This window comes from Elgaria multicarinata, chromosome 18 (genome assembly GCF_023053635.1).
Source record: "Elgaria multicarinata webbii isolate HBS135686 ecotype San Diego chromosome 18, rElgMul1.1.pri, whole genome shotgun sequence".
Taxonomy (NCBI): domain Eukaryota; kingdom Metazoa; phylum Chordata; class Lepidosauria; order Squamata; family Anguidae; genus Elgaria; species Elgaria multicarinata.
The window spans coordinates 18,014,051-18,136,743 of record NC_086188.1 but is presented as its reverse complement, the minus strand read 5'-3'; the positions used below and the strand labels follow the sequence as shown (position 1 = coordinate 18,136,743).

Below are 122,693 nucleotides of genomic sequence, written 5' to 3'. Positions count from 1 at the left end.
ACTTGTCCACCTGCCACTCGCTCTGACCCAGACAACAGTGGTGGTGACAAGGAGGAGACGCTGTGGCCTACTTGTGCCCTGGTTCTCTCTGCCTGCCAAGCAAGCAAGCGGTAGCCAGGATGAAGAAGAGGAGGAGGAGGAGGAGGAGGAGGAGGAGGAGCAATCGTAGCTGCTGACAATGGCAGTGAGACGGTAGACTCACTGAGGGCCATGGGGCGGGGGGTGTCTTGCTCTAGGGCCCTGCAAACCTGGAGCCAGCCCTGAACACACACACAAGCTGCTTTTAATCTTGCTGAGAGGAAATGGCAGGTATCCTTTCTTGCGCCCATCTTCTTTTCCCCCCACAGCGTGGCTAATAGCAGCTTCATGGATGGGAGGTGGGTGCAAATTTAGATTGAGAAAATGGCAGAGGTGGCAGTTAAGCATCCGTCCGCTCTGCAACTGCTTTAAAGTTGAAGTTTAAAAAGAAAGAAAAACAGTAAAGGGATCACTTCATTTTAGGTCGACGAGGATGATCAGGGGTCTGGAAACAAAGCCCTATGAGGAGAGATAGGAAGAACGGGGCACGTTTAGCCTGGAGAAGAGAAGATTGGGGGAGACATGAGAGCACTCTTCAAATACTTGGAAGGTTGATGCACAGAGGAGGGCCAGGATCTCTTCTCGATCCTCCCAGAGTGCGGGACATGGAATAATGGGCTCCAGTGACAGGAAGCCAGAATCCAGCTGGACATCAGGAAAAAAAACACTGTTAGAGTGGTACGACAATGGAACCGGTTACCTAGGGAGGTGGTGGGCTCTCCCACACAAGAGGCATTCAAGAGGTAGCTGGACAGCCATCTGTCAGGTATGCTTTATCATAGAATAGTAGAGTTCGAAGGGACCTGTAAGGCCATCGAGTCCAACCCCCTGCTCGATGCAGGAATCCACCCTAAAGCATCCCTGACAGATGGTTGTCCAGCTGCCTCTTGAATGCCTCTAGTGTGGGAGAGCCCACCACTTCCCTAGGTAACTGGTTCCTTTGTCGTACTGCTCTAACATCCCTTTAAGGTGGATTCCTGCATTTAGAAGACGGTTGGACTCGATGGCCTTAGAGGCCCCTTCCAACTCTACTATTCTATGATTCTTGATACACCCAATACTACCCACTAGACCTGGAGTGGCCAGCTGGCGGCCAAGGGGTTTGGTTCCTAAAGGTATTTTATACGGCCCTCAAGAACTTGATTGAATTTTAATTGTGAAACGTAGTAAACCGTTTGCCTGTAGTTTCTCCGGTGAGGAAAACAGAAAACTTTGCAAAACGTTCCATGCACAGAAACCCCACACTTCAATGATGCATCTCCCCATTTGGGTTTTGCACTTTGCACTCTGCATGGTGTCTGACCGTCCCGGGGTGCCGGAACTGGGGAGCCCTTCCTGCTCGATTGCACTGCCTTTCGTATGGAGCTTGACTCGTCATAAGGACATGCGCTGCTGCAGCCGAGTCACATGCCCACTATCTGGAGAAGAGAGAGCCAACTCCACAGACGTTGGCCATCTTTTGTCTAGTCTGGCTTTCCCCAGCAGTCCAGCCCATCTAGATGTGTTGGAGTGCAACTGGAATGATGGGAGATGCTGCCCAAGGCATCTGGACACCACCAAGTTGAGGAGGTCTGGCCTAGACCAGAGGTGAGCAGAAAGATCTCCAGATGTTTCAGACTTCAACCCCCAGCATTCTCGACCATTGGCCAGGCTGGCAGGGGCTTCTGGGAGTCAAGCAGTGAGTGACCAAGAAAGTGATCTTGGAGTTGCATTGGACAGCTTTATTCATTCATTTATTTATTTATTTATTACATTTATATACCGCCCCATAGCCGAAGCTCTCTGGGTGGCTTACAAAAGTTAAAAACAGTGAACATTAAAAAGTATACAAAATTTAAAACCAAAAACATAAAAACAGTATAAAAACAATGGTATCCATTGAAAAACAACAGTTCTGGGGTCCGTTAAAAAACAAACAAACTTAGCGTTGTTAAATGCCTGGGAGAAGAGAAAAGTCTTGACCTGGCACCGAAAAGACAACAGTGTTGGTGCAAGGTGAGCCTTGTCAGGGAGATCATTCCAGAATTGAGGGGCCAACACTGAAAAGGCCCTCTCCCTTGTTGCCATCCTCCGAGCTGCCCTCGGAGTAGGCACTTGGAGGAGGACCGTAGCTTGTTGAAAATGTCGACAAAAGATAGTGTGGAGTTGAAAAAAGGGCAGAAAAGGGCAGCTAAAATGATCAAGGGGCCTGGAGCAACTCCCCCAGGAGGGAAGGTTACAACAGCTGGGATTATTTAGTTTAGAATAAAGGCGAATAAGAGGAGGCATGATAGAGCTGTAGAAAATTCTGCCCTGTGTGAAGGAAGTAGATAGGGAGACATTTTGCTCTCTCTCCTAATACCAGAACCCAATGGGGTCATCCCATGAAGCTGATTGGTGGGAGATTCAGGGCAGTTCAAAAGAAGGACTCCTAGTTAAACTATGGAATTCACTGCCACAAGATGTAATGATGGCCACCAATCAGGATGGCTGTAAAAGAAGATTGGGCAAAATCATGGAGGATAAGGCACTGAAAGCTATATGTTACTTCCAGTATTCGAGGCAGTACACCTATGTACACTAGTTGCTGGGGAACATGGGCGGGAGGGTGCTGTTGCACTGCTGTCCTGTTTGTGGGTTCCTGGTCAACAGCTGCTTGGCCGCTGTGTGAACAGACTGGACTTGGTCTGATCCAGTATGGCTCTAACATTCTTAAGTCCAAAACATCTACCTTCTGCACAGCCCTGCTCTAGATCACAATGGACCTCCCATTAGGCCCTACTGCTCAACAATATTCAGCAATACCCATCCATCTTTCCTTCCTCTCTGCTGCCCCACTAGCTCTGAAATGAGACCTCAGACATTGTGACAAAACACCGCTGAAGCAATTCTCCAAGATGTCGAGGTATTTCGAATAATAGGTACATTCCCAGGATTCATTCAAAATGTAAGCCTCAGGGGTTTTATTTGTTTAGAAAAGAAGAGGAATATATATATATATATATATATATATATATATAATTTCTGCTTAAAATGTTCTTGACAGAGCAAGACGTTCTGTTTCTACAGCTGGCAGAGGGAATTGCTCAACACCATTTATAATAAAAGGAATAAATCACACCGCTTATTTCTAAATACAAAGCTCTGGGTTGTTTCTTTCTTTTAAAATATATATATTAGACCATTCAGACAGCTGCACATTATTAACTGTAATTTTACATGGTGATGGTAATAGTCTTCTGTAAAACACCCGTCAAAGTGATGGGCAGGTTGTGTGTAGACTTGTGGGGTGGAAGGGATGGTGGAGAAATTATTTATTATTTATTTATTTACAATATTTATATGCCGCTCCCCATTGAAAAATTCAGAGCGGTGTATTTTATTTATTTATTTATTTATTTATTTATTTATTACATTTATATACCGCCCCACAGCCGAAGCTCTCTGGGCAGTTTACAACAGTTAAAAACAGTAAATGTTAAAAAGTATACAAAATTTTAAAAAACCATCAGAAACATATAAAGATCAAATGAAAGATAAAATGAAAATAAAAACAATAAAACACTTAAAACAGATTTTAAAGGAAGCAAATACAGTGACTCGTGGCTGGACGTTAAGAAAAGGCTTCCTGGAATAAAGGTGTTTTCAGGAGGGGCCAAAAGGAGTACAAAGTTGGTGCCTGCCTGACCTCCAGAGGCAGGGAGTTCCACAGGAGGGGGGCCACCACAATGAAGGCTCTTCCCCTGGTGGACTCCAATTGGAGGATGGGTCTATGTGGGACCACCAGGAGCAGACCCTCGGATGACCTCAGTGACCGGGCAGGTTGGTAGGGGAGCAGGCGCTCTCTCAAGTATCCTGATCTCAAATTCACAACGGATTCAAATAATTTCAGTTTTCTATTTATTTATTTTATTTATTTATTTATCATACTTATACCCCGCTCCTCAGCCAAAAAAGGCTCTCGGAGCGGCTTACACTTAGCAAAAAAGACAGTCCCTGCCCTCAGGCTTACAATCTAATAAAGACATGACACACAAGGAAAAGGAGTCAAGGAGGGAGGGAGGGAGGAGAGAGAAAGAGAGAGAGAGAGAGTCCAGCAGGAGCAGGCCCCGATGTTACTTCTGCCTGCTCCTGTCCCCTCGGTCCTCCTTCTTCCCCACAGGGCCAAGATGGCAGTTTGCCATGAATCCGACCTGCGCAATCTGCAGCCAACTGGCTTTTTCCAAATCATGCAGATTCCACAGTCCACTTTTTTCACTTTTGGGGGGGATTTGCACCCATTTACATCAGCACTAATGCACATTTGCTACTGCATATTAGCACACCTGAGCAAGTGTTCATCAGAACAGGTATAACAAAATTCTGGTTTTAGAGATGCAATTCCTCCAACGAGCAGATGATGGAAGAAAAGATGCCCAACAATCCATGATAACACAGACAGAACTGAATTACAAAATCTGTACATTCCTAGTGGTGGGGGGATACATTTGCAGGACCCCATGTGCATGCATGTGCTAATGTATCCAACCTATTGTATCCAATAATGAGTATTAATTGTCCATTTAGGACCAAGCCACTGCCAAAATACTCTCCATCACAACAAAGAACAAGATACTGTTATTGGTGAAAGTGTGAGCATTACAGCTAAGCTCAGCGGGAACAGGGAAGTCTGGGGGGTGGGGTGGCAGATGGTTTCAGCATCCCTGTGAACCCTACCTCCGCTACTCCACAGGGGAGAGGAGGGGCCAAATGGCTCTGGTCACTCAGCTGAGCCAATGGAGTGGGCCCTGCTACCCCATCTCTCCCTCAGAGAATGTCAGCCTGCCCTGCTATGGCTGGATTAGGCTCAGTGTTAGGTTGAACTAAAGAGCAATCCAAAAGCAATTCAAGAATCCGGCAATGACCAAAGGCACGGCTTTACCATGCAAGAGGGAGCAGTTCCAAAAGAGAGGTCTGAAGAGTATTATTATTAGTAGTAGTAGTAGTAGTAGTAGTAGTAGTATATTTATTTGTCTCCCGCCTTTTGCCCAATGCTGGGCCTCAAGGCAGCCTTACAAAGTTTAAAACATATATTGGGGAAAAACAAAACAAAAAAAAACATTTAAAATACACAACAAAATTATAAGACATTAACATAGATGGAGGGCCAGATTATTCTCCAATGGCCTGCTGGAACAAAGAAGTTTTAGCCTGCTTCCGAAAGCCCATCAAGGAGGGAGCCAGCCTAGCTTCCCCAGGAAGAGAGTTCCAGAGCACTGGAGCAGCCACCGAGAAGGCCCTCTCCCATGTTCCCACCAAGCACGCCTGTGAAGATGGTGGGACTGAAAGAAGGGCTTCTCCAGAAGATCTCAAAGCACGGGCAGGCTCATAAGGGAGAATACGTTCTTTCAAATAACCTGGAAGAGCAGTCAAGGTCAAGGCACAGATAAATAGCCAGATACAATATGCAGCCCAAGAAGCAGAGTCAAGCAAAAGGCCAAGGTCAGTAACACAAAGGTTCATTCACAGAGCAAGGCTAGAGGCAGAAACCACTGGAGCTAGCAGAAGATGCTGTTTCCAGGAATGACTAGACTGATACTGCAGGCTTATATTCCTAGAGCTTCCTGAGTTCCACTCATGGCTCAGCTGCAGATTATTACAAGACTTGCTCCCAAGGAGTCCCTTCCTCTTGATGAATCCTTCTTTGTATCCAAGCACTTCTCCTTAAAGGACCCCTACTAGCCTATCTCTTAAAGGGCAATGCTCTTGGGGGCTAAAAGGTAGAACTCCCCTCCTCCTGTGGGGACATAACCATGGTCATCTTCCCTAAGGCTCCAGGCTCCACGAAGTCTCCTGCCATGGGTGACTCCTTGGTTTTAGCCATCTCTGGGAGCTCTAGCTCCTCCTTAGAGGAGGATTCCTCCAGCAGGAGCATGACACTGCCATTTATTTATATCAATGAATGCAAAACCTCTCCTGAGAAATGTGCCCCCCCCCCAATTATTTTATTTTTTGCTGCCTTTGCTCTTGTGCGTTCCACAGAAGTCTGATTCGACAAAATGTAGTTGTTTCCCTCCAGGTCCCATCCAAACACGGTGGGAATATATGCAGGCACTAGTAGCCAACAGCCATCAAAACCCTCTTCATAGAATCATGGAAGAGTAGAGTTGGAAGGGGCCTACAAGGCCATCGAGTCCAACTCCCTGCTTAATGCAGGAATCCACCCTAAAGCATCCCTGGCAGATGGTTGTCCAGCTGCCTCTTGAAGGCCTCTGGTGTAGGAGAGCCCACAACCTCCCTAGGTAACTGATTCCATTGTCGTACTGCTCTAACAGTCAGGACATTTTTCCTGATGTCCTGCCGGAATCTGGCTTCCTTTAACTTGAGCCCATTATTTCGTGTCCTGCACTCTGGGAGGATCGAGAAGAGATCCTGGCCCTCCTCTTTATGACAACCTTTTAAGTATTTGAAGAGTGCTATCATGTCTCCCCTCAATCTTCTCTTCTCTAGGCTAAACATGCCCAGTTCCTTCAGTCTCTCGTCATAGGGCTTTGTTTCCAGACCCCTGATCATCCTGGTTGCCCTCCTCTGAACACTTATGTAACATCAATGCCCACAGAAGATGCATCTTTGGTTGTTAGATGTCAGTATGCCTACCCTCAGTAGCAGCTTGGTTTCCAATTCAGACGAGGAAGGGCCAACAACTTCCACCGGACCAGCAGCACCAAAACTGAAGTGCAGGAAATCAACTCATGACTGGGCCTGAGCCAAAGCCATTGAGCCAGGGACCTCTGGAGTCCATAACATCAGAAGCTGCACCCGCAACCCCCTCCATACCTGGGGATCAGCATCCTCATGTCAGCTCCTTGGAACAGGAAATGAATATGGGGAAGTTTCCAAGAGAAGGAGGAGGAATGTTAGGTGTTGACCCAGAGGCCTGTCCCTTTAAGGACTTCCACTTGTCAAGGAAGGGGCGGAGCCTAGGAGAGGCATTCTGGACCAGGAGGCACCTAAAAGGCTTCAGTCAAGTCCCAGCTATCGTTAGAGCAAGTTGCTTCCTTGGAGCTTTCCATGGTGCTGAAACTATTGGTCTGCTTGTGGGCTTCTAGTGAAGATCAGGGCAGGCCATTAACCTATTATTATGATTATGATTAATTACATTTATATACCGCCCCATAGCCGAAGCTCTCTGGGCAGTTTACAAAAGTTAAAAACAGTGAACATTAAAAACAAATATACAAAATGTAAAACCATAAAAAGCATAAAATTCAAACAAAAACAGACAATATCCATTTAAAAACAACTATTCTGGGGTCAGTTAAAAAAAACTCAGCATATGCTGTTAAATGCCTGGGGGAAGAGAAAAGTCTTGACCTGGCGCGGACCCAAACCTACCCAAACATTTAGAGGAAAACTTATGTTCCCATGCTGTACTGCTCTAACTGGAGAAGCAATTCTATCCCACAGCTCCAAAGCATATTAAAGCCATACTTAAACAAAATAAAATAAAATAAAAGATCCGGTGAGCGTCTTCCAGCCCAAGGGCCAAATTCCATTTTGGAGAAGCTCTTGGTGGCCGGCCACATCCCAGTGGTGGGAGGAGCTAAAGTCAAAAGGGTGTGTGGCCAAAACTCCAAAGAGGAGTTTGGCCTATTTCAGCTTATAGCTCTTCCTAGCAGTAACTAAGCCTTAAGGGAGACATTTCAACCTTTTTTTGTCCAGCTGGGAACCCACCAAACAACCTGGTTATGGAGGAACGGAGTGGGGACAGGGGAAGGCGGCATGGCCGTCTGGGGAATCCCAGGAGGCGGGGGCAGATCAGGACCCCAGACCTGAAGTTCTACTCACCACCACCACACACACACACACCATCATATATGTTTTACTCAATTCACTTAAATGCTGAGTTATGGCTTCAACATTGGGTTCTAACTGGACTAGGAGGTGGTCTGTTGGAACTAGTGCGATTACTCCAGTGTAACCAACATCAGAGAACACCCGCCTGTGTCCTCGGCATAACGTCAGGCTCAGCGATAACTCCAGCTCTGCAAAAAAGACTGTGAAACAAGCCACTTCCGAACATAATGCCTGGTTTATGTAAAATACCTTCTCAACACCACGTCTGCACGTGCTCTCGGCCGGCGCTCCCACCCCGCACTTGCCTAATGGATGGTCCTCCCTTAGGTCCCCAAGCGATGCATTTTTAATGGGAAACAGATTAAAATAATAAATAAGAATAGGGTAAACTCCAAGAGTCGTTAGCACATCCCCCAAGCGCTGACATCGCTTGTCACCTTGTCCTCCCATTCCCCCACACACCCCACCCATCCACTCTGTATAATTTCATTTCTATGCCTAGGATCACACAGAAGAGCCTGTTTAATTGGGAACAGAGGCTGCTCCGTCTTTTGCACGACAGCCGTTCAGATTCCGTCTTCTAATATCTGAAGGGCTGTCATGTGGAAGATGGAACAGGCTTGTTTTCTCTTGCTCCAGAGGGCAGGACTAGAAACGCTGGGTGGAAATGTCGGGAAAGCAGATTTTGGATTGATATCAGGAGAAATATCCTAGTGGTAACAGCTGTTGGACAGTGGAAGAGACTGACTGGGTTCAGAAAACACAATAATCCACACTCCAGCATAGGTTGTTGTTAACCCATGGGTTATTGTTGAAATGTGGGTTATTGCATTGTCTGAATTCATCCACACTAACAAACCATGGTTTATTAACCCCAAACAGCCCATGAATGAGAACCATGGTTTGTTTGTTGGGTTGTGAACTGTGGGTTGTTCATAGTTTACAAGCCATGGTTTGTTAGCATGGCTCAGTTCAAACAACACAATAACCCACATTTCAACAATAACCCATGATGGAATGACAACCCACCCTCCTGCCCATGTTCCCCGGAAACTGGTGTATACAGGCTTACTGCCTCTGATACTGGAGGTAGCACATAGCCATCAGGGCTAGTAGCCATTGATAGCCTTCTCCTCCAGCAATTTATCCAACCCCCTTTTAAAGCCATCCAAACTGGAGGCCATCACGACATCTTGTGGAAGCAAATTCCATAGTTCAACTCTGCTCTGGGTGAAGAAGTCCTTCCTTTGATCTGTCCTGAATCTCCCACCCATCAGCTTCGTGGGATGATCCCACTGGGTTCTACTATTACGAGAAAAGAAGAAAAATGTCTCCCTACCCACATTCTCCACACCAAGCATCATTTTGTGCACTTCTATCAACTCTCTCCTTACTCGTTTTTCTAATCTAAAAAACCCAGACATTGTAGTAACCTTTCCTAGGGGGGTTGCTCTGGTCCTTTCATCATTTTGGTTGCCCTTATCTGCACCTTTTTCAACTCGTCAATATCCTTTTTTAGGTTCGGTGACCACAACCGTACAGAATTCTGTACACTGCATCCCAGCAGGCTGGAGGATCCTGTCCCCTTAGGCTATGGCTGGGCCCACTTATAGCATGTAGTCCCCAACACACTTGCCCAGAGCCAATCTGGCCCTCAGGTCAAAAAAACGTTCCCTCCCAGTTGGCCACTGTGTGGAACCGATTGGTGGACTAGATGGAGATCCACCAGGGCTCTTCTTCTCTTCTGATGGTGCCTCCAGGATCTCATTTCTTTGACTTTAGTAGCGTGGGTCCAATATTTGCCATGCTCCAGAGGCCTGCGTCTGATCAATATATGCTCTTGCAAGGTGTCTGCATTTATTATTATTTTAATTTATCACGTCTGGCTTGCTTTACCTGTCTCCAATTTCCTCTTGCTATGATAACAGATATGGATTAAGGCATTTGTACTCCCACACCTCAAGCCCACTTCAGGAGAGGATTAAGTACAGATCAGACATGGTAAATGACACGCACATTTGCTGAAGGAAGTTTCTCAAAAGCTGCCGCTCTGCAAAAAATGATGAAAGATTGGGGGGTAGAGAGAGCGCATCAGCACAGATACAAGTCATAGATTCATAGAATAGCAGAGTTGGAAGGGGCCTACAAAGCCATCAACTCCAACCCCCTGCTCAATACAGGGAGTCCCTCGTGGGGACTCTCTGGATCAGAGGTGGGCGGGCAGATTGGGTGGGAGGTGGGGTGGCGGATCCCTGCCTCCAGCTTGACAGTGGTTATATGACCATTACAGTCGGAGGGATTATAATGCCATAACATTAATTAACACAGAATCAAAATTTCATGGTCTGGTATATAAGCAAAGGATCTTCTTAAACATGAGTCCCGGTCTTTAGAAGGCCTTCTTCTTGTGGGTCTTCAAATGCTTAAATACTTACCACTCTTCAAATACTTAAAAGGTTGTCACACAGAGGAGGGCCAGGATCTCTTCTCGATCCTCCCAGAGTGCAGGACACGGAATAACGGGCTGAAGTTACAGGAAGCCAAATTCCGGCTGGACATCAGGAAAAATGTCCTGACTGTTAGAGCAGTATGACAATGGAACCGGTTGCCTGGGGAGGCTGTGGGCTCTCCCACACTAGAGGCATTCAAGAGGTAGCTGGACCTGTCAGGGATGCTTTCAGGTGGATTCCTGCATTGAGCAGGGGGTTGGACTCAATGGCCTTGTAGGCCCCTTCCAACTCTACTAATCTATGTTTCTATGATATGATATTTGTTCCATTTGCATTTTTATGGCCTTTTTGGTACCTGCACCACATGGAGAGATTCCAGCTGGACATCAGGATATCTGTCCAGCCAGATTCCGGCTGGACATCAGGAAAAACTTCCTGACTATTAGAGCAGTACGGCAATGGAATCTGTTACCTAGGGAGGTTGTGGGCTCTCCCACCCTAGAGGCCTTCAAGAGACAGCTGGACAACCATCTGTCAGGGATGCTTTAGGGTGGATTCCTGCATTGAGCAAGGGGTTGGACTCAATGGCCTTGTAGGCCCCTTCCAACTCTGCTATTCTATGATTCTCAAAATGCTCATTCAGATCATTTAATTAAATCATCCCAGATTAAATGAGCCATCTTGAGTTTGAAATCACCTCTTCAGTCTTTTGTTAGCCAAATAATTTAACCTATTTAGTACCAGATTAACACCGTCCACAGTTCCACAACAACTGTCCCAGGAACCGCCAATCTGGAAAACGGAGTTAGTAGGGTGGGGTGACATGGACTGCATTTTACCATGTGCACGAAGAGCTGGAAGCCATCGGAAGCGCTAGCCCAGGGTCATGAACCAGCAAGCCGTCTCTGGACAGCAAACACTCCTGACCCCAGTCCAGACATCTCTGATTAAAAGGCCACGGCGTTGATTTGATACTCTGCCTGTGCTCACGCTGTCCGAACTTTGCCCGGCCAATTGCCAGCTCCTTTGCGATGGAGGTTTTCAACAAGTTCGCCTGTAACAGCTGGCACCTCCATGATGCATTGTATCATTACGGTTCCGTACTCGGCAGCACCGGGGGGGGGGGGAATACGAGGCTGTAAAGAGCCAGTAATTTATGGCTTCCTACAGGTAACCGTGAGCGAGAAGGCTACGTTCACAACTCAGCCGCCTGCAATTTTGACGAGTGCAAAAGGTCCACCTGTAACTTCATCCTTGTGCCTTTTAATGGTTTATGTCCTACAGACACACATCATCCACAGCAGTTCCAGGAAAAAAAACACTTTTTTTTTTCTAAATCTGTTGTTGGCAGCCTGTTTCCCCATCTTATTACTTTTTCTGATAAGCCCGTTGGAAGTGCCAGCCGTCTTTTCTCCCTCCATTGGTGGTTTTAGAGTGGAACAAGAAACTACACTAGATATAGGGTGACCCTATGAAAAGGAGGAGCGGGCTCCTGTATCTTTAGCAGTTGAATAGAAAAGGGAATTTCAGCAGGTGTCATTTGAATATATGGAGAACCTGTTGAAAATAAATGCCAAGTTCTACATTTAGGAAATAGAAACCAAAGGCAAGATGGGGGATACTTGGCTCAGCAATACTACAAATGAGAAGGATCTCGGAATTGTTGTAGATCACAAGCTGAATATGAGCAACAGTGCGATGTGGCTGCAAGAAAGGTAAATGCTATTTTGGGCTGCATTAATAGAAGTATAGCTTCCAAATCGCGTGAGGTACTGGTTCCTCTCTATTTGGCCCTGGTTAGGCCTCATCTAGAGTATTGCGTCCAGTTCTGGGCTCCACAATTCAAGAAGGACGCAGACAAGCTGGAGCGTGTTCAGAGGAGGGCAACCAGGATGATCAGGGGTCTGGAAACAAAGCCCTATGAAGAGAGACTGAAAGAACTGGGCATGTTTAGCCTAGAGAAGAGAAGATTGAGGGGAGACATGAGAGCACTCTTCAAATACTTAAAAGGTTGTCACACAGAGGAGGGCCAGGATCTCTTCTCAATCCTCCCAGAGTGCAGGACACGGAATAACGGGCTCAAGTTACAGGAAGCCAGATTCCGGCTGGACATCAGGAAAAACTTCCTGACTGTTAGAGCAGTACGACAATGGAATCAGTTACCTAGGGAGGTGGTGGGCTCTCCCACACTAGAGTCATTCAAGAGGCAGCTGGACAAGCATCTGTCAGGGATGCTTTAGGGTGGATTCCTGCAATGAGCAGGGGGTTGGACTCGATGGCCTTGTAGGCCCCTTCCAACTCTGCTATTCTGATTCTATGATTCATCACCACAGTTAAAGTGCAGGAGCCATACTAGAGTGACCAGATACAAAAGAGGGCAGGGCACCTGCAGCTTTAACTGTTGTGATGAAGGGGGAATTTCACCAGGTTCCCCATATATACAAATGACACCTGCTGAAATTCCCTTTTCAATACAACTGTTAAAGATACAGGAGCTCTGTCCTCCTTTTCATATGTTCACCCTACTAGACACATTGCTGAAAACAGCAACGAGGCTTCAGTTATGCAGCCACAGGTGACTTTCAGACTGGACTACTATAATGCTCTCTATGTGGAGTTGCCCTTGAAGTTGACTCAGAACCTTTCGTTGGTTCAAATTGCATTTGCTAGGAGCCAGTTACATGGGTTACTAGGGGTGTGGGCTGACCACAAGATTCAAGTTGGATCCCAATTCGGCTCGGACCAATTCAGAAGCCATCCCGCTTCAACTCAGATCCAGATCTTGATTCGGACATCCAAATTTTCACGCTCCCCATCGACTATTATCGGAAATCTATCAACTGCTGTAACTTTCCCATTTATCAGAACGGGATGAAACGGGCCGGTATAATAGTCCCTTACGAAGGGATTCCTTCGCCCAAAATTCAGGCAAATGAGTGGAGGGATTTTTGTGCTCCATGCCATAAAAGTTGATTTTTTTTTTATAGAAATAAAGAAACAGGAACCGCCGAGAACTTTATTTCTTTGCAGAAATGGGTGGAATTTGCCGCGATAGTTGACCCTTCGGAGGGGATCAGCTGTGTGAAGTTCCACAGGAATACATGCAGGGAGCATTGTGAGAGAGGAGCCCTTCTAGTTTGAGGAGTTCCAAAAAAGTACGTGTTGACCCTCCACCCCCACCCCACCCCCTGCCTCCACAGTATGGGCAGCAGTACCAAATTGTGCCAAAACGAAACAACCTTCAAAGTGATCTTGATAGGCTGGAGTGCTGGGCTGAAAACAACAGAATGAAATTTAATAGGGATAAATGCCAAGTTCTACATTTAGGGAATAGAAACCAAATGCACAGTTACAAGATGGGGGACACTTGGCTCAGCAATACTACAAACGAGAAAGATCTTGGAATTGTTGTAGATCACAAGCTGAATATGAGCCAAAAGTGCGATATGGCTGCAAGAAAGGCAAATGCTATTTTGGGCTGCATTAATAGAAGTATAGCTTCCAAATCGTGTGAGGTACTGGTTCCTCTCTATTCGGCCCTGGTTAGGCCTCATCTAGAGTATTGCGTCCAGTTCTGGGCTCCACAATTCAAGAAGGACGCAGACAAGTTGGAGCGTGTTCAGAGGAGGGCAACCAGGATGATCAGGGGTCTGGAAACAAAGCCCTATGAGGAGAGACTGAAAGAACTGGGCATGTTTAGCCTGGAGAAGAGAAGATTGAGGGGAGACATGAGAGCACTCTTCGAATACTTAAAAGGTTGTCACACAGAGGAGGGCCAGGATCTCTTCTTGATCCTCCCAGAGTGCAAGACATGGAATCTAGCATCCTTAAAGGAAGCCAGATTCCATCTGGACACCAGGAAAAACTTCCTGTTAGAGCAGTACGACAATGGAACCAGTTACCTAGGGAGGTTGTGGGCTCTCCCCACTAGAGGCCTTCAAGAGGCAGCTGGACAACCATCTGTCAGGGATGCTTTAGGGTGGATTCCTGCATTGAGCAGGGGGTTGGACTCGATGGCCTTGTAGGCCCCTTCCAACTCTGCTATTCTATGATTCTATGAAATTCCCAGCAATTCTTCCATGCATCCGGTTTCCTAGAAGTGCCCGTTCTGCAGAAAAATGGGGTTCATGAGGATTGCATGTCCCATTTCTCTTCAAAACCACGTTCTCTCCGCCTTCTCCTCAAGCATCCAGACGATCTTGCTGCTTTGTTGCTCCTGTGTAACCCTTTTCCAAAACTGTCAGTCATTCCTCATTTCTTGGCTTCCGCACCTCCTTTAAAATGATTTTTCTCATCTATTTAAAAAACTGCAGTTGGCCACCCCATCTTTTCTGACATGCCTAACAAAGCTTTTCTCCCTGCTGGCATTTCCTGATTCATTCCCAATCATAAGCAAGCCACATCGATTTTTAAACTTTTTTTTTTTTTTTTACTGCCCTCAAATAAATGTTTTCGGAGCCTGCTGTGAATCATCTGTGCAGACCTCTATCAATAGGAAGGCCGTCTTTCCCCGCAACCACTTCTGAGAATTGTGACTGTGTGTTACTGGTGGAAAGTCTGTACCAATGAGCAGGAGAAGCAGTTCGTCCGTGTTTCAGAAGGAGAGGCAGCTGCTGAAATTAAGGGCGCTGGCGTTTCGAAGCAGAGGTTTCTGACAGCCCTGGGGGCAGATCCCACTAGAAAACTGGGAAATGACTCATCTGGGTTGGGAGGAATGGATCTTTTTGAACATTTTCAGTGCGAATTTCATCAGATACTTTTGAGGAATCAAGAGGGATTGATAGAGATTGAGGGGAGACCTGATAGCACTCTTCAAGGACTTGGAAGGTTGTCATACAGAGGAGGGTCAGGATCTCTTCTCGATCCTCCCAGAGTGCAGGACACGGAATAACAGGCTCAAGTTACAGGAAGCCAGATTCCAACTGGACATCAGGAAAAATGTCCTGACTGTTAGAGCAGTATGACAATGGAATCAGTTACCTAAGGAGGTTGTGGGCTCTCCTACACTAGAGGCATTCAAGAGGCAGCTGGACAACCATCTGTCAGGGATGCTTTAGGGTGGATTCCTGAATTAAGCAGGGGGCTGGACTCAATGGCCTTATAGGCCCCTTCCAACTCTGCGATTCTATGTTTCTATGATATGATATTTGTTCCATCTGCATTTTTATGGCCTTTTCGGTACCTGCACCACAGGGGCACATTCTGGCACACTTGCATCACGTTTGAATGGGGTCTTAAAGCAGGCCAAAGAAAACCAGAGAGCATGAAATCAAGCAATGCAAATTCTGACACTCGTAGGGGTGTGCTAGCTTAATTCTTATACGCTCAGAGTTTAGAAACCTTTATTCATTAGAAATCTATCTCTCCCGTTGACTGATTATCATGAAACAAACTTCATTGGGAAACTCTTGACACACAGATTCCATGAATAGCAACAGTTTTCACTATAAAAAAAGTTGGGAATTTATTTACGTCCATAAGCTGTAATTTGATTCTTCTTTACGGATACAGGGGTAATGCAACAGGTTCTCTCGCTACTTTTTTTTTTAAAAAAACCCAACTGAGACTCTGAATAGCTTATTCAACCATGGCATTAGGGTTTCTCTGTTTTCATTCTGCTTTGTGTTTTAAATTTGTCATTATACGGTCTGTATAAACCCCACCCTGGATCAATGAAAATGAAGTTACAGAAAGTTACAGTGTCCAGGGGAGGCTCCGATTTCAGCAGGGCAGTGGATCCATTCCGGGGTTCAGTCAGAACTCCAAAGGAACCATCCACAGTGATTCTTTAGAGTTCTGAGAGAAACCCGGAACAGATTCACTGCCCCACTGACACTGGAGCCACCAGCCTTCACTGGCAGTATCCAACGCTGTCACAGTGCCGGCGCTACAGTAACTGTGCTGGTGTAAACCAGGGCTAGTGCAGTGTCATTACCGCTTGCCGGGCAAAGGTCCAAAGCAATGGATTACCACCAAATGTCGGCAGCAGATCACCACTTTCCCCGCTTGCCTCACAAACGGTAATGCTGTTGGGCCAGCGGAGTGACGGCCGGGGAGACTGCCCGTAGGAAACAACATGCCAGAAGGTTACGACGGCCATCCCATTTCGAATCCAGCGTTCCAGTTGCATCCGGCGTCATCCCCAGTGGAGATTCGGTGGGACCAGCCATCCCCCGGGAGGCGGAGCCCGCAGGGAAGGCGGAAGTTCCTGAACTGGTGGCCAGCCGGGGGGATACTGGAAAGGCGACTCTTCCTCGGAGAGGGGGCTACGGGGGGAAAGAGGGGAGAAAAGCACAGCGTTGGAAACCGTTTTGTTTTCAAAGGATGCTCCACTTTTATCTCGTTCCTTTTTCAGGGCTGGAAGTGTTGCACAGATAATATTAAGCCAGCAATCCTTGCACCGCCCCCCTGCGAGGGAGGGTCAGTATCGATAGCCCCAGGTTGCAGACAGGAAAGGCTGGGGTTTGGCTGGAGCCCCTGAAGGAGCAAGGATGGGGAGAGGGTGCCTGGAGCTCAAATCCTTAGCTGGTAGGAAATCTAAGAGCACGCTGAACTATCTGGCACAGGATTACCCTTCCCAGGGGTGGAGAATACTTTTTCTACAAAGGAGTGTTTAGTGTTCCCCCCCACACACAAAAAAAAAGTCAATCAGGGGAGCAAGCGGTGGTGGGTGGAGCCAGATCTGATGGATGGTGGAATTTGCAGCATTGCAGCATTGTATACCTCTCTCTCTGTGTGTGCCACCCCATCACTCTCTCTCTCTCTCTGTGTCACCCCATCACTGTCTTTCTCTCCCTTTCTCTCTGTACCACTCCATCACTCCCTTTCTCTGTGTATGTCACCCATCATTCTCTATCTCTTCATCTCCCTGTGCCAACCCATCTTTCTCCCCCCTCTCTCTGTGCCACCCCATCACTCTCTTTCTCACTCTTTCTCTCTGTGCCATTCCATCAATCTCTCTTTCTCCACACTCCACCTTTCCTCCATCTCTCAATTCCACTTGGCTTTCCCCCACTTAATACAGATCTAACCTGAACACTTGCAGAGAACGTCCCACTACCATTCCATTACTGTATCTGCTTCAGCTACATCTACTTCTTTTTTTCCTCCCCTTCCTGCCCTCTTCCTCTTCCTCTGCAACCCCCTCCATTACAAGGTTCCTCCCACTCCACTGGCTCAGCATACAGCCTCATTACTCACCCATCCAGCCCTCTCTCACTCTCTCTGTCTCATGCACAGACGAGGAACCAATTCCCAGAGGAGAGATCTCCTGGCCAGGAATGACACAGTACTGGTGTGTGTGTGTGTGTGTGTGTGTGTGTGTGTGTGTGTGTGTGTGTGTGACATGACTACGCTGGGGCTTTTCAGGCCTTGACTGATGGATGCAGAGGTGCATCAAGCAAATGTTTTTTTCATGGCACTCTGTTTCCTCCAGAAACAGGGGTGGAACTACAATTCCACCCTGTGCCACACTACGGGAAGAGCACGGGGTCCCAGAACTCTTTGAAGGCTCCAGAGCCCAATCAGTAGCAGTCTCCAAGGACTTGAAAGGTTGCCGCACAGAGGAGGGCCAGGATTTCTTTTCGATCCTCCCAGAGCGCAGGACACGGAATAACGGACTCAAGTTAAAGGAAGCCAGATTCCGGCTGGACATCAGGAAAAACTTCCTGACTGTTAGAGCAGCATGACAATGGAACCAATGACCTAGGGAGGTTGTGGGCTTTCCCACACTAAAGACATTCAAGTTGCAGCTGGGCAGCCATCCATCAAGGATGCTTTAAGGTGGATTCCTGCATGGAGCTGGGGGTTAGACTTGATGGCCTTGGAGGCCCCTTCCAACTCTGCTATTCTATGAATATACCCCTATGAGGAGAGCCAACTGATCCAAGGTGGAGCTCTCCACAGAAGGGCAAGGTGCAGCGCTGCCAGGGAAGAAGACGCTAAGGGAAATGCAGGGGGCCAGCAAGGTGAGGGGGCCGAACGCCAAGGCTGGAGCGGAAAGGACAGGAGCTATCGGAAGAGGTCAAACAGGAGACCTGGCACCCGCCCAAAGTGCTGTTCCGTTAAGCTTGCAGCAGAGGGTCAGATGAGCGGGGAGAAACAGCAGGCAGAAAAGACCGGAGGAAGGAGGAGGAGGAGGAGGAGCAGGTCCCAATCCGGTACTAGCAAGCCGGGAGGTTTAGTGGAAAAGGCAAGCTGTGGGTGAAGACGCGAGGAGAAGGCTTCAGCATCTCCCAGGAGGAGAGGAGATGATCCAGAACTATCTCACCCCACCCATCCACCTTCCAGCAGCCCCAAGATTTGGGAAACGGAGGCACAGAGACAGCCCACAGCCAAGGGTTAAAGAACCTCAGGCCCAGAACTGGCGGGGTGGAGGCGGCCTCTCCCCTTCCACACCTAGAGATCCGTTGGGAACCTCAAACTTGTTGCCGCCTTCCCTTTTGGGCAATGGCATGCCAGTGGAGACTGGGGACTCCGATGCCAGTGGGGAGATGAATCCGCTCCGGGTTTCAGCTGGAAGCAGTCAGAACTCTAAAGGGGAGACTGGACATGGCTGGTACAAGGGGTGAGGTGAAAGACCCCCACACACCCCCTAAACGCTGGTGCCAAGCAGAGGAAAGCAATACTGGACAAAGAGGCTGAGGCAGAGGTGGGTAGACAGGGGTTGGGGGGTTGGACATCAACTCCCAGAAGCCCCTGTCAGCACAGCCCATGGTCAGGAATGCTGGGAGTTGAAGTCCAAAAGGAGATCTACATTCTGCTCTAAGGGATCTTCCTTCATTCTGGTACAGCGTTGAAAAGAAGTAACGATAACAGAAATTGAGGCAGAGGGCAAAGTTCACAGGCAAATAACCCACCCACCCCCGCTGCGCTGGGGCAGTCGACAGGACATTCTCCCTCCCAATCCGATTGGGCCAAGCTGGAAAAGCCACCTGGAGCCCGGGCGGGCTGCCGCCGGAGCACACCAGGGAGTTGGCCAGGGCCACGTACCTGTCGTCCTCCGCCGCACCGCGGCCCTTGGCCCTTTTCTCCAGCCAGTCCTCGATGGTGCCCGGAGGGAGAACCGCCCCGTCAAAATGCTGCTCTTTGGCTCTCTTCTCCTCTGTTTTTGGGGAAAGGTAAACGGGTGAGACCACGAACCTTCTGCACCATTAAACCCACGCGCCGTTATCCCGCCGCCGTTCTGTCGGCAGCCGGCAGTTCTGGCCTCGGCGGTTTCGGAAACTCCTCCCCAGCTGCTGGGCATTTGGCAGGCTGCAGGCGGAGGCTCCGTTTCCCCATCCAGCGGGCATTTTTGCCTGCGTTGGTTCAGAGCCCGGAACGGCATCCGAAAGCTCCGGCCTTCTGGCCTGGGTGTGTCAGTCCAGGGCGGTCGGCGTGGCAGCGAAAGCGGGGGAAGGCTATTGATGGCTTGGGGGATTGTCTGCCTGGCTTGGGGCCAAGGCCTAGGAGAAGCTCAACCATTCTGGCAGCCTGAAATAAAGCCGGGCTTGTTTTCCCAGGTGCAGAGGGAACGGGCGTGCCCAAATGCATCATGGGAAGCAGAGATGACGCCTGCTAATGCAGGAACGAGCGAAGGTTTCAGAAACACAACATAAGACCCGGCGCCATAGAATCAAACAACAACGTACTATATAATACAGAACCACTGAGTGGAAATGTTCTAATTCTGGATTTCCTGCAATGAGCAGGGTGGTGGAACAGATGGCCTACAAGCCTACACACACCAGCTTGCAGATTCTAAGGTCAAGCCACCTGCCTTAGCTGCCATTGGCTGAGCTGCTCTGATGTCACAGGAGTGCCTAGAGTTGGAGCCGGCAGCAGGCCAAGGTGGAAGATGGACAGAGAAAGCTGGAGGCCAAGGAAAGGAGGGATTCTGGTGAGTGAAAAAGGCAGGAAGGAGACAGATATTCCGGCAGGGAAGAGATCTGTCGAGCTGTATAAGGTAGAGCGAAGAAAGACGGTGGTTGGGTTCACACATCACGCTAAGCCATGGTGGGAGGCAAGCTGCCCTGGGCAGGTGATTATGCAAATAACCGACTGTGATCCCATCACACAAGCAGGCAAACAAGCTACTCAGAGCAGTTTATTTCACACACTCGCTCGCTACTTCTCCCCCTGAAGTCCTCCCGCCCAGCCAGGTAGGTATCCCAGCTTCCCTTGTGGCGGGAATAGAGACTGCTTGAGAAGAGCAGAGTGGCGGCGGCGATTTTGGCCACTCTTGCCAAGCAGCTCTGTAGGCGACCTCCAGAACTCACACGGTGTGGCAGACCACATGTAACGCGCCAGAGGTAAAATAACCTTGACTGCAGACTGTGGGGTCTCAGGGTGGCTTATTTGAGGGAAAGAATAACCCACCGTGGGGCGGGGGGGGAAAGTCCCACAGACAACACACTAACCCATCATGGATTGTTCCGGAAAATAAACCACAATGGGTTAGTGCATTGTGTGAACCCAGCCAGTCTCTCACAGTTGCCACTTATCACCTGACCTCCTTGGGCTTCTTATTTACTTATGCAAGAGACATTTAGGCCGCTTCTTCTTGTTGATATGAGACTTCCTGGCTGGTCTCAACGTTCTGAGGGCTCGGGGATTGGGGGAGATACATCGGCTGAATTTCTGCCTCGTTCCCTCCCCTCTGCTTCAGGACCTGCTCTGGGCTTGAGCCCTGACGGGTGCAGCTCTTTTCCCAGTTCCAACTGAGAACTGGACTACCACGACCATGTGCCACTCCACCAACGCCATCGCAACAGGCCAAAACTGCTGCACGTCTCACCTCACCGACTCGCCAGAGAAGCACGTCTCCCTCCAGAGGAGGGCTCTTTTGCGGTGCAAGGGCTGGCCTCCAGGGTCGGCATGGTTGGGCACCTTACGAGGGCCCACAACCAAGCAGGGGCCCCCTGACCAGAGCCGCCTGGAGTTGCTCCTCCTCTTCCCCATGGCAACCTGCTTGTCCACCTGGCCCAGACAACGCTGGTGGCGAGAAGAAGGGGCAGGAGACACCGCGGCCTCCTTGCTCCCTGGCTCTCTCTGCCTGCCAAGCAAGCAAGTGGTGGCAAGGAGGAGGAGGAGCTGGTGACAATGGCAGTGTGGTGTAGTGGTTAGAGTGTTGGACTGGGAGTCAGGAGTTCCAGGTTCTAGTCCCCACTCAGCCATGGAAACCCACTGGGTGACATTGGGCCAGTCCCAGACTCTTAACCCAACCTCCCTCACAGGGTTGTTGTGAGGATAAAACAGAGAGGAGGAGGATTATGTACACTGCCTTGGGTTCCTTAAGAGGAAAAAAAGCGGGATATAAATGCAATAATAATAATAGAGGACAGGAGACCACTGAGAGTGTCTTGCCCCAGGGGCATCAAACCCCAGAAGTCGGCAGTGGCCACCACTCCCCTACACATCTGGGAAACGACTCCACATATTGACATTAAGAGCACAGCCACAGGCCCAGCGGCAGCCTGAGCCATGGCGGCCTGAAGGAAGCTTTCCCTCTCTCGTAAACGAGAACGCGGGTTCCTGCATTGAAAAGGCATGGATCAAGGTACGCTTCCTGCGTGTACAGATGTTCTGCTCCTCCCGCCCGGCCTCCCCAGGGAGCCGTTTCCCACCCAGATCTCTCCCCTCGCCCCCACGGAGGCCTTTCCCATCATCACCCGGCCGTCACCCCCCCCCCCCCCAGCTCCACCAGCCACCTGCTGTAAACCAAGACGGGGCCGCATGTCACGCTTTTTAAGCGAAATGTTAAACATTTCCCGACAGGGTGTGAAATTAACTCCACCGCTCCGGCAGAGTGAAGGATCGCGCCAGTCCAAAGGTGGCAGCCAATTATTCTTCTCACCGGCTGAATATTGATGAGGGCAACGGAAGCAGGACGCGCGACGGGCAGCCGGAGATGGATGGCGGGCCGTATCCCAGGTTGGTGCGTGGCAGCGGCTGTGGCGCAGCGGCAAGACCCCCTGCCTTGCATTCGGAAGGCCCCAGGTTCCAGCAACTCCAGGAAGGATCAGAAAAATCCCTGCCTCAAACCCTGGAGAGCTGTTGTTGGTCATTGCTGACAATGCTGGGCTCTGGTCCGACTCAGTATAAAGCAACTTTTTATCTTGTCAATGGTCCCGTTCGCATGACACAACAGCAAATCACGGGTTAACGGGTTGTGTGCATGCCGCCACAATTTTGAATATGCAATCTCTGATTGGCCAGAACAGAGGTTATACCGTGATGGGCAAACCCGGATACCATGGCTTAATAAACACAGATTAACTGTGGGTTGTTGATGGGTTAATTGTGGGTTAAACAACCCACAGTTAATCACTGCATTCAGACAACACAATAGTCAATCGTGGGTTAACAGTCAACTCCACGGTTGATTATCTGTGACCAAAATAAATAAACTGAAACTGATTATCAAGGGGATTCAACCATGGTGTGGATTAAGGTCAGCATCGAGTTGACTATTATTCCACGTCCTGCACTCTGGGAGGATCGAGAAGAGATCCTGGCCCTCCTCTGTGGGACAACCTTTTAAGTATTTGAAGAGTGCTATCATGTCTCCCCTCAATCCTCTCTTCTCCAGGCTAAACATGCCCAGTTCCTTCAGTCTCTCTTCATAGGGCTTTGTTTCCAGACCCCTGATCATCCTGGTTGCCCTCCTCTGAACACGCTCCAGCTTGTCTGTGTCCTTCTTGAATTGTGGAGCCCAGAACTGGACGCAATACTCTAGAAGAGGCCTAACCAGGCCCGAACAGAGGGGAACCAGTACCTCGCGCAAATTGGAAGCTATACTTCTATTAATGCAGCCCAGTCGGGTCTGTACTGGCTCCTGCGATCCTAGGCTTTCCATGCTCTCTCCTCAAACCCTGCGGATCCAGCCCCTCTGGCTCACGTCTCTCCCTCCTCCCCAAAGGGCAGCGAAGAAAGCAGACCCCCCACACACAATGGAGTGTTTCTCCTCGCCCAAGCCAGCAGCAGGAGCTTCGCCAAATGCCAAGACTTTGGCTTTCCCTGCAGCGGAGTTGCTTTAATTAAAAGAGGTTTTCGATTTGCAGGATTGAAACGGAGGCGGTGGGGGCGAGGGTTTTGCTGGGGTCCTCCCCCCCACCCCACCCCGCACGCACGCCGGAACAGTCTCTCCTTTTCTCTCTCTGCCGCCCCTCTCATCATCCGACTCAGTGCTTCTGCTTCCATCCGGCCCATTTAACCGCCGCCAATAATCAATAGCTGCATAATTGGCGAACAAACACGACAAGGCCGGGAACAGATGCTCGGATCTCCCAGCCTCCGCCAGCTCCGCTGCAAGCGGAGGGAGGCCCCCCGTTTCTGGGCAGACTCCAACCATCACAACAGCTGTCGTAGTGGGTTTCGGGTCAAGCCAGAGAGAAAGCACACCCCACGGATCCTTCCCGGTGCCACGCTGCCTGTCTTCCCCTCTGGATTTTAGTTCTCCGTTTAGGACGTGTCCATCCCGCCATTCCTCCGTCGTGGAACTCAAGGTGGCTACACGTGGTTCTCAGGTGGTCTCCCCTCCAAGCACCGGCCGGACCCAGGCCTGCTTAGCTTTCTCTAACCAGTTTTGGGGGTATTCTCCCCTCCCACACACCACAGTTCACCCTGGGCCTCCTGACTGTCCAGTGTAGCATTTTTGGCAGGCCTGGAGGAGCTGCTGTAGGAAGGAGGAGTCTGGAAACAAAGCCCTATGAGGAGAGATTGAAAAAACTGGGCATGTTTAGCCTGGAGAAGAGAAGACTGAGGGGAGACATGAGAGCACTCTTCAAATACTTAAAAGGTTGTCACACAGCGGAGGGCCAGGATCTCTTCTCGATCATCCCAGAGCGCAGGACACGGAATAACAGGCTCAAGTGACAGGAAGACAGATTCCGGCTGGACATCAGGAAAAACTTCCTGACTGTTAGAGCAGTACGACAATAGAACCAATTCCCTAGGGAGGTTGTTGGCTCTCCCACACTAGAGGCCTTCAAGAGGCAGGTGGACAACCATCTGTCAGGGATGCTTTAGGGTGGATTCCTGCATTGAGCAGGGGGTTGGACTCGATGGCCTTGTAGGCCCCTTCCAACTCTACTAGTCTATGATTCTACGAAGCTCACTTCCGCTGGGGCAGTTGATCCAGCGGAAATCTGGATCCGACCCGTTTCTGCCGTGCCACCCAACAGCAAAATGGTTCTCGGGGTGGCCGACAGGAACAGACACAATCAAAACAATTTAAACACGACTATGGGCCATAAAAATATTGCAGCAGAAAAATTACAGGGGCAGAGAAGAAAAATCCATACATGACTCTCTCAAACGGTGAACACAGAGAGAGAGAGAGAGAGAGAGAGAGAGAGAGAGAGAGAGAGAGAGAGAGAGAGAGATCTGAGAGAGATTTAGAGTGCAAAAAAAAAAAAAGCCAAACGCCAAGGGGTGAAACCAAAAAATGAGTTCTTAATGAATGTTATTTTGATAAGGCTTTCTTGAAATAATGTTTATTCAGAAAAGCCGACGCGTTTCGGACTCCAAAAACAACCTGGGTCTCTCCTCAGGGCAGTTTCAAAAAGCAGCTTCAGTTCCTTATATGACTACAGTAAATTCCTAAGCTGTGTCTAGGATTGCAATGGAGACTTAAATGCAGGTAACTGCCTTTCCTGGACGGTTTAGGGTCCTTTTACGTCCTCATTCAGCACCCTCAATCCTCTTCCCCTAGTGGCAAAGACGTGATCCATGTTACACACCTAGACTCATTCAAGACTAAATAGAGGGCCTGTTCAGAAGACACTCCATAGAATCATGGAATAGTAGTTAGAAGGGGCCAACCAGGCCATTTTAAAATGTTTTTAGGATGATTTTAGTAGGGCTGTGCTCCGCTTCTCCTCGGACCAGAGAAGCAGAAGCGGATTGGGGTGCTTTAGCTCCTCTTAAGGCGGAGGCGAAGAGGATCGGGGGAGCTGCGGAGCGCCGTGGAGCGGATCGAGGTGAAGGCGGATCCTTCGCCTCGATCCGGAGATCCGCAAAAAAGGTAAGGGGGGTTTACTTGGCCCTGCTGCTGCTGCCCATGCAGCGACAGTGGAAGAGCCAGGTAAGGGGGCAAGGGGGAGGGGGGTCTTACCTGCATCCGTCTGTGGCCCCGCGGCTGCTTCACTAGAGCCCAAGGACTCAAACAGGAAGAGTAAAGGGGAGGAAGGTAAAGGGGAGGAAGGAGGGGGTGGTTACCTGGCCCTGCCTCCACCCCCTGTGCAGCGACGGCGGCAGAGCCAGGTAAGGGGGAGGCAGCTCTTACCTGCATCTGTCGCGGCCCGTCGCCGGCTTCGCCAGAGTCTGCAGCTCAACCTGGAAGTGTAGGCCGCACGCGGGGCCTACAGTTTCTGGTTGAGCTGCGGTCTCTAGTGAAGCTGGCGGCAGGCCGGGACGGAAGCAGGTAAGGGGGAGGAGGGAGGGGGGCCTTACCTGGCACCGCCCCCCGCCGCTGCGGAGCTCCGATTCGGAGCCGGAGCTCCGCAGCAGAGCGGAGCGGACTCTAGGCGGATCAAGGCAGGGCGGAGCGGGGGGTCCGTGCACAGCCCTAGTTTTTAGTATGTTTTTAACAATGTATGTTTTAATTGAGTATTATGTATTTTATCGTTTATTGTTGTTCCCCGCCTCGATCAAAATGGAGAGGCGGGTAAGAAATAAATAAATTATTATTATTATTATTATTATTATTATTATTATTATTATTAGCGTCCAACCCCCTGCAGGAATCCACCTTAAAGCATCCCTGAGAGATGGCTCTCCAGCCACTTCCTGAAGGCCTCTAGTGCTCTCGCCACACAACACTTTAAGCCACGGTTAGAGCTGCAAACCCTGCTGGAGACGCTCCAACTGTGGTTAGTGAATGAGCCGGGTTTAGCAAAACGCATCGCACGGGACACCGTAAACCCTGCTGCTTCACCAAAAGCCTTAACCAGCAGGGTTCACAGCGACTTCTGAACAGGCCCAAAGAAAGAAATCAAGTATCTTCCTCAAGAAACGCGGGGATTGAGAGCTGGTGTAGCGACTAAAATGTTGGACTGGGAGGTCCGGGTTCTAGTCCCCACTCGGCCACGTAAACCCACTGGGCGACTTTGGGCCGGTCACAAACTCTCAGCCCAGCCTACCTCACAGGGTTGTTGTTGTGAGGATCAAATGGAGAGGAGGAGGATTATGTACACCACCTTGGGTTCCTTGGAGGAGAAAAGGCGAAATATAAAAATGCAATAAATAAATAAAAAAAATAAATGATATGCATTTTGGCCCTCAGGATACAGGAGGTCAATGGGCCTCTTTGCATTCAGGAAGGCGTAGCTCATCCTGCTTTTTCCTAAAAAAACAACAACACCCACCCTGTGAGGTAGGAGAGCCTAAGCGGGGTTGGCCCCGCGGCGTCCCGCGCGCGCTTCACAGCTCAGCCGGGATTCGCCCCGCACTCCGTGCCTTGGGGTTCCAAACCTCCGGCAGCAAAAGCACGCTTTCTGTCCTCCCAGAATTGGAACGCTTAAACTGCTTTGCTGCGATGCCCAAAAACGGAGCGTGGGAAAGAGCAAGAGTGCCCACTTGTGCTCACAACTGGGAGTGGGGGGGGGGGGGAAGCCGAGGGGAAACCAAGTCGTTGTTTTTCTTGGATAACCTGCTTCCTCTCAGCAAGCTGAGGTCGGGGCCGGGCATCGATCATTCTGCTCGTCAGGGGCGAGCGCCTCTTGCCTGCCCTAGGAACAGAGTCCCAGGGCGGCAGCTTCAGAGAGCCATTCCCGCTTGCAGCAGGTCGGTGAAGAAAAAGGAACGGCGAGTGCTCTTCTGTGCTTTCTGCTGTGGCGCCATTAGGCCGGACTTTGGGGCTGAGGTCTGGGGCCCCGGTCAGTGAGGCGAGCCGGAGGGCCCGAAATGCAGTAGCGGGGCTGGCTTATCGCCATGTTGAACTAAATGAAGGGATGCACATGATCACCTGAAGGGTGCAGGAGGCATAAGCAGAGCGGGAGAAACACCCGCCGGCCCTTTCCACTGCCAAAGCTTCCAACGAAGCAGAGAAGACCCTGCCTCGCTCTCTCACTCTCTCACTCCAGCAAGCCCGGAAGAAACGTGGGGATTGACTTTTCTTTTCTTCCCTTGCTTGGGCCGAGGTCGGAAGAAGAAAAGAAGCGGGAGGCATTTGGCCTTTCTTCCGCTTCCCACGGCTGGCTGGGGCCTGCTGGGAGTTGTAGGCTAAGTGAGCGTAGCACTGCGCCCCAAACTCTTGCTTCTCTACACTTTCGCAGAAACCTAGCCTCCTCCGGAAGGCCCCTTCCACGTGCCAGAGCCGTGGAGGTGGCGGCACAAGTGAAGACGCAGAGAAGCTCAGCCAAGCAGAGAGCTGTAGAACCCCTCCCCTGTGAGCAAGGCTCTGCTGGAGAGTAGGCCATTCCACAGGAGGCATGGATGGCCTGCAGCTGTGCTCTGGGTGGGGCTGTGAAGGTTCAGGGCTTATCATCTGACTACCCAGCTCTTTTCTGCAACTACTTCTGCCCACTGACCCTGACTAATTCTCTGGAGCTCTGCCCTCATGCCACAGCGAGCACAACAGTTACCGGGGAATTGCATGGGCTAGGCTCTTCTGGAATCCCCTCTCAGTGTCCTCATTGCAGCTGAACTTCATAGGGTGCCCATGTGGAAAGGAGGACAGGGCTCCTGTATCTTTAACAGTTGTGTAGGAAAGGGAACTTCAGTAGATGCCATTTGTATGCATGCAGCACCTGGTGAAATTCCCTCTTCATCACAACAGTTAAAGCTACACTAGCTATACTAGAGTGCCCAAATACAAAAGAGTGCAGTTTTAACAGTTGTGATGAAGAAGGAATTTCACTGGGAGCTGCGTGCATACCAGTGACACCTGCTGAAATTTCCTTTTCTAGACAATTTTTCATGTGGTCACCCTAAGCTGAACCCTGCGGCCGCGCTCACCTTGCACCTGTGCATTCAGCTTCTCCAAATCCCCCTCCGTCATGTGAGAGAACCTGCAGTTGGAGCCAAAATCGCACTGGCCTGCAAGGAAATCCAAACAAAGGCATGTCAGGCAGAGGGTGCCCAAGAGGGCAGGGAAGTCCTGATCGATTAATCAATCAATCAATCAGAATTGGCACCCTTAACAGAACACCACAACCATGAACACAGCACAATGCCTCCACAACAGAGGTTCTGGTAGCAGCAACAGCAGAATCCTAAAAAGGGAATATTATTTTAAATATAGCACGTTTCTAGGCCTCATGGAGAAATGAGAGAGCAGGGGGAAACAGAATGCTAAAAAAAGTATATATATCGAAGGATCTTGAAGACAAGGCTTCTTTATGCAATATGGAAAGGCGGACCAGGTTCCTGGATCTTTAACAGCTATATAGAAAAGGGAATTTCAGCAGGTGTCCTTTGTATGCATGCAGCACCTGGTGAAAGTCCCTCTTCATCACAGCAGTTAAATCTGCAGGAGCCCTGCCCTCTTGACCAGATACAAAAGAGAGCCAGGTAGGGTGACCATATGGAAAGGAGAACAGGGCTCCTGTATCTTTAACAGTTGGATAGAAAAGGGAATTTCACCAGGTGTCACCATTTGTATGCCTTCAGCGCCTGGTGAAATCCCCTCTCCATCACAACAGTGAAAGCTGCAGGAGCCCTGCCCTCTTTTGTATCTGGGCACTCCACTATAGACCAGATACAAAAGGGGACAGGGCTCCCGCAGCTTTCACTGTTGTGATGGAGAGGGGATTTCACCAGGCGCTGCAGGCATACAAATGACACCAGCTGAAATTCCCTTTGCTCTACAACTGTTAAAGATGCAGGAGCCTGGTCCTCCTTTCCATACGGTCACCCTATGCAACACTGGGATGAACACCATCGTCCCTCTTTCCTTGTTGCTCCAGAATATCCTGAGTCTCAGCCCATCTTCCCCAGCAGAAAGTTTAGTCCTTGGCATGCGCACGCCCATACATCCGCTGCTCAAGCCCTGCAGCTGCTGCAAAATGAGCAGGCCAGTCTACGGAAGAAGGCCTGCAACACAGCCGGCGGCATATTTTCAGGCCTCATTTACAGGCCTGTTCCTCTGAGCGTGCAGAACCACGACTATGATTTCATTGGCACTGGTTCCCTGGGGACTTTCTAAGAGCCCGTTATTGCCTTGAAAGCCCGGAACAAGCTTGAGTCCGGGATACTCCAAAGGAAACTCTGATTCCCATGTGACTCTGCCCGCCCTTTGAGATTTACCAGACCAGGGCATCCCCAACCTAGTGCCCTCCAGATAGGATGGACTACAACTCCCATCCATCTCAGCCAGCATAGCTGTGGATGATGGGAGTTGTAGTCAGACACATCAAAGGGTGCTAGGTTAGAGAAGGCTGTTCTAGGCTTCAGTTCTATATTCAAGTATTATGAGTTGGATTTTAAAAAAATACGATTCAGCATAGGAGCCTGGAAACGGGTGGGTGGGTAGATTTCCTTTGCGGCAGAATTTCAGGGGGCACAAAGGGAGGGAGGGAGGGAAATCTGCAAATACTGCCCCTCTCCCCCCACCCCACCTCCTCCTGTTACTGAAACACCCGTTTCTAGGAACTGAACTGCACTTGTGGGTTTTTTGGATCTAACCCGTATATCCTTATTTGAATAAGGGGAATTAAATGCACCTTAAAAGACCAGCCTCGTGTGGCGCAGAGCGGTAAAGCAGCAGTTTCTGCAGCTGAAACTCTCCCCACGGCCTGAGTTCGATCCCAGCGGAAGCTGGTTTCAGGCAGCCGGCTCGGGTCGACTCAGCCTTCCATCCTCCCGAGGTCGGTAAAATGAGTACCCAGCTAGCTGGGGGAAAGGTAATCACGGCCAGGGAAGGCAACGGCAAACCACCCCGCTATAAGGCCTGCCAAGAAAACGTCAGCGAAAGCTGGCGTCCCTCCAAGGGTCAGTAATGACTCAGTGCTTGCACGAGAGGTTCCTTTCCTTTCCTTTCCTTTCCTTTCCTAAAAGACATGACAGTGGTGGCTGCTAGTTTTGGTGGCTTCAAAGGGGGATTAGTTAAATCCACGGAGGAGGCCAGAAGCCCTTCACATTTTTTTACTGGCCACCAGTGTGGTGCAACAGACAGAGCGTTGGACCGGGTCTCAGAAAATCTGGCTTCGCGTCCCTCTTGACCGTGGCAGCTCACTGGGTCACTTTGGGCCAGGCCCCAACTCTCAGCCTAACCTTCCTCACAGGGTTGTTGTGAGGATAAAATGGAGAGGAGGAGGACTATGGAAGTAGCCTTGAGTTCTGTGCGAGAAAGCAAAAAAACAAAAAACAAGGCAGGATATAAATGTGATAATAAATAGTAAATAAAAAGCCAGATTCCGGTTGGACATCAGGAAAAACTTCCTGACGGTTAGAGCAGTACGACAACGGAACCAATGGCTTAGGGAGGTCGTGGGCTCTCCCACACGAGAGGCATTCAAGATGGATTCCCGCACTGAGCAGGGGGTTGGCCTTATAGGACCCTTCCAACTCTATGATTCTATGAAGCCCACTTCCGCCGGCACAGTTAATCCAGAGGAAATCTGGATCCGACCCATTTCTGCTGTGCCACCCAACAGCAAAATGGTTCTCAGGGTGGATTCTGGTATTGAGCAGGGGGTTGGACTTGATGGCCTTATAGGCCCCTTCCAACTCTACAATTCTATGAAAAGTTCAGAGAAAGTATACCAGTAGCCCAGCAGCAGAGGGAGCCATTGCCTTCCCGCCCTGCTTGTTGGGCTTCTGGGAGGCTTCTGGTCTGTGGGGTTAGGAAGGGAATTACAGAGAAAACACACCTGTTTGCAGGAATTTTCGACATGGCTTCTTGCTCTGTTCTTCGTGCAGGACGGCCACAGCATCTGTGAGAGGCGAAGGACCACAAGAGATGGAGAATGGGGTTGTTACATTGGGACGTTGGACAATTGCCTCCGAAGCCCTTCAGCAATTTAAAACAATCTGAACAGCTGCTGTCTTGTCCTCGCCTGGGAGTAAGTCCTGCTGAACTCAGCAGGGCTTATTCCTGAACAGGCTGGCACAGGCTTGCACTGGTAGCCACTGTGCAATATGAGCTCTTTCAAACACACTCCCCAAACCGAGAAGTTAGCTGGTGGTCGTTTAACAAGTCAGTAGCGCCTTCAACCTGCGTTCTATTCATGAAGACGTACAGGGGCAACCCAGTGCCATCCGTGGTCCCTCAAAAACATCGGCAGCCGTTCCATCCGTGGAGAAGAGGGAGGGACAGGAAGCAGGCTGCTTCATCAGCTCAGCGCCAAGACCGCCCATGTTTGGGTTTGAGCTGGTTCCGTTCCAGCTGGTTGTGATAAAAAGGCCCAACAATGTCTAACTGCATTACAGCCGGTCACCAGACGAACTGTGCAGCAGTGACGTTAGGTGCCTGTGTTTTCTGCATTGAGCAGGGGGTTGGACTCGATGGCCTTGTAGGCCCCTTCCAACTCTGCTATTTATTTATTTTTATTTATTATATTTATTTGTATCCCGCCTTTTGCCCAATGCTGGGCCTCAAGGCGGCCTTACAAAGTTTAAAATATACATGGGGGGGGGAGGGAAAACAAAACCATAAACAATTAAAAAATACACAACAAAATTATAAAACATTAACATAGATGGAGGGCTGGATTATTCTCCAAAGGCCTGCTTGAACAAAAAAGTTTTAGCCTGCTTCCGAAAGCCCATCAAGGAGGGAGCCAGCCTAGCTTCCCCGGGAAGAGAGTTCCAGAGCACCGGAGCAGCCACCGAGAAGGCCCTCTCCCATGTTCCCACCAAGCGCGCCTGCGAAGAAGGTGGGACTGAAAGAAAGGCCTCTCCAGAAGATCTCAAAGCACGGGCAGGCTCATAAGGGAGAATACGGTCTTTCAAATAACCTGGACCCGAGCCATATAGGGCTTTATAGGTCATAACCAGCACTTTGAATTGTGCCTGGAAACAGACTGGAAGCCAGTGGAGCTGTTTTAACAGGGGAGTTGTGTGCTCCCTGTAACCAGCCCCAGTCAAGCAATCTGGCTGCAGCTCTTTGAACCAGCTGGAATTTCCGAACACTCTTCAAAGGCAGCCCCACGTAGAGCGCCTTACAGTAATCCAATCGGGATGTAACTAAGGCATGTGTCACCGTGGCCAGGTCCGACATCTCTAGGAACGGGCGCAGCTGGCGCACTAGCTTGAACTGTGCAAATGCACTCCTGGCCACCGCCGAAACCTGGGTATCCAGGATTCTATGCTATTCTATGATTCTATGATTCTTGCGTTCCTTTGCCCTCCTCATCTTTTTTGACCTCTCATGTCGTGACTTTTTAGATTGTAAGCCGAAGGGCAAGGACTCATTTTTATTTATCCATGAACCACCCTGGGAGCCTTTCTAGATGAAGAGCAGGGTAGAAACGCTCGTGATCAAGAAACAAATCCCTCCACTCCACCGACTTTTCTTGAGGCCAAGGAAGAGAAACCGCCTCCTACCTCGAAAGAGATCATACCAGACCTTCTTGGCCCTGAGGTGCTGGACGCCGTTCAGGTGCTTCTTCCTGTTGTGTAGGTTGTCCTGGAAAGAGCGGTCACAATAGTCGCAGAAATAGCGCTTGCCCATTTAGACTTCACTGACGGAAACCTCCTGAAGGAAGATCAAACACAATTTTTCCACACAATTCTAAAAACCACCACTCAGCCTCCTCTGCTGTGCCCATTGCATGGTCCTCTCATTGGCTGCTCATGCTCTCCGTGGGACAGGATCTCGATCTAATTCACGCAGAGCTGTTACAGTGGCGGGGATATAGCTGTGAATACAGCCCTGACTGCTGTTTTTGGAAGAAAGTCAGGTTATAAATTTAATAAATACATAAACGTCAACCTCAATTATACTGTCATTGAACATTTATGTGTAGGATGTCCAGGTGGAAAAGGGGACAAGAGCCCATGAACATGCAATAGTTGCGCTAAAGTGTGAACTTCAGCAGATAACACAGAGATATTCAAAGGGACATAAGTAGCCACTTGCCATGGCAAGAAAGAATAGCCTCCAGATGACTAGGCAAAAAGCATTTATACATTAGGACCACCACGCCCATTCTCACCAACACAACACATTGGTGGTAGTTGTTGTTGTTGTTATTATTATTATTATTATTATTATATTTCATTTCTATACCACCCAAGAGTCAAAGCTCTCTGGGCAGTTCACAAAAAATACACATCACAATGCAAGAGAGTCAAAACATAATATAAAATCACTAACATACAAAATTTAAAACATTTTGAAACAACTGAAATATTTACAATACGATAATGGACCTGAATAGAAACAACTGACCTAAATGCTGCCATTATATGCCGTCAAATGCCTGGGAGTAGAGAGGATAGTCTTAACCTGGCGCTGAACAGATGGCAGCATTGGCAGCAGGCAAGCCTCGGTGGGAGATGGTTCCATAATCGGGGGGGGGGGGGGTGGCACCACTGAGAAGGAACTCTCCCTTGTTGCCACCTTCAGAGGAAGATGGCAACTTGGAGGAAGGCCTCTGTCTTTGATCATAAGAACCTCAGAAAAGCCCTGATGCTGGATCAGGCCAAGGGTCCATCTAGTCCAGTCCTCCGTTCACACAGTGGCCAAGCAGCTGTCAACCAGGAACCCACAAGCAGGACATGATGCAACAGCACCCTCCCACCCATGTTCCCCAGCAACAACCTCGGATACTGGAGGTGGCACATGGATGGCAGCCATGCATAGCGTTCTCCTCCAGGATCACAGAGTTGGTTCATTAATAGTTGGCTGTATTAATAGAATTATAGCTTCCAAGTTTATTTATTTATTTATTTATTACATTTTTATACCGCCCAACAGCCGAAGCTCTCTGGGCGGTTCACAAATCACGTGAGGTACTGGTTCCTCTCTATTGGGCCCTGATTTGGCCTCATCTAGAGTATTGCGTCCAGTTCTGGGCTCCACAATTCAAGAAGGATGGAGACAAGCTGGAGCGTGTTCAGAGGAGGGCAGCCAGGAGGATCAGGGGTCTGGAAACAAAGCCCTACGAAGAGAGACTGAAAGAACTGGGCATGTTTAGCCTGGAGAAGAGAAGATTGAGGGGAGACATGAGAGCACTCTTCAAGTCCTGGAAAGGTTGTCACACAGAGGAGGGCCAGGATCTCTTCTCGATCCTCCCAGAGTGCAGGACACAGAATAACGGGCTCAAGTTAAAGGAAGCCAGATTCCGGCTGGACATCAGGAAAAACTTCCTGACTGTTAGAGCAGTACGACAATGGAATCAGTTGCCTGGTGAGGTTGTGGGCTCTCCCACATGAGAGGCCTTCAAGAGGTATCTGGACAACCACCTGCCAAGTATGCTTTAGGGTGGATTCCTGCATTGAGCAGGGGGTTGGACTCGATGGCCTTGTAGGCCCCTTCCAACTCTACTATTCTATGATTCTATGATTTACACACTTCCTATGTAAATTATGACTTTGGGCACCCTTCGTGATACCCAGCAATGAAAAAGCATCTAGCCCGGGGTATTAGCCAATGCTAGTCCTATTTAGAGTAAACCCATTGAAATAAATGGATCTTAAGTGAGCCATGACTAACAAGTGCCATACATTTCAATGGGTCTACACAATATTAACAACCAGAAATCCACTCACCTCCTTCCACAGACGCTGCATCACTTGTACAGCGCCTGGCACACCTGGGACTGGCAGACAAACCCCACCGCCTGGGTCTCCACCCAGTTTCCTCCTCTTCCTCTCAGCCAACTGGGAACTGTAGCGTGGAGCGGCTCGAAAACGAAAACTAAAGCGATCCCATTAAGAGAGACTACGACTCCCAGGTGTCTCGGCGCTCAAAGATCACGTGAACGCGAAGGAGGCGTGGCGCACCCTGGGAAGTGTAGTCTGTTTAGCTTGAAAAGCTCAGGGAGAGGTTGCGGTATCGGGACTGCAAAGCCCATAATTCTACGCGGGGAAAAGACGTCACGGCATTGGTAGTCGGCTCTATAAGAATGGAGTGCGCATGCGTGGTAGCGAAAGGCAACCGAAAATGGCGCTGGTTCGGAAGATTTATAGTGCTATGTTCCGCCGCACCTCCACTTTTGCCCTCACGATTGTGGTGGGCGTCTTGCTGTACGAGCGGGCCTTCGACCAGGTCACGGATGGGCTTTTCGAGTACCTCAACAAGGGGGTAAGTCGGCCTGGGTGAGCTCGCAGGCCCGAGCCGGGGACTTGCGTAAAACTGGGGCGGGATCGGCTGAAGGTCAAGGGGGGGCTTGATATACGCGAGGTCCCGGCTTCGGCCTTTCGCACTTCGTACAGAGGGCGTTTCCTTCTGTATCGATTAATGAAGGCTTGACATTTCTCCGGTTGTACTGGGGCCTACCCGAAGGTAGCGGGGGGGGGGGGGGGAGAGAAACACCTCTTATCTAAAACGAAGCATTCTCTAACAGGCGTTGAAGGATTTCCAGCCCCGCCTTGTGTCTACTCGGGAGTAAGTTCTACTGGATTCAGTGGTGCTTGCGCTGAAATCGATGGGTATCGAGTTATGGCCTCTATGCCGGTCTGTAACTGCTGGACACAAGCGCATGTATTTGTGCTTGCTGTGTGCCAGAACAGAGCAGCTGTTTCATAGCACCTGGTTTCTGTACGGTGAATTAAATTCATGATTTCATCCTTAAGCCTATTTGAAAGGCATGACTATTTTTCAGCCACCTGAATTGTGAGTGCCTACCATGGTCATTGAGTATCCAGCATACAACTTTTCAGAGGAGTAGCTGTGTTAGTCTTTTAAATCCAGCATAGAAGAGTTTCGTGGCAGCTCAAAGACTAACATCATTATTATTATTATTATTATTAATTTATATAGCACCATCAATGTACATGGTGCTGTACAGCGTAAAACAGTAAATAGCAAGACCCAGCCGCATAGGCTTACATTCTACTAAAATCATAGTAAAGCAATCATCATCACCATCAGTATACCATCCCATAGCCAAAGCTCTCTGGGCAGTTTAGGATAAAAACAATATATTAACATTTAAAATCACAAAAACAACCTCAGGTGAACTACGTACTGCTAAATACCAGAGGAAAGAATAGTCTTGATCTGGCACCGAAACGATAACAGTGTCGGTGCCAGGCAGGTCTCGTCAGGGAGATTGTTCCACAATGGGGGGGGGGGGGGCAACCACAGAAAAGGCCCTATCTCTTGTTGCCTTCCTCCGAGCTTCCTTCGGAGTAGGCACTCGGAGGAGGACCTTGGATGTTGAGCACAGTGTTACGGGTAGGTTCATGTATAATGATGTAGGCTTTTGTAGATTAAAGTCTACTTCCTTAAATGCAGGTAATGCCATTCTGCATCACTGACTATATATAGATGCCTCTAACTGCTTCATCTTACTAAGAAGGATCTGGTCCACAAAAACTAGCCAGGCTGGTGTGGTTTGGGCTAGGACTCAGTCATGAAGTTCGCTGGGTGACTTTGGGCCAATCACAACATGATTGTTGTGAGGAGGGTCATGTATGCTGCCTTGGATTCCTTGCAAGAGGGAAAATAGAGGATCTAATTGTAGTAATAAACAAATAATATAATAAATGTGTTGGTCTTTAAACTAAAACAACATTCTTAGTTGTTCTTGCTGCAACAGACTAACATGACTACCGCTTTAGATGTTTTACACTTGATACTAACATGACAACCCCTCTAAAAGAGATGCGTGCACGAGAGGCAGCTTGCTCCTGCTACATGGGTTACTTGCATACGAGGTCACTATAAAACCAATCAGCTTCGGGTTGGTAGGACCTAAGAGTTCTTTCAAAGAGGTCCTACTCTGCATCTGAAGTGGTAGGTGGCTGCTTTTCTGCACACCTGTTCTAGTGAAATCACTGATAATACAGTTGCCATGTTTTCATATCTACTTGGGGTACATTTCTCAGAGGAGCAGCCATGGTAGAGCACATGCATTGCACACAGAAGGTCCCAGATTCAATTGCCAGCATCTCCAAGTAGAGCTAGAATAATTTCTGCCTGAAATCCTAGAGAATAGCAACAATACTGGGCTAGATGGTCCATGGGGCTGACTCAGGGAAAGGCGGCTTCCTGTGTCCTACGTTCTCTGTTGTGGAGAAGAAAATTAGGTCCATGAGAGAGCCATACGAACCAACTACTGTTGCCATCATCCAAACTAATTCTGCTCTTCCCCCTTTTAGTTCCGCATCTCAGAACAACGATGAGATACCACCTCACTTCCTTCACATCCCTCCTCAAAACCCACCTTTCCTATAAAGCTTTTGCTACCGCCCCCTAGTTCCTGTTCTTCCTGTTTCTCTGCCTTTACCTCCCCTTTCTCCTGTCTCTCTCAAATTGTAGGTTCCTCAGGGCAGGGATCTGTCATCTTTTATTCTGTAGAACGCAGTGCATATTTGTGGTATTTAAATAATACTGCAGATACTTTATTGTATCTGTGAGGGTTTTTTGTTTTTGCTACTGGTATGTATCTAGGGCAGGTCTCAAAACTTCACTCCCAATAGGTTTGTACTCTTTGGAGGAATTGGGGCGACCACAATTTGAAACAAAGACAGAATGTTGGAAAGGCTAAAAATGAGTAGAAGTGCCAGTTGACATGCAAACCGTGTAGCAGTATGAATAAAATGAGTGTGTGGATTTCTTAGGCTGCAAGTCCTAAACACACTTGCTAGGGAGTAGGGCATACTAATGAATAAACATGGTTAGGATTATATTGCAAGGGTGATGCTGTGAAAGATGTTATTTACCAAGCAGACACGCATCCTCTTGCTTCTGTTCTTGCCATTTTTTGTCTGAAATTATTTAGAACAGTATGCTGTACTTTGCTAAATATGCCCCAGCAATCCTGGGGGCAGTATCTGGTGGTCACTGCAGGGTTGTAATTTCCTGTTCAGCTACAAGCCGACATTCCCAAGGCTCTTGCATAATGTAGTGTTCTTGTGTCTCTCACCATGCAGAAACTGTGGAAGCATATCAAGCACAAGTATGAGTCGGCTGAAGAGTGAAACGCAGATGCTGAATTCCTGCAGGACCTTTCTTTGATCTTCACTTCAAGCCCTCTTCCAAACCACCAGCTGTTAAAGCAGCAGATGTTCATTCATATGGATCAGTTCGAACCAGAGTGCATCTTCTCAAGAGCGACAGAAAAGCTACCTGGACTCAAAGACTTGTGCTGAAGTATAGTTTAATAAAATACATTCTAGTGTCTGTCTGGTGAATGTTCATTTCATTGCTTCAGTCCAATATTCAGGCACCAAAGAGTCTCAAATAGGTGGTGCTGCAAGTAGGACCTGTAACCAATTTTTGCAGTCCGTCCTCACCCAAGAGAAATACTTCCATTCAGGATGGCTGCCAGCCATAGTATAAAATGAAGATGCTCAAATGGCATCTGTGCTTTCTTTCTCTTCCCTCTGGTAAGTCAACACCCAGCAGCTACTGAACATGCTCAGTCTTCCTTCAGCAGTCCTTCGATCCTTCAGGTTTTCTCCCAGCCATGCTGATACCCCTCCCTCTTGTTCCTCAGTAGTCCTTTCAGTTCCATTCCTGTTGGTACTTGCTACCTGAGTTCACTATTGAAGCAGTGACACTTAAAACACGCAACTCCATTCACTCGCTTTGGCTTCGACTAAATCATTAACTGGGCAGTTCATGAAGAGCCAACTGTGTGTCTGTCAGCCTCGGCGCTCTAATTTTCTGAAATATATATTTGCGGGCGTGCATCTTGCTATTGCACTCATGTGCTACTTGAGCATCTCCCACAGGTAGCTGGTTGGCCAGCATGAGCAGAGTGTAGAGCTAGAAGGACCCTTGGTCTGATCCAACAAAGCCCTTAGGTTTGTGTGGGGTGGAGAGAAGGTACCTCTGGGAAAGTTGTACCATGAAGTTTTGAAAAATAAAGTATTAATGAAATTGAAAATTCTTTCCTAGTGACCAAAAGGCACTGCTCTAGTTTTCTTTAGAGCAGTCCATCATGGTAGAAAGACAGGCCCAAATGAGCTGCACTATTTGTGCTACCGTGTTTTGTTTTGGACAAGTTGCATAGCTATGAAATTGGCACATATTGTACATCCACCACCACCACCGCTTAGTAAGAAGCTACAGTGAGCTGCAAGGGCCACTGCTGTGACCACTGGTAATCTAGCTGGGCCTCCCCTGTGGCTCACAAAGGTCAGGTATTTGGTCTGCATGCCAAATACCAACCTCAGTGCAGATGGGGAAAAGCAGCCCTGTTAACCTACTAGGCACAATAAGAAAGTAGGTAGTAGCACATTTATTCTTGCACTGACAGGTATGGGGAGGTGCTCCCTTTGTTGCAAGTCTGCCTAATTGAAAAGCAAATACAAAATTATTTTTAAGTCCCCCCCCCCACTCTCCAATTGTAACAGTTGCTGATACTGCAGTATTGTGAGTGAAAATGCCATGGAGTCAAATTTAAAATTTGCTGGCACGCGCCATACTTTTGTCAATTACATTAGGTAGGGTTCATTGCCGCGATTTACAGACTCAGATTTTGTTCCGAGAGAAAACCTGAGTGCAAAACTTTCAACACCCCAATGCTTTAAAGGGCAGTGTTTAATTAAAAGAGGGTGTTCCAGCCCATCAGCTGGGTTACGGCTCCAGCAGGGGCTATCATGTACCAGCTGCTATCGCCCCACTACTGTCTGACACATTTCTCTGTGTCCGTTTCTACCTGTCTACTATAAGAAATCGGTGCTGTCTGTGGGTTCAGCAGCCACTGCGGAGAAATTTGCTGGTTCAATTGAAGCAGCAAAAGTTTGCTTCTCTACGACCTGTCTCCAGCCCATTGAATGGAGAGGAAGCAGTACACACAGATGGAGTCTGGCTGCAGTTACCCTGGAAAGCAAAGGGGGAAAGATGGCTAAAAATGTATCAGCTGAGACCTTAACGAAAATTTGGGATGAAAGGAAAGGGAAAAGTGGGCTCAACCAAAGTATGATCCTGTTCAGATGACATGTTAAACCATGGTAGTTAAGCATTTTGAACTAAACGTTATGGCTTAGCATGTTGTATGAACCATGACTTAGCATCTTGTGGGAACCATTCCTAACCATGGTGGCTCCCTAACTACGGTTTAAACAAGCTCACTAACCATTTGCTGCAAAAGGCTTAACGGCCTAACCATAGTTTGGTGTGTTGTCTGAACAGGGCCTATGCCCCTTCAAGGGATTTTTTTGGGGTCGGGGTTAAGAAAAGCTGAACTCAGAACATAGGATGCTCATTGTACCTGCCCGGACCTTAAGATCATCCACAGGGGCCCTTCTCCATGAGCCCCTGCCAAAGGAAGTGGGGCAGGTGGCTACTAGGAGGAGGGCCTTCTCCGCTGTGGCACCCCAGTTGTGGAATGAGCTCCCCAGAGAGGTCCGCCTGGCGCCTACACTGTACTGCTTTCGTCGCCAGCTGAAGACCTTTTTAATTTTCTCAGTATTTTAACACTTAATTTTAACTTAAATTTAAATTTTATTGTTCTGGTTTCAGGCAGCTGGCTCGGGTCGACTCAGCCTTCCATCCTCCCGAGGTTGGTTAAATGAGTACCCAGTTAGCTGGGGGAAAGGTAATAACAGCCGGGGAAGGCAATGGCAAACCACCCCGCTATAAGGCCTGCCAAGAAAACGTCAGCAAAAGCTGGCGTTCCTCCAAGAGTCAGTAATGACTCAGTGCTTGCACGAGAGGTTCCTTTCCTTTTTCCTTTATCCTGGTGGTGCTTTTTATAATGTACTTTGTATTTGTGTTTTTAACCTGTTGGTTGTTTTATTATGTTTTTAATTTTTGTGAACCGCCCAGAGAACTTCGGCTATTGGGCCGTATAAAAATGTAATACATAAAGAAATAAATTGTACTGAGTCAGACCAATGGTCTAAGCCAGTTCTGTCGACGCTGGTTGGTAGTGGTTCTCCAAAGTTCTGGGCAGAATTTTCTCCAGCTCTTCATGGAGATGCCAGAGATCGAACCTGGGGCCAGCTGCATGCAAAGCAGGTGCTCAGCAAAGGGAAAGGTGGAAGTGGAGTATTATTATTTTTTTGAAGCTCTTGCTGGTTGGGGGTAAAGTAGTTTTCCGGAAGGGTAGAGTTTCCTGTTACAAGAAGCCCTCTCCCACATTTAGGCTCATGACATCTACACACAGGGTTTGCCTATTATTGAGAGGAAATCAGCAAATTCCATAAATCAGACCACCTTTGGAGTCCTGTCCAGCTATCAGAGCTGAAAAAGCAATTCGCATGAATAAATATTTGGAGACGCCCCTCCCTGCAAGAAAAGTTACTGAAGCTTTTCAGCTGGGAGGGGCAAGGGAGAGGCAGATACACGGGGGACAGGAATTTCACCCCATGAAAATGATTGGCAATAGATTTACAACTGACAGAAAGAAGTACATCAAATCTGTGGCTGATTAGCTTGTGGAATTCACTAAGAAGGTGGGACAATGGCACGTAGCTGAGTTTTGTTTCCAGGTAGGCTTAGGCAAATGCATGGAGCCTCCAGCTCAGGGTATCGAACCATTTCTCAGCCCGTGGGCTGAATTCAATTTCAGAGAAGCTCTTGGGTGCCACACATCTTAGTGTTGGGTGAGGCTAAAACACCAGCAAGTTTTAGCTGAAAGCTCTTACTGCCAATAACTCAGCCTTCGGGGAGACATTTCAACCTTTCAGAATGGGAGAAATACTGCACGAGAGTTGGGAAGCCACTAAATGATCTGCGTTTAGGGGAAAGGGCATGTGGAGAGTACCGGACAGCTGGATGGGGACCAAAGGCTGGCCAGATTTTGGCCCGTTGGCCTGAGGCTCAATACCCCACCTCTAAGCCACAGCCTGGACATAAAGCATTAAGCCCGCCTTCCCCAGCCCGGCACTCTTCAGATGTGTTGGAGTGCAACTTCCATCATCCCCAAACAGCATGGCGAAGGATCGTGCTTGCTGGGCATCATGGGGACTGTAGTCTGACACATCTGGTGGATGCCAGGTTGAGGAATGCTACGCTGGGAGATGGCGATCACTTTCGCGCCCCCTACAGAGGCTTTTAGAAATAGATTGCTGGGCTACATGGAACTGGGGCTGCCCTAGCAAGCGTCCTGGGCTCCGATCAGGGCCGCTAAAGGTTTCTCGCGTGGGACTTAGAAAGTGCTTTGTCCAGTTCTGGGCTCCACAATTCAAGAAGGACGCAGACAAGCTGGAGCATGTTCAGAGGAGGGCAACCAGGATGATCAGGGGTCTGGAAACAAAGCCCTATGAGGAGAGACTGAAAGAACTGGGCATGTTTAGCCTGGAGAAGAGAAGATTGAGGGGAGACATGATAGCACTCTTCAAATACTTAAAAGGTTGTCACACAGAGGAGGGCCAGGATCTCTTCTCCATCCTCCCAGAGTGCAGGACACGGAATAACGGGCTCAAGTTAAAGGAAGCCAGATTCCAGCTGGACATCAGGAAAAACTTCCTGACTGTTAGAGCAGTACGACAATGGAACCAGTGACCTAGGGAGGTTGTGGGCTCTCCCACACTAGAGGCCTTCAAGAGGCAGCTGGACAACCCTCTGTCAGGGATGCTTTAGGGTGGATTCCTGCCTTGAGCAGGGGGTTGGACTCGATGGCCTTGTAGGCCCCTTCCAACTCTATTCTATGATCCCTATAAAAAAAACGCAACACAGGCTGCTGACAGTTCTCTGTAATGAGATCCCCGTGGTTACAGCCCGATTCTGGATTGCCTCCCCGTACCCAGGAGCCCTTCCCTTAAGGGACGGATGCTGTCTCTCGAGGCGGGGTGGCTGGGCCTGGCCCCGTGTGCTTCCAGGGCTGAGAGGAACGGTTTGCCCCCTCCTCCATTTCTTCAGGACGGGATCATGCCTTTATTGCGCTTCCTGTCGGCCATGGCACGCCGGTTATGATTAGCCCGGGCCCCTTTGCTGGCTTCTTTCTTCCTGCGTTCCTGGACCGTGTCTCGGGTCTGGCCGTGGCCCTTGGCGCTGCCCACAACAGAGGCGGAGTTGTCTGGCTTGTGCCTGCAGCAGACAAGGAGGGAAAGCTTCGTCATAACTTCGACCAGAAACAACAAACGCTTCTAGTCTGACCCCCTCCCCGTCCAAACACTTGTGTTTTCTTAACTGCGGGACAGATTTGATCAAGGCCAGATTTGACCAAATCGGGTGATACGGTGACACTGAGATCATCTTCTTGGCTCGCCGCTCTGACCATGTTACTCCACTTCTGAAATCTCTTCCTTGGCTTCCAATTCACTTCAGAATCCAATACAAACTTCTCCTGTTGACCTACAAAGCTTTTCACGGTCAAGCTCCTTCCTATCTCTCCTCTCTCATCTCACACTATTGCCCCGCTCGTGCTCTTCGCTCCTCTGATGCCATGTTTCTCACCTGCCCAAGGGCCTCTACTTCCCTTGCTCGGCTTCGTCCATTTTCTTCCGCTGCCCCTTCCGCCTGGAACGCTCTTCCAGAACATTTGAGAACTACAAGTTCAACCGCAGCTTTTAAAGCTCAGCTAAAAACTTTTCTTTTTCCTAAAGCTTTAAAAACTTGATTTTGATCTGACTTTTATACTGTTAGTTTTACTGTACCCTGTGCCTGTTTGGTGCATTCTCTTCCCCTTCTTATTGTTTTATTATGGTTTTATTAGAATGTAAACCGATGTGGCACGGTTTTGCTATTTTATTGTTTTACTCTGTACAGCACCATGTACATTGTTGGTGCTATATAAATAAATAAATAAATAAATAATAAAATCAATAGGAAAGGCAGGAAGGAATTGCAGTATCGAAGTGAGCAGGGCTGTGGAGTCGGAAGCAATTCTCGGGTTACTGGAGTCGGAGTCGGTAAAAATGTACCAACTCCTAATATATTTAAATTGTATATAGAGTTGCAATATTTTATATTCAATTTTATATTCAAATGATACTTTAATCTCGAAAAAGGTTTATGTTACTTATGTACCTAACTGAGTTTATTTCTTTTAAAATGGTCATTTGTTAAGTCGTTTTAGGTGTTCAATTGTTTTTTACCTTTTTGAAGTTTTGACTTTGATATCCAAGTATATACTTTAGAGTTTTGAACTAGTAGAGAAAGTTGTTCCTGATTTTCTTTTATAGTTTCATATCCTATTACTTTATACTCTAAAGTCTTTTGATAAACTGCCCAGAGAACTTCGGCTATGGGGCGTTATAAATGCAATTAAATAAATAAATAAAAAATTATTATAGGTGACTCCGCTGACAGGATGGGGGGTGTTCTACCGGTTCTGGATGGGATTGCACTCACCCTGAAGGAGCAGGTTCGTAGCTTGGGGGATTCTTTTAGACCCATCATTGTCACTGGAGGCTCAGGTGACCTCAGTGGTACGGAGTGCCTTTTACAAACTCCAGTTGGTGGCCCAGCTATGCCCCTGTCTAGACAGGCTTTAATTGTCGATGCTGTGGTAACCTCTAAGTTAGATTACTGCAATGCCCTCTACATAGGGCTGCCTTTGACGATGGTTCGGAAGCTGCAGCTCGTGCAAAATGCAGCGGCCAGATTGATTTCGGGAACCAGAAGGTTCAACCATATAACACCTGCTCTGGTCCGCTTGCACTGGCTGCCTGTATGTTTCCGAGCCCAATTCAAGGTGCTGGTTTTGACCTATAAAGCCTTACACGGCTTAGGACCACAATACCTGACGGAACGCCTCTCCCGACGTGAATATACCCAGTCACTACGTTCAACATCTAAGGTCCTCCTCTGTGTGCCTACTCCGAGAGAGGCTCAGAGTGTGGCAATGAGGGACAGGGCCTTTTCGGTGGTGGCCCCCAGACTATGGAACGATCTCCCTGACGAGGCTCGCCTGGCGCCAACGCTGCTATCTTTCCGGCGCCAGGTTAAGACTTTCCTCTTTGCCCAGGCATATGGCAGCACATCTTAATCACCCACATGTTTAGGGTTTTTTTTAACGGTTTTTAATGCTTTATTTGTGTATGTTCTGTGTTTTAGAATTTTAAATTTTGTATACTCGTTTTTATCTTAATTTTAGAATTTCTGTAAACCGCCCAGAGAGCCCTGGCTATGGGAGCGGTATATAAGTGCAATAAATAAATAAATAAATAACCTCATGGTTTTCATTTTTGGGCTCCTTTAATAAATGAAATAAAAAAACCACAATGTCTTAGCTATAGCCTTTAGACCCGGGCTTTAACAGGTTAGGGTTCTAAAAAGTTGCGTGCTTGCACTCAATGTAGGAAATATATAGGAAATGTATTTCCTATATCAATATATAATTAAAGGAGTCGGAAGTGCCATGAATAAAGGAGTCGGAGGTCTTATGTGCCAACTCCACTGCCCTGGAAGTGAGTATAAATTCTAGCCTCCCGTCCCCGAAGGAATATAGTATTGAAGACTAGCACTGAGTGGGGATTTCGTTTGGACCGCATTTTTAAGCAAACCTAACTCACAATTCCTGGACTAAATACGCAAATCGGAATTGGATGCTTCTCCAAATCTGGGAGTAAAGTTATTGGTTCAAAGATTGCACACAAAATGTGTACAACAGGGAAAGTTGAGTACAAAAGTAGGCACGTTATGGAAGGCGATGTACAAAAATGCATATTTAAATAAACAGACACAATTGAAATGCATTCTTAGCCACTATCTCCACCAAGCAGTGTCGGGGCCTGCTGGCTATGGCAGTGCAGCGTGCGTGAACACTGGGAGAAGGAGCCGCGCCTTACCCTTTCCTCGCGAGGAAGGTCATCCGCCTGGCCTCGGCTCTCTCCCTCAACACTGCCGGGTCCTGTATGAAGTGGTCCTGCCACAGAATGAAAGAACGTTTACTGTAGACCAGCCTGGCCCCATCCACTGGCTGGAGAAATGGCACCTGCAGGGAGCTTCCTTCACCCACCCACCCCCGCCAGAAAGAGTGTTCGGTGCCAGCTGTCGGTTGCCCTGGGGCTGCCGGGAAGGACACGCTGCCCCCATCCATGAGATCAGGGGCTGCTCTGTACAGCACCATGTACATTGATGGTGCTATATAAATAATAATAATAATAATAATAATAATAATAATAATAATAATAATGATGTGTGTGCACAGGGAAGGAGGCCTTTCCGTCCAGATCAAATGATACTGCAAGCAGGATGATCAGGGGTCTGGAAACAAAGCCCTATGAAGAGAGACTGAAAGAACTGGGCATGTTTAGCCTGGAGAAGAGAAGATTGAGGGGAGACATGATAGCACTCTTCAAATACTTAAAAGGTTGTCACACAGAGGAGGGCCAGGATCTCTTCTTGATCCTCCCAGAGTGCAGGACACGGAATAACGGGCTCAAGTTAAAGGAAGCCATATTCCAGCTGGACATCAGGAAAAACTTCCTGACTGTTAGAGCAGTACGACAATGGAACCAGTTACCTAGGGAGGTTGTGGGCTCTCCCACACTAGAGGCCTTCAAGAGGCAGCTGGACAACCATCTGTCAGGGATGCTTTAAGGTGGATTCCTGCATTGAGCAGGGGGTTGGACTAGATGGCCTTGTAGGCCCCTTCCAACTCTGCTATTCTATGACCTATGCCAGAAAGGGTCCCTGAATTTGGTTGTTTTCCTCTACCTTCCTCATTCCTTCCTTTTTTCAAATTTATTATTTATTTTATTTGAAGGATTTCTTGCTCTGCTCCTCAGCCAAACAGGCCCCCGGAGCAGCTAATATATAATCAGTAAAACAAGGCAATTGTTGCCCACAGGCTTAAGAACCTAAGAAGAGCCCTGCTGGATCAGACTGAGGGTCCATCTAAGCCATCACTCTGTTCACACAGGGGCCCACCATCTGTCGACCAGGGATCAACAAAGCAGGACATGGTGCAACAGCACCCTCCCACCCATGTTCCCCAGCAACTGGTGCGCACACAGGCTTACTGCCTCGGATACTAGAGGTAGCACATAACCATCAGGGCTAGCAGCCCTTGATAGGCTTCTCCTCCAGGAATTGATCCAACCCCCTTTCGAAGCCATCGAAATTGGTGGGCATCGCTACAGCTTGTGGTAGTGAGTTCCACAATTTAACGACGTGCTGTATGAAGAAGTCCTTCCTTTGATCTGTCTAGAATCAGCTTCGTGGGATGTCCCCTGGTTCTAGTATTTGGAGAGAGGGAGAAAAATGTCTCCCCATCCACATTCCCCGCGCCAGGCTTCATTTTGTACACCTCTACCAGGTCTCCCCTCAGCCTCCTTTTCCCCAAGGAAAAATTGTTCCCCAAGGAACAATCCCAGCTGTTGTAACCTTCCCTCCTAGGGGAGATGCTCCAGCCCCTGGATCATTTTAGTTACCCTTTTCTGCACTTTTTCCAGCTCTATAAAGGGCCCTCCTCCTCCTCCTCCTCCTCCTTGCCAGCACCCCCATCCGCTCGCCCTCTTCCCTTTGGGCCCAAGGGGCAGCAGCACCCAGAGGGAGAGGACAAGGCAAGTGTCAGCTGCTGCTGCTTCCCACTTTTTGTCGCTGTTCACACATTCAGGAAACAGGCAGGAACAGCCCGAAAGGCAAAGAGCGGAGCCATGGATCGGGCAGGTTGACAGCAGGCCCCTCAGCAGGTGCCCAACAACGCCGACCCCTGGCGCCGGCCCGGCCCAGCCCGCAATTCAACTCAGCTTCAATCCACCTGCTGCTAAGGAAGCCTGGTGGGTAAATGTATTTGGCTGCTGCAAAGATGTGAACAAGCAAAAAATAAAATAAAAATTCATAGAAAAGGGGACAGGAAGCCCTGAACTGATAAAATGGTTTTCAGAAGTTTGGGGACATTATTATTATGAGCAAATTAATTACCGTCGTTCAAACCAAACAGGGAAGAAATCAGAGGGCTGTCAGTGTTTGTGGAGAATTGGCAAACATTTACACACACTTGGAATACAAACAAACCTCAAGAGAATGTACGTTTCACAGTCATTCTTTAGGTTATAAATGGAATATAAAAGAGAGCGCTTTGGATGAGAATTTGCTTATCGTTACAGCACTCATTTGCGTTCTCATATACAAAGGATTTTAACTAGTTTTAAAACCTGCTGGTTACCCTACTATAGTCTTCTCCAACCTGGTGCCCTCCAGACATCTTGGACTACAGCTCCCATCAGAGCCCAGCGGCATGCCCCCGCTCCAAGAACAGGTGGGCTCAAATGACAGGAAGCCAGATCCCGGCTGGACATCAGGAAAAACTTCCTGACTGTTAGAGCAGTACGACAATGGAACCAATGGCCTAGGGAGGTTGTGGGCTCTCCCACACTAGAGGCCTTCAAGAGGCAGCAGGACAGCCATCGGTCAGGGGTGCTTTAAGGTGAGTGGGGGGTTGGACTCGATGGCCTTATAGGCCCCTTCCAACTCCACTATTCTGCGATTCTACTTTAAACGAAGGCACACTTAATGATGTGCATCATCTACACAGCTACGAATCTCGCTCTCCTTTTTTAGACTTGAGAGCTGTCAACTTTCTGACGTGCCCAGCCGGACACCAAGACTCAGGGGGGAGTTCACAGTGCACACACACACACCCTGGGGAAACGGGGGATAGCGGCAGCAGAGGCATGTTCCGCAAGAGGATACTCTTTCTTGACGGCCTTGTCAGAGCAGCCACCAGGGACGGAAGTGGGGAACCCCCGAGGGACGGAAAACACGCAGCATCTTGAAACGAAGCGGGGGACTGGAGCGGGACCCGGCAATCCCGTAAGCCGTCCCCCGTCCCGTGTGGCCCAGAAAGCATCCACCACAACCTGCCGTCTCTGGCTAGCTGCTGCCCCGACGGTGGCCAGCCGGCCTCCTGCCTAAGGGGGCCCTCCGGAACGTGTGCCGGTTCAGTCCATGCAGCCGGCCTCCTGCCTAAGGGGGCCCTCCGGAACGTGTGCCGGTTCAGTCCATGCAGCCGGCCTCCTGCCTAAGGGGGCCCTCCGGAACGTGTGCCGGTTCAGTCCATGCAGCCGGCCTCCTGCCTAAGGGGGCCCTCCGGAACGTGTGCCGTTTCAGTCCATGCAGCCGGCCTCCTGCCTAAGGGGGCCCTCCGGAACGTGTGCCGGTTCAGTCCATGCAGCCGGCCTCGCTGGGGCATCCTGGCACATAGCGGGCAGAGCCAGCTGTGGAGGGGGAGCTTTGGGAAAGAAGGGAGGGGGCCCACCTCCCTCATGCTGACAGCCAGGAGCCCCCAAAGAGGACCGCCCTCCACAAGGGAGAGGCTCCCAAGTGACACAACTCTGGGCTGGGCCCCTCCCGGCTGTTTCTTTCCTTTCTGCTGCGTTCCTATTTCTTGATACGTCCCCCTTTCTCCTCATCCCCTACCGAAACTATGGCTAAGTACCTGTAACTGAACCCCTCCTCTTCCCCCATTGGCCCTCGCCTCCGTCTCCCTCCCCTCCCTCCATTCCTTTGTCCAGGCTGAACGCCAGACTGTAAGCTCCTGAGGGCAGAGACTTGCCTTCTTCTGGCTGCTCCACAAAGCACCAGGCCCACGACGGTCACGCCATGAACCGAAGAGCAGGAATTTCTCTTAGCCATGGGGATTGCGGAAGTCCTCACAGCCCCCCTTATGGGCAGGGTCCCAAGGAACAGCGGCGCAGACACACAAGCCCTCCACACACGCCCCTCGCGAACTGCCCCCCTAACTGCCCTGAGTCACTCACCTTTGCAGCCTCCTTCTTATCCACTTCCGCCTCCTCTTCCTCCTCCTCCTCCTCTTCCTGCTCTTTCGCTCTCAGGACCTGAGGGATGGTGAACGGCCTACAGAGAGCGGGAAAGACAAAGAGCCTTAAAGAGGCGCAGCCTTCCACGAAGGAGGCCGTGAGGGCCAGCCGTTTGCATGTGGCTTTCAAAGGAGGCTGGCCAAGTTCCAGGGAGGAGAAGGCTATCCAGGGCCACTAGTCCTGATGGCTATGGGCTGCCTCCAGTGTCAGTTGCTGGGGAACACGGGCAGGAGGTGCTGTGGCACTCATGTCCTGCTTTAACCTGTTGATTGTCTGACTATGATTTTAATTTTTGTGAACCGCCCAGAGAGCTCCGGCCATTGGGCGGTATAGAAATGTAATAAATAAATAAATATATAAATAAATTGTGGGTTCACCATCGGGGCTGGCCATTGGGCACTGTGTGGAACAGAATGCTGGACTAGATGCACCCTTCGTCTGATCCAGTAGGGCTCTTCTGATGTTCTTAAGGGATCCTCTGATTCTCACAGTTGAGAGCACGAACTCCTTCAAAGGGCGGAGTGGGGGGGGGGAGGAAGGAATAGCCACTTGACTACAATTTCAAGTTTTCCTCGGCTCTCTGAGGCTGGCGGAAGGAAAAAGAGCAGGCCCAGAGCTTTCTATTGGGGCTTGATGCCATTCAGTACCTATTAATTGAGATTGGGGTAGACAACCTGCGGGCTGAATACAGCTGACCCCACCTCCCCCACTGAACCTCCCCAGCCCTGGTTTAGATCCAAAGGTTGCAAGAGCAGAAGGCCAGATGTGTAGGGATCTTTCTCTCCCCCCCACCCCCGGCAGCATCCTGTACTGCCCCCCACCCCCAATCCTCTCCAGTATCCGAGGCAGTAAGCCTGTGTGCACCAGTTGCTGGGGAACATGGGCGGGAGGCTGCTGTTGCACCATGTCCTGCTTTGTTGGTCCCTGGCCGACAGCTGGTTGGCCACTGTGGGAACAGAGTGCTGGACTAGGTGGAGCCTCGGTCCGATCCAGCATCAGGGCTCTTCTTCGGTTCTCTCTGGTGGGTTGGGAACCGTTCTGAACAGCGTAAGCAGTGGAGTGGGGCGATTCAGAGGGAGGGAAGAATTCCCCAAGATCAGGCCAAGGCATCTTGCAGGAGGATCAGCGGTGGTGGTGGTGGGGGACGGGGGTGCTGAAGGGATAAATGCCACGTTCTACATTTAGGGAATAGAAACCAAAGGCACAGTTACAAGATGGGGGACACTTGGCTCAGCAATACTACAAACGAGAAAGATCTTGGAATTGTTGTAGATCGCAAGCTGAATAGGAGCCAACAGTGCGATATGGCTGCAAGAAAGGCCAATGCTATTTTGGGCTGCATTAATAGAAGTATAGCTTCCAAATCACGTGAGGTACTGGTTCCTCTCTATTCGGCCCTGGTTAGGCCTCATCTAGAGTATTGTGTCCAGTACTGGGCTCCACAATTCAAGAAGGACGCAGACAAGCTGGAGCGTGTTCAGAAGAGGGCAACCAGGATGATCAGGGGTCAAGAAACAAAGCCCTATGAAGAGAGACTGAAAGAACTGGGCATGTGTAGCCTGGAGAAGAGAAGATGGAGGGGAGACATGAGAGCGCTCTTCAAATACTTAAAAGGTTGTCACACAGAGGAGGGCCAGGATCTCTTCTCGATCCTCCCAGAGTGCAGGACACGGAATAACGGGCTCAAGTTAAAGGAAGCCAGATTCCGGCTGGACATCAGGAAAAACTTCCTGACTGTTAGAGCAGTGCGACGGTGGAATCAGTTGCCTGGTGAGGTTGTGGGCTCTCCCACACTAGAGGCCTTCAAGAGGCAGCTGGACAACCACCTGTCAGGGATGCTTTAGGGTGGATTCCTGCATTGAGCAGGGGGTTGGACTCGATGGCCTTGTAGGCCCCTTCCAACTGTGCTATTTTATGATTCTATAAGGGGCAGGAAAGTTCCTCGCACAAGAAGCCTTCCATCCACACAACTTTTGCATCCAACCTGCCAGTTTTATTTATGTTCTTCATGGTTTTAATCATTGTGAACCGCCCAGAGAGCGTCTCTGCTCTTGGGCGGTATAAAAATGTAATAAATAAATAAATATGTATTTATTTATTTATTTATTTATTACATTTTTATACCGCCCAATCGCCGGAGCTCTCTGGGTGGTTTACAAAAATTAATCTGGGCAGTTCACAAAAATTAAAGCCTGAATGCTGTGTGGTACAAACGCAAAAGTAAAACAAAATAAATCGTCACTGCAACTTTCGCCACCTTGCAGGCTTTACTGGCTGTCTGTGGGAGAAAATGGAAGCGTTGTCAAGCGCAAGCTTAAGTCCAATTCGACAACACACACACACACACACACACACACAACACCATTTTTATTTTTTATTTTGGTGCAGCACCAGGAGGGGGGGGGGGGGAGTGAACCAGAGGACAGGGGGCCACATGTTGTCTCGGGGGGGGGGCGTGTGTTCCCCACCCCTGCTTAAAACAAAAGAGCTCCTTACAGCGGAATCCTCTGTTGACTATCAACAATTAGCCAAAGCACCAAGCAATGCTCTCGAAATGAAGATAGAGAGCTTGGCGGTGGAAAAGGCGCACACGGCAGCTAAATTCCAAATCTGCGCACTGACTCTAATAGGCAGGGGATCCCCTGGACTAGAATCTGCTTTCCCCAACCTGATCCTGTCCAGATGTCTGGGACTGTAAATCCCACAGGGTGATGGGAATGGTAGTCCCAACACATCTTGGGGGACCAAGCTTGGGAAGGCTGGAACACCTTCCCTGGTTAGGCCTCATCTAGAGTATTGCGTCCAGTTCTGGGCTCCACAATTCAAGAAGGACACAGACAAGCTGGAGCCTGTTCAGAGGAGGGCAACCAGGATGATCAGGGGTCTGGAAACAAAGCCCTATGAGGAGAGACTGGAAGAACTGGGCATGTGTAGCCTGGAGAAGAGAAGATGGAGGGGAGACATGAGAGCGCTCTTCAAATACTTAAAAGGTTGTCACACAGAGGAGGGCCAGGATCTCTTCTCGATCCTCCCAGAGTGCAGGACACGGAATAACGGGCTCAAGTTAAAGGAAGCCAGATTCTGGCTGGACATCAGGAAAAACTTCCTGACTGTTAGAGCAGTACAGCAATGGAACCAATTATCTAGGGAGGTTGTGGGCTCTGCCACTCTAGAGGCATGCAAGATGCAGCTGGACAGCGATCTGAAGGGATGCTTTAATGCGAATTCCTGTACTGAGCAAGGGGCTAGACTCAATGACCTTATAGGCCCCTTCCAACTCAACTATTCTATAATTCTACCCTGATGATACTCAGATCACCAGGTGTTCCAGAGAAAGACAGACAGAGCAGCCTAGAAGAAGTATAAGAACACAAGAAGAGCCCTGAGGCTGGATCAGACCAAGGGTCCATCTAGTCCAGCACTCTGTTCACACAGTGGCCCACCAGCCATCGGCCAGGGATGAACAAGCAGGACATGGTGCAACAGCACCCTCCCACCCATGTTCCCCAGCAGCTGGTGCACACATGCGCTTCTCCTGTCCTCCTCTGGCAACTGCAATCGAATCCCGAACGTCCGCCCTGGCCGCTGCCCTCCCAGCCCCGAGGGGCACCAGCCGCCACTGCTCTGAACTCACCTCCGGCTGATCAGCTCATCGTCCGAGTCGGCGTCGTTGGCGCCCACCTGGTTGCCGTCGTAGGTGTCGTCGTATTCGTCCTCGTACTCGTCCTGGCCGAAAGGGCCCGCCCCGCCCTGCTCGGGGACCTCCTCTACGATCACCGAGTACTGGCTGTAGCGCTCCCTCTGCTCCTCCACGAGGCGCTTGTCATTGAGCAAGCTTTTGGTGGTGTCTTTGTCGCTCCTGCGGCTCGCAAGGAAAGAAGAGGGAGACGTCAAGACGTCAGAATCACCGTTTGCATTTGGGGGGCATTGGTTATGAGCTCACTGTTTATTATCTGTCCCAAATCATCTCTCAAGCTATCATTTCTAGATCCCCCCCCACTATTAATACTTTTTCTTTTTAAATTCAGGGTTCCCCTTATTTTATAAACAATAGCAAAAGAAAACATAATGCAGCAGGGAAGGAGAAAAGTATCTCTTTCTTCCTATCTACACACACAGAGACACACACGTATGTAGAAAAAAGAAACCTCTCTCTCTCTTAGTATTTATTTATTTTATTACATTTCTATACCGCCCAATAGCCGGAGCTCTCTGGGCGGTTCACAAAAATTAAAAACATTCAAAGTATGAAACAACAGTATAAAACCATAATATAAAATACAATATAAAAGCTCGACCAGATAAAAAGAGCAGCAATGCAAAATTATGAATTTAAAACACCGAGTTTTATAGTTTTTTATTTATAGACTGTTAAAATGCTGGGAGAATAAAAAGGTCTTCACCTGGCATCTAAAGGCATATAATGTAGGTGCCAAGCGAACCTCCTTAGGGAGCTCATTCCACGGCCGGGGTGCCACAGCAGAGAAGGCCCTCCTCCTGGTAGCCACCTGCCTCACTTCCTTTGGCAGGGGCTCGCGGAGAAGGACCCCTGAGGATGACCTTAGGGTCCGGGCAGGTACATATGGGAGGGGGCGTTCCTTCAGATAGCCTGGCCCCAAGCTGTTTAGGGCTTTGAATGTTAGTACCAGCACTTTGAACCGGGCCCGGATCTGGACTGTAGAGATCGAGTGTGAAAGAGAGAGCCATGTCCATCCACAATGCAGAACTGAAAACTGTGTATGTTATACTGTATTCCAGCACTTTCAAACCTTCATCATGTGTGTCCCAAAACGCTGTCCAAATACACAGGCACTTCGAGTTTGCATGTTTCTTTGCAAACCTCAGCAAGCCATAAAATTAAGCAGGGTTCCCCCCACCACCACCACCACTATTTGCATTTATTCTACTACAGTTTTCAAAGCCTGGTTATTTACTGCTACTTGTTTCTTCTGTTCTTCGTTACCTTTTGTGTTCAGAACAACTCTAACACTATTGATAATTGCACTGATTACCTCCTTTTCAATCTTTTTGACAGCCATATTTTGTACAATTTCCATTGAATAAGAGAAATACATCTGGTCTCAGTTATGGCATTTTCACCTACCGTTTTCCATCTGTGTTGCTTTGGGGAGATGTGGGGTTGCAGTTAACTGTCATGGCCCAACCGCTACTGAAAAGGGTGGTGTGGGGGCTCAGTGGTACGGAGAAAGCTCTGGTTCCATCACCCACTTCTCCAGGAAGGAACAGGAAAAACTCCTGCCTGAAACCCAGTCCGCGTCAGGCATAGTGGGCTAGATGGTCCACGGGGCTGACTCAGGGTAAGGCAGCTTCCTGTGTCCTCTGTATAGCACCTGATGAAATTCCCTCTTCATCACACCAGTTAAAGCTGCAGGAGCCCTGCCCAGCATGACCAGATACGAAAGAGGGCAGGGTTCCTGCAGCTTTAACTGGTGTGAATGAAGAGAGAATTTTACCTGGACAGAGATAGCCTAGCTACAGTTAACCACGCTCTGATAACCTCTCGTTTGGATTACTGCAATGTGTTATACGTGGGGCTGCCTTTGGAAATGGTCCGGAAGCTTCAGCTGGTACAAAACAGGGCAGCCCGTTTACTAACAGGGACTGGCTGGCGAGATCACATTACGCCAGTCCTTTTACAACTTCATTGGCTGCCAGTCCAGGTCCGGGCCCGATTCAAAGTGCTGGTATTGACATTTAAAGCCCTAAACGGTTTGGGGCCAGGTTATTTGAAGGAACGCCTCCTCCCATATGTACCTGCCCAGACCTTAAGATCATCCACAGGGGTCCTTCTCCATGAGCCCCTGGCCAAAGGAAGTGAGGCAGGTGGCTATTAGGAGGAGGGCTTTCTACGCTGTGGCATCTGGTTGTGGAATGAGCTCCCCAGAGAGGTCCGCCTGGCACCTACACTGTACTGCTTTCGCCGCCAGCTGAAGACCTTTTTATTCTCTCAGTATTTTAACACTTAATTTTAACTTAAATTTCACTGTTCTAATTCTGTATTTTAATCTTATATCAATTTTGCTGCGTGGTTTTATCCTGGTTGTGCTTTTTATACTGTATTTTGTATTTGTGCTTTTAACCTGTTGGTTGTTTTATTATGGTTTAAATTTTTGTGAGCCTCCTAGAGAGCTTCGGCTACTGGGAGGTATAAAAATGTAATAAATAAATAAATTTCACCAGGTGCTGCATGCATACAAATGACCCCTGCTTTTTCTATACAACTGTTAAAGATACAGGAGCCCGGTCCTCTTTTCCTTATGGTCACCCTAATGTTGTAAAATGACTGGAAATTCTGCACAGGTTTTTGCCATTTCCTGCCCTTTCTCCAGCTCCTTTGAGATGCAGCAACCAGAACAGTGTAGAAAAGTCGGACCACATCATTCCTCTTCAAACAAGAACATCCTGAGATGGGGCTGTTTATCCCATGTGTCACAACCCTGGAGCATAAGACAGGCAGCCTAGAGACCGGGCAGCATAGGATGCAGGATGCTCACATCCCTGGCAGCAGGGCCCAAGGGGAATCCAACAGGCAGAGGAGCAAGCCTTCGTGTCAACGAGGACTCCTCGGTCCAGCGGCCAGGCAGGCACGATCGAGGCCTCACCAAGGCAAAGCAAACATAAACTGTGGCCGTCAGACGGTGGTCACGTCCCGCCACAACGGGTACCTTTTCTGAAGGGCGCTCAAAGTGCCATGTGCCGCTAGGGTAAAGCGCGACCACAGATCGTGAAGAGATATAAAATAAAAACCAAGGAAGCCTTTTCTCGCCTTCTTTTTTTAGGATAGAATAAAAATCAGGAGAAAAGAAGCAGAATTAAGGAAGAATCTCAGCCAAAAAACGCAGTCCCCGCGAACTAGCCGCAATGCCGGTCGAAGGAGAAGACAGGGATTGGGCGGTAGGACGGTTTTGGGTCGTCTCCCCCCCCCCAAAAAAAATTCTCAGCTACGTAAAGGTCCCGAAAATGAAGCTCCACACAGGCGCTGAGCCCCTTATGTGTGATGCACAGAGACCGCGAAGAAGAAGCAGAGGCTTCTATTGCCCTTACAGGTTCAGAGGAAACCACGGGGCTGCCAGGCACCTCCGAACCCTGGGAAGCCCTCTGAGCTGCAGCTTTGAGTGTCTCCTGAACCACAGGTGCGCAGTTCCAAAGCCTCAGAGGTTCCCGACCCCGCAGCAGAGCAAATGCTGTCCTGTAGGAAGATGGCTTCCGGTGAATGAAGACTCTCTCCGGATTCAAAGCCAAAGAACAGACAACAGATGACTCCCATTCGATTTCAGCTGGAACTCATAAGGAAAAAAAGCAGGGAGGGGAGCCCTCTATACCTGCGATGATCTGGTCCTGGGGCTGCATTTCCAGGTATACAGCGCCCCCCCCCTCCCCGGATGCCATCTACGGACATCTGCTTGTCATGCCGAATCCCTACCAGCAGGAGGCCTTGAGCTGCATCTTCCCAAATCAGCTTGCGATGATGGACCAGGGGCAGAGGGGGGACAGATTCACCCCCACAACTCCCCTCCCTCCCTGAAAATTAACCTACTAAGTATCCCGCGTCCCCCAAGGGCAGCTGACCTGTGGTTGGAGAACTGCCGTCTTTCTCATTCACACCAATAAGAACGTCGCCATTATTTTGGCAAAGCCGTCCGCTTCTAGGCGTCCACCTGCCGCCTAGACCTCCCAATATTTGAGACTTCAGCCCCTGGCATTCCTGACCATTGGCCACGCTGGCAGGGGCTTCTGGGAGCAGAAGTCCAGATTCTCTGGAGATCTGCCTTCTCCCCACTCCTGTTCTACAGTCTTACAGTCTCCCAAGCAGCCCGCTGAATGTTGTCAGCTTCGCCTGGCTAGAAAAGCTTCCAGATCAGACTGCGGTCTCAGCTTGGGAAGCTTCTTGCTTCAGGCCTGACCACTTCCCTGCACCTGCCTCTGCATTTGCCTACCTGGCTGCCACCTCCCTGGCCTCTCGTTCCTTGCGGACTGAGCCTTTGGCTCTGATCCCAGCCAGTGAATGGCTTTGCAGACTGGACTTAGGGCACAGAAGGCTTTGAACCTCCGGTCATGCTGCCCAGAGCTGCCCGGCCACATGAGGCCCCGATCCTATTATTATTATTATTATTATTATTTATTTATATAGCACCATCAATGTACATGGTGCTGTACAGATAACACAGTAAATAGCAAGACCCTGCCGCATAGGCTTACAATCTAATAAGTTGTAGTAAACAATAAAGAGGGAAGGAGAATGCAAACAGGCACAGGGAAGTGTAAACAGGCACCGGGTAGGGTGAAGCTAACAGTATAGAGTCAGAACAAACTCAATATTTGAAGGCTATAGGGAAAAGAAAAGTTTTTAGCTGAGTTTTAGCTGAGCAGTGATTGAGTTTGTAGTTCTCAAGTGTTCTGGAAGAGCGTTCCAGGCGTAAGGGGCAGCAGAAGAAAAAGGACGGAGCCGAGTAAGGGAAGTGGAGGTCCTTGGGCAGGCGAGAAGCATGGCATCAGAGGAGCGGAGAGCACGAGCGGGGCGATAGTGTGAGATGAGAGAGGAGAGATAGGCAGGAGCTAGACCGTGAAGAGCTTTGAAGGTCAGCAGGAGAAGTTTATATTGGATTCTGGAGTGAATTGGAAGCCAATGAAGAGATTTCAGAAGTGGAGTGACCTGCAGATACTCAGTCTTAATGGCCCTGCGCTGCCAGGCCCCGGGGATCTTTCATCAGTGCTGAGTCCCTCGCCCTCCCTCGAGGCTTACATCACTGAACATCCTGTAAAGCTGCGTGGAAATCCTTTCGGCGAACGAAACAGCCAACCACGTCCCACTCCTGGGAATATCGACGTAATCCTCGCATCCGGGCTTTCTGCACTGCATTCCCCTCATACCTGTGGTGGAAGGTCGCGTCTGGAGGAGCAGGTGCAACTGGAAGAGCTGGTTTCTTCCCGGCAGCCCAGCCTCAACCGAATGAAAGCCTTCCTGGGAAGCACGAGGAGCCCGCTCCAGGCCTCCACGCTTGGCTTCCCTTGCAGGCAGCACCCTCAAATTACAGGTAAGACGGAAGATGAACCCAAGCACCCCAGCCACTCGGTTCATCACGGTCATTTCCCACCCCCCACCCCAGCGCTGCCGGAATCCGGCTTTGGGATTCACTCCACAAGCCCTCTGCGACACCAGGTTTCGCTCATGCATGGCTGAAGAGGCTGGGGTTGAGGTGGGGTGGAGGGGTGGTTAAAAACAACCCAACATTGGATGCAACCCAAAATGGGGAAATGGCCAAATTAAGCTCTGGCTGAATACAGCTGCCTTCTCAAATCAGGTGCCCTCTAGACGTGTTGGACTATTTTATCTGTACGACACCCTGAGAGCCCAGTGATATAGGGTGGGGTAGGAAGGCAAGGAACCTCTCGTGCAAGCACTGAGTCATTACTGACTCTTGGAGGGACGCCGGCTTTCGCTGACGTTTTCTTGGCAGGCCTTATAGCGGGGTGGTTTGCCGTTGCCTTCCCCGGCCGTTATTACCTTTCCCCCAGCTAGCTGGGTACTCATTTTACCGACCTCGGGAGGATGGAAGGCTGAGTCGACCCGAGCCGGCTGCCTGAAACCAGCTTCCGCTGGGATCAAACTCAGGCCGTGGGGAGAGTTTCAGCTGCAGAAATTGCTGCTTTACCGCAATGCGCCACACCTGGCTTATAATAGGGTGGGATACAAATGCTTTAATTAATACATTTATTTATTTATGTATTTATTTATTAAAACATTTGTATCCCGTCCTACCACTGGGATCTCAGGACGGCACACCGATAAAATCGTAACAATATAAACATAAATAATTTATACAGCTAAAAATGTATTAAATCATTAACAAATTAAAACTATGTGTTTTGTTGTTGTTTATTCGTTCAGTCGCTTCCGACTCTTCGTGACTTCATGGACCAGCCCACGCCAGAGCTTTCTGTCGGCCGCTGCCACCCCTAGCTCCCCCAAGGTCAAGTCTGTCACCTCCAGAATATCATCCCTCCATCTTGCCCTTGGTCGGCCCCTCTTCCTTTTGCCTTCCACTTTCCCTAGCATCAGCCTCTTCTCCAGGGTATCCTGTCTTCTCATTATGTGGCCAAAGTACTTCAGTTTTGCCTTTAGTATCAATCCTTCAAGTGAGCAGTCTGGCTTTATTTCCTGGAGTATGAACTGGTTTGATCTTCTTGCAGCCCAAGGCACTCTCAGAATTTTCCTCCAACACCACAGTTCAAAAGCATCTATCTATGTGTTATGTTATCTATCTATCTATCTATCTATCTCTATCTATCTATCTATCTCTATCTATCTATCTAGATCTATCTATATATGTGTAACGATGGAGAATTTAGCCCTCGAAGGCTTTGATAAAAAGCCGTGTTTTAACTTGGCGCCAAAATGAAGCCAGCGTCGGCGCCAGTCGGGCCTCCAAGGGGAGGGCATTCCACAGCCGGGGCGCCACAACAGAGAAAGCCCTCTCCCACATCCCACCATAATGTATGTCTAGTGTTGGTGGGACATGGAAGAGGGCTCCTCTAACAGATCTCAAATCTTGGGCAGGCACATATAGGGAGAAGCGCTCTCTCAAGTACTGAGATCCCAAGCTGTTTCGTGCTTTAAATGTCATTGCCAACACCTATATGCTGGAAGCATATAGGCAGCCAATGCAATTCTTTTAAGACTGGTGTTATATATAAGCTGTTCTGGTGAGCAGTCTAGCTGCTGCATTTCGCACCAGCTGCAACTTCCAAGTCGTCTTCAAGGGCAGCCCCACGTAGAGTGCATTGCAGTAGTCTAAGTGGGAAGTTACCAGCGCATGGACTACTGTGGCTAGGTTGTCCCTGTCCAGGAAAGACTGTAGCTGGTGGATCAGCCAAAGCTGACCCCAAGTGCTCCAAGCCACAGAGACCACCTGCGTCTCCAGTGACAATGATGGGTCTTGGAGTACTCCCAAGCTACGCACCTGCTCCAGAACAGGGTGTTTACTCAATTCCTGGACTCGGGAAATAAATAAATAAAGTATCAGAATCCCCCAGTCAGCACATCTGGGAGTTGTAGTCCAACACACCTGAAGGACACCAGGCTGGGGAAGGCTGGAATACAGTATAGGCCATATCATACATGGCAAAACTTACCATTCTAGAATCTTTTAGTGAAGGCAGACAAGGGGTGAATACTGTTAGGAGCTTCATTTTATGTTGACATTTATTTGTTAATTTTTGGAACCTGCATTTTGAACAAAATGCAACGATGGATATATTTTATTTCAGTGGAGAGGGTGAATCTCGTGCATGAGGAAGGAAGTATTTTAATTTCTGAAATACTTCTTCCGGTATTATTATGACCATTTAATAATTCTAATAAAGATTTAAAAAGAAAAGGAAAGGAAATGCCATCAAAAGGAGCTACTACCATCTTGAACAACGGCAAAATAAATGGGTGTTTGGGCATTTTCTGTGCGTTTCCCTACAGGAATTCTAGAGACGCACATTGGGAAAGGTAACACTGGAAGCAGCTCTAGTTGGTTTATCACGGCACCCATCTTATTTTGCCTCTAAGGACTCTGTCACCTTGCCATAAAACGGCTCGACGCAAAATTTTTGCAGCACCTTATCTTCCCCCCATCAATTCAAGCTCAAGAGCACGGCAGCTGAAGCATGTTAGGAACCCACAGTACCATGTCGAAAATGAAGGTGACGTGAAAAGGAAAGGGAAAAAAAGCCAGGGACGGGAAACACCTTTCACCTCAACTCCTTGTGCAAGTCTTTCGCCACACCTTTCTCTCTATCTCATACACACACACACACACACACACCAACTGCTCAATCCCTCTTCCTTTTAACTCTCTGCCTCCCTCCCTATTTCACACATACACGCATCACCTGCTCGGCCCCTCTTCTTTTTAGATACGTACAGTATAACCTGCTCTCCTTTCATGGAATCATAGAATAGCAGAGTTGGAAGGGACCTACGAGGCCATCTAGTCCAACCCCCTGCTCAAGGCAGGAATCCACCCTAAAGCATCCCTGACGGATGGTTGTCCAGCTGCCCACAACCCACAACCTCCCTAGGTAACTGATTCCATTGTCGTACTGCTCTAACAGTCAGGAAGTTTTTCCTGATGTCCAGACGGAATCTGGCTTCCTTTAACTTGAGCCCACTATTCCGTGTCCTGCACTCTGGGAGGATCGAGAAGAGATCCTGGCCCTCCTCTGTGTGACAACCTTTTAAGTATTTGAAGAGGGCTCTCATGCCTCCCCCCTCAATCTTCTCTTCTCCAGGCTAAACATGCCCAGTTCTTTCAGTCTCTCTTCATAGGGCTTTGTTTCCAGACCCCTGATCCAGACTGCCGGGGAGAGCAACAGCGTTTTACGAACTGCAAGGTAAGTCTCCATTCCAAAAGCTCATCCCCTCTTTCCAGATAATCCCATCAATTCAGCCCACCTCTTTTAGATATTTCCTTTTTTAAAAAAAAAAAATGCCTCCATCTATTCCCACACCCACAGCGTTCCTCAACTCCTCCAAGCCTTAGGGATGCTTTGAACGTCATGAGAAGCCAGGATTCTGGTGGACAGACCAGGGCTTGTTGTTTCCTCACTCAAAACTGACCTTCCAAACCTCTTTCCTACCCCTCCCTGCAGTCCAGGGGGCTCGAAAACAAAGCACTGTGAAGAGGGGATACTCGGCACTCTCGACTGCCTGGGAACTGATCCGGACACGTTCTCCCAGCCAGCGCCCAACCTAGGAAGCTGCCCTAGGCTGAGTTACCACATTGCTCCCTCTAGTGTGGTCCTGCTTCCTCCGTTGACTGCCAGTGGCTCTCCTGGGCTTCAGGCAAGTTCCTTCCCAAGCCTACCTGGAGCAGCTGGGGACGGAACCCCGGGACCTTCCGCTGACCTATTGCCCTTCCCCTGAAGCAGGGGTGCAGAACCTCTTTCGGCCCGAGGGCCGAATTCCACTTAAGAGACGTTCTCGGGGGCCGCGCTCCAGTGGTGGGCGGGGCCAAAAGCAAAGGGGGCGGGGCCAAAGGCCAAAGGAGGGAGGGCCAAAATACTAAAAAAAAAACCACCACCCAACCTATTGTAGCTTAAAGGTCTTACTTAGAGTAACTAAGGCTTTAGGAGTGGTGTTTAGACCTTTTAGAAATGGGGGGGGGGGAATGCAAAAAAGTCAGGCATGGGGTGGGGGTGGGGAGGAGTGAGAACCATCTGGCATGATGGGAGCAGAGGCCGTGGCCTCCTGGCGAACCCAAGGGAGTCTGTTTGGGTAACTAGAAAGGCTGGATTTGCCCTCCAGACCTGGGGTTGAACACCTCTGCCTGAAAGGCTTTGGAATGATATAGGGTCTTCACCTTGGCTTGTAAAAACGGTTCCGTGACTCCACTGCCATTGACCACGCACAGCCTGAGTGGGCCCAGCCAGATTTCCAACGACTCACCTCTTGCCTTTCTGCACCCGGGAGAGATCCACAGAGTCCTTGCTGAAAACGTCAAACTCGTCGTTCTGGAAAACGTTGCATCGTGACGTGACGAGAGGGGTCGGGTCTGGTTTCACCTGCCTGGCAGACAAAAAGGGAAAAGAAAACCACGCGGTACTTTCTCCCAAGTAGCTCAGGGAAGCGCTCGGAAACACAAAATACCCCACGAAACGCTAGGGGAGGCTGCTGCCGGAAGGCTTGCAGCGCTGACAAGCCCACTTCCCTGGCAGTAAAGCGCCATGGAACTCAATGGACACGGTGGGATTGTTCCTTCACTTATTTCAATGGATTGGCATTGAAGGAAACAATACATTGATCATAAATACAGAGAACTGTAATCGCGTTGCTGCCGCCTTTTTAATCCCCAGGCAAATGCTTGGTTTAGAATTTATTTATTTATTTTATTTGCAATATTTATGCACTGCTCCCCATTCAGAATTTTGGAGCCCTGGGTCAAAATAAAATAGAATAAAAACAGAATAAAAACACATTTTAAAAGAAACAAAGTGCAATATAAAACGCGGCTGGTCGCTAAAGGAAAGGCTTCCTGGAACGATGTTTTCAGGAGGCGCCGGAAGGAATACAAAGTTGGCGCCTGCCTGACTTCCAGAGGCAAGGAATTCCACAGGAGGGGGGCCACCACGCTGAAGGCTCTTCCCCTGGTGGACTCCAATCAGAGAATGGGTCTATGTGGAACCACCAGGAGCAGGCCCTCGGATGACCTCAGTGACCGGGCAGGTTGGTAAGGGAGAAGGCGCTCTCTCAGGTATCCTGGTCCCAAGTTGTTTAGGGCTTTGTACACAAGTACCAGAACCGTAAACCTGGCCCGGTAGCGAATAGGCAGCCAGTGCAGTTCTCTCAGCAGAGGAGTTCCATGCTGGAAAGGGGCAGCTCCAGACAACAGCCGAGCTGCAGCATTCTTCACTACCTCCAGCTTCTGGAACAGCTTTAAGGGCAGCCCCACACAAAGTGCATTGCAGTAACCCAATCTTGAGGCTACCAATGCCTGTACCACAGGGACCAAGCTATCCCTGTTCAGGAGCGGCAGTAGTGGGTGAACCAGCCGAAGCTGGTAAAAGGCACTCTGAGTCGCCGTGGCCACTTGAGCCTCCAGTGACAGAGATGGGCCTAAGAGTACCCCCAAACGATGAACCTGTTCTTTCAGAGGGAGTGCAACCCCATCCAGAATAGGCAATGAGCCTGCCAACCGGACTCGGGAACCACTCACCCACAGGGCTTCTGCCTTGCTAGGATTCAGCTTCAGTTTATTGGCCCTCATCCAGAAAGAGAATCTACATCTTAGAATCACAGAATAGTTGAGCTGCAAGGGGCTCATAAGGCCATCGAGTCCAACCCTCTGCTCAATGCAGGAATCCACCTTCAAGCATCCCTGACAGATGGCTGTCCGGCTGCCTCTTGAATGTCATTAGGATGGGACAGCCCATGATCTCCCTGGGTCATTGGTTCCAGAAGAGCAGTGCTGGATCAGACCAAGGGCTTACCTAGTCCAGCATTCTGTTCCCATATTCCCATAGTATTCTTGTATTCTTCCAAGATTCCATTCTTTGGGAAAGGCAGGCTGTTCTATGTACAAGGTTGGTTTACTAAGTCAAACCAAAGGAAGTAAATGAAATTTGAGCGGTGAGATAACTAGACATTTGCAGCCAGCTGTTAACTATGAAGCAAGTTTCATATCTTTCACGGGCCAGATAATCTAGCCCAGGGGTAGGCAACTTTTGACCCTCCACTTGTTTTGGTTGTCATTTGGTTGTTACATTTATAGCCTGTCTTTCCCCAAAAGAGCCCAAGGCAGCACACATGATCCTTCTCTTCTCCACTTTATCCTCACAACAATCCTGTGAAGTAGATTAGTCTGAGAGTCAGTGACTGGGCCAAAGTCACTCACTGGGCTTCATGACTGAGTAGGGAGTAGGTGTAAAGGGTGAGGGTTTTAATGGAATTGTCTTAATGTGGGTTGAGGGTTTTAATGGAATTGTCTTAATGTGGGTTGAGGGTTTTAATGGAATTGTTTTATATGTTGTTGTAAAGCGCCTCGATGCCAGAAATGGTGAGGTGGCGCTATAAAAATGCTTTAAATAAATAAAATAAATAATAAATAGGGGCCAACCAGAGGCAGGCCAGGAGAGCAACAGCATCCTCCCGCTTGCGTTCCCCAGCACTGGTGTTATCCAAATAAAGTGCACAAACCATTACGCAAGTTGCCCGCAAAGGCCTAACCAAGGTAAAAAGAGAAGCCCTCTCCGCTCTACCTGGGCATTCCTCGGTCCAGCTTCTCCAAGGAGGCCACCAGGTTGTCCTCCAGAAGGTTGTTGATCACCTGCTCGACGCTGTAGTTGTACTCCTCCAGGCAGGCCAGGACAAAGCCTTCTCCAAGGTCAGGTAGCAGGTCCTTCACTTGGGAGATCAGGGAATCCAGCTCCACCCCAGAGACCTTGGCGATGGGTGCGGCGGCAGCTGCTCCAGCATACTAGACAAGCCAAACCCAACAAGCAACATTACCCCGGGAGGATCAGAAGGCTGGAAGGAGTCAGGCGTGCCGAGCCAGGAAGAACAGCACAACGTTGATCACAGGTGGTTTTTTGCTCATAGAAACATAGAATAGCAGAGTTGGAAGGGGCCTACAAGGCCATCAAGTCCAACCCCCTGCTCAAGGCAGGAATCCACCCTAAAGCATCCCTGGCAGAGGGTTGTCCAGCTGCCTCTTGAAGGCCTCTAGTGTGGGAGAGCCCACAACCTCCCTAGGTAACAGATTCCATTGTCGTACTGCTCTAACAGTCAGGAAGTTTTTCCTGATGTCCAGCCGGAATCTGGCTTCCTTTAACTTGAGCCCGTTATTCCGTGTCCTGCACTCTGGGAGGATCGAGAAGAGATCCTGGCCCTCCTCTGTGTGACAACCTTTTAAGTATTTGAAGAGTGCTATCATGTCTCCCCTCCATCTTCTCTTCTCCAGGCTAAACATGCCCAGTTCCTTCAGTCTCTCTTCATAGGGCTTTGTTTCCAGACCCCTGATCATCCTGGCTGCCCTCCTCTGAACACGCTCCAGCTTGTCTGCGTCCTTCTTGAATTGCATGCGAATCAAATCCAGCATCTACAATCATTGCAGACTGGTCCGCAGAGCCAAACAAGGAAAGCAGGGCACGTCCTCCAGGGAAAGGCAGGCACCACTTTTTCCAGGAGAGTCCTGCCATAATCTCTCGTGTACTCTCTCTTGCACACACACACACACACACACACACACCAGATGCTTTGGACTCCAACCCCCATAAGCCCCAGCCAGCATATGGCCAATGATCAAGAATAATGGGAGTTGTAGTCCAAAACATCTGGAGGGCACCAGGTTGGGGAAGATTGGTAGAAGGACAGGAAGAAATCCAGCCCAGCTCCTGGAAGGCCCAAGGTTCAAATCCAGCTGTGACTGAGGAGGGGGGGAACGGTCTGTCTGTGCCAGCCATATGGACCAGCAGCAAGCACCTCTCCTGGTTGAAATTCCAGCAGCCTGCACCAGCCCCGCATGCCCGGCTTAGCATCTGTGGCCAATGCAGGCAGCTCATCATGGCGTGTTTTGAACACTCACCTCTGCATGGTCTTGCTGGCTGAGCCTCTCCAACCCCTCGGCCGCGCTGGGCAGCACCGCTGCTGAGGCTCCAGCCGCATCTTCCGGCAGGGGTGGGACCTGAGCCGTTTTCTTCCTCCTATCCACGCCTTCCCAGGCGCTTTCCACTGCTTGCAGGATGTAAGCTGTCCGGGTCTCGTCCCTGGCCGACGGAGTTAAGGGCGTTTCCCTGATCAGACAGTTCAAAGAGCAGCCATGCTATGGCTTGAGCCCCAGGGGACCGGGCAAGGTTTGCATTTGCTCTCGGACATTTCTGCAGCAAGGCGGGCAAAGGCAACGCAGGATCCGAATTGCAGGCCGGCCCTGTACATATCGGGCTGTAGAAGCCCGCCAATGTCGAAGAGATAAGGGGAAGAGGCTAAGAGTAACCCCACAGCCCTCACTTCCTGTTCTCCAGGTTGGTGTGAGGAAGGCATCCCACAACAGGTTATCTCCCTGCTTTCTCCAGGAAAAGCAGGAACCATGTGACTAAACTTTTGAGTATTTTATTGGTCCCCAGGCTCCTCCTGTTCAGGGCTATAGCTCAGATGAAGAGAGTACAGGTCGATCTGGTTGGAGTAAAGGTTAGATGCACAGAGGAACAGAAAATGCGGTAACGCAATTAGCCATGCCCTATAAGAGGTCTTGACCAGTGGACACATGGTGAGATGCTTTCTGCACACCATCCCAGAAGGAACCTTCTTGGTAAGGACCAATGTTCTTTCCCCACTTGAAAGCCGCCATCTGAAAGCAGCAGAATTTAACACAGGTCGGGTGATAGGGTGAGCCACCCGAGCCATGCGTCTCTACAGGATGAGCCCTATCTGCCTGGCATTCGTCACCACCCAAATGGCTTCCTTCCTGGAAACAGGAAGTGCCAATGCAACTGCACCGGGACTGCGACCCCTTCACTAGAGCAGAAGAGATGAAGGCACAAGTCAGGTCTCTCCACAAAGAGCCAATGAGAATTGCAGGGAGAGGAGCTTTTCCTTCCTTGACCACACCTCCCCTGCTACGATTGGACCAAGGAGGAGTCAGTTTGGGAGTACAAGAGAATGCAGAGAAAAGCTGTGAAGCACGAAGGGTCACCACATGGGCAGGCAGTGCTTAAATATCAAAAGTAGGTGGGGCCATCTTTGCCACAGCTCAGCCCTTTGCCAGGAAGCAATGGCCTAGCTATATTCTTGGGGGATGTGACACAATGGGTGGGCGCAGGGAGTTAATTACCACCCACGCCCACACAGATACCCCAGTGCTAAATGGGGAGCGGTATATAAATATTCTAAATAAATAAATAAATGGCAAAGGATACAGGGTTGAGGAGGCTTGCTGGAGGAGGCTCACGTCATCTGCTACAGGAAAGTGCTCATCATAGTCACGGAGGAACCTGCAAGTAGAAGACTGCCATCCTAAGCCTGCTTACTAGGGAACCGGTCCCATCGAGTTCAGCAGGGTTTACTTCTGAGTAAACCACTGACTTCGGATTGCGCACCGCAATTTCCACATTATGGAAATGTGTACATGAAATGGACCGCAGAACCTCTAAAGGTAGCAGTCCCTCACAAAGGTAGAGAGATCTTTCAGCAGAGTTTGGAAGGGAAAGAATAGAGCTGGTGTTGGTGCTGCAGGCACGGATTCTTCCAGCCCTGTCATCGTCTGCGGCCAAAGGACCCACGCTTTGCTCCCTTGGCCCAGCTCAGACAACATGCTAAACTATGATGGGTTAAGCGTTTTGAGCTAAACATGACGGCTTAGTGTGTTGTGTGAACCATGACTTAGTGTGTCATGTGAACCATTCCGAACTATGGTGGCTACAAAACCACGGTTTAAACACGCTCGCTAAACACTTGCTGCAAAAGGGTTACTGGCCTAGCCATGGCTTAGCGTGTTGTCTGAACAGGCCCCTTGTCTGCTTGCTTCATAACCTGACCCCCAGACTTCGCCTCGGACCCCCACAGCCTCAGGAGAACGGCAGAAAGGGGCCGTGTCTAAACGTGACGGGGCCGTGTCGAAACGTGACGGGGCCGTGTCGAAACGTGACGGGAATGCCTCGACTCCCCACTTGTGAAAGGAGCAGCGGGTTTAGGGATACCGCTTCCGCGCTCACTGCCCCCTCTCCCTGTCCATCCAGTGAGTGTAGGGCCCTTCGGATCCTTCCAGTGTTCGGCGATTTCTAAACGAGCTGCCGTAAGGAGGATAAATACCAATTCTTTATGGGTAAGGGAGGGGTTTAGAGCATTGGGCAGGGACAGCAGGGCCAGGCTTGGTTCTGGAAAGATCATCTGATCAGTGGCCTTAGAAATTATATTGAAGATAGTTTCCCAGAACTGCTTCAGGGCCTTACACTCCCACCACATATGTAAGTAAAAGCCCTTTTCATCGCATCCTCTCCAACACAGTGGGGAGATTGAAGTCGTTGCATGCGAGAGTTGAATTGGAGTTATATGCCATCTTAATATAACCTTGAGGGCTGACTCCTGTATGCGGGACGATATTGTTCGGAGGGGGGGATTTATCCAAATTTCCCTTTCCATCCAAGATGGAAAGGGAAAGTGTGGGATATAGCCTGCTCTGAAAAATTAACCTACCACCGCAGAGTCTCGTCGGGCCAACTTAGCTATGACCCATTCAATGAAATATGGTCTCCTTTTCTCAATTACATCAATGGTACAGATGTGGCATCCAACTCTGGTTTAACAAATCTTCCTCTGACCACAGTAAATTGAAGGAAACAAGCTCGGTTCGGCAACTACAGAAATCGTGTTTGTGTATTTATTAGAAACGCTGTCTGACTTGTAAGTTTTTATATATATTTTTAACTTTTTTAAAAACTGCTTTGTTAAATGGAGTTTAATAAATAATTTTTTTAAAAAACACAAAACTGCCCCCTCTCCCTGCACTAGGGAGAACCCTTCCCGCTCTCCCTCCTCTCTGCACTCCGAACGGCACCCTGGAAGATAACAGAAGACACAGCCCTGAGGGAGAGGGAGTTTCGAAGGACCCTTGACGGCTCATTTTGAGAAGCCCGGGGAAAGAAGCACCGTTCTCTTGCAATCCGCAGCCAGCTCTCCGCTGCTGCCACGGAGGGTGACAAGTCCGCCAGCTTCGGTGGAAAACAACAAAGAGTTTTGCGACACCTTAACTACGAGCCAATTCATTCTGGCGTGAGCGTTCGCAGACTCCACTCCGCCTGCCGTGGCCGGTGAAGTGGGGAGTGGCCACGAAAGCTTGTGCCCAAATAAATACGTTAGCCTCTAAGGCAGGGGCACAGAGCCTCTGTCAGCCCGAGGGCCCAATCTCGTTTTAGAGATGCTCTCGGGGGCCTGTGGGGGCTGAAGGGAAAAGGAGGGGGGCAAACCCCCAAAATACCGGCAAGTTTTAGCTCCTAGTGCCAGTCACTAAGCCTTCGCAGAGGCGTTTCAACCTTTTATATTGGGGAGGGGGGTGGAATTGTACAAAATCTAGGAACCCACTCAATGGATGGTCAGGGGAGAGGGCTGTGACCATCGGGGGAATCCTGACCTTCCTTCTTCTCACATCACTTTGTTTTCTATTCATCCCTCTGCTGCTAAGATCATCTTCTTGGCTCATCGCTCTGACCATGTCACTCCACTCCTGAAATCCCTTCATTGGCTCCCAGTTCACCTCAGAATCCAATATAAGCTTCTCCTATTGTCTTTCAAAGCTTGTCACAGTCTATCTCCTTCCTACCTTTCTTCCCTCCTCTCACACTCTTGCCCCGCTCGTGCTCTTCGCTCCTCTGATGCCATGTTTCTCACCCGCCCAAGGGCCTCTACTTCTCTTGCTCGGCTTCGTCCATTTTCTCTCGCTGCCCCTTATTGCCTGGAATTCTCTTCCACGAGTCCAATTACGTTTTTTAAAGCTCAGCTGAAAACTTTTCTTTTTTTCTACAGCTTTTAGAACTTGACTTTGATCTTACTTTTACACTGTTCGTTTTAGTGTCCCCTGTGCCTGTCTGGTGCATTCTGATTGTTTTATTATGATTTTATTAGAAAGTAAGCCTACGTGGGCAGGGTGTTGCTGTTTTATTGTTTTGCTATGTTCAGCACCGTGTGTATTGATGGTGCTAAATAAATAAATAAAGGGCCATATTCAGCCCCTGGGCCTGATTTTCTGCACCTTTGCTTTAAGACATGGGTTCTCAACAAATTCCCAGGGTTCCCGGGGCGGGGAGAGGAATTGGGACCACTATTCAGCAAAGTATGGTGTCCTGTAGATTATGTCTTCCTACACGTTATTAAAAACGTCCCAGAGAAGTGTCATGTCCTCTGCAAAAGCCGGGCCTTTGCTTCTCTCTCCCTTGCAATCCTAGAAGTCTCCGGCTTCCCAATTAAAGGGGCAACGCAAAGCATGGGAGCTGAGAATGTAAAAGGGGCCATGCTTTGCGTTGCCCCTTTAAATGGGACTAATATAGAAAAATAAAATAGAAGATTTTTCAATATTATATGCATGTTATTTGGAATGCACCTTTTGAGTTAAGCCTATCTTGGGAAGGGGGGGGAATTATATTCTGAACAATGGTGAAAGGGGGGAATGGAGCAAAAAAGGTTGAGAACCTCTGCTTTAAGATGTCTCAAGATACTTCATTGCTTTTGCTGCAACAGACTTTCCCCCACCTCTGTAAACCAGGTCTCCCTCTCACTCAGCCGGGTACGCTCACCTCCTCTCATGAAGCACTGAAGTGAAGATCTGTAGGAACTCTTCAATATATGGCTGGATGGTTTCACAGCTGTAACAAGAAGCTGATATGAGTAACAACAACAACAACAAAAATGCATTTATATAGGTTCAGGACTGGCTTTTTTGTTCAGCAGCCTGATATGCAAAGGAGGACAGGGCTCCTGTATCTTTAACAGTTGTATTGAAAAGGAAATTTCAGCAGATGTCATTTGTATATATGGGGAACCTGGTGAAATGTCCTCTTCATCACAACAGTTAAAGCTGCAGGAGCCCTGCCCTCTTTTAACTCTGGTCACTCTAGTCTAGCTCCTGCAGCTTTAACTATTATTATTATTATTATTTATTTATTTATTTATATAGCACCATTAATGTACATGGTGCTGTACAGAGTAAAACAATAAATAGCAAGACCCTGCCGCATAGGCTTACATTCTAATAAAATCATAATAAAACAATAAGGAGGGGAAGAGAATGCACCAAACAGGCAGTATAAAAGTCAGAACAATTCAAGTTTTAAAAGCTTTAGGAAAAAGAAAAGTGTGATGTGAAAATTGAAAAAAGAAAATTGTGATGAAGAGGGAATTTCACCAGGTTCTCCCTATATGCCAATGACACCTGCTGAAATTCCCTTTTCTATGCAACTGTTAAAGATACAGGAGCCCTGTCCTCCTTTTCATATGGTCACCCTAGCAGAATGATTCTTGCTTTGGAGCGAGGAGTTCAATTCCTAGACAAGCCCTCCCTCCAAGGAAAGGGAGCCACACCTTTGGGGATGTGGGGGGGGGGATAGATGCTGGGTTTGAAGTTTAACTCTTGCTGTTCAGCATTATAAACGATGCCACATGGTTTAATATGGCTTATACGGACTCCTGGACTGGATTAGGATGTGTTTCGTGCCACTGTTTTAGTTTACATTTTTATACGTTGTTTTTAAATGTTGATTTTCAGATGCCTTGAATGAGCTGGTTGCTCTAAAAGGCACTGTAAAAACATTGAAAAAAGTATTAAATACTATCACTGATTCTGCCCCCATTTTTTTAAAAAACCGATACCCTGATCACATTTATAGTAACTTCAGATAAACATATGCCAGTCTTAAAATCTATCTAAGAATTTTACTGGCACTTTTAACATGAAGTTCTTATTAGACAAATTCAATATAATTCATGTTAAAAATGTAACTCTGAATTCAGGATTAACAAATTGAATTTACACCGATCAACAAAAAATCCCCAGTTCTCCATACGTTTATCACACTTTTGACATTTTCATTCGCTCTTAATATATGTGGTCAGTTGGGCCAAGGTAGCAAATTCCACATTTCTTTAGCTACCTGTACTTACACATTAGCTACTTTAGGGGATTTCCAATATTTAGCATGAACTAGTCTAGCAGCTGTTACATAATACTACTACTACTAATAATAATAATAATAATAATAATTTATTTCTTACCCGCCTCTCCAATTGGATCGAGGCAGGGAACAACAGCAAGCATAAAATACATAAAATACTGATTAAAAACATTGTATACACTGTTAAAAATCACCCTAAAAACATCCTAAAAGCATAAAGTATCCTAAAAAATAAAATCCAGCTTACATTTAAAAAAACTAATTTAAAATTAAACATGAACACTGATTTTCATCCACCCAAAGAGCCCTCCTCCTCCTGCTCCTGGGTCTCCAAGCCTACAAAACACAGCAGAAAAAACGCCCTTGCCCCAAAATGGTAGCTACTCAATACTTCTGTTAAAGCTCCGGAGGAGACTGAAAGGCTCATTTGCTGAACAAATATTCGGCACGGGCCACAGCAGGAGGAGAAATAAGAGGGAATCTGGGCAGGAGACGTTTCTTGTGCTCTTTAAAGTGCTTGAGCTGCTCCCGTAGCCGCACTTCTGGATGAAAACGGACCACCAGAACCAGCAGTAAAGGCACATGTTAAGAATTGGGGAAGGGAGTTGGGCTGGGAAGGGCTAGTGACGGTTGTATTAATCCTTCCAGCTCTGGCCTGGCCATGAGCTTCAGGTTGTTTCAGGGTTACCAAGGAGACAGCATTCAAAGCCCTAAACGGCTTGGGGCCAGGCTATCTGAAGGAACGCCTCCTCCCATATGTACCTGCCCGGACCCTAAGGTCATCCTCAGGGGTCCTTCTCCGCGAGCCCCTGCCAAAGGAAGTGAGGCAGGTGGCTACCAGGAGGAGGGCCTTCTCTGCTGTGGCACCCCGGCCGTGGAATGAGCTCCCTAAGGAGGTTCACCTGGCACCTACATTATATGCTTTTAGACGCCAGGTGAAGACCTTTTTATTCTCCCAGTATTTTAACGGTCTATAAATTAATTTTAACCTTACTGTTTTAAATTGGTATTTAAAATGTGTGTATTTGCATTGCTGCTGTTTTTATCTTGATTGTGCTTTTATATTGTATTTTATATTACGATTTTATACTGTTGTTTTGCTTTGAATTGTCTTAATTTTGTAAACCGCCCAGAGAGCTCCGGCTATTGGGCAGTATAGAAATGCAATAAATAAATAAAAGTCAGCCAGACTCACAGGTTTGCTTACAAGGAGACTAATGTATTGGCATGATGTATTCAGCACATAATAAGGCTCATCCCAGGCTGCGAAAGCTTCCTGCCCAGAAGACCCTTTGAGCAGTCTGGACCCCACCCCACCCCACCCCTGGCCACAAGAACAATTATAGCATAACTGAACTTGGCATTGCTGCCAAGTTAAGCAAGTGGTGCATTGCACAGCTACTAATAACAAAGCACTTCTTCTCATCATGGGAATCTATAGCATAAGTGTACACTGTTGTGATAAACAAGGCAATACCTGGCATTTCTTTGGCACGGGCAAGACCAAGACCCACTAATTGGGTTTCTAAGGGTGTTATGGTCAGTTTTCCGACTGAACCACCTTGGAATGTCGGCTCATTAGAGCCGCTAAGATCATCTTCTTGGCTCGCCGCTCTGACCATGTTACTCCACTTCTGAAATCTCTTCACTGGCTTCCAATTCACTTCAGAATCCAATATAAACTTCTCCTGTTGACCTTCAAAGCTTTTCACGGTCTAGCTCCTGCCTATCTCTCCTCTCTCATCTCACACTATCGCCCCGCTCGTGCTCTTCGCTCCTCTGATGCCATGTTTCTCGCCTGCCCAAGGGTCTCTACTTCCTTTGCTCGGCTTCATCCATTTTCTTCTGCTGCCCCTTCCGCCTGGAACGCTCTTCCAGAACATCTGAGATCCACAAGTTCAATCGCAGCTTTTAAAGCTCAGCTAAAAACTTTTCTTTTTCCTAAAGCTTTTAAAACCTGATGCTGTTTGGACTTTATACTGTTAGTTTTACCCTACCCTGTGCCTGCTTACCCTACCCTGTGCCTGTTTGCATTCTCTTCCCCTCCTTATCGCTTTACTATGATTTTAATAGAATGTAAGCCTATGCGGCAGGGTCCTGCTATTTACTGTTTTACTCTGTACAGCACCATGTACATAGATGGTGCTATATAAATAAATAAATAAATAAATAAATAAATACAACAACAACAACAACAACAACAACAACAATAATAATAATAATAATAATAATACACCTGGGGCTCTCATGAGGTCACTGCAATTGTGCTTTTGACCCACCTTTCCCATAGCACAAAGGAATGTTGCTGACTGGTACAGACTAAAAATAAGTTTTCTAGCTTAAAGGCAGAAGCAGCCATTCACCCAGAAGCCTTTGCAGGCAGCCATGGTTTGCCAGCATCCAGTTTGCCAACGGTGCATCATCACAACCCACGTTTGGCACAAAAAGGAACAGTTGTGCAGTGTCAGCAGCCCTTGGACTGGCAGGCAGAACAAAGCTTCTGGTCTGACTGGACCTGGTATAAATAGAAAGTCCCTAGCTTTCCAGCTCAGAGGAGCAGTATCTCCTGTCTGCTACACTCAGATGACATTTACGATCGTCAGAGGCGGCCCTGCTCGTCATTCCAAAATGAACAGAATGTCGCCACAAAGAACCACGATGGCAGGGCCTTCTCGGTGGGGGCACCCACCCTCTGGAAAACCCTCCCTCGTGTGGTTTGGGAGGCGGAAAGTGAAACAGCCTTCAAACGCCTCCTGAAAACATATCTTTTTAGACAGGCTTTCTCCTGGACTATAACTCATTCTGGTTGTATACGGTATTTACAATTTTTTATTTAAAAAGTTTTAAATCTTGCCTTATATGCTGCAGTTTTAACTGTAAATGGGCCTCGGGCCTCGGCTATAGGGCAGTATAAATGAAAAAAAATTAATTTAGTTGGCGCCCACCATGCTCCCTACCCCTCCTGGATTTTACCGTATTTCCCCAAAAAAACACCTGGCGTGCTGCAAAGCCTATTGCTGCCCTCCACCTTTATTTGGGTTCAAAAGAATGGTTTTGTGTTTATTATTATTGTTTAGAATATTTATATACCGCTCCCCATTGAAAAATTTCGGAGCAGTATACAAGGTAAAATGAAAATAAAAACAGAATAAAGCAGTTAAAACAAAATTTAAAAGAAGCAAAAAAAGAAATCCAAGGCTGCATATTAAGGAAAGGCTTCTTGGAATAAAGATGTTTTCAGGAGGCGCTGAAAGGAGTACAAGGTTGGTGCCTGCCTGACCTCCAGAGGCAGGGAATTCCACAGGAGGGGGGCCACCACGCTGAAGGCACTTCCCCTGGTGGATTCCAGTCGGAGGATGGATCTAGGTGGAACCACCAGGAGCAGGCCCTCGGATCACCTCAGTGACCGGGCAGGTTGGTAAGAGAGAAGGCGCTCTCTCAGGTATCCTGGTCCCAAGTTGTTTAGGGCTTTGTACACAAGTACCAGAACCGTAAACCTGGCCCGGTAGCGAATAGGCAGCCAGTGCAGTTCCCTCAGCAGAGGAGTTCCATGCTGGAAAGGAGCAGCTCCAGACAGCAGCCGAGCTGCAGCATTCTGCACTAGCTCCAGCTTCCGGAGCAGCTTCAAGGGCAGCCCCACGTAGAGCGCGTTGCAGTAATCCAATCTTGAGGTTACCAATGTTTGGGGGCTCGGCCCGTCCTCTTCTGCCTTGTACTTAAGTTCCTGGGCAAGTTACTTTTCATTTAGTCTCACGAATTTGCCTTCTGGCAAATGGGCATTTCATGACTAGCCAAGACTATCATGGTAGCCATTTTATGAACAGGAAAGCCCTCATAGACTCATAGAATAGCAGAGTTGGAAGGGGCCTACAAGGCCATCGAGTCCAACCCCCTGCTTAATGCAGGAATCCACCCTAAAGCATCCCTGACAGATGGTTGTCCCTCCCCACCACCACGTCTGCCATTTTGTGAGAGCGCCCACAACGCTCTCAAAATTCCAAACGGGCCACTGACCCAATGTTCTAGGCTCTAGCAAAAACGCCGGCTCATGTCTCCAGCTCCAACAAAACACGCAGCACGGAAGCTGGGATGAAAAATAACCACCCTGTGTGTGGATGGGAGCAAGGCCACCCATGGCCTGGGCCTAGCGCACAGCCGTTCAAAATCCACCCACGCTTGTGCCAGCGTCCCTCCCCTGTTAATGAATATCTTTCCTCTGAGGCATTTCCTGATTTCTAGCTACTGTTTCCAGAGAAGGAAATCTGTGAGAATGCCATTGTTTGAAAGCGTTTGGCAATGTAAGATCAGAGCTCTGCTGAAAAGAGAACGGAAAGATCCAGGGAAAAAACAATTATTTCCTTTTTTTTTTAATGCATAATCCTTAGTAAATTTTGAGGTTAGAGTAGAAAACATCCCCTACAACTTGTTGCTTTAATAGGTGGAGTAGGAATGTTGTTTAGCTTAAGTCAAAGGCAAGCGTTAGATGGATTGCATTTAATTCTACTTCGCAGCGAAAGCATGGAAGTTTTCTCAAGCCACTTTTTACTAAGGAGTTATGTCTTGCATATTGGGGGAAGGGAGTTCCTGTGAGGGTTAGTATTCTTTTCAAAATGCCAGTGTTATATTTGATAAAAGTTTAAATACCGTGTGATTTACACCTTTTTTGTACTGCCTTTCATCAAATTCAGACTTCAGGGCAGCGTACAACAAAAGAATAGCATCAATAAAATAAAATAATAAAAGGCAGCAAATAAAACCACAGAAACAACACAGAAGCATTATATGCATCCCTGGCTGGTAAATATGTCTTGCTTGACCTAGTAACTGAAGGCTTATACCGTCAGCACCAGATTTGCCGGGTTGGGTTAGGGTTATGGGAGGGACATTTTTTAGTTTGATTCTAAGTTTATTTATTTACAGCATGTGTATACACCACTCCACATCTAAAGGAGATTCCGATTATTCTTTCGTTATATCAATCCAAATAAATTTAGCTATTCAGTTCCATGCAATATCAATTCATAAATGCAAGTATGAACAAAGAAGAGCTATAAACATATAAGTTAAACAGCCCAAACTCATCCCAGTTAAATGAGACAAAGAAAAAGAGAGAAAGGGGAAATGGATGGTGTGTGTGTGTTTTTGTGTGTGCGCACAAGAGACCGGGGCGGGGGGCACTAGCCATGACCACGTTTAGCTCTGGCCCCACCACTGTTGGGATGAAACAGTTTTTCCCAGACAGAATGCCGCCGTGGAGGGGGGAAATGTTGCCTACCCCTGAGAGCACCGTACCTGCTTTCCAAAATGGGTTGAAGGCACAGCTGGTTTACGATTATATGGAAAACCTCCACCACCTTCTTCCTAGAATGGGACAGCCTCCTCCATAAATCCGACAGCAAGCTAAGTGGGGGGGGGGGAGAAAGAGAGAATTCATGTGGTCACGTGATGCAAGAGCTGGACTGGGGAGATCTGGGTTCGAGTCCCCACTCGGCCGTGACGCTCACTGGGTGGCTTTGGGCCAGTCACTGACCCTCAGCCCATAAACTACCTCACAGGGTTGTCATGGGGATAAAACAAAGGAGGAGAAGGCCCATATAAACCACTTTGGGTTCTTTGGGGGGGGGGGAAGGTGGGGTATAAATGTAACAAAACTAACTAACTAAATAATCTAGCGCTCAAACCATCTGGCATTCCATTCTCCCCCTTGCTGCAGCCTCCATCTCTAGCAAGATGCTGTGGGTAAAGTGGTTGTTGTGTAGAGTAATAGATGTAAAGCTCAAATATTGAGCCCATTGGAGGGGTCATAGCTCAGTGCTACAGCAGATGCTTTGCCACAAGCATCTATTGACCAACGCCAGTGCCGTCATTCATTATCATGCCCCCGCCAGCCTAAGCACTCCCCAACTATTCTACATAAACACTCACATAGCCCTATAAGAGAAGTGGAGAAGACAGAGCCAGCTGTTGTGCAATGCTGGGACTTACACTGGAGTAACTCGGGTTCAAATCCCCACTCGGCCATGAAGCTCAGTGGGCGATCCTGCGCCAATCACACTCCCTCAGCTCATGAACTACCTCACAGGTTGTTGTGAGGATTAAAGAAAAGGGGGGGGGGGCGAAGATCACTACATATATGCTACCCTGAGCTCCCGAGATTAAAGTCAGGATGTGTGATAAATGTACGTGGTGGGGGGAGACTAGACTGTGAATAAAGCACAATTCAAATCCACAGCCTTGGCGGATGTATCACAGGGCACATGACTTGGAGGAGGCCACCGCGTTTCTTTCAGAGAGGCAAGGACACCTCCGCCAGAAACATACCTGCTATCTTCATGCTGCCTCTTCTTAATCGCAGATTCCAGCTCAGGTATCAACAGTTCGTAAAACGCAGCCAGCCTACAAACAGGGGGTCACAAACCTAATTGGGAGCGGGCTTTCGTCAAGAGTCAAATCAAGGAAAGGGAGGAGGAGGAGAGACGGATGGAAAGCTCCCGAGACTGATAATACAGAGGAAGTGGAGGGTGGAGAGAGCACAGCTCATGGGTCGATCACAGCCTTGGTATGCAAACGGCCCCAGGTTCAAACCCCAGTTATTGTCAAGTGAAGGATAACAGGAGGCGTTTGATTGGCAGCCTCGGCCTGAGAGGCTGCCAAGGACCTGCCAATCAAAGCGCACAATTCTGAGCTTGGTGGAACTACGTCTGACTTGGTAAAAAGCAGTTTCCTACGTACATTCAGAGATCGTAGAATCATAGAATAGCAGAGTTGGAAGGGGCCTACAAGGCCATCGAGTCCAACCCCCTGCCCACTGCAGGAATCCACCCTAAATGTAACATTATGTCCAATCCCAACATCCCCTTTTTCTCTTTACTATTGGTTCCCTATGAGTCTCCAGCAGCCTTTCCCAGCCTAGGGTCCCCAGATCTTCCATCATCCCTGAGCACTGGCTGTGATGACTGGGGATGATAGGAACTGTAGTCCAACACCATTTGGGGATCCTAGGTTGGAAAAGGCCACTCAGTCGAAGGGTGGTGGGCAGAAAGTAGATCTCCAGGTTCTTTGGACTTCAACTCCCTGCATTCCTGACCATTGGCCAAGCTGGCAGGGACTTCTGGGAGTCGAAGTCCTTAAAACATCTGGATACCGGCCTTCTAGCCACCTCTGAAGTCGGGTGATGTTTGTTCCTTTCTTTTCTTTTTTTAATAGTTGAGATGTTATGGTTGCCCACATTACCCATGGACACTTTAAAGAGAGTCAGGCCTTACCCAGGGCGTTTCGGTGCAAAGGATCGCTTCCCAGTCGATTGTCATTCATCCATCTCCTGCTTGGCCACCAAAATCCGCTACCTAAGATGTCCGCCTCACCTCACCTCACCTCAAGGTAAGGCCACCTTCAAATGCTCGGCGCGCAAGAATGGAAGCAAAAGCTACAGCTCAGATAATTTCTTGGGCGCGTGCTTTTCTAGTGGAGCTGAGAGACACACGGAGGCAGCCTAAAAATATACCTGTAACAGAAGTCGTGCTTTTGGAACGTCTGACAAGCCAGTGGGAAGACATCCAGGAAGGCCCAAAGGGTGATACAAGTGTCGCACAGGTACAATACAATATCCTTCAGCTCCTAGGAGAGCGAGAGAGCGAGAGAGAACACACCTCTTTTAAATAGTTAAATGTTGCAACACAACTTTCTTTTCTTTCTGAACAGACATTGACAACTGACGAACAAAACAATTTGCGGGCTGAGCACATGCTCAGAACTGTCTTGTTGCTCAATACATCCTCCTTCCTGAACTACTACTTTGCACCTGGCTCCAGTCCCATTGGGGAACCTTGGAGTTCTGGTGCAAAACAAAGTAGACCCCGCAAGCCGAAAGTTCGCCCATTCCTGCTTACAGGAACACAGAAAAGCTTAACTTCTACTAACTGAGCCCCCTGGTCCATCTATAGCGCAGTATTGTCAACACTGACTGGGGGTTGAGCCCCTCTGCAAGCGTTCAGGCAGGAATTTTTTCTGACTTACCTGGAGATGCCTGGGATCGAACTCGGGACCTTCCGCGTGAAAAGCAGGGGCTCTTCCACGGAGCCACGGCTCCTCCCGTAAACACATCATTACAAGTTATTGCACAGAATTAAAACAGATCAACAGACCTCCAAGTTAGATTACTGCAATGCCCTCTACGTAGGGCTGCCTTTGAAGACGGTTTGGAAGCTGCAACTCGTGCAAAATGCAGCGGCCAGATTGATTTCGGGAACCAGGAGGTTCGACCATATAACACCTGCTCTGGTCCGCTTGCACTGGCTGCCTGTATGTTTCCGAGCCCAATTCAAGGTGATGGTTTTGACCTATAAAGCCTTACACGGCTTGGGACCACAATACCTGATGGAACGCCTCTCCCGCCGTGAATATACCCGGTCACTACGTTCAACATCTAAGGTCCTCCTCTGTGTGCCTACTCCGAGAGAGGCTCAGAGTGTGGCAACAAGGGACAGGGCCTTTTCGGTGGTGGCCCCCAGACTGTGGAATGATCTCCCTGACGAGGCTCCCCTGGCGCCAACGCTGCTATCTTTCCGGCGCCAGGTTAAGACTTTCCTCTTTTCCCAGGCATATGGCAGCACATCTTAATCATCCACATGTTTAGTTTTTTAACGATTTTTAATGCTTTATGTGTGTATGTTCTGTGTTTTAGAGTTTTAAATTTTGTATATTTGTTTTTATCTTAATTTTAGAATTTCTGTAAACCGCCCAGAGAGCCCTGGCTATGGGGGCAGTATATAAGTGTAATAAATATATAAATAAAATAAATAAATCAACATTTCAGCACGTAGGGCAGAATTAATCCACCTCCCCTCACTTTGGCTTTCATGCCATGGAAAAAATGAGCCTTTCCCGGCTCAACCCCCTTCCCCAGCCCCCAATGTTCCAAATCCCATAGGACAGCCTTCCTCAACCTGGGGCGCTCCAGATGTGTTGGACTGCATCTCCCAGAATGCCCCAGCCAGCTGGCTGGGGCATTCTGGGAGTTGTAGTCCAACACATCTGGAGCACCCCAGGTTGAGGAAGGCTGCCTTAGGATGTTAGAACAGAGGAAAGTCTCTCCCATGATCCATTTATTTATCTGTAATATTTATATTATTTATTTATTTATTTGTTGCATTTGTATACTGCCCAATTGCACGTGTGAATGTGTGTGAATGTGTCTCTGCAGTAGGGCCATAGCTCAGTGCAAACATTGTTTTATGCCAAAGGTCCCAGATTCACTGACATCTCTAAGTAGGGTTGGGTAAAACACCTCTCCAAAACCCGGGAGAGCCACTGCCAGTCAGCTTAGACAATACTGAGCTAGGTGGATGGACAACCCGATTCAGTATAAGGCCATTAGGGGATTTGGAGCTAAATGCCATCGATACGCTGATGACACGCAGCTCCATCTCCCTGTGACAACTGAATCAGGAGCGGCTGTGCAGGTCCTGGACCAGTGCCTAGACTCAGTAATGGGCTGGATGAGGGCCAATAAACTGAGACTGAATCCTGGCAAGACGGAAGCCCTGTGGGTTAGTGGTTCCCGAGTCTGGGAGACAGGCTCATTGCCTGTTCTGGATGGGGTTGCTCTGCCTCTGAAAGAACAGGTTCGTAGTTTGGGGGTACTCTTAGACCCATTTCTGTCGTTGGAGGCTCAAGGAGCCGCCACGGCTCGGAGTGCCTTTTACCATCTTCGGTTGGTTCGCCAACTACGGCCTCTCCTGGACAGGGATAGCTTGGCCACGGTGGTACAGGCATTGGTAACCTCAAGATTGGATTACTGCAATACGCTCTACGTGGGGCTGCCCTTGAAGCTGCTCCGGAAGCTGGAGCTAGTGCAGAATGCTGCAGCTCGGCTGTTGTCTGGAGCTGCCCCTTTCCAGCATGGAACTCCTCTGCTGAGGGAACTGCACTGGCTGCCTATTCACTACCGGGCCAGGTCTAAGGTTCTTGTACTTGTGTACAAAGCCCTAAACAACTTGCGACCAGGATACCTGAGAGAGCACCTTCTCCCTTACCAACCTGCCCGGTCACTGAGGTCATCCGAGGGTCTGCTCCTGGTGGTTCCACCTAGATCCATCCTCCGATTGGAATCTACCAGGGGAAGAGCCTTCAGCGTGGTGGCCCCCCTCCTGTGGAACTCCCTGCCTCTGGAGGTCAGGCAGGCGCCAACTTTGTACTCCTTTCGGCGCCTCCTGAAAACATCTTTATTCCAAGAAGCCTTTCCTTAATATGCAGCCTTGGATCTCTCCTTTTGCTTCTTTTAAATTTTGTTTTAACTGTTTTATTCTGTTTTTATTTTCATTTTACCTTGTACACCGCTCCGAAATTTTTCAATGGGGAGCGGTATATAAATATTCTAAATAAATAAATAAATAAATATAAGGCAACGTCTTTTATTTGTTTGTGATTTTTGTCGGATCAACATTTGTCAGATGTGAGGCAGGTCTCTATAAAATCTGAATGGTGTATCTTGCCTTTCCACTCATGGACCTCCGCCTCCTCTCCATTTTATCCTTACAACAACCCTGTGAGGTAGGTTAGGCTGAGAGTCAGTGACCAGCCCAAAGTCACCCAGTTCATGGCCGAGTGGGGACTAGAACCCGGATCTCCCGAGTCTCAGTCCAATGCTCTAACCGCCACGCCACACTGGCTCTCGGTCTCTTCTTCCCCTTCCCTGGTCATTTTGACCTGTGTGCGTGCTTGGGCGCATTCTGCTTCTAAAAGAACACAAAGCAACAAAGCGTTGGGATTTTAAAAGTGCACGCGTAACGCCAGGCAGTCTTTTTAAAGAAACAAAAACAGAGCATGCCCAAATTCATGTGATGGGGAAAGCTGCCTCACCCAGTCACAGGACAGGCAAGAGAAATGATTACTAGGAGCCATGTGCAGGATGAAGCATTTGGGGGTTGGGGAATAGGACTGTGGTTGGGATGAACGCTGTGTCCGACCGAGTCTGGCAGAGGGGAGATGTTGGTCACACTGCAAGTATGAGAGGAGCGTGTTCAGAGGAGGGCAACCAGGATGATCAGGGGTCTGGAAACAAAGCCCTATGAAGAGAGACTGAAAGAACTGGGCATGTTTAGCCTGGAGAAGAGAAGATTGAGGGGAGACATGAGAGCACTCTTCAAATACTTAAAAGGTTGTCACACAGAGGAGGGCCAGGATCTCTTCTCGATCCTCCCAGAGTGCAGGACACGGAATAACGGGCTCAAGTTAAAGGAAGCCAGATTCCGGCTGGACATCAGGAAAAACTTCCTGACTGTTAGAGCAGTACAACAATGGAATCAGTTACCTAGGGAGGTTGTGGGCTCTCCCACACTGGAGGCCTTCAAGAGGCAGCTGGACAAGCATCTGTCAGGGATGCTTTAGGGTGGATTCCTGCACTGAGCAGGGGGTTGGACTCGATGGCCTTGTAGGCCCCTTCCAACTCTGCTATTCTATGATTCTAAGTACCCACACAGACACACGCACACACCTGCAGAGGAAGGTCTCCAGGAGTCATTCTGATCCTTTCCTCCAGCTTCTGCGGCGTGGCTGAAGCGCCGTCGCACTGCAAGCCGCACGTATACAGGATGTTGCCGAACACCTAGAAGGCGAAGGGCAGACTGTCAAATGCGCCACAGTGGTGGAATGCAGCCAGCCAGGCACACGTCACCTTTATCAGGGGTCACTGTCCGGCTGAGATTATCTGCTGCTCTCCGAAGCTGGAGCCGCCTTCGCTAAAATGCAAAGCCAGATATAACCGGCGCTTCTCCCCGGCCCCAAAACACACAGATCAGTTAGCCCACATGATCATCCCCACCCCCATCCTCCGCACCCTCCTAGCCATAGAAGCACCAGGGAATGGAGGGCAGAGGGTGGGTGGATATGAGGCCCAATCCACATGGCTGCTTCTTGTGGCTTCCAAAACAACAACCGGGGCAGAAAATCACGGGGGCGGAAGAACCCATCGTGGCTTCTTCCCCCTCCCCCGCGTAAGACTGAGATTTGCAAAACTACCCACAATGCAGCACGGTTTGCCGTGCCATCTGAACCTGGCGCGGTGAGCAACAGGGCTGGATTCTTACCCACAATTCAATTCATGGCTTGCAGTAGGGGTTGTGGGGTGGGTGAGTAGCCACCCCCGCCGTGCACCGGACCAGCTTTGGACAACCCAGCCCCGTGCTGCACTGTGGGCAATTATGCAAATCGCGGTTACGCGCACAACACATGCAGGGCAAGAAGCCTCGATGGGTCCTGTTGCCCTTCACGGCCAATGTCTTAAATTGTTTATGCGTATTTATTTAATTTGTATCCTGTCCTTCAAGCAATGTCCCTTTTTTCCCTTGTTATCCTCACAACAGCCCTGTGAGTTAGGTTAGGCTGAGAGATAGTGACTGATGTTTTTGAATGTTTTTTTTTAAAAAAAATAACAATATCATCGTCATTGTATTATTAACCATCACCGTTATCGTCACCAAGGCTACATATAAAGCACCCAACATTTTCTAAGCACTGTTAGAAAGATTAAAAGGTAAGGTGCTGCACAGTCTATGCTGGGTGGCAAACCCAGACTCATGCAGGGTTTGGTTTCGCACTGGGTGCACGTCCATCATGCGTCACAACTGCCATGTGGACACGCCGTTCAGGCTGGCTCAGGTGAAGCGGGCAAATCCCTCTCCAGGTGAAGCGGTCGCAGCGTCCCTGGGGACGTCGCTGCACAAAGCCACCTCTGCAAAGAATTGCTGCTGCCGCCTTCCAGCACACACACATGCACGCAGACACACCCCATTTCAGCCACGGCACTCGTGCGAATCGCCAGCGGGAAGCAGCGAGCTCTATCCCATCACGGACTTCCCTTCCCTCGCACAATTGCTGAGAACCCCCTGCACGGTGTGGTTTCATGCAGGGGTGTTTCTAAACCGGCCTCTGAGATGACATATTGCACAGGGGGAAAGAAATGCTCCCAAATACAACCAAAGTGAAGCAGAACCTGAAGGACTGTAGGCACGGTTTCATCCAAGTCACTGAAGTAGCTCGGCTGCTGAGTAAAGATGTTTTCTGAGGGACGGGATTGTGGGGGGGGGGGCAGGGGAGGAGAGAGAAAGAGAAAGAGAGAGACAGAGAGATTGGTATAAAACATCACATTTCACAAACGGTTTATTTATTTTATTCATTTCACTTATATACCGCTCCCGTAGCCGGGGCTCTCTGGGCGGTTTACATGAGCTAAAACATTCTTCCATGTGATTCTTCCGTCACATAACACTTAACTCATCCTGCATTGGTGCCACAGATCAAAACGCAAGTCCCCGATTCTCCCTGGGAGCGTTTCCCACACTCCCAGTCGTGCTACGACCCCGGAAGGAAACCCAGCTGAGAGGAAAGCAGCCGAAGGGAAGGGGAGATGAACGGGTGCAGCCACCCGGCCTCCTTTCCACCCACCGACGCTCCCCAACAAACGCCCCCGTCTGTCCCTGCGTTACCTTGGCAAATGCAGGACTGGGAACATGCTTGCGCCAAGGTCAGATTTAGAGCTCTGCCCACCGGGAGCCCAGAGTGGTGTCGTGGGCCCAGCCCTGCCTGCAGTGGGATCGAGCAGATCCGGCTGAGCAGGGGCTTGAACCCATGAAGCCGACTGCGGCTGTCGCTCGAGGCGCTGCAGCTCAGTGGCAGAGCTCCAGCTTCACATGCAGAAGGGTCCCGGTTTAATTTATTTCTTTATTTATTACATCTTTATACGGCCCAATAGCCGAAGCTCTCTGGGCGGTTCACAAAAGTTAAAACCATAATAAAACAACCAACAGGTTAAAAGCACGAATACAAAATACAGTATAAAAACCACGCAGCAAAATTGATATAAGATTAAAATACAGAGTTAGAACAGTAAAATTTAAATTTAAGTTAAAATTAAGTGTTAAAATACTGAGAGAATAAAAAGGTCTTCAGCTGGCGACGAAAGGAGTACAGTGTAGGCGCCAGGCGGACCTCTCTGGGGAGCTCGTTCCACAACCGGGGTGCCACAGCGGAGAAAGCCCTGCTCCTAGTAGCCACCTGCCTCACTTCCTTTGGCACGGGCTCACGGAAAAGGGCCCCTGCAGATGATCTTAAGGTCCGGGCAGGTACATATGGGAGGAGGCGTTCTTTCAAATAACCTGGCCCCAAACTGTTTAGGGCTTTAAATGTCAATACCAGCACTTTGAATCAGGCCTGGACCTGGACTGGCAGCCAATGAAGTTGTAAAAGGACTGGCGTAATGTGATCTTGCCGGCCAGTTCCCCGGCTCCTCCAGGTAGGGTTAGAACAATTCCTACCTGAAACCCCAGAGAGCTGCTGCTAGTCAGTGTTGACAACAGTGGGTTAGATGGACCACGGGCTTGACTCCGTGTAAGGCTATGTTCCTACTGGGTCATTCTCTCAGCCACAACATCTCACACAGAATTTAATTTTAATTTAAAAATAAAGGCAAAGAGCCTAGCAATCTCAAACAAGCCTGCTACTTGTCAAGCAATTGGCCAGGATGCCGTCCGCAAGTTTAAAAAATGAATAAAATAAAAGCTGAACATTCAGGCAAGGGAGTCAGAATGTCCCTGAGAAGGCTTCCTTCAGGAGGTCTTTCCCTGGTTCTATATCCCTGATTCAAGCCTGGGTTTTCAGAGGGAAAGCCAAGCCAAGAGCGGAGGGGATACAGCAGGGATGGGGTATCCCATGGCCCTCCAGATGCCCGGGGACTACAACTCCCATCTTCCCGGCCATTACTCATGTTGGCTGGGACCCACTTGAAGTACTATTAGAAGAAAGCGGAGCATGTGAGTTTGCTGGGCTGGTCCTGTGCCAATTTGCCCAGCCCTACCTTGAGGGGATTGCTTACGCCTCCAGTCTCGAGGGTTGTTTTGAAAAAGAAAAAGAAAAAAGAGATGACAACAGAATCCGAACAATGTGAGATGTGTTTATCTAATGTTCCAGTTGCGATTCACAGAGTCTTTGTAAGGCACCCTGGAAATGCTGGTCCTTATTTATCCTCTCCCTAAAAGAATCGACTCAGAGATGGCGGAGGGTGAAAGCATAAGAGGAGTCCATCTAGTCCAGCACTCTGTTCACACAGCGGCCCACCAGCTGTTGACCGGGGACCCACAAGCAGGAGACCACTGCAACAGCACCCATGTTCCCCAGCAACTGCTGTACATATGCATATGATACTGGAAGTGGCACATAGCCATCAGGACGAGAAGCCATGGAGAGCCTTCGCCTCCAGGAATTTATCCAAGCCCCCCTTTAAAGCCATCCCAATTGGTGCCCATCGCTACATTTTGTGGCAGCGAAGTCTATAGTTTAACTATGTGCTGTGTGAAGAAGTTTTTCAGTTATGCTATAATTGTTCTTGTGCTCGGGGGTGGGTGGGTGGGGGTCCAGACCGCTCAAAGGGTCTTCTGTGCAGAGCGTTTTCGCAGTCTGGCCCACTTTATTGGGATATGCTTGAATGTGCTGAAACATGCCAATACTGTATTTCTTCGATTCTAAGACACACTTTTCCCCCCATATAAACATCTCTAAAAATGGGGTGCGTCTTAGAATCACAGGACACGTGCTGCGGGCCGGGAAGGCGCATGGCCCAATTGAGCCTAGCACCCCCATGCGGCTCTGGGCACGCCTCGTGGGCCGCACCCATAAGACGCGCAGCTCACCTTGCCCGAGCACGCCCCCCAAGAGGCCGCAAGTGCTGGCTGGGCCCCGCCCGCCACAGTGGGAAGATATTCCACTGGCCTAGCGAGTGCACCCATGCGGCTCGGGCTGGTCATGCAATGCGGGCCGGGAAGGTGCGCGGCCCGACTGGGCCCACGAGCGCCTCCGCACATGCCTTGTTGCCCGCACCCAGAAGACGCGCAGCTCGACCGAGATCCCATGCGCACCGCTGCCGCTCTGGGCCTCTGGTAGGTCCCACCCACCGGGTGATGCTCGGTCCGGGCCCGCGCATGTGCTCCCCGGTCAGCCCCCGGCAGGCACCCTCTTCCCGGCTTTTTTTCTGTTGGTGGTACTGAAATTAGTGTGCGTCTTACTATCGACGGTGTCTTACAATCGAAGAAATACGGTAATTCTCTCTGTACAATAAGTGAAGGCTACTGGACTGAGAGGTGACAGGTCCGACCTAAACCTCGATTTCTAGAGCCCACCCCCAGCCCGAAAACCTTTCACCCTTCATTAATTTAACTTATTAAATTAATACATTACCCCACCCCACCCCACCGTTCCATAACTAACCAATCATCTTGTTGAGTAGAGCGCTGTTGCCTTTTCCAAAGAGCACGCACAGATCCAGGATTTTGGGAATGTCAAACAAGAAGTTATTGTAAAGGATCTCTCCGAAAACAGAGGGTGTGATGAAATGGTCCTATATGGGACAGAGAAAAGAGATAGAATGGTGTGTTTTTAATCAATAGCTAGCAAAATGCCCATTGTTATGACAACACGTGCGGAGGAATTGTGTATAGCACAAAGGCCCAGAGCGCGGTTATACAGCAGTACAAAAGGCCAAGCCAGCCTCTATATTCAGAAGGAAAAACTCAGTCCCTTAATTTAGAGCCAAACCTGGAGGACTCCAAAGTACTCAGCAAATTTCCCTGCCTTTGTATACTCTGTCTTGACCAACATAGATTTAGGGCTAAAGTCTCTACAGAGCAGTTTTTTTAAAAAACATATTCATATGCAATTAGAATTTACATGACACCACACAATTCCAAAGAACAGCTCACAGCATAACAAACAAAAATCAATAGAAACACTTTAAAATTCATCATCTAAAAACAGCAAAACCGAATCTTAAAGCCATGAAAAGAGCAAAATATGTAAGATCACATATAAGCAGCAGCCAATCCCTTGCTAGCTCCTGAAAGCTTGCTAAGGGCAGGACATCTTTATAGTTTCCCTAAAGACTGCAACAGAGCAGGCCTGAAGAGCTCCCCTAGGAGCTGAAGTTTCAGAATACTGGTACCACCACTGAAAAGGCCCTGCTCCTTGGATCCATCATTCTGACTCAGGGGTCCACAAAACTTAGCTGGCCTTGTTAGCTAGCTAAAACCTCAGGCTACCACCAACTCTGAGACTCCATGACTCAGAGGAAGTATACAGTTTCATTCCTGACATTGCGCTGAGCTTTTGAGGCCCCCAAACGGCAGCTCTCTGAGTTCCCAGGTGCCACTGAAGCCCAAATCAAGATCAAGGGCGTCTCTCACCAGATTTTTTCCCTCTCTTCCCTTCCTATTCCTTCTTCCTTGTGTGCTGTGTCTTTTTAGATTGTCAGCCTGTGGGCAGGGACTGTCTCATTTTACTGATTGAGAAGTAAACCTTCTTGGTTTACTGGAAACCTTTTTGGCTGGGGAACGGGATAAAAAAAGAACTGTCAATAAATAAATGAAAGGTCTTCTGCAAGCAGTAAGTTCAGACCTCTGCAAGTCCTCTGGCAGCCCACAGAGTGGGGAGGGAGAAGGGGAGAGAGACAGAAATGGGGCTGCCCTCAAAGCACTGGGGCAGTCTCATTTTAACTTGTAATTATGTTTGCCAGTTACCTGTTTGGACAATTATTATTATTATTATTATTATTATTATTATTATTTATATAAATAAATCAGTGTACATGGTGCTGTACAGAGTAAAACAATAAAATAGCAAAACCCTGCCGCATAGGCTTACATTCTAATAAAATCATAATAAAACAATAAGAAGGGGAAGAGAATGCACCAAACAGGCACAGGGGAGAGTAAAACTAACAGTATAAAAGTCAGAGCAAAATCAAGTTTTAAAAGCTTTAAAAAAAGAAAAGTTTTTAGCTGAGCTTTAAAAGCTGCAATTGAACTTTGTAGTTCGCAAACGTTTGCAACTGTTGAATTGTACAGATATTGATCATGAGATAAGGCTTTGTGCCGCGGAATGTGCTTAATAGAATTTTTAAAAGGGGGGGGGAAGGAAAAAAGAAACGGGGCTGCCCTGCCCCCACCCACGGCCACAGGCAGGTGGCCCCCAATAGGGGAGGGAAATCCCCCCACCCATGACATAAGATATTTGTGAGGACTAATGAAAGAAGAAAATGTTCCTTCCCACCGCAACGTTTTAAGGGCAGAATAGACTATATGCCTAAACAAATACATTACCATTTCCCAAAACCCGTGTGGATACATGAGGGCATACTATGCTTCTATTCATTAATGACCAGGGAACCATGTTTGAATGGGAGGGAGGGAGAATGCTAAAGTGGAACCTATGAAGGGAAAGCCATTAGGAAAGACAAACAGAAAGCCGCCATGCCCCCCCACCCCACCCCCCAGCCCAGCCCGCAAAAAATCTGGGTATGTTTTTCTCAAAAGCATGCAGAGTAAAGAAAGAAGTGGTATTTACTTTGGATTCCTTGTGAGTGGACATTCGGAGGAAGGTCAGGAAAACATTTCGATGAAGACGGTTCTGGAGGTCGTTCACCTCCCGGGGCAAGTGTGCCGCTGCGTCAAACTTGCGAGGGGCGTGGCGCAGGTACGAATCCAAGCATTTCTGGAGCGTCTCGTCGAAGATCACCTGCCACAGGGGGAAAAAAAGGCTTCATGGGAAAACCGAAGCCCAAAGGGACTGATAGAACTCTTTTCGGGGGAGAAATGAAAGGGAATGTTCCCTGTGGTCGTGTTCACTGTTATAGAGGTAAGAGCGTTGTTAACCCTATAGATAATGGACAATGGATGTCATCAGATGAGAGTTTTATCGCATGTCCGTTACGGCCCTCTCGCGGCTTTTTGCGGGTCTTTTTGATGACGCCGTCCGCCTCCCGTGCGTCTCCTGCTCCTTCTGGCTTTCTTCCCGTCACAAAATAAGACCCCGGTAATTCTGACTTATTTTTAGAAGCGAAACTTGCCGCGGTCTCCTGCTGTGTGCAGGAAAAGCAGCACAATAAAAACGCCCACTGAATGGGCCACGTGGTCTTTTGTTTACTTCCTTTTTCTTCTCAGTGAGAAAGAGTAAGTATTGTGTGACAAAAGTGGGTGGGGTGGGGTGGAGAAGTCATGGTAGAGAACCGTGATACCCCATGACCCCTGCCTGATGAAGCCCAATATTTCTACCAAGGCGGGTTTTTTAAAAAACTCGAATACCAGAGGAGTTACATATGATAGTATACGTCCCTGCAATGTATAGACATTTGTATCCCACCCTATATCACAAAGATCTCAGGGCTGCGTATATATGGGTGAAATGATGACAGGAGTATTAAAATGAGGATCAGTGAACACAAAAGCTATGTAAGGAAACAGAGGATGTATACCCCCTCTTGTTTAGCATTTGCTGGAATGTGGACACAATCTAAGGGAACAATGCTATGCATATTTAGACAAAAAAACATACTACAACTCCCAGCATTCCCCAGCCAGTATGTTGTAGAACTTTTTGTATTTATTTATTTATTGCATTTTTACACCACCCAACAGCCAAAGCTTTCTGGGTGGTTCACACAAATTAAAACCATTCAAAATATAAAACAAACACTATGAAAAAGTGATATAATTTTTGTGAACCGCCCGGAGAGCTTCGGCTATTGGGCGGTATAAAAATGCAATAAATAAAAATAAAATAATACAATATAAAATACAATATAAAAACACAACCAGGATAAAATCAGCAGCAGCAATGCAGAAATACAATTTTAAAATACAAATTTAAAACAGCCAAGTTAAAATTGAATTTAGAGACTGTTAAAATGCTGAGAGAATAAAAAGGTTTTCAGCTGGCGTCTGAAAGAATATAGTGTAGGTGCCAGGTGAACCTCTGTAGGGAGCTCATTCCACAGCCAGGGTGCCACAGCAGAGAAGGCCCTCCTCCTGGTAGCCACTTGCCTCACTTCCTTTGACAGGGGCTCACAGACAAGGACCCCTAAGGATGACCTTAGGGTCTGGGCAGGGGCATATGGGAGGAGGCGTTCCTTCAGATAGCCTGGCCCCAAGCCGTTTTGTAGAGTTGTAAAACATTTTTCCCCATCTAAAGATGCATAGGATTACACCATAAATTGGAAGTTCTGCTTTTTGCAATTTCATGGGAAATTGGTCAAGGGGCCAGTGTGGTACACCAGAACACAGGATAAGTATTGCATGTAATCGGACTGAGGCTGCTCATTGCAAGAAAAGATTCCATTGATCTCAGGAAAGAAACACACATTTGTAGTTTCTAAACCACACATTTATTGTGGGTGTAATTCTGAGACCACCCACTTTTCAGATGTTCTGTTACTTCCTTCTTAGCACTATTCCAGAGTTTAAAGAAATGCTTTATGAATGGGACAATCAACCAATTAAACAATTGTAATTGGATAATGGTTTGTCATTCAATTGACTGGTTAAGGCAATTGATTTGCCAATCAAAATCTTAAGCTATATATTGAAGGAGGCGTAAAACAACTTACAATCCAATTAGCTAAAGTCATTGCTTGAAGGGAATGCCATCTTACATACTTTTTAAATTCTCTATTGCACTAAGACTGCCGTATGAAAACAGTCTCAAGGAAACTAAGACGTGTCCTCTTAACGCTCAGACTCAGTGCTTTACATTTTAGTTTATTCAGAGCGCAATCCTGTGCATGTTTAGACAGAAATAAGTCCTACAGCACGCAGCATTCCCCAGGCAACATGGGACTTGCGTTACTACATTGTTTATCTCACCTTTACTCCAAGGAGTTGTGGGCGGCAAACATGATTCCTTTCCTCAGCCATTTTATCCTCGCAACAACCCTGAGAGGTGGGTTAGGCTGAGAAAGTTAGTCACTCAGTGGACTTCATGGACGGCTTTAAAAGGGGGTTGGATAAATTCCTGGTGGAAAAAGCTATCAATGCCTACTAGTCATGATGGCTATGTGCTACCTCCAGTATCAGAGGCAGTAAGCCTATATACACCAGTTGCTGGGGAACATGGGCGGGAGGCTGCTGTTGCACCGTGTCCTGCTTGTGGGTTCCTAGTCGACAGCTGGTTGGCCACTGTGTGAACAGAGTGCTGGACTAGATGGACCCCTGGTCTGATCCAGCAGGGCTCTTATTAAATAAAATAGAATCATAGAATAGCAGAGTTGGAAGGGGCCTACAAGGTCATCGAGTCCAACCCCCTGCTCAATGCAGGAATCCACCCTAAAGCATCCCTGACAGATGGCTGTCCAGCTGCCTCTCGAAGGCCTCTAGTGTGGGAGAGGCCACAACCTCCCTAGGTAACTGATTCCATTGTCATACTGCTCTAACAGTCAGGAAGTTTTTCCTGATGTCCAGCCGGAATCTGGCTTCCTTTAACTTGAGCCCGTTATTCCGTGTCCTGCACTCTGGGAGGATCGAGAAGAGATCCTGGCCCTCCTCTGTGTGACAACCTTTTAAGTATTTGAAGAGTGCTATCAAGTCTCCCCTCAATCTTCTCTTCTCCAGGCTAAACATGCCCTGTTCTTTCAGTCTCTCTTCATAGGGCTTTGTTTCCAGACCCCTGATCGTCCTGGTTGCTCTCCTCTGAAATAAAATAAATATTTATTTATTTTATTAAAATAAAACAAATAAATATCTGACTAGCCCCATCCTAGGTTTTGTTTCTTGGTCACCATAGAGTGTTGCAGAACGTTAGGAGTTGTCATTTCTATTGAGGCCTTAGCTAGACCTAAGGATTATCCCAGGCAAATGGAGGAATCGTCCCTGCCTGCTCCCTGGATCCCCTGTGTGTCATTTGGATGCACAGGGATGATCCCGGGACAATCCCGGGACATAGGCCTGGTCTAGCTATGGCCTGAGATACCTGGCCTGCAAAGTTGAGAAAGGCCACGAGCTCATACGAAAACACTTGCATGTACAAATATAATAATGCATCTAATAAATATATATATGAAAGCCAATGAGATACTTTTCCCTCCACCACAAACAAACACGCGCACACACACATTCCTTTACTATTTACAAAGCAATGATACCTGGCACCAGAATTTATCATGAGGCAAAGCCAGAAGCCAAGCCAGATCATCTGCAACGAACATGGCTCGCTCCAAGAACTCCTCCAGCAGCGCGGGATCTTTGGCTTTCGGTGGGGGCTTATACAGCACAAAAGAGCGCTCTGTTTTCTTCTTTGGATGCTGCGGAAAAACAAAATGCCACGGATGTCAACAGACCCAAGACGAAACAGTACTCCTTGGTGTTGCTGTTTGAGCTCTCCCCAAACCCCTTGACAGCCAGGGACATTTCTCATGTTTGTAGGAAACTTGGCCTGTGGTTAGCAGGAATCTTCATGTTTGCTCCCTCTGGTTTACTGGCAGCCGTTCCCTCCCCTTCCATCACAACAGCACTGCCGACCTGTGGTTTGGGGGAGAACCCTGCTTTTACAAGAACACTTTCAGAACCCTGCATGATTCACGGCATTCGCTCTAGCCCAGCTTCCATGAAGTGAAGCCGCTTCCTCCTGCCCCTGCCCCTGCCACGTTTCCAAAACAAAACAGTAGAAGCTGGAGAGCATCCTTTGGATGGGCTGAACATTTCTGTTCTGGGATCTTACACTGAACGCCATTGTGTGAAACCGGAAGGCCCCTCTTCTGTGACTGCGTACTGATGGGGGGGGGGGCATTTTAGGGCTGGCTGCAAGCGGGATCACAGATTCGACACTGCATGTAGGAGTACACATGTCTGTTTGTCCTGTCCTATGTGGTTTGGGGGTTTATTAATATTTTTAGTGTCTCGCTGAGGTTTCTGCTCAAACCGGTTTCGCAACTGCCTGAGCTACAGAGCTCACTGAGACAGGTTTGAGGAGCCCTTCCTGGTATCCCAGAGGGGAGAGGGGGGTGAAGTCAAGTGCCCATTTAAATCAATGGATCTTCAGTGCACGGTTAAAACAACTTCAATGGAGTTTAAGCATATTCTGGATTATGAACATGAACTGTTGGACTACAAGCCCCGGCCAGGGATGGCAGGGGTTGTTAGCCCAGCACACCTGAAGGGCACCACGTTGGGGGAGGCTGGTCTATACCTTTTGTTTTGGAAACATGGCGGGGGTGAGGCAAAGCTTATTACTGTAATCCCAAATGCCAATTCAAAGTCCTTGCACCAAAACATAGACACACAATTCAGAGATGCTGACGATGAGAGTCAAGGAGGCCAGAGAGGGAATTATGGGATATCAGTAGCAACACCAAAAAGAGCAAGGAGGCAAAGCATCGAGAAATGCAGTACTCTGCTCCCCTGCCCAGAACAAAGGAAGGAGTCAGGAGGGTACAATTTAGAAAGGCCGCAGGAAGGAGAGAAGAAGAGACCAAGAAGGGAGGACAAAATGGGCCTGTTCAGACAACACGCTAAGCCGCAGTTAGGCCGCTAACCCTTCTGCAGCAAATGGTTAGCGAGCGTGAATAAACCGTGGTTATGTAGCCACCATGGTTGGGAATGGTTTACATGACACCCCAAGTCATGATTCACACAACACGCTAAGCCATAATGTTTAGCTCAAAATGCTTAACCACTGTGGCTTAGCATGTCATCTGAACAGGGTCAGTGTATTAGTGGATGACCAACCTAGCTAAAGATACGGAAACCACCTTTTCTCTTCGGAATATAGGAAAACTGTGGAATGATCTTCCCGATAAGGCTCGCCTGGCGCCAACGTTGTTATCTTTTCAGCGCCAGGTCAGGACCTTTCTCTTCTCCCAGGCATTTTAACAGCATTTAATAACGTTAAGTTTGTTTTTAATGGACCCCAGAATTGTTGTTTTAAATGGATACTGTTGTTGTTTTTATACTGTTTTTATGTTTTTTAAAAATTTTGTATACTTTTAATGTTTACTATTTTTAATTGTTGTAAACCGCCCAGAGAGCTTCGGCTGGGGGGCGGTATATAAATGTAATAAAATAAAATAAAAAATAAAATAAAATGCAGGGCTAAATGCATTCTGCAATAGTGCCGAAAAGATGTTTAAATATCTTGCAGGTTGCAAGACTCAGCGTCCTAAGAATCTCACTCGGCCAGCGCTACCCCAAGCATGTTTACTTGGAAGTAAGTCTCACTATATTCAATTGGGATTTCCCCCTAATAAGCGTGTTTAGGAGTGCAGCCTTCATTTTTAAAAAGGTTTTAAGCCTTTGCGGCCACAAAGATACGCTCTTGTTCAAAGGTGTGTGGGCCAATGCCAGGTGAGATTGCAGAAGCCAGAGAGGCAGCTCAGCAAGATTTCCAGAGGGTGGGAATAGGGCTTTGGCGCCCTACGTGACACCTGGCTTCTCCCCATGATTAGCAGAAGCTGAATAAATCATGCAAAAGGGGAACAAATTGGAGAATAAATCATGCACATTTGAATGCTTTTCTTGTTGCAGGGGTGTGTGTTTTTAAGTGCAGAATACATATCACCCTGAGTACCAAGTGCTGGAATTAAGAGGGGAAACGTGGCCTGTTTTTGTGGTTGTAAGGATAAAAGGTTGTTGTGAAGATGAAATGGAGAGGAGAAGGATTATGTACACCACCCTGGGTTCCTTAGAGGAAAAAAGGCAGGATATAAATGCAATAATAAATTAAAAAAAAATATCCCAGGCTTCTTAACTACAGGAAGGACTCAGCTTACCAGTGCTGGTAAAGTTTTTGTCTTCCCAGTCAGTGAATCTTTCTCCGTAAACTGGAGCTCATCCAGAGGCAATGCTGGCATGCTGCTGTGTTAACCTGACCTTGCTTTTTTAAAAAAAAAAAAAACAGAGAGAGAAAGAGAGCATCAGGAACTGTTTCAAGAATCCACAGCAAACAAGACAGGTTGTTCCTGGTACAGCAGCCACACCTAGAGACATGACCTGTGTTTTTATATAAACGAATGCTATGCACAGCCCAAGTATGAGGGTCAAGGGGGGGATACCCAAAGCTTTGTTGCATGAAGCCCAGAGAGCAGCCTTCCCCAACGTGATGCCCTCCAGATGTTGCGGACTTCAACTTCCCTCAAGCCCAGCCAGCATGGCCAATGGCCAAGGAATCCTAGGAGTTGTAGTCCAAAACAGCTGGAGGGCTCCAGGTTGGGGAAGGCTGCCAGAAAGCAATGTCCTGGTTTAAAGAGATCAGTCGCCTTGTTTGTGAAAACGCACCAGAAGAATCCTAAGGCAGCCTCCCCTCGTGTGGCGCCTGTCAGATCTGTTGGATACAACTTCCATCATCCCCAGCCAGCAAGGGGAAGCCTGTCCCTAAAGAGTGCTGAACAGCATAAAAACCCCAATATTGATACACTCTGAGATTGACATTTAAAACAAATAAGCTTTGTGTTCCACAATTTACCTGCCTTTGGAAAAAGAACTTAAGAACTGCCCTGCGAAAATCCATTTTGAAGACTTGGGCGCCATTATGGGCTGCAAAGCGGGAGACTGGAAGAGAACGGCCTTGCTGGGTCAGACATCTGACCTAATGTTTGCAGATGCCCTTGGAAGAAGGTGGAAGGGTTTCCCCCTTTTGTTTGTTCACAACATCTGGTATTCAGAAGTACACCGCTTGCGTGCATTTAGCAATCAGGGTAAAGAGTTGTTGGGAAAACTCTTCCATAAGATAATGATGCTTTGTTACAGACAGAGCTGGCAGCAGAAGCACAATCCACCAGGAAGTTCTCCTGTGTAAACCTTGTCAAAATGACAAGCACTACCATTCCCTTGCAAAATTCCCTTTCAGTTCAGTTCTTGTGCAAGAGAATTTCCCGGTGGATGCAGCCACAGGTTAACAGGTGGCATTAGAAACTGCTGCATCAACCACCAGAATATCTTGGTCCAAGACTAACCACACCTGTGTCAAACTTGCTTGCTGTAGACAGCTGCTTCTATAGCAATCACCTCTTTCTCAAATGAATGATGAATGAATGAATACCAAGTATACTTAGAGTAGAGAGATAATCATCCACACATGTGTGTGATTTACAGACTGGATAATCATCGAAGCATCCATCCCTTAGGCAGCCTTTCCCAACCTGGCACCTTCACCATGGGTTGGACTACAACCCCCATCATTCCCAAACAGCCTGGCCATCGGGAGGTCTGCCAGGTTGGGAAAGGCTGCCCAAAAGCAGCTTGGACGACTGCATGCAGAGTAAAAGAAACGTTCTCTCGGCTCTTGCATTCCCCCCCCCCCATTTTTCAAACTGCGCTCCAGAGAGGACGCCAAGGCTCTTCAGAAGATTAGCAGAGGGTCCTCGAGAAGAATACGGTAACAGTAGGCATCCCACAAAGTGCAGCCACAGGAGAATGTTGGGCGTGTTCTTGGCGGGCTCGCTCTCGTCTTGGTTCTCACAGGGTTGTCAGGTCAGGTGTCAGCGGTGCTCTGTATGAGCTCCCCAGAACATGCTCCAAGATCCTCCTCATTGTGCAAGAGTTCTGCACAGGGCTGGTGTCTTGTTAGGCACCTGCCAAGGCCTACATCCCAGCAGTGCTTTCCTTTCCCACAAGAAGAAAAGAACTGTTTCTGTCTCCATTATCCTAGAATTTGAAGTTTGTACTTTTCTCACGGTGATGTCAGGTTTGCTCTGCTTTGAATCTCTCTACACCGGTTTGGATTTATCTTATAAAAAATGTGAGATACAATTTTTTTCCCACCTATATAAAAAGAAACCAACAAACTCAGGGTCACACCCTGAAATTGACTGGCAGTGTAGATGGAGAACAAAGCACTTTTTTCCCCACACGCTGCACAATTAACTCAAGGAATTCGCTGCCAACATTTGTGGAGATGGCCAGTCCTTTACATGGCTTTAAAAGGAAATCGGCCAATCCATGGAAAATAAGGCTATCAGTATTTTTCATTTCATTTTCATTTTATTATAATTCTATACTGCTCAATAGCTAATGCTCTCTCAGTAGGTACTAGTCTTAAGGTGTAATCCTATTATTATTATTATTATTATTATTATTATTATTATTATTAATTGCATTTATATACCACCCCATAGCTGAAGCTCTCTGGGCAGTTTACAAAAGTTTAAAACAGTACACATTAAAACAAATATACAAAGTTTAAAAACATAAAACACAGTATCCTTAAAAAACAGCTATTCTGGGGTCCGTTAAAAACAAAAACTCAGCATATGTTGTTAAATGCCTGGGCGAAGAGGAAGGTCTTAACCTGGCACCGAAAAGATAACAATGTTGGCGCCAGGTGAGCCTCGTTGGGGAGATCATTCCATAATTGGGGGGCCACCACTGAAAAGGCCCTCTCCCTTGTTGCCATCCTCCGAGCTTCCCTCCAGGGAGGCACTCGGAGGAGGACCTTAGATGTAGAGCGCAGTGAGTGGGTAGGTTCACGTCGGGAGAGGCGTTCCGTCAGGTATTGTGGTCCCAAGCCATGTAAGGCTTTATAGGTCAAAACCAGCACCTTGAATTGGGCTCGGAAACGTATAGGCAGCCAATGCATATCCTATGCATATTTAGACATAAATAAGTCCAACTTTTAGCGTTCCCCAGTCTGACTGGCTGCAGAAGATTGGGAGTTGTAGGGTTTTTTCTGTCCAAACATGCATACAACTGATCTTCAGGCAAGGCCTTGCTACCTGTGCCAAACGATGCAAGGGACCCATCTGACAGCGTGGCAATGGGCCTTCTCTGTGGTGGCACCCTCCCTCTTGAATGTTCTGCAATTCTTCAGGCACCAACAGTCATGTGCTTTTGACGCTTACTAGTAAAAATTTACTCATTAATCCTGTTTTTTTCCAAACATCTTATCTAAATGTCGTTATGCTTTGAAAGATGTATTTTTTTTAACATATCGTGAACTGCTTTGGGGTTTAAAAAATAGGAAGCAGTGTATCAATGCTCTAAAATAAGTAAATAAAAGAATTATGATGCAATGCCAGGCCCATCATTGTTACCGTATTTCTTCGATTGTAAGACATCATCGACTGTAAGACAAACACTAATTTCAGTACCACCAACAGGAAAAAAAACCACCCTAAGACACACCTGCGATTCTAAGACGCACCCCATTTTTAGAGATGTTTATATGGGGGGAAAATTGTGTCTTAGAATCGAAGAAATTGGTTAGGTTCCACCAGCTCCAGCCTCCATGGCCAATGGTCCATGATTACAGCATTGTAGCCCAGCAACATCTGGAGGGCCACAGTTTCCCCATGCCTCCTATAAACGTTTCCCTGGAAGCTAGACCCATTTAACTCATTGGGGTTTACATCTAAGTAGCCACATAGAATTGCACGTAAGCACATTTATGGAAGTGGACAGGACTATCAATGGGTCTCTACTAGGAAAGATAGATGGAACTTTCCTGTTCAGTGTACGTCTGAACACCAGCCTCTGAGGAGCAATGAGAGGAGAGGATGATGGCCTTGGAGTCTTGTTTGTGGGCTTTCAAGAGGCTGGACACCCTGGGAAGGAGAAGGCTAGACAAGGTGGACCCTTAGCCAGATCCAGCAATTCTGGATTCCAGCAAATAGAAACCAAAGGCACAGTTACAAGATGGGGGATACTTGGCTCAGCAATACTACAAACGAGAAGGATCTTGGAATTGTTGTAGATTGCAAGCTGAATATGAGTCAACAGTGCGATATGGCTGCAAGAAAGGCAAATGCTATTTTGGGCTGCATTAATAGAAGTATAGCTCCCAAATCACGTGAGGTACTGGTTCCTCTCTATTCGGCCCTGGTTAGGCCTCATCTAGAGTATTGCGTCCAGTTCTGGGCTCCACAATTCAAGAAGGACGCAGACAAGCTGGAGCGTGTTCAGAGGAGGGCAACCAAGATGATCAGGGGTCTGGAAACAAAGCCCTATGAAGAGAGACTGAAAGAGCTGGGCATGTTTAGCCTGGAGAAGAGAAGATCGAGGGGAGTCATGATAGCACTCTTCAAATACTTAAAAGGTTGTCACACAGAGAAGGGCCAGGATCTCTTCTCGATCCTCCCAGAGTGCAGGACACAGAATAACAGGCTCAAGTTAAAGGAAGCCAGATTCCAGCTGGACATCAGGAAAAACTTCCTGACTGTTAGAGCAGTGCGACAATGGAATCAGTTACCTAGGGAGGTGGTGGGCTCTCCCACACTACAGGCCTTCAAGAGGCAGCTGGACAAGCATCTGTCGGGGATGCTTTAGGGTGGATTCCTGCAATGAGCAGGGGGTTGGACTCGATGGCCTTGTAGGCCCCTTCCAACTCTGCTATTCTATGATTCTATGATTCTATTCTTATTTGCCATGGAAGTTAGGAATGAAGCATCCACATATAGGAGACAGTGTGCCTCTACAGCACCAGACTCTTGGGACAAACAATGATCTGCTTGTGGCCTTATGTAAAACATCTGGTTGGGAACACTGTAGGAAACAGGTAGCCTTCCCCAACCTGGTGCCCTCCAGATGGGTTGAACCACATCAGTCAGCATGGCCACCATTGCGGGAACTGTAGTCCAACAGATTTATTTATTAAAACATTTATATCCCGCCCTATATCACAAGGACCTCAGAGCGGTGTACAGACAAAATCATACATATAAAGCAGAACCATAAATATACAATTCGAAAACAAATTGGACGTGAAGCGCACCAGGCTGGACAAGGCTGGAGTAGATGGACCCTGGGTCTAATTTATCAGGTCTCTTTTTAGGGTCACACACTCAATCCTGTACAGTGCCACACTCTACCACTACCTCCCGTCCTCTGGAAACCACCTTTTCAGTTTTTAGAAATTTAGAGCTTCGGCTTTTAGGCGGTATAGAAATGTAATAAATAAATAATAAATAAAATTTTAATTCCTCTTATGGCAAATAGGTGGAAAAGATTGACAGCCGATACCGCATAAAACCAGGCCATCTCCCCCTCCTCCTCCCCCTCCCCCCCTTTATATAGCCTCCTGTTCGGGTAAGGGGATGAAGTCCGTGACCCATTGGCCATCCTACCCCACCCCAATTTTAACATGTAATTAATCCACCAATTACATTTATACCTAACGAAAAGCAAAAGGCAGTGTAAATGATGCCGCTCCCACACTTTAATTCACAGCAAACCTGCGAGGTAGGCTAGACTGAAAAAATGCCCTAGTGTCATGTCTGAACCCCGGGTCTCATCCTGGCATTTTAACCCAGGCGTCTCCAACCTGGTGCCCTCCAAAGGTGTTGGACTACAACTCCCACAATCCTCGGCCAGCATGGGCCATGTTCTAACCCAGGCCTCCCCAACCTGGAGCCCTCCAAAGGTGTTGGACTACAACTCCCACAATCCTCGGCCAGCATGGGCCATGCTCTAACCCAGGCCTCCCCAACCTCCAAATTGTGTTGGGACCCCAACTCCCATCATCATACTGTAGTCTAAGGATGATGGGAGTTGTAGTCCGAGAGCTGGGAAAAGTTCGCCCAGCCAACCAACCATCCCGAGCCACGACGTCACTGCCCCCCCACACCCTTAAACTGCCACGTCACCGACGTGACGTCACACAACACCCCACCTCGCTCCCCCTCCCCCTCGGTAATGCACCGCACATCCGGGTACCCTCGCGCCCTCCCGCTCCGTTCCTACCCCTTTTTCCCTCCGCTCAGAGCGCCCTCAAGGCATCCACTGACCCGCAGCCCGGCCTCCCTCCCACGATGCTTTTTCGTTTCTCTCTGACGGCACTGGAACGGAACGGAACGGCCCCCCCTCAGCCACCCCGGCAGCCTAGCACTTCCGGTGGCGAAGAAGCGCTTCCGGTTCGGAAAAGACAGCGCAGACAAGTCAAGGGGAGAATCGCCTCACTGCGCATGTCCAAGAGTTTTTGCCCATCCAGTGGAGGCTGGTGGCTCCGATTCCGGTGGGGCTCCGTTTCCAGCCAGGCCTCTCAAAGAGCTCTCCCAAGTGCTGATCCCAGGTTATGAGGGTTGGCTTCATCACCTTGGATAGCTCCTTCAAAGTCCTGGCTGGTGTCTGACTGAAACACAGTAGGGGGACTATACGAAGAAGAGGACAGGGCTGCTGTATCTTTAACAGTTGTGTAGAAAACGGAATTTCAGCAATGCATGCAGCCCTTGGTGAAATTCCCTCTTCAACACAACAGTTAAAGCTGCAGGAGCCCTGCCCTCCTTTGTGTCTGGTCATGCTAGTATAGCTCCTGCAGCTTTAACTGTTGTGATGAAGAGGAGATTTCACCAGGTGCTGCATGCGTAGCACCTGCTGAAATCCCCTTTTCTGTACAACTGTTAAAGATACAGGAGCCCTGTCCTCCTTTCCATATGGTCACCCTACCAGAATGGATTCGCAGCCCCACCAAAATCAGAGCCACCAGCCTCCACTTTTCCCACCTGATCCGTTGTCATTATTTAGGGCTGGGAAATGCTGGGAGTTGTAGGACTTTTTACTGTCTACACATGCACAGAATCGTAAATGAAAAAGGATCTTGTTCGCCCGCATAACATAGGATGAGGTACTCTGGATCAGACCAAGAGTCCAATCCAGCACTCTGTTCACAGGGGCCAACTGGTGCCTCTGGGAAGTCCTCAACAGCAACCTCTGTTCCATGTTCCCCAGCAACTGGTATTGGGAAATACACTGCCTCTGATACTGGAGGTAGCACATAGCTATCAGAACTATCTAATTATTTATTTCATTTCTTTACTGCCCAATAGCCAAAGCTCTCTGGGTGGTTCACAAAAATGACCAGTAGCCATGGGTAGCCTTCTCCTCCAGGAATTTAACCAACCTCCTTTTAAAGCCATCTGAATTGGTGGCTATCACTGCATCTTGTGGTAGCAAATTACATAGTTTAACTCTGCACTGTGTGAAGAAGTACTTGCTTCTCCACACAGCACATAACACACACCCTTTGAATGCACATAAACACTATGGAAAGTATGTCTCATCAAGACTAACTCACTGCACTCCTCCCAGATTTCATTATTCCAACATTTGCTATTATTGAAATCTTCTTTCACCTACATTAAATCAGAGGACTTGGAAATCTCTATAATATTAACATAATAAAGATGCATAATTAAAAATAACCCCAAAACTATTCCTGGTGGGGAGAATGTGGAAGGGGAGACATTTTTCTCCCTCTCTCAAAATACTAGAACCCAAAAGGGTCATCCTGTGAAGCTGATTGGCAAGAGATTCAGGACAAATAAAAGAAAGGACTTCTTCACACAGCACATAGTTGAACTATGGAATTCACTTCCACAAGATGTAGTGATGGCCATCAATTTGAATGGATTTAAAAGGGGGGTTGGAGAAATTCCTGGAGAAGGCTATCAATGGCTACTAGCCCTGATAGTTTTGTGCTACCTCCAGTATCTGAGGCAGTAAGCCTGTGTGCACCAGTTGCTGGGGAATATGGGTGCACCAGTTGCTAGGGAATATGAGTGGGAGGGTGCTGCGTTGCACCACGTTCCTGGCCGACAGCTGATTGGCCACTGGACCACCATGGTCCTTCTTATGTTCTTAAATAAATTCTCCAAGAATCAGGTAAAAGGCACTAAACACAAATCAAGAATGAGAAATCTACACAAGGAAGTTTTTCCACACTTTGCAGGTGACTCTCCCATTGTTTCAGTAGATTACTGGACAATACACAGTTGGCACTGTGAGACAAGGAATATGTTTGCCAATTATCTCAGTGTAATCACACAATAATCCCAGAGCAATCTCTCTTTTCGTAACTAGCTGTGACAACGAGGAAGCAGATAAAAAACAGGGTTGCCATAAGTGCAAAGTTTCCATGTCACTAAACTTGGTGTAGATCTTAAGCTACTTCGATTTGGGAAGGAAAAGAGATGCCCAACCCAAAAGTGGATAGAAATGTTTGATTCTTAGCCCTTTTGACAGAATCATGGGCAAATAAGCCTGCACAAGAATGGTCTATTCTGTTGGGCTTTTGGGCTTTCTCCACAAAGAAAAGTGGAGTGTTCTGTCTGCGTTTTCTTTTGCTACTATTGTAATTGCCTCCAGTGAATTCCTAGCCTCAGTGTTCCTGCATTCACCAAATCCTGCTATCTCGCCTACTTATGCTGTCTGTGGGCTAGTCCTGCGGCTCAGGGCCGACTCTATTGTTAGGCAGAGTGGGGCAGTTGCCTCAGGCAGCAGATGCTGGGAAATGGTAGCAGAGTTTTGGAGGAGAGAGGTTGCACATGCCACACAACCAGCCCTGCACTCCCTAAACTAGGCTTATCCCCTCAGGAGTAGGGGAGGGTGCTACTCCAACACCAGTGTGGAAAAAAAGATTCAATTTGCAGACCAGTTGGCTTTTGAACATGGAATGGGAGGAGGTGCCATCTTGTTCTTTGCCTCAGGCAATAAAATGTCTTGTGCCCACGCTGCTGTGGCCGTTTCCTGGCCTCCAGCTGTTGAAGTTTAGCTAGTAGGGTGACCTGTTAAACATGCAGCATGGCTTAGTTTCTTGAACAATCCACCTTGAGAACCCATAGTTTGTTGCTGGGTTGTTCAGGGTGGTTTATTTATTTATTTATTTATTTATTTCATTTTTATACCGCCCAATAGCCGAAGCTCTCTGGGCGGTTCACAAAAATTAAAACCATAATAAAACAACCAACAGGTTAAAAGCACAAATACAAAATACAGTATAAAAAGCACAACCAGGATAAAAACCACGCAGCAAAATTGATATAAAATTAAAATACAGAGTTAAAACAGTAAAATTTAAATTTAAGTTAAAATTAAGTGTTAAAATACTGACAGAATAAAAAGGTCTTCAGCTGGCGACGAAAGGAGTACAGCGTAGGCGGCAGGCGGACCTCTCTGGGGAGCTCATTCCACAACCGGGGTGCCACAGCGGAGAAAGCCCTCCTCCTAGTAGCCACCTGCCTCACTTCCTTTGGCTAACAAGTCATGGGTGGTTAACTGCATGGTTAATAAGCAACGCTGAGGAAAACACGCTGCATTCAGACAACACGATAACCCACCCTGCAGAAAACGTGCTGCATTCAGACAACACGATAACCCGTGGTTCAACAACAACCCACACTGGGTGGGTTAGTGTGTTGTGTGACCCATGAGTCATAGAAAGATGTATGGCTACACCTAATCTCCATCTAACCCTTTATACACCACACATCACAGCCCTAACTGGGTTAGTTTTTTTGCCCCCTTGATTTGGGCGGTATAAAAATGTAATAAATAAATAAATAAATAAATAAATAAATTGATATTCCCCCAAGTATGTTGATACTTTCCTTCTCTTTTCTTAGTAGCCCCATTTTGACTCCGGTCCGGTCGGCACTCACCACCTGAGTCCGTTGTTAGAGCGATGTGTTAATACATATGGGGAGACAGAGTGTATTTTTCTCATTTGTAGTTCACCGTTATTCAATATTTACTCATTAACATGCCAGCCTTTTCTCTCCGGAAGGAGATCACTGAGGATAGAGTAAACTCAGGAAAGGCTCTGTTGACTTGCTTTCCACTTCAAGGAACACCAGAGACTATTTAGAACGCTACAATCTGAATGTCACATCTTCTAAATCATTGATTATTATTTTTAAAAGAAAGCATTAATGATTGATGTTTAATTTCCTTTGGCAAACATCACATACACAAGTCCAAAATGAAGTCCAGTCCGTTTCTGACTGGACTGCTGTTGCCAGTGACATGGTTTATCATATGAGGTCGATCTAGTAAATTATGCAAAGTTTATAAACACCATGAAGGTCGTAAAAATGGAGTGAACGTTTGAGAACTGAAACATGAGTCCTTGCATCGCTTTTAAAAGTTTTTATTTCATGCGATTCCAAACAGGCCCTCTTCTGAAATCTATTAACATCAATATACAGGTCAAAGGCCAGGATCCAAAGATCTGCAGGGGCTCAGACACTGTTTCTTTTGTTCCTATTAAAGACCAGGAGGGGATCTACACAGCGTCCTGAAGGCGCTTGCGTGCGCTTCCAGTGCGCCCCGAAACTCCTTGTTTAGATCCTGTCTACCTGGCCAGAAGAGGTGGAGGAGGAGGAGGAGGAGGCCCTTCTTCTTGCTGTTATCACGTTCCCCCAGCCTGCTCCACCTCACGTTGCCAGCCCCTTGCTTGCCTAACTTCACCTCCTCCTCCCACTCGGCCATGCTGCCGATCTGGGTTTGGAGCGAGGGCCTCCTGGCCCGCCCGGCGAACTCCCCTCCCTCAGCCCCAACAGAGGCGGCTCCCAGGGAGCTGGGGTCTCGCCACTGCCACCGCCACGTGGTTTCAGGCGCTGCCAACTGCTACCCGCGCCGGGGGAAGTTCTCCCGGGCTGTCTGGGGCCTGGCAGATGGTGTCCCGAAGGTCGGAGAGCTCGGCGGAAGAAGCCACTGAGCCCGGAAACTTTTCACCCCATCCCCGCGAGGGGCGATGCGGGGCCACCGCCTCCTCCTCCGCCTCTTCTGGCCAGGATAGGGGAGGATCTACACAAGGAGTTTCGGGGCGCACTGGAGGTGCACGCAAGCGCCTTCAGGACACTGTGTAGATCCTCCCCTGGCGAAATAAAAATCTATGCCATATCCCAACATGCTGTAATGCAGGGATACAGAAACCCCAGCTAGCGGGCCTAGTTTGACCCACCACCTGTCTAATCCAATCCGTGGGGTCACCTTGCATTCCTCGAGGGGGTGGAGCTTGGCCTCCAAGCCCCGCCCCCTGGACGATTTCCTCCCCCCCCCCCCCGGAATCCCTGCTGCTGTCTCCAATCAGAGATCAGAAATAATAGTGGGATTCCTCCGTGCTTGTCTCCCTCTTCCCCTCCCAATTGGGCCCACCCACTGATTTGCCTCCCCCCAATGAACATTAGAGTAGGGTGACCATATGAAAAGGAGGAACGGGCTCCTGTATCTTTAACAGCTGTATAGAAAAGGGAATTTCAGCAGGTGTCATTGGTATGCAAGCAACAACTGGTGAAATTCCCTCTTCAACACAACACTTAAAGCTGCAGGAGCTCTGCCCTCTTTTGTATCTGGTCCAGAGGGCAAGGCAGCTTTAACTGTTGTGATGAAGAGGGAATTTCACCAGGTGCTGAAATTTGTTTTTCTATACAACTGTTAAAGATACAGGAGCCCTGTCCTCCTTTTCACATGGTCACCCTAGATTAAGAGACACCTACAGTTAAGAGTAACCCAGTCAAAGTTTAGTCATTGCTCAGAAAGAAAGTCTCTAGCTGTTAAATTTAACAAAATAACATTTAAAAGTGTCTGTACCCCTTTAGAAATGCAGATGCAAGCCAAAGTGATAATAATATGATAATATGCTAGTAATATATGGCCTTTAAACAAATCATGAAGGGATTAAGAGACACCTACAGCTAAAAGTAACCCAGTCAAAGTTTAGTTAAACCTTTCGTTAGATTTGATGTTTCTCAGTGAACTGTGTTCGCAGCTAACCAACTGGTAAATAAATAGATCTATCACCGGTGGTAAGCCTTAAAGAGGGTCTTCCGTGTGTGTTGAGAGTGTGAGTGTCAGGGTGGCCTTAGAGCCACAGGATTCAAAGCCCCTTTCATTCCCCACCAACACAGCCAAATAAAAGCCCTATGCTAGCCCTAGAGACAACATAACTAATTTCCCTCCCATTGGTGTCAATGGGAGTGAAACAAAAAACAAGGCCCCTCAATAACTACTACCCCTGTCCCAAACTTCCGTAGGATTGCAATGCCAGCCACTGAAAACTCTTTGGAATTGAGTGGAAGGACTGGAGTGCCCTTTATGCCCTCCATTTCTTTTGCAACTTCTGAATGTGCTCTTTTCTACCCTAGATTTCAAATGCATTTATAACTATACTTATTCATGCTCATCAGGTTCTCTGCCCTACTTGCGAGGAGAAAACAACAAGAACCCAGCAGTATAACAACCCGCCAGCTCAGCCTTCAGCCTGCAAACTTTTCTTTGTATCTCCCTGGACAATAAAAAGAAAAGGAAGCATGGTGAGCCAACGGTAGCCTTCTTTGCATGCAGGGAGGAAGGTCATTTGGCTGCAGCCGAGGTTAGCGCGAGTCAAAGGAATAGGACGATTCAACAGGCCATCTTTCCGAATGTACAGAGAAGTAGGTCTTTATTTTAAAGAGTGAGGTCATCAGTTAAGAACTCACGCGGCATTGAAACAATGCAGAAATTTCAGGAGACTTTCCTTTCCTTTTTTCTAGTCCTCACAAGACCTGCACGAATCAATGAAAAGCCAACTTCAAATCCTCCTCATCTTGGGATGCTTCGGGCGCTTCCTCCTGCTTCCTACCTTCTTTGAAACGAAGCTGCTGTGCCTTTATCATTGGCTGAGCCAGGAAGCAGATGGCACCAAGGAGATTATTGGCGGTATAGCTGTCAAACCTCCAGACAACGCCAAGGCACTGATCCCGTGTAGATGGGACCTGGTGGGCAACTCAATGGCTCTGTTCATTCTGCACTCAACAACTTCCCAGCAACAAATCGGCATACCAATGACACCTACTGAAATTCCCTTTTCTATGCAACTGTTAAAGATACAGGAGCCCTGTCCTGTTTCATATGGTCACCCTATATTAAGGTAGGGCTAGGTGGGCTTCTCTGGGGGGTGGGCATTCTGGGGAAGGATGCAGGTCACCCTTTTTTTCTGCCATAGAATCATAGAATAGCAGAGTTGGAAGGTGCCTACAAGGCCATCGAGTCCAACCCCCTGCTCAATGCAGGAATCCACCCTAAAGCATCCCTGACAGATGGTTGTCCAGCTGCCTCTTGAAGGCCTGTAGTGTGGGAGAGCCCACAACCTCCCTAGGTAACTGATTCCATTGTCGTACTGCTCTAACAGTCAGGAAGTTTTTCCTGATGTCCAGCTGGAATCTGGCTTCCTTTAACTTGAGGACCGAGAAGAGATCCTGGCCCTCCTCTGTGTGACAACCTTTTAAGTATTTGAAGAGTGCTATCATGTCTCCCCTCAATCTTCTCTTCTCCAGGCTAAACATGCCCAGTTCTTTCAGTCTCTCTTCATAGGGCCTTGTTTCCAGACTCCTGGTCATCCTGGTTGCCCTCCTCTGAACACGCTCCAGCTTGTCTGCATCCTTCTTGAATTGTGGAGCCCTGAACTTGACACAATACTCTAGATGAGGCCTAACCAGGGCTGAATAGAGAGGAACCAGGACCTCACGTGATTTGGAAGCTATACTTCTATTAATGCAGCCCAAAATAGCATTTGCCTTTCTTGCAGCCATATCGCACTGTTGGCTCATATTCCGCTTGCGATCTACAACAATTCCAAGATCCTTCTCGTTTGTAGTATTGCTGAGCCAAGTATCCCCCATCTTGTAACTGTGCCTTTGCTTTCTATTTCCTAACTTGGCATTTATCCCTATTAAATTTCATTCTGTTGTTTTCAGCCCAGCTCTCCAGCCTATCAAGATCACTTTGAAGTTTGTTTCTGTCTTCCAGGGTATTAGCTATACCACCCAATTTTGTGTCATCTGCAAATTTGATAAGCGTTCCCTGCACCTCCTTGTCCAAATCATTAATAAAATCATTAATAAAAATGTTGAAGAGCACTGAGCCCAGGACTGAGCCCTGCGGTACCCCATTACAGAAAGAAAGATGGAATAGCACTAGGAGCACCCTACGTCAGGAGTCACAGCTGGACTAAACTCCAGCCTGTGGTGGATCATACCTGCAGCAACCCCATCACCATTATCTCTGAGGGCTTTTCTACACGTGGCTGTTAATCCACTGCTTTGACTTTCAGTTTTGATGCAGAACTGAGATCCGAGCACTACACAAGGAGCGTTTCCTTTCCTGTTTTTCCAATACATAACCTCTAGGTGGCACTGTTATATAGAGGAATAGCATAAATACACAAGAAGAAACTGTGTTTCCTTTCTCTTTCAGAAATAATACCTCATTTCCTTGCACTAAAAAAAAAAAAACCTCACCAAAAGTGCTGTTTGAAAAAAGAAGCAAAATGGAAGGTTCATGCTGTATTCTAAAGAACAACTGTAAGCAAGTAACGACAAAAGCCCTGAGACTGTTCCACTGCATCCAGGCAAGTATGCATAGGATTGCAGTCTTAACCATGACTAGCTTACTAATATAGTTTCTTTTCATTTGAGGACCTTCTTGTTTTGAAAAAAACACTTTCATCCTGTTTCTTTTGTCACTGTGACTCATCATAACCCTGTTGTTTCTTTCATGCGCTTCAAAGTAGTCGCTTGATGTATTTCCGGAGAAGTTGTGGTAAATTTTGAAATACAAGGTCCCTCCATGCTAATCTGTTGCAAACAACAATAACACTTGAAAACTTTGTTATCACTTCATTCTAGGGGAGGCTGGTGGTTACAATTTTGGTAGGGCTTGAAATCCATTTCAGTATTTCCAAGAGTGTTGTGGTAAATTTTGAAATGCCATATCCCTCCAGGGTAATCTGCTGCAAGCCATAACAAGACTTGGACCTAATCTACACCAAGCAGGATATTGCACTATAAAAGTGTTCTGAAAGCCGCATATAAAAGGCAGGAGCCACACTACTGCTTTATAGCGGTATTGAAGTGCACTGACCACTGTTGGGGCCCATTGACACAGACCATATATACCACTTTCATTCAGCTCTATGTGGCTCCTGCCTTTTATATACCGTTTTCATACCACTTTCATAGTGCAATATCCTGCTTAGTGTAGATTAGGCCTTGAAAGCTTTATTATCACTTCATCTCAGTGGAGGCTGGTGGCTCCCCTCCATCTTCTCTTCTCCAGGCTAAACATGCCCAGTTGTTTCAGTCTCTCTTCATAGGACTTTGTTTCCAGACCCCTGGTCATCCTGGTTGCCCTCCTCTGAACCCACTCCAGCTTGCCCAGAGAGTTTTGGCTATGGAGCAGTACAGACATAAAAGAAATATAAATGAAATGAAATGAGGAGGTTGCTTCACTCTGCCTTATGGTAGGGCTGGCTCTGCACTTTGGGATACCCAGCAGAGATACCTCTGATCATTTTACTTCCCTTATGTTACTCTGCATGTTCAGAAATCTGCAATCCTGTTGCAATCATTGTGTCTTGGGCAAACAGGATGGCTAGCCACTTTTTCCTTCCTGTTGCTCCCATCACTTCAGGCACACTATGAAGACTGGTAACTGTTAGAGAAGACATTGTCCATTTCTACACCAAGCCAGAAATGCGGGCTGATCACAGCCGAGTCCCTGTGCGTTCAAATGATGCACAGGGACTCCGGGGGGGAAGGAGGGATGGGAACAGGTTATCCCAGGGATAAGTACTCCCTGGGAAAACCCAATTCTTCCCATGATCTCGGGATCTTCCTGAGACCAAGGGTGGTGTGGCTGCCCATCCCAGCTTCTTCCCTCCTCCCCGTGAGTAGCAGGGATCAATAGAGGGAAGGGACCAGGCCAGGAGGAATCGGGGGTGAGGGTGGGGAGCAGGGTCAGAGCTATTTATCTTTCTTTCTTTTTAAACACACATTACATTTAGTTAGGGTGACCATATGAAAAGGAGGACAGGGCTCCTGTATCTTTAACAATTGTATTGAAAAGGGAATTTCAGCAGGTGTCATTTGTATATATGGGGAACATGGTGAAATTCCTTCTTCATCACAGCAGTTAAAGCTGCAGGTGCCCTGCCCTCTTTTAAATCTGGTCACTCTAGTACAGCTCCTGCAGCTTTAACTGTGGCGATGAAGAGGGAATTTCACCAGGTTCTCCATATATACAAACGACACCTGTTGAAATCCCCTTTTCAATACAACTGTTAAAGATATAGGAGCCCGGTCCTCCTTTTCACATGGTTGCCCTAATTTAGTTGAAGCGCATGTGCTCTCATCTCCTTAAAAAAATTTTAAAAAAATTGGCGGGTGCAACACCCTCCTTCCTCCCAGGATGTTGTGCCCGCATGTGGACTAAGCGGAGGATCTCAGGATCTCGCGATCAGGATCTCGCAAGATCATCCCCCCTCCCTCCCTCTACACCATTGGCTGGTGTAGAAATGGCCATTATGCTATTATATTGATTTAAGGTACTTTTTTACCTGGCCTTTGCAAAAGCCTCAAATCAGCTTATTTATTTATTACATTTCTATACCGCCCAATAGCCAGAGCTCTCTGAGCGGTTCACAAAAATTATTGCTCACTGTAAATAAAAACAAAAAAACTACCAAGTGCAACAAAACATGAAAGCCGTCCTGTGCATGTTTTCTCAGAAATAAAGTCCCAATGTGTTCCTATGAAATAAGCTCCACTGAGCTCAAACATCCGGAGGGCATCAAGTCTGGGAAGTCTGCTGTAAGGAGCTCAAGGTGGTGTGTCCATGGCTCTCTTCACAACAGCCCTGTGAGGTAGGTTAGGCTGAAAGCAACAGACCCAAGGTCACCCAGTAAGTTTTATGCCGAGGGGTGATTGGAACCCAGGACTTGCTTATCGTAGCCAGACACTGGGGGCATTCAGATGATATCAGGGGTGTGTGCGGAAGAAGCCATTGTGGTTTCTTCTGCCCGCCACTGCATATCTTTTAAACGCCTCCTGAAGACATACCTTTTTACACAGGCTTTCCTTTGTTTTTAATGTTTTGTTTATTCGTTCAGTCGCTTCTGACTCTTCGTGACTTCATGGACCAGCCCACGCCAGAGCTTTCTGTCGGCCGTTGCCACCCCTAGCTCCCCCAAGGTCAAGTCCGTCACCTCCAGAATATCATCCATCCATCTTGCCCTTGGTCGGCCCCTCTTCCTTTTGCCTTCCGCTTTCCCTAGCATCAGCCTCTTCTCCAGGGTATCCTGTCTTCTCATTATGTGGCCAAAGTACTTCAGTTTTGCCTTTAATGCCATTCCCTCAAGTGAGCAGTCTGGCTTTATTTCCTGGAGTATGGACTGGTTTGATCTTCTTGCAGTCCAAGGCACTCTCAGAATTTCCCTCCAACACCACAGTTCAAAAGCATCTATCTTCCTTCGCTCGGCTTTCCTTATGGTCCAGCTCTCGCAGCCATAGGTTACTACGGGGAATACCATTGCTTTAACTATGCGGACCTTTGTTGTCAGTGTGGTGTCTCCGCTCTTAACTATTTTATCAAGATTTGTCATTGCTCTCCTCCCAAGAAGTAAACGTCTTCTGATTTCCTGGCTGCAGTCAGCGTCTGCAGTAATCTTTGCGCCCAGAAATACAAAGTCTGTCACTGCCTCCACGTTTTCTCCTTCTATTTGCCAGTTATCAATCAAGCTGGTTGCCATAATCTTGGTTTTTTTGAGGTTTAACTTCAACCCAGCTTTTGCACTTTCTTCTTTCACCTTCGTCATAAGGCTCCTTAGCTCCTCGCTTTCAGTAGCTGGTTTTATATTGCCTTTTTAACTTTTTGTGTTTTTGAATTTATACCTGCGATATTTTATGGTTTTTAATTGTGCACTGCCCAGAGAACTTTGGCTGATGGGCAGTATAAAAATGTAATAAATTAATAAATGGCTTCAATTTGCATAATTACCCACGATGCAGCGTGGGTTGCTGTGTGGTCCCAACCCGGTACGGTGCGCACCAGGGATGGCCTCTTAGCCATAATACAACCCCTACTATAAACAAACAGCTTTGTGAGCTGCTTCTTTGAGGCTGCCTCTACGAGCTCGGCTGAGCTGAAAACCTCAGCTGCCATTATGAGCTTGGAGAACTAACCAGCACAGTTCTCTCCGTGGTGGTTGCAAAGAGCCAGGAAAGAAGGCAAGTTGCTCAGACTCCTGGGTCCAAGGCTGACGCACTGTCTCCAGCCTCGGGTCCAGGAATCTGAAACACCCCCCCAGATTCTATCTAGGGTCCATAGGATTGCTCTTTTAGTAAATAAATAGAGAGTTTGTGTGTGCCACCACTGAAAAGACCCTCTTTTTGGTAGCGACTTGCAATAGTGTGAATTATTGGGGGAAGACTTTTATCTTATCTTTTATTGCTTTACATTTTTTGTCCTTGAGAGAGTTACCTTGATCATGTTAATTTCATGAATAGATGATAGATAGATTTGCAATAACATTCTACAGCTAGCTTACTGCTGCTGCTGGCCAAAGAAGCTTCTCTCCTGCTTTAGGGTTTGGGTTTTCCCGGTGACTGTTGTTGTTAAGTTACTTGGCACTGGAAAATCCATCTGTAGCCAGCTCAGGAATGCTTCACACATTAAATTTTTCCTGCGCAGAAATAATTTATCAGGGTTGAGCTATAGGCTGTCAGGAGCCGGAAAATAAGCCAGGAGCCAGGCCAAGGAGTCACAGCTAAGGGCTGCACGGAAACACACCAAAGCCAGGAAGACCTTGTTGCTCAAGCAAGGTCCCAGCTGTGATAGGAAGCGATCTTAGGCATGAAAGGTAGGCATGGTCAGGCACCTGTCGAGAGCCCACACCCCAGCAAGGGCCCACTGACAAGAGCCCCCTGGTCTTGCTCCTCCTCTTATTATTATTATTTATTTATTTATATAGCACCATCAGTGTACATGGTGCTGTACAGAGTAAAACAATAAAATAGGCTGACCATATGAAAAGGAGGACAGGGCTCCTGTATCTTTAACAGTTGTATTGAAAGGGAATTTCTGCAGGGGTTATTTGTATATATGGAGAACCTGCTGAAATTCCCTCTTTATCACAACAGTTAAAGCTGCAGTTGCCCTGCCCTCTTTTAAATCTGGTCACTCTAGTATAGCTCCTGCACCTTTAACTGTTGTGATGAAGACAAATTTCACCAGGTTCTCCATATATACAAATGACACCTGTTGAAATCCCCTTTGCTATGCAACTGTTAAAGATACAGGGGCCCTGTCCTCCTTTTCATATGGTCACCCTAAATAAAATAGCAAAACCCTGCCACATAGGCTTACATTCTAATAAAATCATAATAAAACAACAAGAAGGGGAAGAGAATGCACCAAACAGGCACAGGGTAGAGTAAAACTAGCAGTATAAAAGTCAGATCAAAATCAAGTTTTAAAAGCTTTTGAAAAAAGAAAAGTTTTTAGCTGAGCTTTAAAAACTGCGATTGAACTTGTAGTTCTCAAATGTTCTGGAAGAGCGTTCCAGGCATAAGGGGCAGTGGAAGAAAATGGACGAAGCTGAGCAAGGGAAGTAGAGACCCTTGGGCAGGTAAGAAACATGGCATCAGAGGAGCGAAGAGCATGAGTGGGGCAATAGTGTGAGATGAGAGAGGAAAGATAGGAAGGAGCTAGACTGTGAAAAGCTTTGTCGGTCAACGGGAGAAGTTTATATTGGATTCTGAGGTGAATTGGAAACCAATGAAGAGATTTCAGAAGTGGAACAACATGGTCAGAGCGGCGAGCCAAGAAGATGATCTTAGCAGCAGAGTGGTGAACAGAAACCAACGAACTGATGTGAGAAGATGGAAGGTCAGTGAGAAGAAGGTTGTGGTAGTCCAGCTGAGAAATAACCAATGCATGAACAAGAGTCTTGGCAGAAGAGACAGACAAAAATGATCGAATCCTGGCAATATTATACAGGAAAAAACGACAGGATTTAGCTACTGCCTCAATATGAGGAATAAAGGAGAGCGAGGAATCAAATATAAAGCCAAGACTACGAGCTTCCTTGACTGGAGTAAGCGTAACATCATTGACAGTAAGAGAGAATGAGAGGTGAGGAGAAGGTTTAGGAGGAAAAACTTCCCATGGCAACCTTCTTGTCCACCTGCCTCTCACTCTGGCCCAGACAACGGAGGCAGTGAGAAGGAGAAGCAGCAGATGCCATGGCCTACCTGCTCCCTGGCTCTCTGCCTGTCAAGCAAGCAAGTGGTAGCCATGATGAGAAAGAGGAGGAGGAACAAGAGCAGCTGGTGACAGTGAGGCAGACTCACTGAGGGAGGGGGCACATTGAGGGTGTCTTGCTCAAGGGACCTCCGGAACCTGGAGCCAGCATGGTTTAAATGATTGGTTTCTTTCTGTTATGAAATATATGTGCATACTGAATAGACAATATGGATGACAACGAACATGGCAAGAGTGCTGGGAGGGATGTTGTGGATGTGGAGGACGGCACAACCAACAGAGTAGAAGTGCAAGTAAATGGGAAGCTGAGAAGAAGCTGCATTGATTGACCTCCTACTCACTGCTAGGAAACAAATTGTCATAGAATCATAGAATAGCAGAGTTGGAAGGGGCACGTTTAGCCTGGAGAAGAGAAGATTGCGGGAGACATGAGAGCACTCTTCAAATACTTGGAAGGTTGTTGCACAGAGGAGGGCCAGGATCTCTTCTCGATCCTCCCAGAGTGCGGGACATGGAATAATGGGCTCCGGTGAGAGGAAGCCAGAATCCAGCTGGACATCAGGAAAAAAAACACTGTTAGAGTGGTACGACAATGGAACCGGTTACCTAGGGAGGTGGTGGGCTCTCCCACACAAGAGGCCTTCAAGAGGTAGCTGGACAGCCATCTGTCAGGTATGCTTTATCATAGAATAGTAGAGTTGGAAGGGGCCTACAAGGCCATCGAGTTCAACCCCCTGCTCAATGCAGGAATCCACCCTAAAGCATCCCTGACAGATGGTTGTCCATCTCTCTCTCTCTCTCTCTCTCTCTCTCTCTCTCCCTCTCTCTCTCTCTCTCTCTCTCTCTCTCTCATTTTTGGTATATTTATGTACCTATCACATTTCTGTCTTGTCCTTCCAAAGAGCCGGGGCAGCTTGAAGATTATTCTATTTCATTGGGTGCTACAACACAAGGTGTTTACTGTGGAATAGACCCACTTTGTCCACTCATTTTTATTGGACGTTCAGTGATAGCCCCGTGTTTATGAATCACTCTCCCCAATTAAGCTCACCTGACACCAGCCTAATCTACACCAAACAGGATATTGCACTATGGAAGCAGTATGAAAGCGGTCTAAGGCCATAGCTAGACCTAAGGTTTATCCCAGGATTGTCCTGGGGTCAAACCTGTTCATCTAAGTGCCACATAGGGCATCCAGTGCTCAGGCAGGGATGAACCCAGGATGATCCTGGGATAAACCTTAGGTCTAGCTACAGCCTAAGAGACAGGAGCCACACTACTGCTTTACAGCAGTGCACTGACAACTGTTGGGGCCCATTGACGCATATCATATACCGCTTTTATACTGCTATATCCTGCTTGGTGTGGCTCCTGCCTTTTATATACCGTTTTCATACCGATTTCATAGTGCAATATCCTGCTTGGTGTTGAATGGCAAAGACATGCTTGTTTCCCCAGACATTTGGACATTAGTTATGGCCAGCCTGTAAATGGGTTGCTTTTGTGATGTTCATTCCAAACCAGAAGTGGGGACCTGTTTCAGCTTGAGGGCTGAATTCTCTTCTGGAGAAGATATTGGGGGCCACTTTCTAAAAGTGGCAAAAGGAATAGGCCAAGATGCAAATATATATTTGCCAGCATATTGTATCTTAAAGCTCTTACTGCCAGGAGCTAAGTAAACTCAGAGGGCCAGATTGGGACCCCAGGATTGAAGTTCCCCATCCCTGTGACAGGTATGCTAAGGAAATGGATGAGTATGACTTGACTCTCCACCCACCCTGCCCAATGAAAGAGAAGTAGTGTCTAAGATGTATATTCTACTATCTCAGGGGTGGGGGAAACTAGACCAAAGTGGCCGAACTAGGGTGTCCATATGAAAAGGAGGACAGGGCTCTTTTATCTTTAACAGTTGTATTGAAAGGGAATTTCATCAGATGTCATTTGTATGCATGCAGCACCTGGTGAAATCTCCTCTTCATCACAACAGTGAAAGCTTCAGGAGCTATACTAGGGTGAGCATATGAAAAGGAGGACAGGGCTCCTGTATTTTTAACAGTTGCATAGAAAAGGGAATTTCAGCAGGTGTCATTTCTGTATATGGAGAACCTGGTGAAATTTCCTCTTCATCACAACAGTTAAAGGTGCAGGAGCTATACTAGAGTGACCAGATTTAAAAGAGGGCAGGGCACCTGCAGCTGTAACTGGTGTGATGAAGAGGAAATTTCACCAGGTTCTCCATTTATACAAATGACACCTGCTGAAATTCCCTTTTCTATGCAACTGTTAAAGATACAGAAGCCCTGTCCTCCTTTTCATATGTTCACCCTATTTATTTATTTATTTATTACATTTCTATACCGCCCAATAGCCGAAGCTATGTTTGAGCATATGCAAGAATACTTCCCTAAAAGGGTTCAGACACTCCATGGCTAAGCAGGATCTCCACTCGCTGCAGATTTGGTATGTGCTTGGGCAAGAGGCACTAGTGGACCCCCTGCTAGGGTGACTAAATGGAAAAGAGGACAGGGCTCCTGTATCTTTAACAGTTGTATTGAAAAGGGAATTTCAGCAGGTGTCATTTGTATATATGGAGAACCTGGTGAAATTCCCTCTTCATCACAACAGTTAAAGCTGCAGGTGCCCTGCCCCCTTTTAAATCTGGTCACTCTAGTATAGCTCCTGCAGCTTTAACTGTTGTGATGAAGAGGGAATTTCACTAGGTGCTGCATGCATACAAATGACACCTGCTGAAATTTCCTTTTCAATACAACTGTTAAAGATACAGAAGCCCTGTCCTCCTTTTCATATGGTCACCCTAAGCTATACTAGTGTGACCAGATATAAAACAGAGCAGGGCTCCTGCAGCTTTCACTGTTGTGATGAAGAAGGGATTTCACCAGGTGCTGCATGCATAACAATGACACCTGCTGAAATTCCCTCTTCAACACATTGGTTAAAGATACAGGAGCCCTGTCCTCCTTCCCATATGGTCACCCTACAGTTCTCCCGGCATCCCAATCTGGCCTTTTGGGGTTCCCCAGATGGCCCCACCCCCATTCCTTGGCCCCACCTCATTTCCACCAACCATTGACTATTGGGTAGTTTCCTGGCAGGTGTTTCCCCATTCTGAAAAGTTGAATTGCGTCTCCGGTGGCTTCATTACTAGCAGTAAACGCTTTGAACTAAAACATGCTAGGAACTTTGGCTTTGCCCACCTTTGCCTTTGGTCCCGCCCACTGCTTGAATGCATCCCCCAATAGCGTTTCCAAAACTGAATTCGGGCCTTGAGCTTCGGTTTCCCACTCCTATACTATATAGATTTCAAGGGAGCTGGGCATTTCCTGCCTCTTTTAGGGTGTAACGACAATGTCCTTTTAAAAAGAGAGAGAGAGAGAAGTTGAGATCACGTACGGTGAATGGTAGGTCTTGTCTGTAGCCTACCTCTCTGACATAATATATGTCCTTGCAGTAGTGTCATGTTCCGGTGCATCTAGAATTGGAGTGGAACCAGTTTATGGTGCTGCTATCCATAAATCAGCCATTTCGATCTAACTTTCGCAGGTTTGTTCTGGCAGCCTGGAATGTCTTTGACACATTGATCTTTGTTTCTTCCAACAAAGTAAGACGAAGGATTTAGTTACAACTCTTGAGTCCAAGATAAAATCTTCTTTATTCAAGGAATGTTTCAAGTGCAGGAAATGAGGTTTCTCGGGTTTAAAGATCTGGAAAATGTAACTTTATCAGTGTTGCCAAACTGTGCGATTTTTTTTTTAAGTGATTCTTTAAATATCCATTTTGTTTTCTTATGTGTATGGCATTTGAATTGAAAGTGTGACTTGATGTTTTCTCCCCTAATATACGATCTCAGCTTTCATTGTTCTAGAGAAAAACTTGAATTTGAGACCGCACCAAGGCCAATTTCATTGCCATCATTATCTGGTGGGTCCCAAATGGTGAAGAGCAAGAACTCACATAGCAAGAGAATGAGCTGACCAAGTAACCAGAGAGCTACCCTGCTATCAGAGTGTTGCTGCAGGAAGGGGCAACGGGGGGACAGAAAGAAAAACAAAACAGAATGTCTATTGTTTGTCCCATGTTAAACAACACCTCTCAATACCAGTAAAAGAGTCGTAGGCCAGAAAAAGACCCCACGGTCTTCCAGCTGGAGCCAGATGCAAAATAGTGGCTTGGGGTGTGGACAGGGCCTGTGCCAGGCAAGGTGAGCTACTTGCACCCCCACCCCCAAATTGCCAACTTCGATTCAGTTGTTCAAGAAGAGTTTCTGAACTGTTATATTTTCCTTTTATGTTTTTTTCTTAAAACAGCTAATTTGTATAAAACTGTGGCCCTTAAAGGTCAGTACTGCGTCCCTCTGAGGTCTGCGCCCTAGGCAGCTGCCTAGTCGGCCTAATGGTAGCACCGGCCCCGGGTGTGGAGCCAATTACCTACTGCACCCCATACGCCCAGTGCCAGTGCCAGGGGTAGGCAAGGTTTCGCACTTGAAGGCCCACACTCCAGCAAGGATCCACTGAGAAAAGCCCCCTGGACTTGCTCCTGTTCTTCACTATTGCAACGTGCTTGTTGACTTGCTTCTTGCTCTGGCCTAGACAATGGTGGTGGTGAGAAAGAGGAGGAGGAGGAGGAGGAGGAGGAGGAGGAGGAGGAGGAGGAGGAGGAGGAGGAGGAGAAGAAGAAGAAGAAGAAGAAGAAGAAGAAGAAGAAGAAGAAGAAGAAGAAGAAGAAGAAGACAACGACAACTGGAGAGGAGGAGGAGGAGGAGGAGGAGGAGGAGGAGGAGGAGGAGGAGAAGAAGAAGAAGAAGAAGAAGAAGAAGAAGAAGAAGAAGAAGAAGAAGAAGAAGAAGATGCTATTGCCTATTGAGCAAGGAAGTGGT

The 122,693-nt window shown here is 48.0% G+C and overlaps 3 protein-coding genes across 5 annotated transcripts; 1 reads left to right on the top strand and 2 right to left on the bottom strand.

Annotated features, from left to right (window-relative positions):
- Positions 1 to 15,886: 15,886 nt before the first annotated feature.
- ZMAT5 (zinc finger matrin-type 5) lies at positions 15,887 to 35,126 on the bottom strand. 2 transcript variants are annotated; one of them, XM_063144220.1, is made up of 6 exons: positions 34,983 to 35,126; positions 32,814 to 32,964; positions 31,139 to 31,201; positions 28,284 to 28,364; positions 19,335 to 19,446; positions 15,887 to 16,609 (listed from the first exon to the last, which is right to left on the bottom strand). In XM_063144220.1, the coding sequence occupies exons 2-6, from the start codon at positions 32,938 to 32,940 to the stop codon at positions 16,480 to 16,482; spliced, it is 513 nt and encodes a 170-aa protein (XP_063000290.1). In that variant the 5' UTR covers positions 32,941 to 32,964; positions 34,983 to 35,126; the 3' UTR covers positions 15,887 to 16,479. The 2 variants fall into 2 exon arrangements, with proteins under 2 accessions (XP_063000290.1, XP_063000292.1); XM_063144222.1 differs by having other exon boundaries at positions 35,027 to 35,120.
- Positions 35,127 to 35,341: 215 nt separating this feature from the next.
- LOC134410512 (cytochrome b-c1 complex subunit 9) lies at positions 35,342 to 38,562 on the top strand. The gene is made up of 2 exons (XM_063143806.1): positions 35,342 to 35,517; positions 38,313 to 38,562. Exons 1-2 carry the CDS (start codon positions 35,350 to 35,352, stop codon positions 38,358 to 38,360), a joined length of 216 nt encoding a protein of 71 aa, XP_062999876.1. The 5' UTR covers positions 35,342 to 35,349; the 3' UTR covers positions 38,361 to 38,562.
- A 4,451-nt stretch (positions 38,563 to 43,013) lies between these two features.
- Positions 43,014 to 103,822, bottom strand: ASCC2 (activating signal cointegrator 1 complex subunit 2). 2 transcript variants are annotated; one of them, XM_063143798.1, is made up of 19 exons: positions 103,732 to 103,822; positions 97,786 to 97,889; positions 95,164 to 95,322; positions 91,596 to 91,766; positions 89,466 to 89,595; positions 86,200 to 86,267; positions 84,703 to 84,813; positions 80,713 to 80,825; positions 79,530 to 79,604; positions 78,501 to 78,608; positions 71,835 to 71,903; positions 68,466 to 68,540; positions 67,136 to 67,316; positions 65,811 to 66,028; positions 63,502 to 63,621; positions 53,680 to 53,904; positions 49,986 to 50,082; positions 46,068 to 46,144; positions 43,014 to 43,362 (listed from the first exon to the last, which is right to left on the bottom strand). In XM_063143798.1, the coding sequence occupies exons 2-19, from the start codon at positions 97,864 to 97,866 to the stop codon at positions 43,191 to 43,193; spliced, it is 2,250 nt and encodes a 749-aa protein (XP_062999868.1). In that variant the 5' UTR covers positions 97,867 to 97,889; positions 103,732 to 103,822; the 3' UTR covers positions 43,014 to 43,190. The 2 variants fall into 2 exon arrangements, with proteins under 2 accessions (XP_062999868.1, XP_062999869.1); XM_063143799.1 differs by having other exon boundaries at positions 103,688 to 103,743.
- Positions 103,823 to 122,693: the final 18,871 nt, after the last annotated feature.

Coding starts and splice junctions, on each gene's coding strand:
- ASCC2 (XM_063143798.1), bottom strand. CDS start 97,866: ATGCCAGCATTGCCTCTGGATGAGCTCCAGTTTACGGAGAAAGATTCA. Junction 86,268..89,465: donor TCTACTCAACAAGATGATTG/GTTAGTTATGGA, acceptor CCCGTCCCTCAG/AAAACATCTTTACTCAGCAG. Junction 67,317..68,465: donor CAGCAAGCCTCCTCAACCCT/GTATCCTTTGCC, acceptor TCCGTCGGCCAG/GGACGAGACCCGGACAGCTT.
- ZMAT5 (XM_063144220.1), bottom strand. CDS start 32,940: ATGGGCAAGCGCTATTTCTGCGACTATTGTGACCGCTCTTTCCAGGAC. Junction 31,202..32,813: donor CTGGTATGATCTCTTTCGAG/GTAGGAGGCGGT, acceptor CGCCTCTCACAG/ATGCTGTGGCCGTCCTGCAC. Junction 28,365..31,138: donor TCGAAAATTCCTGCAAACAG/GTGTGTTTTCTC, acceptor ATTTCCTTGCAG/GCCAGTGCGATTTTGGCTCC.
- LOC134410512 (XM_063143806.1), top strand. CDS start 35,350: ATGCGTGGTAGCGAAAGGCAACCGAAAATGGCGCTGGTTCGGAAGATT. Junction 35,518..38,312: donor TCGAGTACCTCAACAAGGGG/GTAAGTCGGCCT, acceptor CTCACCATGCAG/AAACTGTGGAAGCATATCAA.